Source organism: Haliaeetus leucocephalus, unplaced genomic scaffold (genome assembly GCF_000737465.1).
Source record: "Haliaeetus leucocephalus isolate CR32 unplaced genomic scaffold, Haliaeetus_leucocephalus-4.0 Scaffold1, whole genome shotgun sequence".
In the NCBI taxonomy this organism is placed as follows: Eukaryota; Metazoa; Chordata; class Aves; order Accipitriformes; family Accipitridae; genus Haliaeetus; species Haliaeetus leucocephalus.
Genome location: NW_010972437.1, coordinates 18,004,344 through 18,148,522, shown reverse-complemented (window position 1 = coordinate 18,148,522; position 144,179 = coordinate 18,004,344).

The window sequence follows — 144,179 nt, the reverse complement described above, 5'->3', positions numbered from 1 at the left end:
GCCACTGCCTCATAGGGATGGAAGGGTTAAACCAAGCAAATTCCCACGGGGAGGAGGGAAAGAAAAAGGAAGCTGCATGCAGCAAAAGTTTCTCTTGGTGTTTTATACATGAATAATAGGTCCCCCTGGGGTTAGCTCCTGGGTTCAGAGAAGGATGTTATCTTGTCTAGACATACGATCTGAACATCCCCAAAGAGCTGGCGCCTGAATCTCACAGGAGACGACGTTTCCCCCACTGACTCCCATGGGATGCATCCAAAAGATTTCTATTTCAGAAGCACCTGCAGGTAGATGAGAGGAGAAAGGGGAGGTGGGAACAAGAATTCAGACTATCTTCTATGGGTGTTGCTTTTTAACGTAAGTAATGTCTGAACTCCTGGATCTCTGCATGCAGGGACTGTGAAGATTTAGTAGCCTCCCAGATGCCTAATATGAGGAAACGTGACCAGGATGCCCTCTAGGGAGCCTGGTGCCAGCTTCATATGAGATCAGTTCATGTTTTGGGTGAGCTCGGGACAAACTTTAAGTGACTTTCAGCTAGTTTATGATGTCAGGAAGACAGAATCCAACCCTCCATGGATCAAGTATGTCCTAGTGTTTCTCAGGATCACCTTTACTCAGCAGATAGCAAAGCCAGGGACTAGGAACACCTGGGTGTGATTCCAGACCTCAACTGTCACCTAGGGAATATCACTCCATGCAGCACTCTGTGCTTCTAATTACTAATTTTTAAATATAAAAAGAACCTATAAATCAATTTATTTGAGCACTACTCACAACTGGAACTGTTTTACTCTCTTTCTGTTCAGTCCACTTCAAAAAAATGCACAGGAACAATTTTTCTTTCAACTTCACAGATGCATTTGAGAGGATGGCATTTAAGCAACATACCAGCATGAATGGAAAAGACAATGCAATAATCCTCTAGATTTCTTAGTAGTTTTCCTCCACCAGCTTGGCTCAATGGAAAGACTCCTTGGTGCTGTGAGGCTCACAGGGTTCAAGGACTTTCCTTGTTCAACCAGCCTTTAACACTGGCCTTGATCTTGTTTACCACTAGCATCCTGTATCTGTCCAGCTATACTCAGAAGAGAATTACTCTGATTTTGGTGGATATTGTGTCCTCCTTTGTCACGCCACCTTCACAGATACTTGGTTGCTCCATATGCAAAAGGCTGATTTGGTATTTGAAGTAGAATTCTGATGAAATCAGCTAGGAGCATGCAAGGCATCTACATATGTACATCTTTCTACACCATGTTTTGCCTCAAACATTGCACATCATAGGTGAAATTATTTCATGCTAGATGAAAAAAATCAGCAAAAGACAAAGGGATAAAACAAGGTATGAAGTCTTCAACTACCACATCAGATGTTGCCTTAGCATAAGTGAGTACCAGAAACATGTCATTCATGATTTGCTGAATAGAAGGAAATCTTGGTAGTTAGGTTTAGGGTATCCTGTGACTTCACAGATTGGAGCTTGATGTCCTGTTGTGTTTGGGTGACTCATGTAGACAGTTGCTCTCTCATTCTTTCCCTCTCTTTGCCTCAGTTTCCTAAAATGGGTATAATAACACTTCCTTGCCTGTTTCCTGCTTTGTTGACAGAGACAGAGACCCTCAAAAAAGGCCAACAGAAAGACTGATAGCTTTTAAAAGAAAAATAAGTCAGGCGGGTCCTCTGTATTCAGGTCATGTAACCACATCAGAAAGGTCAGGAAAAGGACTTTTTGATACTGGGCTGAGAAAAAAGTTCCAGTGGACGTGAAAGGATGTTGCCACAGGGATACAAAAATCAATAAACTCAAGTGAAAGACATGGTACAACAGTTAGAATACAATGAGTAAGTCTTAGGAGTAAGGATCCAGGAGGGATACTGTAGAGATGTTAGCTGAGTAAGAGCATGAAGAATGAGAATGTTCTCAGATATTATGGATAAATGGCAAAGTGTTTAGAGATTTCAGGGTGTCTCACTCCGTCTGAAATTAATACAACTTGGCTAGCTGAATACCTCAAAAAATCTGGATCATCATGTCTATGATTCCGCATCCCCCTGCTGACTGAACCAGGCAGTTTATCAACCATGTACTATTGCTGTGACAACTGCTTTTAGCAAAAAAAGAAAAAAGAAAAGAAAAGAAAAGAAAAGAAAAGAAAAGAAAAGAAAAGAAAAGAGAAGAAAAGAAAAAAGAAAAGAAAAGAAAGGAAAAGATAAGAAAAGAAAAGAAAAGAGAAGAAAAGAAAAGAAAAGAAAAGAAAAGAAAAGAAAAGAAAAGAAAAGAAAAGAAAGAAAAAAAGAAAGTCAGCTTTGTGTAAGATATTGTATCTGAACATTATCCCCAAAGTCTTTTCTCAGCAATGAACCCAGTGTCTGCATGCACATGGCCTGGGCTTTGTTAGACATAGCTACCCACCAGTGATGCTGTGAAATGAATTACTGTGCTCAGCACAGTTCCCACTGAGCAGGTGTCCACAACAGAAGACGGACCAATAGGACAGAATGACCTTAAGGGCAGCTAGAAAGTGACCTGGCAAAAGAATTTTCTCCATTTACTTTTTCCTTTTTTCTTTCTTTTTTTTTTTTGTCTTTTTGCTTCCTTTTTGATAGTGAAAACAGGCTTAAATTTTTCACCTAAGCTCACAGCAAGAACAAGTCTGACCTTCCTTGATTTTTCCCACATTTTAGGTAACTTTAAGTTGTTCAGCCTCCATCAGAAATGCAGAGACATTAGTTCTTTAGCAGTGTTTTCTCCATTCAGTTGAAAACAAGAGTATTTAAACATTCCTGCCAAGTCTACTCTCAGTCCTCTTCTTGGTGACCAAAGCAACTCTTTGGGGGGAAGGGTATTCACAGAGTTGATTGCTGGGAAGCATTCTGCATACCCTCCTGAAACAGTGTAAGGGTTAGGTTTTGCTTTACAGTAAAACTATTTTCTTCTGTCTATAATATGTATAATTCTCTATATAACCCTGCATACACATTTGTAGGTCTTTGCCATTCATTCCCAGTTCTGTTGACTTTTCTTTTTTTTTTCTTATAGTTGTAGGCTTTCCTTACAGACTTCGTTTTCAATAACGGGTACAACAATTTTCCCCAGTCATACATCTTTTACCTTCATAAGCCATATTCATGAAGAGCAGATCTTTATGTGTTTGAAAGATATGGACAAAAAAACAAGGAGCATGTCTGCAACTTGTGCATGAATTATCATTCCGGCTCTATATGCCATTCACCCGACTATCATGATCAATCCCAGGGGAGATAAGTAGCCACAAGTTCTGTCTTCTTCTTTCCTCTACCTCCTCTAGGTTTCTAACCAATCACTGAAGTATCTTTGTCTATATCCAGTATATTTGTATTTTCTAACAACGTGGCTGGGGAGCGAACTCTGATAGCAAAGAAGAATATGCAAACAATCCATGACTCCCAGAGGCATAGAAATACTTAGGAGGGCTCTTGGGGAAAAAGAAAAATAAAAAAAAAACAAACCCAACCCAATCATTGCTATTTATTTGTTTTGCAGGACATCTCTTTCTGTTCTGCTCTTTTCTTTTTCTCCTCCCTTCTTTGCTTGATCAAGCAAAACATTGTATTGCAAGAAGATTCCTTCCTACCATGACTCTTGGAGATTTTACAGCACAAATGCAGATAGGATTTAAGTAAGGGAAAAATTCACTGTGATGAGGTTATTTTGCAAGAGTGGGTTTTCTTAATCTGTTTATGGTTTACAAATGCAATCCCTGTAGGATCCGTTCACTAAATCCATGGCCCCGGTCTAACTTTGGACTCTGCAAAGATATTGAATTTCCTGTCTTTGTTCCAAGAAGGATTATTACTGAATGGCTATTTTACTTCTGCATTGCAGGATTAGTTTCTAAATTTGCCAATTAGTGCTTGCCAATTAGTGCTGTCATATAGTCCACAAAAACCTGAAAGCTTAGTTGCTCAGTCGGAAAATGAATGTCGTCTTTGTATTTTGCAAAGACGTCTTCCTGCGTCTTTCATCCCTTCTAGGTTCTCTGGGTGGTGGTTTACATTTTAACTCTGTAAAAGGTCAAAATCTGGGCTGGATTGATTTATTTACTGAAAAAAATAAAAACGGCAACAGCAAATTGTTCTCCCTGGTGAGAATAGAAACTAATGCCCTGGAGGTCAAGTTCAAAACAGATTCACTAGAAGACAATGTAAGTAGCCATCTTGTTGGGCCAGCCCAGCCTATGCATTGTCGCACACGCATCAACCCCTGTGTGGATCTGTCTTCGATCCAAGCCCATGTGACTCTGTGAACTCATCTCATCACAGCTTAGAAGCACCGTGGGGAATATTTTCCACTGGAGTTCATGAAAGGAGGTCATCTCCCCAGTTGACCCCATTCCCAGGGAGGATTGCAGCTGTGTGCAGCTCATTCTGGGAAGGAGAGGCTGGGCAGGTATCAAATTAAACTAATAGAATACAGGTTCAAAACAAAAAAAGGTGGCTCCTCTCCTAACAGGTAACTCAGTTCTGGAACTCCTTGCCTCAGGACACCAAATTCAACAAGTGATTGGATCAGTTCATGAGAGAGAAATCCATGGAAAGCCATTGCATACAAAGTCATCCATGTGACTGGAAACTGCAAGAACAGTCAGAGGAAAGACTGCTATAGGATTGCCTTCTACCCATGCTCTTCTCCAGGCACCCACTGGTGTCTAGTGTCAGGGGAGAGCTTCTGTGGATGGGGATGGTCACTTGGCCTGAGCAGCAATAGCTGTTCTTATGTTCACAGCTTATTCCCTTGAGCTGTAGATCAAAACATCAGCAGCAGCAATCCCAATCCTCCAAGGCACAAATCCTCCAATCAGTTTATACCTAGTAGGTAAAGACCAAGGTTGTAGCAATAACATCCTTGTAGCAGTCCAGCTGCATTTTAATGGCCCAGGAGGAAAGCTCCTTGTCTGGCATAGACCTTTGTCCTCTGGAGGGTGGACTCCTGATCTGGACAGGCTGGATCAATGGGCCAAGACCACTTGTATGAAGTTCAACAAGGCTAAGTGCCGGGTCCTGCACTTCAGTCACAACAACCCCATGCAGCGCTACAGGCTTGGGGAAGAGTGGCTGGAAAGCTGCCTGGCAGAGAAAGACCTGAGGGTGTTGGTTGACAGCCGGCTGGATATGAGCCAGCAGTGTGCCCAGGTGGCCAAGAAGGCCAACAGCATCCTGGCCTGCACCAGAAATAGTGTGGCCAGCAGGAGCAGGGAGGTGATTGTTCCCCTGTACTTGGCACTGGTGAGGTCGCACCCCGAGTGCTGTGTTCAGTTTTGGGCCCCTCCCTACAGGAAAGACACTGAGGTGCTGGAGCGTGTCCAGAGAAGGGCAACCAGGTTGGTGAGCGGCCTGGAGCATAAGTCTTACAAGTAGCTGCTGAGGGAACTGGGGTTGTTTAGTCTGGAGAAAAGGAGGCTGAGGGGAGACCTTATCGCTCTCTACAGCTACCTGAAAGGAGGTTGTAGTGAGGTGGGTGCTGGTCTCTTCTGTCAAGTAACTAGTGATAGGACGAGAGGAAATGGCTTCAAGTTGTGCCAGGGGAGATTTAGGTTGGATATTAGGAAAAATTTCTTTACGGAAAGGCTTGTCAGACATTGGAACAAGCTGCCCAGGGGGGTGGTTGAGTCACCATCCCTGGAGGTATTAAAAAGCATGTAGACAAGGCACTTCAGAACATGGTTTAGTGGGCATGGTTGATGGTTGGACTCGATGACCTTAAAGGTCTCTTCCAACCTAAGTGATTCTATGATTCTATGACTCCTGTTCAGAAGGATAATTAAATGCTTCAAAGCATTATAAGTGTGCGTGTCTCACAGATGGTTTTCAGTGCACCCTATCTACCATCAACTTCTTTTCTTCACATGGCTTTTCATGAAACAATCACTGCAAAGGCATAAAACAAGGGGCATCCTAGGTTGGAAGCATAAAAAAAATAAAATTAATCTTCAACAAATAAGGCAAGGCAGAGCAGTTCTTTTTTATCATGGTTTGCCAGAGCTGTACTAGTGTTCAAGCCTTCCCCCCTGCCTACCCAGTCTTCTAAATCCTCTTCCCTAAACAATGCAAAGGACACTGTCACAAAGCACAGAACCAGCTACAACATTAACCAGCCACCACTTTCACTACTGGTTTATTCAAACAGGATATGGAGTTATTCCTAGAAAAGTATTCAAACCCATGGAGCTTGAAATCAGACTTTTCTCCAAAGCTGAAATATCCCCAGTGGGCCAGGAAGTTTCAGTTTAGCAATCTGGTTCATCCCCCTTATTAAAACAAGCCTGAACCTGGGAAATTCTAATCTTGATTGAAATCTAAAGGTGACCTTTATTTTTACTTTTTTTTTCCAATGGAAGCTGAATTTGGGTGCCCTGGCTTTGAATCACCCTGCAGCTTCCCTTGCCTTGACAGGCAGTTTGTCCTTTCCAGGGCAGACTGGACATTTGCTCTCCAAGGGAGGGATCTGGAGAGCTGGGTCACTGTGTTTATTGCATGGCAGAGCCATGTTGATCATTGTGCTGGGGATGGATGGAATGTCTCAGCGAGAAGGAAATCAAGGCACCAGATCCCATATAAAAGTGGGGAGGGGCTTTCCCTATGGGAAAAAAAACCAAAAAAAAACAAACAAAAAAAAACCAAAGGAAAAAAATTAAGTAAAAAGGAGAGATCATTAATATTTAAAAAATGTACTTGGCAAGTATTTCTCTGCATCCCCTCCACTGTTATTGCTGATCTGCGTGTGTGAATAAATTGCTTTTTTCTCCCTTGGGCCTGGTGTGCCTTTTTGCTGAATTCTGTACTGAAGTTTGAATTCAAGATGGGCCCAAGCCCAGCCCCACCACCACCAAGCTCTGGATACAGATTCTGCTCTCGTGGCTCAGGCCCCATCTCTCACTATAATCCTGAGCTAATGATTTCACCATCTACTGTCATCACGCCCGTGCCTGGAGCTCCCTCCCTTGCTCAGTGTGCCAGACACACATACTCCTTTTCCTTTTCACAGCCCTCTGGCCATAAAGCCCACACAGGCAAAGGAGTGACAGCAAAATCATTGTCACCTACACCCTGACCATGTGCTCAGGCTGGAAGAGGTGGGGGGCTGTGTTGTGCTGGACCAACAAATTGAACCAGCATCTCTGGAGGTAGGAAGATGACACCGCTTCTCCGTGGTACAGGGTTGCCCCTTGCCGACCTCCCCGCCTGCCTGCAGCTACAATAAGGAGCAGGATTAGGACACGGAGGGTGTGATCAGGGCTTCGATGTGCCCCAGGATCTCAGATTACTTTAGCGTCGCCTGGTGGATAATGCTAGACAGTATTATTTGAAGTTAAATTCAGGCAGAAAAAAAAAAAAAACAGAACAGGGATAGGACTAAAGGTTATGGTGCTGTCTCTTGGAACATATAACATGTTTTCCAAGTATGGCTGAAGATGGGATTTAAATACAAAATCTGTGCTGTCCTTCTGTTCCAGAATCATGCTTTTTATGATATGTCCCTGTATGTGATCATCTAAGCAAGGTAAGAAAACATATGCCACATCACAGCTGCTCTTTGGAGCTTAGAAAATAGACCCCAGGTGAAAGTGAGAATTTTTATAACAATAGAGGCAGTCACATCACAGAAAATTATCATGACAGTACTGTTTTATTACATTAGGTCTCTAGCCCACTACTGGTGGGAGAACTAAAAGGTCTTGACTGGTGTTTTATAGATGAGGAAATCGAGGCAGAGCAAAGGACTGACTCTCCAGCTCCTCACAGCTTGTACAGGCATGTGTGGAAGCTGAACAGCAGGTGATGACAGCCATTCAGGGTATTTCTCCTCACTCCAAAGCAGCCAGAGGATGATGGGCTCATTTTGATATTGGCAAGGCATCACAGGGCTGTGGAACTCCATGGAGACCACAGCTGGCTGACCGCCCTATGAAGAACATCTCAGCCTGCCATCGGGGCCAGGGGTGGCCTTACACAGGTGAGTCCCACGTACGTCTCTTCCCAGAGGATGGACTTGAGCTGTGAGGGACAAGGGGCTTTCATCCTTCTAACTGTTGCCATTTTATTCCTTGCTGATCTAACTCTGCCCATTACTGTCTTCCCCTAGGAAAAGTCTGTTCCCTGCTCAGTCTTGAATCTGGTGTCCTGTGTGTCTTTTTGACAAGGAGCTCCACACAAGATGTCCGAAGAGAATGAAAGGGGCTCTGCCATTTTATGTCACTGCCTGATCTGACTTTTCTCTGCATTTTGTGCAACCTGTCTCCACAGGAGTCCCTGGTCCCGTCAGGACCACACCTCCAACACTCAGTGCACCAAATCCTGGCAGAGGGGTGTTTCCTGCCAGCAAAGGATGAGCTAGGTAAATTCCCGGGGAACTGGGCCTCACCAAGTTGTATTTACAGAAGTGGGCATGGAGTCTGAGTGCAACGTCACGGTGCCTTATTGTGTTACAGTAAACTACTGATGTGGTGATAACAGTCAAGAAAGACATGCCCCCAGAAATGTCCCCTCTTTGCTTGGGGTAAACACCATCCAACAGGGCTGCTTATGAAACATCACTTCCCCTTCGGTATAAGAAGTCAGCAGGGTCTCCAGAGGGGCCCCTCTACAGTGTTGCATTTACAGTCCTTCATGCAGAGACAGCTCTGCTGCTTGGATCCTCTGAAAAGCATTGTTCGCTGCGAGGCCACCAGTTCAACTCCTCTCTGGACCAGAGTGAGTCAAATTTCTCATAACTGAAACGCAAATGAACTGGAATCGCAGCCTGGTTTTGAGAGTAGAAATATTCATCATCTCAGCTGGCCCCCGGGCTGTCAGGCCAAGGAAGATGATTTTCCTAGCTTTCAGCCTGACACATGGAGAAAGTTCCCATTGTTTTGCTCTGCAGATAAAACCGGCCAAATCTGCAGGATTTGGGGGTAAGATCCACCAGAGACCAGATGTTCTGTGCCTGACAACAAAATTCTTAAAGCTCTGCACTGCCATTTTGTGCATGTGTGAGGTGGTAGACGTTCTGCCTCCACGGGCAATCCCTCCACAGACCTCCCTCAGGTAAAAGTGAGCTGCTTCCAGATGCTAGAACAACTGTGGGGTTAGGCAGGGCTGTTGTGAATTTCTTGCTAACATTTGGAATCCTGAGAATATGAAAACCCTCCAGGTATCTCACCCATCTCATGAGTCCTGTACCAGGCTTAACTGAAGTCCTACAATATCCTCATCTAAGTCTGGACTGACATCCTATGAAAATGCAGGGAGAGGACGTGCTGAGAACTATAGAACTGTTCCAAAAAAACTCTGTAAATAGCATTAAGAATATTAATCAGGAAATAAATTTTTAAAAGGGAGATACAGAGACTGCTTATCCTAATTCCAGCTTTGCAATTCTGCTCTAAAGAAAATATATATGCACTTTTATACAAAGATATTTACTTGTGCATGATACTTATTTGCTTATTTATATAGCTAGATGGACAATTGTCCTGCTGTGCCTGTTGGTAGCAATTCAACAAGCTACCAGCATCAAATGTCTTTCTAAATCTGCTCTTCCAATTGAAGAGGTTTCAGAGAATGCCTTGCCTGATGCATGCATGTTTGCATCTGTTTCTCATGCCTTTCCAAAATGGAATTCCATTCATTTCTGTCTTTGTTAAGGAGGGGGTACAAAGAGAGAGAAAGGACTAAAATAAAAATAAGTGTAGAAGCCCGTTCAAAAATAGCACTTCAGCCTTTGACTTGTTCTTAAAGCTGCGTGTGTATTTTAGAAAGGGAAAGAAACAATTGCTGAGGCTTTGGAAAAGGTCAATAATAAAAAATAAATCCTGCAGATCCCATCAGCTGCCAATTTCTGCCTCCTTCATGAAAAGGAAAAGGGGAAGGAGGAGGCATTGCAAATCAGCTTTCAAACTTTGGGAGGAATAACAATAATCATAATATTGACCAGCTCTTATACAACACGTTGTGTCAGCAGATCTCACAACAGACCTGCAAAGGAGATTCCAAAATAATTGCATTTATTTTCCAGAGGAGGAAACATCTTGGCACAATATCACCAGCCTGGTGGCAGAGATAGGAATAAAATGACAATTTTTGAAGGCCGAAAGCACGTCCGAGCCAGGAGGGCACAGTGTCATATTTGCCATTTCTAACCCTGATTGATTATAGGAAAATTACTGAAAAGGAGGCGAGATTAGTGGGGAAAAGGATCCTTTGTCGTTATAAGCATTTTAACAGTTTGTGGGGAAAGGCTGAGAATTTGATAAGAAACATAATGGCAAGGGTCATTACTATGGCAGAAAAGCAATGTGACTGCCCCTTCTTTCTTTTATCACTTCTCCAAAAATACATGATGCCAGGTCTTTCTGTGACAGCTGTAGTGTTACCCTGCAAAACACCTTTTCCTCATATTTTAAAATCAAGTGCCTGTTGGGCTAGGCTCTGTGCAAACCAACACCAAATGGGGCAGTCCCTGATCCAGAATTTCAATGTCTGCAGAAAGTATGTCACTGTGAGGAGGCAACACAATGAAGGGTAACCAGAACAATTTGTACTTAATTGGACACCCAGTCCTACAGAGGAATATTTTGCAGCCATACAGTGATGTAGATTTTAAGAAGAAACTTTAAAGGAGCTGGTGATTTTCTGAATGTGGCTGCATGTTTAAAACAGGCATCAGAAAAGGGAAGAGGCTAAAGAGAAAAGGAGGCAGAAAAGAACTGAAGCCACCATGAAATGGCAGAATGAAGGCTCCCATCCATGTATTGGTAAGTGCAAAGACCTGCTAAACTTTCTAAATCTTGAGGTGTCTGGGGAATGCACTGCTGCTAGGAAGAAGACTGGAAGTTAAATTCTCCTGGCAATTTCAATTCTTTGCCTTTTTTCTTTTTTTTTTTTCTTTTTCAATTCTTTTCCCAGGTTGCCAGGGCAGTGCTGCTTCCAGCTGGATGCGAAGTTGGCCTTTGTTCGGTTATAAACCTTCTACGTTATGCTACAGCATGCCTGGCAAATAAGTGCCTGGTTCAAATTAAAGCGGAGGTGAAAAATTACCTTAGCCACTCATGTAAAATGCAGTTGTAGATTGCTATATCAACGAATTATTAACGACTAATCTGTTTGGGTGACAACAATCCTGGCTGTGGTTAAAATGGCTCTCCATTACCAGATGAGCTGTTCCTCTGCTGTTAAGTTACTAATGAAACTGAATGATCAGGGATTTCAATTCCATTAAATGATGAATGCAAAGTAACACATACGGGTGTGGGGGGAGAATCACTATCCAGATGAGCTATAATTTAGCTATTTCTATTCACAAAGAGATTTTGGAGTCATGACAGTTGCTTGTCTAAAACTGTCAGCTCAGTGCCCACTGGCAGCCACAGGGGCCCACAGAACATCAGGAATGCAACTGAGACCAAACCAGAGAATATAGTTTCACCATGGTTTAAACTGAGGGTGTGCGAGTGGAGTTCTGGTCCCACCCCAATAAAAAAAAGATACTATAAAGCTGGAAAAGGCATGGTACTACAGCTTTGCCAGGAGGCATTGAACAGGCTAGAGAGCTTCTACTTAGAAAAGAGCTGACAGAGGGGAGTATGACAGAACCCTATAGAATTATGAATTATGCAAAGCAAGTGAATAGGGAACAATTAGTAATTACTCCTCTATTACAATAAAGTTAGCAGAACACCAGTGAAGTTAACAGGCAGTGCATTACCATTGAACCCATAGAAGTGCCTTTTTACACAATGTGTATTTAAATCAAAGACTGCATTCCCACAGGCTATTATGGAACTTAACTTACACGAGGGCTCAAAATGTGATTAGTCCATCAGTGATATGTTTTGGTGGGCACTAATCCCAGCAACCTGAGAAATAACCTTTAGTCCAGGGTGACTTTAAATCACGCAGAGGCCATGGGAGGACTGCTAAGAGGAGGATCATGCTGTATCTGCCTTGTGTCCTATACTTCTTCCCCAGATATCCCCTATGCCCCTTTGCCAGAGGTAAGGTACTGGGCTGCATAGGGTCTTGTGATTTAATTTTATATGACTGTTGCTCTGTGTTGTGTTAAATGTATGCTGTCGGTTCCAGGTGGCACCTTGGCAAGAACCCAAGGCCTGTGCCAAAGTTATGTCAGTGCAAAAATATTAATGCACATGACCCACGTTATTTGCTGTCTCTCCAGGAAGAGGAGCCAGTGGGGTTTTTTTGAGTTCATCAGCAAAGGGTCCTTACAATTAGTTAACTTTATCTTTTTGTCAGAAAGCACAATTGTTGATGGCATTTCAGAGACCTTTTGGCAGCGGTTATACTTGGTAACCAAGTGGAAGATTGCTTTAGAAGAAGGGATCATATAATTAACATGGCAGCCACTCAGCAGTGCCCATGGTATGGAAACGCTTTCAATTACAACTCCCTTTTGCTTACAGCTTACTGTAACATCAACTTCTGGCTTGATGTGTCCTACCCATCATCTACTCTGGAAAGTAGCAACTAGTGGAAAATGTTCCATTTTGTCAGGTTCAAATCTGGCAATGAAATGAAAGTGAATTTATCCTAATTTTAAATGCTTAACTTATTGTTTCTCTTTATAACTTGTACAATTGGAAGTGTTCTCTAATCATAGAGCTAGATTGAATTTAGGGTAGCTGCGTCTTTGTTATTTGTGCTTAAAGTTAGGTGTGAAATGACCACTCAAAATCAGGTTCGAATGCTTTCTCTGACCAGTTTTAAAAACTGTCTTTGAACTGATGTGGCTGTGACTACTTAAAGAATGAATAACAAACTGGTGCAGTAGAATGTGTTTTTGCAGTCACATTATAAAAAAGCTTTGGGTACATGTGTGTCTATTTAAGATTGCACTTTCTGGAGAGGCAAAAGCTCTGAGGATCTTTTGGGTCCCTGCTTTTGCAGACAAAGGTGATCAGCACTGTACTATTGGAACTGTAAAGCAGCACTTGTTTATGATCTAACTCATAGCATCTGGAAATCCATGCAAAGATTCTCCTTGCCTGCATAAGGTTTTGAATTAAGTCCTTTTTCTCACTTGTATTAGTTCAACGAACTCAATCTCTAGAGATACCACCTAGACAGAGGTGAAGAAAGGAACTTGTTAGCCTCAGGTAAACAGAGCAAGATGAATAGTTGTTCCAAGGCAAAGATCCAGCAAAGAATCTTTGTTTCTTCTTATCTGCTTAAATACCTACAAAATTAAAACCAAATGATTAGAATTCCAGCAATCAAGAATGTGATCTCCTTTATTGCTGGAGGTGCTTCCCTGTCGTTGATGTAATTATCAAGGTCGATGTGAGCTTTTGGCTTTGGAAGTCTCACATATTTGTAATAGTGACAACTAAGAGGACAGCTGTGCCATGAGTTTTCCCTGACTGAACATGCTTTGTTTTTCTCATGTGTTTTTCCTGAACTCACTGCTTTTTGTTGCAAATGCAAACAGCAAAGCAAGTGGAAGATGCAATGCACAATGGTTCACATTACCAGAGGAACCCTTGATTTGGGAGTTGGACTTTGGAGCCAATGACCTCGTAAAGCTGACACTGCATTAAATATGGTTCAAACTCATATTGAGAGCTAAAAACAGAAATGCACGTCTCAGACTTTCCAGTGTCAAGTTTTGGAACCTCTCCCCTTCTTCTCCATTCCTGGACGTTCCCCTAATGGAGCAGCTGAACTAGTAATCTGAGAATGACAAGACCAATTCTACTCAATCTGAATGTGAACCAGGAAGCTTCTGTCCAGCAAGAAAAGATCAGCCAAGAATAATCAATCTTTTGCTCTCTCTGGCCAAGGGAAGCCTCTGTGATAGATGATGAGGAAACAGCACATGCTGTTTATGACCGTACTGGTTATAGGGCAGAAGCCATCTGGGCAAGTTCTCTTAAACCCACATGGTCTTTACACCTAATGGCTCCATGCCATTACCTTAATGCCAGGCAGTCATGTCTGGGTTCCAGGCTGTCCTCTGAGCAATGTGTCTCATGGCTCTGTATGAGATATGTTATTCTTTGGTGTGCTTGCTGGTAGTTTAGCAGCTGTTACTCTTATCAGTTATGTTTGGATGCTACACATCAGCTAGTATATTGTTTCCAAACTCAATCCTCCCCTCTCCATGCTGTTTCTCCTGCACCTTTTGGAATAGTTCACCTCATGAAAGCAAGGGTTGCATGTCTTGGTGTGAGGATTATGCAGTGGGATGCATTCCCTCCTAGATGAATCATTCAGATTCAGCCTAGCTTATTAATAAATGCAATCAGATAAGGCTTTTGCAGTGGCTTCCCAAGTGGTGCCTCCTTTGCTGGCACTATCAGTGAGATCAAAGAATGAACAATGCCATTCAGAATGAACTCCCTGGTAGACCCTCCAGGCTGGGGTAGAATTACGTTTGTAAGTGACTGTGCATGTGTTTCACTAGGTGCTGTTGCTCTTCTAGCTATGAGGACAAACAGAGGCTTCTAGGCCCCATATCAGCGTGAATGCAGATATTAAGACAGATAAAAAGCTACCAATCTTTCCATCTCCGTAGAGGGAGAACTTCTTGATGAAGGTTCTGACAGAAATTACTGACTATAACCTGTCTAATTCAGCACTAGGAAAGGATTGTTAAAGGAAAGTGGCTTACTAGACCAAGTTCATTTGAAGTGTAACTATTGACAGCACATCAGGGAAGGAGTTTGGCCCATTTTTCCTTTTGTAGCTTCAGCAGGTAAGAAGGGAGGACTCATGCTGGGGCCACTGTGAATATGATCACCGATGTCCTCCTGGAGGACAAGCCAGTGACAAATAAGCTGACTAATTAAGGAAAACCAGAAAAGGCAGCAATGGAAAAGAAACATTTAGGCAGAGTTTGAATCACATCTTCAGAACATCCCCTGTCCTTGCAGGAAATCCCTCCAGCACCAGTTTCTGTTATCATTTGTCTCTCATGGGATCAAAGTTTGCATGGGACTGGGATTCTGTCTGCCCCAGCAGAGGTTGCCCTTTCTAAGAAGGAGTTTGGGTTGGTCAGTTCTTGCTGAAAAGGCTTCACCCTAGAAGAATGTTTCTGTCTCACAAGGCAAATGCTATTCTGTTTGTGGATCACTAGTGAACAGCACTTCAAGCTACACAGAAAACAGGCAATAGTACAATCCCTGAAGCCAGACCCTTAAAGAACCTCCCCTAACTTTCTTCATGATATTTCACCAGCAACAAGTCTCATCGCTAACAGATTAACTTTGGCACCCTTAAATGGGTGCCCTATATGGCACAACACCTGCTTGATTTTGCACTCCTCCTGATGCAGTGATGGAGACCCCCAATCGACTTCCTCTGGGCCAAACCACCTCCTGGCTCCCTTCCATTAAAGGCAGGATTGTCCCCAGTAACAGCTGTTGCAGTAATGTCTGGGTAAGACAAACCCTAGTTTGGTGCAAGAAGTGTCTCAAGGCCCTTTACAACAGCCACATACTCACCTGTATCTCCAGCACGGCAGTCTGTGATCTAGTATACACATACACATATATACAAAATATTATCTAATCCAACCATTATTCCAAACTGTCTCTGACCCCATGAAGGCTTTTGGTCCCCAAGAAGACTTCCTTATGCCCTGGGAGTGGCTGCTGCAAAGGAAATTAGTTCTGTTTGACAAAGCCAGTCTGATGCAGCACATCTTACTTGCTGATCTAGATGCAGCTTCTCAGGGTTCACAGACTGTACTCCAGCCCTTCTCCCTCAGCCAGTCCCATGCTTTTGGGTACTGGCTTATTTGAGCCTATTCTCATGGCACCTCTCCCAGCTGTGCCCTCCAGGTCAGATAACCACCCTGACGCCAACCAAATGGCCTGAAATCCCTCCAGTCTGGATTCCTGTCTGGAGCTACACTCTTCTACTACATCAATCTTTAAGGACATTCACCATGCCCGGCCCAGCTGCCTCCGCATTTCCCAGCTGCTCTTTTGGCAACCAATGTTGGACAAATAAGCCCACCCCAGAATCCACTTTAGAAGAGGCTTGAGATCATGTGCCCCAGAGGCAGATGGGATTTGCGGGCTGTGTGAGCTCAGACTACACTTCTACAGTCATAGGCTATTTATCAGTGAGAGGATGGATATCTAGACATGGATCAGAGGAGAGCACCAGAACTCAACCCACTCCTTGGCTTAGCCTCCCCGAAGAAAGTGTTGATGCAACTTCACTTCTTCCAGTGGCATCTTGTGATCCTCCTCCATTTTGCATCTGCTCTTTGCCAGCTGGGAAGGCACCATGCTGACACTCAAACAATCCAGTATGACTCTGCCAGTGTGGCGCAAGAGGGACTGAGTAAAACCGACCTTCCTGTTCCGTTCTGGACAGTTGTATGACAGGAGGTATATATGCCAAAACTGAAGAAAAAAAATGGGTATATTTCTCTGTAACGTTTACATTTGCACAGCTGAAGTTTCAATGGAATATGAACTTCAAATCCCCTCTTTTCCCTCTCTCCCTCTGCAAACTTTATTTCTTCTACTTTTCCTCCTATATTTTTTCTGTTTTTCCTCTATGTCTTTTTTAACATCCTAAAGCAAGTGGGTTTGAATTTAACGTGAGGGTGTGGATGTAGCTGGTACCTTTGATCCCCTACCCACCCTTTCCTTTCCCCTCTCCAGAAATCAAAGCTGGAGAGTATCAAATGAAAAATTGCACAGTACAGGCCCTGATCTGTCAGCGTTTGGGTTTGGATCAAACTTGTCCAAAGCCATAGATGCAGCTGGAGATTGCTAGTGGTTTCAGCCACTTTTTCTCTTCCCTTCTGAGATCACTAGGTCAAAGCTGTTTAGAGGATAGTTCAGCTCTGAAACATCCCTGCCTAGCAATCATTTTTAAAAATATTAATTCAAGTAATTTTTTTAAAATTAAGAAAAAACAACAAAGGGGAGTGTAAAACCTCTTGCTGAACTGTACTTTACCCTCTGTCTATTTTACTTTTGCTAAGACAGGTATTTTGTGCTCAGTTCACCAAAACAGTAGACCGTAAGAGTCTGCTGTTTCAACTGAGTTAACATTTGTTAGTACAATGAAAGGCAACATGAAACCAGAAATCTTTGGAGAACAGTTTTCATGCCAGTGGAAGATAAAACTTAAAGGGCATCCATGTCAATGCTTAAACAGACATGAGAAACAAGAGACAGGAGGAAGGCTGTTCATGCCAGAGTCTATCCCACAAGAAAATTAGGTCAGTCCCTTGGTCATCACAAATTTTCTATAATCGCCTGTGTTATTAAAGGTCTTCGGGTTAGAGGACCATTCCTGAAGTCTTCTGGCATCACCCTGTCCAAGACTTCACAGACAGAGTTCCCAAAGGGTGCACATTTCTTGCATGCCCATGTAAATGTACAGCTGCACACACAGGCTCCTCATCTACAGAGCACTAAATTGAGGTCTTTTTTCTTGGCAGAGGGTGAAGGAAAGCAATTCCTCAAGGGGATCTCAGACCCTTGAGGCCTGAGAAGATTTGTAACCTGGGCTCCCAGGTGGAGTTGAATTTGGAAAAGGTCCCTGCACTGGAGCAAGAGAGCCAGCCTCCACACTAGAGCTCCCCTCTGAGGATGTGTTCAAAGCCCTGCACTAGCCCAGCAGCCTCACTCCTCTCACTCCTGCTCTATTTTCATTCATTATTTCAGGTGTGCAAATTAAACCACAAGAGGAGGGAGAGAGGTCCCTGCCAGTAGGGAAATTAATTAGGATTTGGGAGATAATACTTCAAATCACAGTTTTCTTCGGTGATCTTCCTTGCAACCTCAGGCAAAACCCTTTGGACTCCATCCAGGCTCTACACCACAGTGATTACGGCAGGCTTAGGTAGCTGCAAATGGTGCATGCATTGAACAGAGCAGTGGACAGGGGAGCTCAAGACTGCCAGACAAGGTCACTGGACACAGACAGGTGTGAAGCTTCAGGTAAATAGCTATTTGATGTCACCTGGGCCCAGTGCCCTCCTCTCCATTATTGCTTATTGAACAGTCAGCAACCGAGACACACCACACTTGGAAGATCACTCTTGCATCCCAGATGCAGGTGTGAATCTGAAATGTGGCAAGTCTCAGTTGCTTTGCCTGCCCCAGGCCATGCAGTCTGCACTTAATAAACAAACAAAAACATGTGGGAGTGTGATTAAAGGAACTGCTGGCATGAATTTGGGAAGTGTGACTGCATGGCAACAAACACAGGGGAGGCTTGAAGATCATATGAAGGGAGTCCTGGATAAAGTTCACTCTCCCCCTATAGCTCTCAGGTGCCCCATAGTAGCCCCACTTGCTGCAAGAGTAAAGATAAATGTACACACAATATACATGCCCATAGATAGCTATAAGCAAGTCTTTCTGGGAAAGCTTGTTTCAGAAATAGGTACACTGAATTTCTACCACTGTGGCAGTTACGATGACATTCTCATTTGCTGGAATGAAATGTTGAACTGTTGGAAAGGAAATTATGAGAAATTATTTTGAAAGGAAATTATGAGAAACTATTTGATTTTGTTCTGTCCTGGATCTTATGCATTTTCACTGCCATTGTTTCTGAGCCCCTGCCAGTAGGGCAGAAAATAACATAGCTGCCATCTGTCTGGTGGTGTTTGTGCTTTATCCTTTTCCCTAGGGGAGATGCACATAGAGTGGAAAGCTTTGTCTGGGTGGGTCTGTTTTGCTCTGTTTTTTTTTTTTGCTGGGGGACAAGGAGTGCATTGGTTGTTTGGACAGCAAATGTCACAAGTGGCCATCATGATGGAAGGGTGGACAGGCAGACCTCAGATAATTTAAACAAAGAGAGTTGCTAACGCAGTCTATCCTTTGGTGGGGCTGTATTGTCTCATGTGATGTCCTGGCTGTAAGTGGTACCCTAAGCTATGCACTTACCAAGTAACGCCTACTTGTGTTGCAGAAAACTGAAGCAGGGGAAGGAAAACCAGCCCTAGTTTGGTGTGGCCTTTGACACTCCACATTAACAGCACTTGCTAGTACTGCAATATCACTGAGAAATGACTGAGTGGATGATACATTTTTGGCTTTTCAGTAATTATTTCCTGAGATTCTACTCCAAAAATCATTGCGGCTGGTTTAGCTATAAACATTGTTTCATGGAGACAGATGTGCCTACTTGGATTCTGCAAGAGTCTCATTTAACATCTTCGCTAATCTCTGGAAATGGAAATAATCAGGCGCTTGATGAAATTTACAAACAGCAATAATTTGGGAGGAGTCACAAAAACAACCAGGCAGAAAAGTAGAAGAAAAGCAATACGGGGAGTATAATTTGGGAGAAAATGGCATAAAGGAAGGATGTAGTCTAATTCTATTCATTGGTGCCCATAAGAAAAGAAAACACCACAAAGAACTAATGGGAAAGTAAGATTTAGAAGAAAAGAAAAAAGAGCCAAAGGTTTATGGCAAATGTTGGTTTATGGCATGAAATAGCAACAAGACAGGTCAGTGGGATTGTGCAAAGGGATCAAGTCACTGAGCCACAAAATGTAGAAAGATCAAAACCCAGAACAGTGAATTTGATTCTTGAAAAGAAGACAATGACAAGATCATGAAATTCAAAGAAAACATCTTTAAATGATGAAAGAACTGGAACGTATGTTATATGGGGAAAGGATAAAGATCTGAAGATGCAAAAAAAATGTGGAAAAAAAACCAGAAAAACAGGCATTGAGTAAGCAGGGAGGGGAGATAAAACATCCAGACTGCAGAAAATAGGAAGAGATAAACAAAGGAGGAATTTGGAGCCAGTTTTTTCCTGACAGTGAGATCAGTGGCACTATCATAAAGTCTTCTAGGAGGGCAGTGGAAAACTCAGCATTTAGGGCTGTCAGATCCCATCCTGAGACAAAGCATGGATAATGTCTATGTGCCAAACAGTCCTCTGAAGGCAGGGAAGCTGCCAGACACCCAATGCTGGTTTTCTAACTTGTGTGACTTCATATTTGCATGGAGCAGCTCCCACCTGTGTCTTTGAACAACTTGCAGGAGGTATTTCCTCTTCAATGTATTCTAGAGTAAAGAAGGGTCATATCTTGGTAGGGACAACCTCATATTCATAAACAGTCACCTAACTAACCAGTGATGGATCTAGTCCTATTGGCTTTACCTAAAAATGGCTTGTCCACACTTCTAATCTTTTTGCCCATACCGTTGTCATAGCTTACTACACCTTCTAGTATGGCTAACCATACATTAGACTAAAAGCTTTCATTAAAGTTTCAATTCACACATTTGTATGATTTATGACTAGAGGAGACCATGATAATTATCTGTCTGTTGTGCTGCACAACAGTGCCCAATTCATTTCTTCCATTAACTGAAGCCTGTATTCCCAGTTTCTGCCAACTCATATTTGTATGTATTAAATAACGACACCGTAGATGCAACTTTGCTAAGTGCTTGAAAAAGATATTAGGTAGAGAGTGTTCAGAATTGCCAAAATCAAAGCATTTATATTTTGCTGAACTCTTCTGTATAAACACTGGGCTTTGTGCTGTCTTTCTGTCAAGGACATACTATAAACTCAAATTTGGCTTGAGAGCTGTTAGATAAATAGCAAGTAATTTCCTCCTGAATGTCTCTATTTCTTGATTATGTGTGTGTCATTGTGAGTATGTGAGCATGCATTTTATTTTGTTGGGGCTTTTTATGCTTTAAACTTCCAGAGCTCTTCCCCCCTCCCCTTTTTCCTTTTGGATGAAGGCTCAACATTTCAGTTGCTTGTTTTATAAGGCAATGCATCATCTCTTCTCATTGCCATTAATTAGCCAGTGTAATATTTTCCACGTGAAGTCACAGGACTTGAAATGAACATATTTCGGCATCAATTAGTTCTCTGCTCATGTGAGGGCCCAGCTGCACTTTAAATACTATTTATATAATGGTAATGAGCCAGTCATCACCACTGCTGGCTTCCAGGAGGTTTTGTACAGTGCCTACTTGAATATGATTAGAAGTGTGTGGATCCTCCCCCCGCTTTTTTTTTCCTTCCCAGAAACTATGCTCAATAAAACTGACTGGGTTTTAAAGTCATAAAATGGGCTGGCAGCAGAAAATTGGATGATATTCTTGGTGTCTGTTATATTTTCTTGTATTATCCTTGGAAAATGCACCCATCAAAGGCAGGAGTTTCTCCTTTTAATATTCCTCAGTCTTCCCCCCTTCTCCCCTCACCTTTTCTGGGGGGTTGGGATGGTTTGTATTTGGCATCTTTACTCTCATACACACATTATTTTCTGGGAAAAAAACCTTAAGACATCTAAACAACCACGACTGGTAGATGATGTTATCAGAGGGATCCAAAGGAAAAAAATGAGGTTAGAGAAGCTCTGGCAGTACTCAATGAGGATTAGGTAAAATCCACAGGGATAAAACAAGACCTGACCCAGATCCCAAGATCTATACTCAGCCACAGTCAGACTGGGAGTTCAGAAGAGTTTCTTTTGAAAGAAAACTCTGTGTTGTGGTGTACAGAGAAACCCTGCCTGGTGCAGTTGGAGGTAAGTGTGATCATTGCTAGGTAATGCAATCAGACTGAACCATGTGGTCTGTGTGTGTGTCCTGCAGATTAAAAAAAAATAAAAATCCTCTGCAGATATACTACGACAGTCCTATCTCTTCTCTCCTTTGCTCTCCAACAACTAGATTCCCCCTCAGCATGTTATTCTCTTCCCTCCCAAGCATTCCTGAGGAGGAGCAGTGTTAGCAGCCACTCCATCTGTCATTTTATGACACAGGAGAAATATCTGGTCTGCTCATCTGTGTCGTTGTGTGTATGAGCAACTGATTAGGGGAAAGGCAAGTCACAAACTGTACTTTTCTTTCTTGGCATAGCAAGGTTCCCAGTCCTCTAACAAGGAGCTCCAGAAACTCAGTTCAGTTTCCAGGAAAGCTTTGCCTCCAGGGGCCCTTTCCTGTAAAGTGACAATGTCATGATCCTGGTGAACTGCAGCATGGAGCTGGGATGAACAGTCAGGCTGCAACAGCTCAAGTGCCCTGGGCAACTGTAAACACTGGGCAAGATAGAAATGGGCTCATGGTCTCAGTCATTCCCTCTGCTGACTGGGTCCTGGGAGTCCTACCATCCTGGCAATCTCTTGTATGTCAATTGTTCTCAGATAAACCACAAGAACTACTTGCTCTTATGGCAGACAGTATCAAATTCTTTCTTTTATGTAAAGGACAACAGGGCCTTCATAAGAAGGAGCCTCATCAACTTTTCTGAGTAGTGTCATCAGAAGTAGATGATCTAGCCAGATGCTGCACAAAACCCAAGTCCTCTCATCCCCTGGTGGGGGTGATGGAAAAGCAGTTGGTGTGCTAGGAGGTTTCCCTGGGAATATTAGCAGGATCCTAGAAAGTCTCCCCTCAAAGGCAAATTCTTGCAGGCTAGCAAATAGAGGCTGGACACTGTGTCACCACTAAAGATATTCAGGGCATGGTTTTTGGAAGCAGAGCAAATCCATAGCCCAGGTCAGGTCTGGAAGTCACTACCAGACTGGTTGGGCTCTGAAGGAGTTGTCAGGACAGGAACAATGTGGGTTTATTCTCCTCTGACTGGAGTCTTTCCCCAGGAAATCTGCTATCTAGTCTTCCGGTCAGCATCTCCACTTGTGGAGACACAGGCAGGCACTGAGGCCAAGAGGAAATAATGTCTAAACGTTGCCTCCCAACGTCTTGTTGTTTGTTCCCTCCAAGTGTTTCATCTGCCTGTAGTGAAAACAAATAAACAAACAAAAAGTTCTTCCTAAATCCCAGCCGTCGGCCATCAAAATCCAACTGGAAGGGTAGGGTTTAGAGAAGCTAAGGGCATTCGTTTCATCTTTTTTTCCTTTTTTTTCCCCCCTTAATCTCACACATTTTTATTTTCATTTCCATGCAGCTTCCCTAATTTCAGTAAAGACTGCTTTTTAGCAAGGGAGAGGTTTAAGGCCTGAGATGTGCAAGGAACATGAACATTGCAGCACAACAAAGGCAGCTGAAAACATGGGGGCTGGGGGGGAAACCTCGGCTCATTGTGTATCAGAAATAACTGCTGGCTGTGATTCCCACAGGGCGGAGTGGAGTCTGTGCTATTTTATCAGGTTACATTTCCCAAACTGCAATTTTAGCTTAATCTGTTCTCAAGGCTTTAATCACTAAATTCACAACAGTAAGAGTATCAAACTCCTCTTCCTTGTCCTCCTTGTCTCTCAGCCCAATTCCCAGGATAAAAAAACACAAAGGCCAATGTGAGATATGGAAAAAGAACATCTCTGAGATGGAACAGACCCAGTGCAAATTCTTAGAAAGCATAAGAGAGCTTTAAAAAAAAGCAAGAGTTGTTTTATCCAGCTCTAACTGAACAGTTTTCTGGGCAGATGTTTGAGCTGGTGAACCCAATGCACATCACTGACTAAGAACAACACTGGTGACCATCTCCATACCCCCCAGAAGAAGAAAAACAGAGGGCAGCAACAGGAAAGAGGCCAATCTGGTAACCATTTTGTGCCTTTGCTCAGAGGTAAGAACTTGAAAGAAAAGCCAACACTTTGGGATGGGTTTGACCCATGTCCAAAATATCATTATATGGACCAAGCTCTATCAACAGCTCATCTGAACAAAACCACTTTTTTCTGTCAGAACTCTCCAGTCCTCTCAGCATCTCTCTCAGAGAAACACCACAATTGGGAATGGCAGGCAGTTTGATTGTCTATTACCAACTACTGGAAGGAAGATATTTACATTAGTTTGGCTGTGATTCTATTGCCCTTTCCTTTTCCCCGTTTCCACAGTCTTTCTATCTGTAAACAATATTTTAAACCTCTGTAAATTACAAAGATTTGTGTGCAATACTCTAGAAGATCTTCAGTGCATCAAAAAAGGTCCTAAGCAGAAAGCAAAAAAAAATGTTTTTAAAGATCCCTGTGAAAGCTAGGGGAACTCTATCCTATGGTGATGCAGGTCAATAGGATATTAGACCTAGTAGGAGAAACAAAACACAGTGCCTCAGCTTCTCAGCTGGAGTAAAAAAAAAAAAACAACAAACCCCCAAACAAATCAGCTAGATTGAAACCAGCTGTTTCATACATCCCACCTCCTTTGGACATCTTTCACACTGTGGTATAATCGATGTTGGTCTTACAAGGAAGATGGTCATATTTCTGAGAGCACAGTCTAATGTGGAATTTGAGGTGGGGAACAGGGAAAGATGACACAGTTCCATTTTGCGCCCAAAAGATCATGAAATGAGCAATAATCAATATTAATGAAGAGTACTGAAGTCCCCAAAGCTGGTCACTTCATAGGTAAGACAGCTAAAAGAAGACATTATGTGAGCATAAGAAAAGCATGGAAGGAAACTGAGTGCCTTTTTCATTCTGCCAATTGTGTTCTTTCACTAGAAAGAACAAAGGAGTCTGTCCGAGTAGCTGTATTGCTTAAAAGCTTAGGAAGGAAACACCCTTCTAAAATACCCCCCAACATGGCCTTTAAGCAACAAAACCAAAAGAAAATGTTCCACATAAAACCCATATATTGTATGAAAATATAATTTACAGTTCTCAGTTTTCCTACTATAGCGCTGCTCTATCTATAGTTTACCATAGAGGATAATCAGACAGTTTTATGATTTCACTTTATTCTATGCACAATTGTCGTGGTTTAACCCCAGCCAGCAACTAAGCACCACGCAGCCGCTCACTCACTCCCCCCCCATCCAGTGGGATGGGGGAGAAAATCAGGAAAAGAAGTAAAACTCCTGGGTTGAGATAAGAACGGTTTAATAGAACAGAAAAGAAGAAACTAATAATGATAATGATAACACTAATAAAATGACAACAGTAATAAAAGGATTGAAATGTACAAATGATGCGCAGGGCAATTGCTCACCACCCACCAACTGACACCCAACCAGTCCCTGAGCCGCGATTCCCTGCCCCCACTTCCCAGTTCCTAAACTAGATGGGACGTCCCATGGTATGGAATACACTGTTGGCCAGTTTGGGTCAGGTGCCCTGGCTGGGCATGAGAAGCTGAAAAATCCTTGACTATAGTCTAAACACTACTGAGCAACAACTGAAAACATCAGTGTTATCAACATTCTTCGCATACTGAACTCAAAACATAGCACCGTACCAGCTACTGGGAAGACAGTTAACTACATCCCAGCTGAAACCAGGACAACAATCAAAGCTGTATTTAACTAGGGCAGAACATTTAAGGATGACTTGGTCAGACATTTTGGTTACTATGGTAATTACAAAGTTCATAGTTTTTAAACTAGGGTGGAACCATAGGATTCTTAACTTGTGACTCCAGGAAGATTTCTGGTTTATCTTGCTTTTCCATAAAGCTAAGTGGGAAAGAGATCCTGGGTAGAGTGAGAATTCCCAATAACAGGCTGAGCGTGACTGGGTTATGCTGACCTGTAGAGGTCTACAATAAGATTGTGCATGTGTGTGCACATGTGCGTGTATGCATGCACACATGCATGTGTGCTTATGTGTTCATATATAGAGAGGCAGTGTATGTGTGAGTATATAAACAGATATTTTATATATTCAATGCTTCAAATGGGCCAGTTGAACCAAGCCAGAACTAACTATTAGTCAACTCAGTAGAGATGGAGAATTTAAAGCGGTGGCAAAATATGGATGGTAATCAAGAACTTTTTAAAGACTTATTAGATTCCCCCAAACTGAAGTGATGTAACTCTAGAAAGAGGACATGCTGTTTATAAAACCATGCTGGCTTAGCAGGTACTCTGACAGTCTCATACAGTCACTTACAGACATGTATACACACATGTACACACCAGCATGTCTGTATTAAATAAAGCAAATAAAAGAATGTAGAAGCTAACAGCAATTGACATGAATCAGAAGCTATGAGGAAGGGGAATAGAAAGTTGCAAGGAGAAACACGCAGCAATGAGCACTATGAGCAACACAGGCAACATGTTTTAAAATAAGCAGCACCAAAGGAAAACTAACAAAGGATCTGGTACGAGATAGGATGTGACAATACAGGGTATGAAAAAGTGTTCAGGAAATAGCTCTCTCCTGTACTTGACAAAAAACTGTATTTTATGAGGTCTGTACACTACATTCTAGCAAGAATGTGAAGGATACTGAATAGCAAGGGTAAAGGGTAGGTATTATGATTAGACAACATACACCCATAAGATTTGAAGGAGCTAGCCACGGCATGCACTCTTTTGGTGGGCTTATTCTCACCTCATTTCAGATATCCAAAAGTTAGGATTCTTGTTTAAACCAGCCTTTGAGACTCTCTGTGGCAATGAATGGTACAGCTAAGGTGATTTACCCCATCTGCAGGTAGGTGTAATAAGCCTCCCTCAAAGGAGTTTGTCAATCTTCATTTACAGTAGGGAGTAGAGGACATGTAGCCTGGGATGCATTCCCAGTTGTTAAAGTACTGAGGTATGTGATAAAAATCAACAACAACTTTACTGTTGCAGTTTTCAGTGAGCTTTCAGGGGCTGGAGCACATAATGTACAGTGGGAAGCAGAGCAAGATGGATTTGTTCATCCTGGAGAGCAGAAGGCAAAGCGGGGAACATATTTCTGTCTTCAGCTGCCTAATGGAGTCTTACAGAGAAAATAGATCTAGAAAAATCTCAGAGATGCACAGCAAAAGAATAAGAAGCAATGGGCCCAGTTCGCCTCTTGGGAAATTTGGATTGCAAATCAAGAACAAAATCTGTACAATGTCTGTGTTAAAGCCCTGGGAGTGGTTCCCGGAGAGACTGTGGAATCTCTGTCCTCATAGAGACTCAAACTTGGACTGGACAAGGCCCTGAGCAGACTTTGAAGCTGGCGCTCCTTTGAGTTGTGGGTATTGGAGAAGGTGACGTCCAGAGATCCCTTCCAAACAAAATTTCATGATTCTGTGATTTCCCATTATAGCTATAAGTCTGACAGCTTGACATACATCCCGAGAGAAATCATGACATGACATGGGCTCAGCTAATAAACAATTACGTTAGGAAATATAAATTAGGCCAATCAACAGGGTTTTATGGGAAACAGATCCTGTCAAACTGACTTGATATCTTCATTTGATAAAATTACCAGTCTGGTGGCTAAAGATAATCTTGTTGATGTAACAGACTTCTGTAAGGCATCTGACTTTGCCCTGCAGGATGTTTTAATTAAGAAACTAGAAAGAGACAAAATCCATTTGGCCTTCATTCAACAGCTCAGAAATGGCTGACTTGTGGGACTCAAATGCAACTGTAAAAGAGAGAACTCTTATGAAGCAAAAGCATTTGCAGAAAGGGCCAGCTGACATCCATTCCTGGTCCCGCTGCTCTTCAAGGATCTCAGCAACCTGGGAGGAACTGTAATACCAATACCTACAAAGTTTTCACAGTGTACAAAGTTTTAATAAGAAGAGAAATGATTTGGGGAAACAGAAGGCGGTAAATAGTGAAGGTTTGTCATTGGTACAGATTGCCTTGGGTCAGCCAGCAAACTCAATGCAAGAAAACACAATGCGATGCAGGTTAGATGCATCCAGCTGTAAAGCCATCCATCTAGGCACAAAAAGTGTAATGGAGTTTACGTATAGGATAAAGGACTCCACACACAGCAGCTGCAGTTTTGGTAATTATTTGAAGGCCTCGGTGGACACAGTGTCAAGAAGGGGAAATGTGATTTCAGGAAGTATAAAAAAGATACACTGGAAAGAAATAAAAGAGGTAACAGACAACTGTATTTGTCATTGGTGCGACCACTGCTGAAGTGCAGTGTTCATATCTAGCATTAACAGTTCAGGCAGTATATAGATAATTTGCAGAGGGTTAATAGTAGAGCTGCTTGATTAGTTACATTATTGGAAAACATTCCTCAGAAGGAAATAATTAAGATTATCAAGAGACTTCCAGAATCCCACCGCAGAGGTGGCATGATTCTTCAGAGACATCCTCATCTGTTCCCTGCCCACTGTGGGATCAACAACAGCCATGTCACTTCTGATAGCTGCTGTATAATCTGCTCTTAAAAACCTGGCATCTATCATGTTGCAATATTAACACATAAAAGGCAACAGCAGTGAAGAAGGAAATCATCTGTGCTATTTATTTGCTGATGCAAAACAAGAAATCATGGTTTAAAGACAGTTATGCAGCCCCTCCTCAGACTTCTCTTCTCCAGACTGAAACCTCTGATTGTCTCTCTTTTGCCCATAACTCTTGTTTTTGAAGGCTCTAACTAGCCCTCAGCACTCATCTCTGGACTCTCTAAATGTTATTCACTTCTTAGAAGCATGATGCCTCAGAGGGGACAAAGACGTCTCTGTGGCTTTACCACTTAAGCAGAACAGAATTTTTATTCCACACATTTTGAAGGTAATATTCCTCTCTATACAGCCTAGTATAGTGCCTGCATTTTTCTTAGTGACCTGCCATTGATTTGTGATGACTAAAGACTGTGGTGTCATCTCCATCAGTGGAAAAAGCTCATCAAGAATGAAGTCCTTTTGTTTTTTTCTTTCTTTTTTTTTCCTCAGTGATGTTATTTAGTACAAATGAGAACTAACTTAGAGAACTCAATAAGATATATTAAGTAACATGTGGATAATAACATGAGAGGATAACAGTGACCAGTCATGGCCACAAAAATAAGAAGTCTCTTTACACCCATGAACTGATTGCACATTACTCCAAGAGCTTGGGCACACAAGGTAACACCCATTTGCTTAACCAGTGACAACACTTAAAACCTCAGGTCTAGTGTATCTCTAATCCATGAACAGGAGGAGCAGTTCATAAGGATCATGACCTAGTTCACATCACTCCTGAGCGGCCAGATAAAGAAGCAAAGGCCACACAGTCAGCCCTTCACTGAGCTGTTCTTCTTTAATGCACTTTTCACTAGGAAATCCTTTTCTCTGTGCTTCCTGTGGTCTTTTGGCCCTAGGTGTGTTACAAAGCAGAATGGAAAATTCAGATGATGAGAAGATATACAGGCTTTTCTGCTTCCAGCAGTCCACCCAAAATTACAACTCAGGGACAGGAAAGGGATGATATCATGAAAATGAAAGACTGATACTTCTAAAGGCATGGAAAAAAAGGAAAGAGTTATTATTTTATCTGATCCAAATGCATGGTGGAGGCTCAAAAGCCAGAAAGCAAATAAAAAGAGAAAAAAAGGATTGCATTTCTAGCTCATAACTATATACATTTCTTTTTCCTTTTTTTCCCCTTTCTCTTAATCCTGTCAAGAAATTGGGACAAGCTGGAGCCATTCTCTCTTCTCCTGATTCTACAACACTTTTATCTGCCTGATATAATCTATGTCAGAGCTGCCTAGCCTATGAGGTTTCTTCCTAAGAGGCACAGTCACCCCTGTTTCTTCAAGTGCAGCAGAGGGGGCTTTCTCCTCATTTGATGTGCAAATGTGTCCCCCCACACAGAGGCACAGAGATACCTGCTTCCTTCAGCAGATTCTGCCTCCTCCTTGCACGTCTCTAATGTGGGAGAGCGAACATGATGTCTCTGACACACGCCTCGGTTCTTCCCCCGCTGCAGCCCCAGCAGCACTGGCGTGGAAATCATGCAGGCAGGAGGGAGCAAGGATTATTTTGGGTGTGAATTTGGTGTGGAGGAAATGTGGTCAAGGTGATCCAGGGAGGCGTAAGTCATGACAGAGCGTCTGCCTCTCTGTCTGTCTCTGTGTGACTGATCCTGAAGAGACCTGCGGATATCAGGAAGGTTGTTCAGCACTTCCCACTGTGGAAATCTGCTTGCGACTTTGCCAAGTTTTCATCATTGGTGTTGTAATTGCCAATGGATGTCTTTCCTCAGGCTTGTTACCTCTATATATGTGTATACGTGTATGTATGTAAACGCTTATTTATGCATATATATGTGCACGTGTTGGCCAAAATACCTTTCTTATTTGTGAGACAGAGACTTGGTGGACTAAATGCTTAGACTCACAGCATTGATTCGCAACGTGTCATTTCTTCTAAGTTACATGACTTAGACTAAGCTATTCTAAGAATCTCCCTTAAAATGATTAAAGGCTGTACTGGCAATAACTAATGACACAAAGGCACTGATATGTAACACGCTATCATTGACAACTTTAGTGTCAAAGACAAAATGGTAATTGTTCTTTCGAAAGGCCTCACTTTCTGTGCTACCCATCAGGCATTTGATGTGTAGAAGCAGAGATGACTTTGTGTCAACCAACAGCTTTGTAATTTTTTATACCTGTGAACATCCACTCAAATTTGCCACATTATTTTAACAGAAAACCTGGACTTTATTAATGTTCTGTCAAGATTTCTTAGATTTTATCACCTAAAATCTCCACAAAGTCATTCCTCCCCGAGCTCAGGTCTGTCACAGCTCCTAGGATGACTGTGCTTTTCATATGCCATCCCCACCGATCGGTGGTATGTTTCACCTCCCTCCCACACACTCTTCATCCATAGCTGAACTGCACATGTGCTGTCTTCATGGGGAGCACAGACTCATTAAGACATTCCTGGAAGACCACCACTCAAATGCAGCTGTTACAGGGGAAAAAGCATGAAGCAAGTAAGAGAGGGTTTGGATGGCATGCAGTCAATAATAACCAAGAAAGTAAAAAAAGATAAGGATAAACCTGATATTGAGCTGTTCTCTGTATACAAGCATGGTGCACCAGAAGGCAAGGATCATACTAGAAAACACCGTGCTGTAAGGCAAGTCCATAGAAGGAGGCCTGAAGCTGGCTGTCCTCTCCTCAAATGTCGTGGTGAACCTTAAAGACGCCTCACTATAGCTGGTATACTCATATAGAACAAGGAGTGTTGTTTGTCTAAATGCAAAGCCTAAAAGTCAGTTCCTCCTGGCTCTAGTTCCTGCTTGCCTCAAGTAGTAAAATCTTAGATCTTCTAGGCTTACTGGAAATAAAAAATGTAGTCCTAGTGGAGGAATTAAGCAGTTATTAAACAGCTTGGGTAACTCTTTCAGAGCACTGATTTATATTTATAAAATCCAGACTCACTACTGGAATCCTGCATTGGATTATTTCCCTTGGCCTAAAACCTCTCTCAGTGGTGCATGTTTTGAGCCCTCTGCATTTCTAGTGGTGGGATAGGAACCTTGCAACCCACCATCTGCAGGCATTTAGAAAAGGTGTGATAGTCCAGAAGGGTACAGAGAAGGTGCACTCTTGACTTACTTACCTTCCCTCCAGAAGTCACAAGTGAAAGTATCATCTACATTAGCATTTAAGGCTTGGTTCTCATCTTGCTTGGGTTTGGAGACTTTGTTCAGATCTGAGTAGCTGCAGAGTGGAGAGAGTGGAATGCTGGCCACCAAAACCAGCATGAAGGAGAGGCAACTTATTCAACAGCAACATAGGATTACACAGGACAGAAAGCAGACCAGAACAGCTACTTTGACCAAATCACCTTCAGCCTAGTCCAGATTTTAACATATTTCTTGAAAATGTGACCAATAGGCATCTGAAATCCATTAGGACAGAAAACTGTGTTTGTGATTCACTTTATTTTTGTAAGATTTCTGCACGCTACAATTCCCAGTGCACTAACCTGACAGGGTAAAACTCTGATTACTGTCTCTAAACAGACATTGGCTTCTCTAAGGCTCAGCTAGCTTAACTAAATGACTCCTGAGTTTCCCATCACCTTCAGGGAGAAGGCAAGGACACAGCACAAACCATCTCAGAAGCTGGATTATGTTTGTGGAGTAGATAACCCTGCCATCACTGGCTGCAATCACCTAGGTCACACTAGCTGCTTCGAGTGATACATCTCTTTTCCAGGACCTGGTGCAGAAGACGACCATGTGCTCATGACTTTCTTGTGATCTACAAAGAATGGATTGCCCTGTGACAAGCTATCCCTGATGTTTGTTCCAGGCTACAGATTTTTGTGACTGACTCCATGCTACCATCTTAACTTCACCAGAAAATATCTCAGTTGCTGGAAATCACAAATAGTTGTTTTACAAACCTCACTGCCTGCAGACCAGACCAGAGATACCGACCATTGCTTAAACAATGCACAAAGGATTTAAGTTCCTTACTAAGCAATCCACAACCTCCCCCCCTCAAAAAAGTCATACCTTTTCCATATGTGTGTTATGTGTTTCATATAATTTATTGCACACATGGTAAAAATATATCTGACAATATATAAAATGCAATTTTTAAAAGAAGAAAAAAAAAGAATTGGCCCATTGTTCTGCTGCTTAAAATATGGGACACCACACGATATACGTTAAAATTATAAGAATATGTTGAAAATATTTTATGTCATTCCATGTAATATATTTGAAATATCATGACAGCTGCTACAGGCTGTAATATGTTCCATATTGTCTGATATATTCTAAATGTCTGTGTAATACATTTCATGAAATACATGGCAAATGAAAAAAATGAACAAAAATTTTCCCTTTGCTTAAGCTGAGTGTATATAATAAATAAATATACTTGTACATTCATGAAAGAAATAAAGAAAAAAGCTTGTTTATTCCTAACACCTTTTATGTTCTTATTCGTTGACATATGGGTAAACAAGCTTTTATTTATAGCAAACAAGAATTTCACAGAAACCATGAATTTACCCGGTACATAAATTCTTCAATTATGGGTTTGAAATGATCAAACGCAGAGTATACATAATACCCGGTGATTTACATAACCTAATGAAAACAGAAAATAGAATTGAACTAGACAATCAGCCACACTTGCAGAAGCCACTTTACGAATATTTCATTGAAGCCATAAAACTGTTTGATGAAAATCATCCTTCACACAGATGCCACAAAAGAACATCTCCCATCCAAAAGCCCAATGTATTGTTACCAATTGCCTGACATATAGTTGTGCTGAAGGACTCAGAATATTATGTTCCATTCCAATGCAAAAATAGAAAACCATAGGATTGAGAGACGGAAAAGATTCATTAGCGTCCCTTTCTTCTCTTTCCTAGCAGCCCAGTCAGGATGATTTCCCATTGTATAAGACACTGAAAAAATTCCCTGTGTTCTTATGCTTGCAGTTCTATGCAATGTGAGGGGAGAGAGGAGGACCAACTCCAGGCATGGAGAAGGCAGTGTCAGAGAAAGGCAGCAATGTGCTCTCTATGGTGACAGGAGAAGAGTCAGGAGCTTACATTGCCACAGAAGAGGTGTAAGCCAGACATTAGGAAAACTTAAAAGGGGCAGGATATCAAACCTCACAGGCAGACTACCTGGGGGCTTGGGGCACCCTTTTTGTTGGAGGTTTCACATGCCGGGTAGAAAAACACCTATCAGAGAAAGTGATACGGGGAATGGGCTGGGATATCACTCAAGCCTCTTCTCCCTCTGGGCCATTCAGTGATTATCAAAATGCAATAATTGCTATGTCAGGAGAATACCTTAGGCAGCTTAATATGCAGAAAGCCATTTTCACAGCCATAGTTTTAGGGTAGGCATGTTATCACCTCTGCTGCAGCCAGACATGATGCAGAAAAGCTGCTGGATGTGAAAGGAAATAACTACTCCAACCGAGAGGAAAGATAATTTTAAGGCTTATACATTTGGCCAAAATTCAGGTGATCTTGGCCCACTCCACCCATTTGTTCACTGCTTGCTTGCTTACTTGATCTTTAAAATGCAGATCCAATGTTGCACTGCCCCCAGCCTCTACCTAGCTTAACAATCAGCACAGGGCTTTTTCTTTACAATGATAACATGCAGCAGTGGGCAATGGAGCTCTGGATCTGACTGGCTGTTCTCACACTCCATTGCGACACAGTTGTCCATTTGAGCATTCCTCTAACCCAGCTTTCTCGCAGCCCCCAGACTTCCTGGGTGTTTTTTAGGAACATCTGTTAGATTAAAAATCTGCTATTCACGTGTCTACAGATCAGCGGTTAAACCCGCATGTACACTCCTGAGCAAATATGCCTTTGTTGATGCTTGAAATGGACTGCTGTGGGACTATTGGCACCTACATCTCTGCAACCAGAGTTTAAAAGAGTCTCCGATAATGTCTTTCTGCCTCAGTTTCCCTACACATGCCAGAAAATAACAATGCCTATGATTCAAGTGGTGAGGTGAAATTATAGGATCATTTGTTATTTCATGGTCCAAGACAGAACCACCACCAGTTAGCCACTTACATGCAAAATACTCTAAATGTCTGAAAAAGACCAATATCCCAATTCTTTTTGCAATGCAGTCAAAATCCAATGCTGAATTTTGTCCAGACTTATCACACTTTTATGTGCTTATAGCTTATGAAAAGTAACAGGGCTTATGCACATGTTTAAGTGCTTTGCAAGACAGAGATGGGTTTACGTACTTGTGGTGATCTTTTGGTGGTAGACCTTCCCTGTATGTGTTATGATAGAATAGCTGGGGTTAAGCAACTTTGAACCAATTCGCATTTTAGGGGCTGGGATATACTTATCTGCCCAGTGAGTCATGATTTCCTTGCTGTTAGCTATTAATAACCCTTGGAGGAACTTTTCAAGCTGATAACCATTTCCTATCATTTTTGGCATTTTGAACATGTTTTTATTTTATTTTCCCATTTCTCCCAGTCCCCCAAAGGCAGCCAGATTCCCAGAACCCTTGTGGAGTAAAGAGATTGCTTCCTGCCCTTCCCGTCCTCCTGCTTCCTCCACCCTTTTCAGGCCAATAAAAGAACTTTAAATTATTGAGATCATCTTTTTCTTTTTTGGTTCTGTTCTGTTTTGTAATTTTTAATGTGGTCAGTTACTTAGTACTTTCTCATTTTCTGGCCCAGATCTTCATCTTCTCAATAGAGTGGATGTAACATGAACCAGTGAACTTTAAAGATTTGGGGCCAGCAATAGCCCTTAGAGCAATGTATCTTTAATGAAGCAATATATATTTAATTATATTTAACACCCTTCAAGGGTTAGAGTTCAAACACTGTCTGATAAGAAAGTTGCCCCTCTAGCTTACTCAAGTGCTGATTTTGTTAGGTCTTGTGGTGCCCTTGCCTCTTTATATCAGAAAGGCAGTATACACAGCAACTGGAAGGACCAGTCCATGAATAGGGTAGAATGGAGAGTGATTTCATTTTGCAATTTCACTTCTAAACTAAGCATGAAAGATGGGGCTAGGGTAATCCTCAATACACTTTGTTCCTGCTAAGGAATAGCTTGCTTTCTGGAGCTAACAGTCTTTTTTACAAAGGGGAATTTCATCTAGTGGACACGTTCGGAGTAAGGAAAAATCTCCACTATTTCACGCAGCCTTTGAGGAAACCAGTGATGTCTCATTTGACTAGAGCAAAAGTGGGAAACATGTTAGCACAGATGCCCCCTGAAAGATGCAAATAGGGGAGAAGAAGATCTAGAGGGATTATCAGGATTGTGCTTTAAACACATTCTGCCTCACAGATGTACGAGAGAGAGAATGGGGAAAAAGACAGGGAAAGCCCAACATGAAATAACTTCCAGATGCAGCCCTTGCCCTGATGCAGCCAGATCCCTGCTGCCTCTCCAACAGAACATCTCAGACTCTCAGAGCTCATTAGGATCTAAAAGAGGGTCATAGACAATAACTGTGTGCCTTAAATCTTGTCCATCTTATAGGCATCTTGTCTCAAGCAATCAAAGGCAGCCTATGCTGGCACAGTCCAGTAATTAGCCGGCTGTGCTTCCAGCTGGTTTGCAGGCACATGGCAGGTTAAACTATAAATAAATCAGATTAGGCTGAAATCTGTTAAGCAAGAGCGGTCCTGGCATTCAAAGCCATTTCTTCAAAGCATTGCAGATCAGTGCTCAGGTTTTATTTTCCAAAGCCTGTTATCGTGGGTATGGCTACGTGGTACTTTGCAGACAGACACAAGATCATTTTGGCTGAGCTTTGAGTAGGAGCCATGGATTGGCTTTAGACCAGAAGCAATATAACCTCCTGAGAAGGCAGGTATATGAGCTCTGGTTGGCTTGTGGCTGATCCAAGGCCTGAATAGAGCAATCTGCTATCTTGGGTGGAAGTAATTTTGCTTGTATGACCTGGGGAAATACTTGTGCTCACTTGCAAACTGCACAGCCTCCATCCAAATGAACGTTATCAGTTCTAACTGCTCCATGGACTTTCCTGTCTGCTGCAGAAATGTTTCATCAGGAGCTGAAGGTCTGTACATGAAAAAATATGGGTTATTTCTCTGTTAAAGTCAAAGAGTCATTGCAATGTAATGAGGAGAGGCAAGGTAAGATAAACCCGGACCTTTTTTTAATAAATAAGTGTTGCCTATTTCTCTGGGATCTAGGGATTTAGAAGCAAGTGGACAAAGCATTTAGAAGCTTTGTCTGTGCTCCAGTGGAGCTGACTCTACTCTCAGCTCTCTGGCATGGCCCTGCCCTTCATGGAACAAATGCTTCACCCTGGAGAAGAGCCCCAAACCACCTTCACCCTCTCTCTCCAACAGTTCCTCCAGAATTCTCTGCCCATGCTCACTTATATCTGCATCTTCCACCAAGGTGAGGAAGGAGTCTGAGATGTCCCAAGGTGGGCACATCAGTAGCAGCAAAAGACAGGGGAAAATCTATCAAGTCACTGGAGCTCCTGGAGAAAAACACTGTGTACAAAGAAGCTCTTGGGGAAATCCAAGCATTACATTAAGTGGAAAGGGAGCACTTTAATTCTGGAAACACTTAGGAAATTCTAAGTCATAGCAAATGCCATTTTACTCTGCTTCTACATAGTTTTCACTGTGGTAACATCTACCGGTCCCACATCTCAACTTGTGCTCAGTGCTCTATCGACATAGCTGCGGAAGCTGGTGCCTGGCCACAGAGCATACAGTGCCATAACACCACAGAAAAAGGGACAAGCAACACTGAAGTGAAAGGGATCATAGGCAACCCACCTGGCATCTCAGTCCTGCTTCCCTTCTAAGCCTGATTGGAGAAGCAAGCAAAAAATTTAGAAAGGGAACCTGATGATGAGGGTTGCCTGCCTCTTTCCTGACACAGTCCATGAGGGATTGTTTCTGTAGCGATCAAGATGCTATTGGTCTTAGCCCATACCTCTCATTTTTCTCATGTTTTCTCATGTTTTTTCCATGCAGGCTTCTCAGCAAGGTTAAATTACAGTGTTATAAAGCAAAGATTTTTCAATGCCCAGGCTGTAGGCAGCTTCCAAGCCATTCAGTTTCTTTCCCCATACGTCCTGGCTGCCTCCTTGCTTTGGGGAAAGAAATCAAGAATCTGCCCAAATCAAAACATGCAGTGCACTTTCCCCAGAGAAAATACATACATCACAGTTAGTGGGTTGCTTATAGAAGCACTTTTCAACCTTTTCAGGCTGTGTTTTCCTTCCCAGAGTGGAGGGATCTGCTTTCCCTGTTCATAGTACCTCACTGGCCAGGCACATTAGTTAAGAGTTGTTCTACCCAGTGGGATAAATATTCCCCTTAAAATTATTTTCAGATGGAAATAACGGGTTCTCTCTCACTCTCCCTTCTCACTCCCTCCCCCATCACCCCTGAGGAATATTCACCATAGGCTGCATCTAGAGATGGTGAAAATTTGTCATGTTTTTATCTCGTTGGAAATCTGTCAGAAATCCCAACTTCAAGACTTATTTTTTTCCCATAAAAAAAGCTCCACATTTCTTTTTTTTTTTTCCCCCTTCAAAAAACAAACAAAATAGTTTTCTTGGAGGAGGGAAGGTCAGAGCTCAGCTGCTTCAAGAGCTCATCCTCCATCTGTGCCAGGGTGGCTGTAGTCTTCCCCCTTTCTTCCCCAACAAGTACAGGAAAGGTTTGCTGTCAGCAGGGACGTGATCCAAGGCACAAGGCCATCCTGACGTTGTTGGTACTTGGCAGCTGGAAACCTGGTGCCTTACTTGGTCTTGCCACTCTGATAACTAGTGACAGTTTGGGATCCTGCCCTTTCTTCTTATCATTGGCCGATTCTGTACTTATCTGGCTGCGCTCAGGATGGCTCCTTAAACTATCTTTATCGATGACAGATCTAGCAGGGGTTGATGGAGATATTTTATGGGTTTGGCAGTGAGAGCTGGGGTGGTGCTAAATCTTCTCTCACTCAGCTGACCCTAAAAAATAAAACTGGTGAAGCACGCTCTCACAAATCCCTTAATTAGCCAATGCTGACATATCACATTGCGAGTGTTAAGAGGAAGATGTTAAATAAGGTTGGTTTTCATCCACTGAAGCAAAAGAGACGATGCTCAAATTTTCAATTTACCTTGGCTCTTAGACATTAAGTTAAATTCCCAGGGATACATGAAAACATGCATCTAGCCATATAACCTTCTCTGCTTGTCTTTATAGATTGTTTAAAATCTGTGACATAATCCTATATTGCTCTGATTTCCCTTTGTTTCCCAAAGTCTTTGAAGCGAATGGACTAACTTTGGATTGCATTTGCCTAGAGGCTCTACTTGCAAGAAGCCAGATTTGCTGTCCAAACAATTGGGCCAAAGATTAAGGACAGATAACTTAGTAAAGTCATATCAGATCTGTTCTTTCTCATTTCCCACTTCACGCTCTTACCTGATCTCCCAATGCAAGATGAAAACAGCCTCTAATCCTGACTTCTTGTAGGCAAGAATGGGATGGATTTCTTTCTTGACACCAGACCGCTTTTGTGCATCAGCCAGCAGGAGTGCTACATGAAATATCTCCCTTGCCTTTTCTGGCTCTCTTCTCTGCCATTTTCTCCAACTGTTTGTCTCCGCCAGCTTCTGGGAGGACTCAAGAAGGGAGGTGGGAAACTCTTCAGTAGAAGGAGTACTTCACTGTCGCATCATTAGTGTGTCATACTAAGAAACAGCATGTTACCACTTGGATATCCTCAGAACTATTGCTAGGAGTTAGAGCCCACTAGGACCTCTTTCCCCGCTAAGCTGTGTGTCAGCTTTTGCTTTGACTATGGTCTTACACTCACAACAGAGAGAGTTCCCATTAAGCCTGACTGAAATGGGAATGAGGAGACTGTTTTCAATTTAATTCTTTGCTCAGAGAGCTTCAGGACAAAACTCCAAGCTCTGTTGGGAAGGTGGCTCCAATGGCTTGTGCTTTGGGTTTTCTCCCTCCCAGCATAAAGAAAACCCGGCATCTCAGCACAGCATGTGTAGCAAGAAATTTTAAGGAGTTTCATGTCAGAATCCATCAACCAGAGACAATTAAAATCCCCAGTCATTGTTGACAGCCATGGCCAGAGTGCATTTCTAGGATGCAGAAGCAGTGGCTGGCTCTGCATGAGCTTTGTGTTTCTTCAGAAACTTGGAACATTGCAATAGGTGCTAGAAATAAATGAACACCTCCTTTTCTTTTCCATTTTTTCTTGTTCTTCTTTTAAAGAGAAAATAATATTTGGAGATTTTGCAAATGACAAAACACTTTTTTCAAGGGCTCTTTGCGGTTCCCCAGCCTGCAATTGAATAGCACACCACTGTTTAGAGCTGGTTAGTGACAAAAATAAATAAATAATCATTGCCACAACAAGCATATATCTCCCCATCTATGCTGCTCCAGTGACCCATCGCTGAGAACAAAACTTTAGTTGTTCTGTGTCATCTGACTGATCCTCTCCTTTTGCCTTCATGTCTCTTGAATGCATGCGTAACATGGCTCTATTTGAAACCCTGTCAGCCTAAGCAAGATTAATGTTTGCATGGGGGTGCAAAGCTGGCTTGGAACAATATCAGCTTTGACAGCCTTGCCTTGTCTCTGCTCTAGAGATGGGTGCAGGAACCACTTGGTACATTATTCCTTTATTTATTTATTTATTTTTATTTGAATGTCTTGGTTCTTCTGAAGCAAGCGTTGGCTGCAGGCCCACAGCCAGATGGAACTGAACTGCTTTCTAAGAAAAACATGAACAAGGGAATTGCATTTTGATGTTGTAATTTCTTCATAGGGTTATTTATTTCCAGTGCTCTTTTTTTCCCTTCTTGCTCCTCCCCCACCTCTGGAATTTGGTGTACAAATGTCAAAGAAGCTATCAAACTTCTGTTGTTGTTGCTGGTTTTGTTTGCATCTGGTTTTAATACCAAAAGATTTGGGGCAGACAGCTCCAGAAAGGGAAATCCACAGATTGAGCAGTGAAAGCAGTGGCAGATTGCATCATGGTGTTCTGGTCCAGTGAGGAAGGAGAGAAATATGTCTTTTGAGTGGCTCTGTTCTCACAGCATCACAGCTCTTTCGCTTCCGGTGAGTCTGCAGCTCTGCATCCGCTCTGAGAGACTGGGGGGGATCCATTAACTCCTTTCATCCATCTAAACTAATGAAGAGCCATCAAGTGGTAACTTTATGTCATTACGATGTGGGCTAAATCAGAAGTGGATGTTGAAGGCTCTGTAAGGATTTTTACATCCTAAAGAACCAATTCCAATTTAGTACAGGGACCAGTTCCATTCAAGCCAACGGTCCTAGCCTGAGTTACATGCTCTAAAGATTTCACCCAATGTATGTGTTCTTCTTGGTCAGTAAACACATTTCAAAAGCCCAAGCAAACCAGCTGTGTTTTCTGACAGTCAACTGTTCTTCTTTCTGGTTGAAAAATCTCAGAACATTCCCAAATGCCTGCTACTCAGTTCCCTCAGCATAAAAGCTGGCTGAGGAGGGATGCAGTTGTTTTAGTATTTTGCCCTTCCAGAGCATGAACGCAGAAGTATTTTGTTCATAATCAGCTTGAAGACCTCTTCATTCCAACAACCACAGAAAAAAAACCCATGAAGATCAAATGCCTCTGGTTTTTCCACTTTTTTGCAACAAATAATTATGAAATACACTTTTTCATTCTTTGGTACTGCTTGAAAAGGGATTATTGGTAAAATAAAACACTGTGCCTTTAAGGTGTACTTTATCAAAACTTACTGCATGAGCAGGTGTTTCTTTGGAATTTCAATGTGTGTCCTGGCTTTGTAGGACCAATAAATCTCAAGCATTAAAAAGTCATTCTCTCACTCATCTTTGCATCTATCTGGACAGTGGGGAGGAAAGATTAAGCAAGAGTTAGGGGTTGATTTATCTGATTTCCATCATGCTCAACAGACAATGAGGAGGAGCAACTTTGCCCCTAAAAGCAATACACTGTATTTATGACCACTACAAAGTGCTTTCTGACTGTCTCAGGGAGAAGGAGCAGAGACATCACAGAGAAGTGAATTTCTTTGCAAAAAGATTAAACAAAATCAGCTTGATATTTTTCTGCAGTTCTTTCTGGAACTGAGGTGGTCAAAGCCATCAGCTGAGCTGAAGAGGTAATGGATCACCACAGCTTACAAAATATTACAAGTAGAATCAAGATATTTTCTTTACAAAAAAGAGCTGAGCAATGCATGAACCTCATGCTCACACAGATTAGCTGGCTGATCTCTAATTACCCAGAGATTGTACAAGAAAGAGTTGATAGTGTTCCCTTCACAGCTTCAGCGGCACTGACCTTAAAAACTCATCCCCTACTGATTTTGAGAGAGTTCAGAGGCTGCAGCACACCCACTGTTATAGGATGCTGTGGTCCCAGGCAGGCTGCTCTCTCCCAGGCTACTGCTTCTCCTTCCTAGTCATCAGGTTGCAGGAATAGAAGTACAAGAGATGGGTTTAGGATTTATTATTTTGGGTTTGGTTCAGGCATGAGGTATTTGCTGTTGCAAAGTGCATGACCCCAAGGAATGCTCCCCACCACTGCTGTCAACTTCTACGCTAGAGTGACAATATAGTCTATAAACACATTGGAGGGTAGATGCCTTGTCAGAAGAGAAACGGATTCTTCCAAAGGTCACCTTTTGCATACCATTTGTTTCTAATCTCTTGGTTGCTGGTTTAGAAACAAACAAGCGCCAGGAAAGAACAAGGAGACAGAGTGGTTTGAAGGTAAAAGGGCAGAAAGATCTCATGCACCTGGAGTTGATAATGGTCTCTGGTGCTGAGCAGTTAATTTGGGGGTTGGGGTTCATCCAAGTAGTTTCTGTAGAATGGAGAGACATACGGTATATTTGTGTACCACACGAGCACCCTATATATTTAGCGCAAATGTAGCTGAGAGGGCAGTTTCTCATAGATCTGCTTTGAATGTAGCATTTGTGACTTTTTCCATGTTTGGCCAAATAACATTATTACATGTTGCTAAACTCCTCAAAGCCTTTACTCTTCTGATGTAACAGAAATCTGGAAAGCCTCCATAATGCTGCCTTGTAATACACCTCTAATTTAACCTGGAGGAGCCATTTTTCAAAGACAATGTCTTCTTACAATCGGTCTCTCTGCTGAGACTATCAGAAAGTGAATACAATACTAATTATAACGGTCATTTTTGTAACATAGATGTATCCCCTACAGTCTTTTAGCTCCCATCCATTTAAGAGGAGAGTCAAATAGAGGGTGAAGAAATGGGATTACTATGAAATGAGAGGGAGCTAGAGAGAGATGTGTGTGGAAGAGCAGCACACAGAGTTAGCTACCTGTGCAGGTACTGTCCCCAGCAAGAAATAAAAAAATGACACATCAGCAAAAAGATCCAAAATACTTTCTCAGTATTATTTCCTCTGACTCTTCAAAAGGAGAAGAGTTCCTTTTCTTTCCCCCTTGTTTTATTATCTATCGATCTGATCTGTGTGAAATTTGGGACAGAAAAGTAACCTTTATTTGACACATTCTTCAGGTACATAAGCTAGTCATAGGATCAACGACGCTTCTTATCCAACAAAGATCTTGCTTGTCCCTGGGTCTCCAGTTTACAGAAAATTATTCACAAAAATGAAACCCAGGAGCATAAAGCACACAACATGGTTAATGAAACCATTTGCTTGAGGGAGCTTGAGAAAAATCAAGCGTCCTTATCACTGGGCTTAAATTTGCCTCCCTAAGAAGGAATGAAAAGCAGATTTCAGCAGAGGCTTTTGGGGCATAAAGAGAAAAGTTTGAAAAGTGGGTCGGTCAGGGGCTGATGCCAGTACCAAGCTTTTAGGACAGTGATGACCTTGTCTAGGTACATCTTGCTGTCTTAGTTTATGCCTGTGTACCAGCAAGGGAATAATAGTACTATAAAGAATATAATCTGTATGTAATATTAATGAATTACACATAACATTTTGTCCCAAGGAGATTACATGTAATTACATAAAGAAGGATCTGCATATAATCTACAGTCATGTGAAAACAATAATGGACATTGGATTAACTAAAATTTCTAACAAAACAGAGGAAAACTCCTCCTAGGACAATTTGAAGTTTACAGATGTCCACTCTAAAACAGATTCTTAGTGCCTAGGACTAGCAAAGTGAGACTTTACATCTGGAGTCCCACAGACCTTTCCTTCTGTTTTACCTTTGGGATTGGCATGGTACTTTATTATCTCCTCTCAAATGAGCTGTGTGAGACTTCTGCACTGCCTGCTAGCAACTGCAGCAGTGCCATGCCCTATGTGGAGTGGATGTTCCTGCTACAGCCCCCTTCTTGTAGGTGTAACCCATCACTGCTTTTTCTAAGCCATCTGCCAGGTTTAACCCTGCCATTTCCTTCTGCTCTTTCAACCCCTGCAGTTGGAACCGTCACTCATCTAACAGTCCTGCCCAAGAACTAGTACTTTTCTGTCCACACCAGATCGCAGAGAAACCACCTTCACTATTTCTGCCTTCCCATGGTGGAGCCCCACTTTTGTGTGAGAGGATAAACGATGGAGCCACCAGGTTAGAGATTGTTTCTCATGGAGATGCAAAGTCTCATTTTCTTGCAAAAGTCTCAGGTGGGAGGGGTCTTTCTCCATCTTCTGAAAACTTCAGGACACAAGTGGGTCTGTCTGCAAACTCCCCACTCACCTCTACACTGAACAAAAATAAAACAGTGAATGTGAATACCTTCTCTTGCACTTAGAGGAAATTTACTTTTTGAATGTCCTCACAGCCATATGTCTAACATTAATTTCCTGAGGCATCACGATTTACCAAGGGCACTGTGGTGGATTAGGTAGCTAGTCCCTCCAAGCCTTATTTTTCATGATCTTTTTACATCTTTGTAGGAGTCTCCAGTACTGAGGTTTAAGGCAGTTCCTGTTCCTTCTCTTCTGGAGTCTGTAACCACAAGATGCCACATGTATTCCTTTCCTGTGATCTGTCTGTACATCACATCCAGGAAACAGCTTCCAGCATCTTGGTGTGATAGAGATCAGCAAGGTGTGAGTGTACAGACCACACTTTCTTAGGTTTCCCATGTCTTTCTGGCAAAGAGAAAGCTTCCTAGATTCAAGTCTCTGTTTTGATTTATTGCCCTTAAGATGAGAAGCGGCAAAAGAGCTATGGCTGAAAATTACTCTATTATGAATTGACTGTAGTAGCTTTATTCTTGCAAGTTACCTCAGCCTGTGGATAAACGTTTTTCACACTCATGTTGCATTTGTTTGAGCCAGTTCAGATGGAGAGGAATCCAACCTTGCAGTTGAATACGTCATTTCCCACCTATGGCAGACGAAGCCATGGGCAGGGTAGGCTGGAAGGAGGAGATGCAGGAAAGTCTAAGTCCAGCAGGAAAAGGCAGAGAATGTGAAGGAGAAGCTCAGAGACCAAGGGAAGAATAATATCTGCCATTTGGAGAAGAATCCCAGAAATAGCCACCCTTGTAGCCATGTCACCATGCTGTAATTTCTTTTTTCCTGCAAGGTAGCACAAGTTACTTCTGTAGCTTTTTATAGATGACAATGTCCTTTCAATGATGGTGTATATTGAAGTTGACCCTCCTCAAGCTTACTACATAGAGGGACTTTCAGATAAATTCTGCCAGCTGTATTAGGCCCTAGATGTAATTTGCAATAAAGAAAAGAATTTGCACATTTCCTTAAGAAAAAAACAAACAACCACTTTGATTGTTAAGATCGGGGAGTATATGGTGTTACCCTGTTCAGAAAGAGGTTTCACATGCTGGCTTTCTGAAGACACAAAGGGAAAATGCCAAACTAGAACTTTCAAAAATATCACTCACTCTGATAAGAGTGACGGATGCATATATTGAATGCAAAGTCAGTGTTATAAATTGCTGTCATTCCTGCATGACTATTTGCAATATTGAGTCCTTGTTTAAAAAAAAAAAAAAAAAAAAAAAAAGAGTTATTTCCTGGAAACAATCAATTGAGAGAGAAACACAAGTAAAAGAGCCCCCTATATTTTAGTTCTCATAGTCACAGAGAAACTCTTGCAAGTGTGTGGCCTCAGGGCAACTTAATGATTCAAAACTCAGATTATATACTGAAAAAAAAATCTTCATTATCATTATCTTTAATATTAAGATGTTATGAATTTCAGTCAAAGTCATGATTTGGGGGTGATGCTGCACGTTTTTTGAATGCTTGAGGCTGTCAGAACTTTATTCTCTATGGAATGCATTGTTTTGAGACAGAGAAGAAAAACTTCTATGTTTATAAACTAAAATAGACAGAGCAATAGCCAGAAAAGGAACCTGACCTTTAAATCAGGAATTAAATGTACCACATCAAGTATCATAGTTTAAACCTCTAGAACAGGTAAGATATGCAAAAGAAAACCCACTTTGTGAAAAGCCAATACAAATGCAATAGGTGCTTTCAATTGCTTCCTTATTGCTCTTTCAGAGTTAATAAAACAGGACAAGATTTGTCAGTGCAGGATATTCATCCAGAGTGTTGTTTTTAATCTCATTCACAAAGAAATATTCACAGATTTCAGCTCCAACTGAGCTCACCCATATGGGTATTCCAATTTTAGTGCTCTTTATGGAAATACATTTTGCTCCCAGCACCACAGCCACCAATAAAAAAAAAAGAGTAATCCAACTTCACTTTCAGTAGGGGGGAAAAAAATCAGTTGGGAATAATTTTATTTGGTACAAACGTCCTCTGGATTCCAGTGCCAGGTCTAAGCTCTAGAACCACTTGTAGAAGAATAATATGAGAGAGAAATTAAAATGAGGGATCTTTGTTGCTATTGACTGGTACCAGTCACCATGTTCCAGATGTGAGTTGTCCATGAGTACAGCCATCAAGAGAAAAGAAATGAAAGTCACCATAAAGTTGTTAAATCCACTCAAATGGGTTTTCTTCAATTTTCGGGTATGATACTGCCATTTCACACCAGTTATCTTTTCAGAGTAAACTTCTGGAACTGATGTGAGCTCATTTAAGAAAGGTTTAGATCCAGACTCATGGTCCTGGCAGAACCTGTTGCACTTCTAAGTGTTTTCTTTAAGAAGACAAAAGAAGACTAATCTATTGTTTAGCACAATGGATCCTTTCAGTGCCTACAAAGCAGAACAGAAGTTTCAGAACAGTGGTTTGCAGTTTCTGCCTCGTCTGTCAGTCTCATACAACTCTCACATCAATGCATTTGCTTACTTTCCCTGCGGGTGAAGTGCTGGGCATTTAGTACTGCGATTACTACGACTTCCTAACCACATATTGCATGAAAATGCAACATTGGGAGCTATTGCCCAGAGGCAGTCAGACCGTTTTGACAAGCATAAATTCAAAACATCAGACAGAAACTAAATTGAAGGCAGATATTTGCTAGCTTTTCCCTCTTCTCCACCCTTTTTGAGCAGCTGCGCTATTGATCCAGCCTCCCTGGAGCTGTCCACAGCTGCATTTTCCACATAGCCTTTACCTGAGTGATATTTATGATATGCCTTGGGACCACTGCTTACCAGAGGGAGTGATTTGGCTGACTGTGTATGGCAGGTCTGTAGACCATGACAGGTGCATTCAACACAAGGTGGCTTTCTTACCAGGACTGATTTACTACTAAGTTTTTGTTCATGACTGTTTAACGAATTAATTTGAAGGCCTCTTTTTTTTGTTGTTGTACAAGTGCAGCCTTGTGGACAAGAAACTGGTGACTGAAACCTTTCTGAGGGTAGTGTTTTTTGTTACATGTGGGGCAAAGCTGGTATCATGGGCCTTGACCTGTGCTCTCAGGAGAATTGTGGTTTGCAAATGTTCAATAATACCCTTCTGTCTGGGCTGCATTTCTGGTGTTTCCAACACCCATTCATAGGTCATTTAGTTGTCTCTGGATACTTCTCAGACACCAAGCCCACCTTCAAAATGGCAGCCTACAAATAACCTTATAGATAGAAAAAAACAAGGACCAGCACACCTGCCTGCAGAAACATAGCAGCTATCCAAATCACTCCCGGAAATGTGTAATATGCAGCCAAACCTGCAGACACTATCAGATTGGCAGTGAAGAGAATATTCTTGATAACCCCAGTACCAGCCCCAAAACATTCAGCAAACAAGGCTACTCCTCCAGACAGAGATCACAGATGTAAATGATCCTCCTGAAGAACATATGTAAAAAGCATTAAAATATTAAAAGAAAACCCCTATTAACAGCACACTTAGCTATCACATTTCACGCTAGATTGGAACCTGTCCAGAACATCCTGAAACTACAGCCTTTGTTAGCAGATGATCATTTGAGAGAAATTGTCCTCATAGTTTCCCTTTGAACTTTCCAAATTGCCCTTGCCTCACCAAATACTTTATTAGAAGCAAAATTTCTCATGGCAAACATATCCCAAGCAGAGTGGGGCCATGCCAAAGCAATAGATTTAAAACTTGCTGACACATGTACATACCCCATAGAATAAGAGTCCCATTCCCATCCAAAAGAAACCATCAAAGCTTTGCATCCTGCATGTACTCATTCCAGAACGTGATCTGTTCTATCCAAAGCACCAAATGCCCTTATGGAAAGTATGTGGGTGAAACCCATCAGCCACTGTGCACCACAACATTTTCACGCAGACACTCTGCAAAAGACAGAAACAGCCGGTGGGAGAACATTTCTCACAATATAACCACTCTCTGACTTCTTAGTCTTGATCTTCAAAGGCGTTCCACAAAACATGTTCAAAAGATGAGCTTTGGATGTCAAATTCCTAACCCTACTTCATCCTAAAAATCATAGCACAATAGAGATGCTGGGTTTATGTCACAATTTTCCCTACACTGTAACTGAAGCACTTGCCATCTGTCTCTGTGACACAGAAATTATTGAACTTACAACTTTTGTTAACATGCCTTTCATTTCCATAGGTACCAAATACCTTTTTCTCAACAAATATCAAGCTGATTAACACAATTCAATTCAAGCTGCAAAGCAAGTTTCCCCCATCTTTATTAGCTGGAATGTTGCTTCTTCAGTTTCAGGCCCAAGAAATGCCTTGTCTTTGCTTCTTATCAGTTGTTCTAACCAAGGATGTCACCTCTCCCTACAAAACTCTCCTTGCTTATTTCATTAATGATAGTTTTATCGTAGCTGTGGGGCTAGTCCCACTACCTACACAAAGGAAAAGTAGCCAGCTAATAGGCTCAAGTCAGTCTGTTTCTCCACAAAACACTTGTATCACAGACAGCTCATATTTTCACAGAGAGTCTGGTTCAATCCTTCATATCCTTTGTAGGTCTGCTAGCAAGAATGCCACTTTCCCCAGAAATCCTCCCCTCCAGTGGGCTAAGATGTCCCACGAGAATGGTCAAGGAGGTATCCTTGCTGCTAGACACCAAACTCCAGATTTGAATGAGGGAAGAAGCAAGAAGTGCAGTGTAAATTCGAACCTTCAGCAATGCTACACCACAAGGTAACACTGCTTGCTTAACACAAGTGTAGGTCAGTGATGAGGTAGCTTTCATTTTATTGCTGTTTCCAGTCCCTGTTAGTAGACATCAGCTCAAACTTACCACAGTTTTAATAGGACAAGAGAGGGGAATATAACTAACCACAGTGACACTGATCCATTTATCAACACATAGAAAGAGCAAACAAGGCCGAAAGCAATTCTTCTGAGCTGCAGTTTGGCTGGACTAATGGGTGATCACTCTTCATAGACTGAAAGAACCGATATGACTAGATGTATTGGAAAAAGATGGTTTTAATTTATGTTATTTAGTCATGTAATCAGAGAGCAATCTGCATGTGTGGGGGAATTATTATGCTTGCTGATCATGTCATTGCTTTTCAGAATTCAGCTTATGCTCTAAACCCTCCTGGAATTTATTAAGATGGACACTTTGATGCTTCAGGTTCCTCCACTCCAAGACAGACATAGAAATTGCTACATCAGGGAATTCTGACAGCCCATCTCTCTCAATAGCTTTGCTTTAGGAATGATTGGATGATTCAAGGGAAGGGATAAACCTGCCTGTATAACACTATCTGTAGAAAAGAATTTTTCTTCCAGCTCATCATACATGTTATGTACACTGCAGCATGGGGCTGCAGCTCCCTTTTACTTTTTCTAGAGCATGCAAAATATAAAGTCTAGAGTTTTAGACTGTAAAAGCTGTCTGCTTTTCTTCTGTGTGGGCCAGCTGGGACCCTAGGAGGTTTCTCAATGTGAAAGACTAGGCAGTTTCAACTCCCTGTGAATGTCACAGATGCAGTGTCCTCACTAGGACAGCTGAATCATTGGCTATTTCAGACACTTCATAAGCCTACAGCTTGGGTGGCTGCTAAAGAGGATGTCCCCTTTCCAAAAACAGAATCTTGACAAGTTTGACTAGTCCATGATCTGTCCAGTCATATATTCTCAAAAAGCTTCCTTAGATGACCCGGAAATAGTTTTGAATCTACATATTTATACAGTTGGCAGGCACAAACTCTTCCTCTCTGCTGTGGAATCATACCTCTCCATTCTACACGGAAAAGGTGTGTTATTCACATTTTAAAGCAGGGTGAAATGAGAAAGAAGAGATAATTTGCCCCAGGGAATAAAAAATTTCCAGCTAGACATAATCTGTCCCCTTGAGTTGCAGAACTCAGGTTTTTTTCTCCAGGTTTGGCAAGATGACAGAAAGACTCCTACATTCAGCAGAGCAGAGAGAACACTTTATTCTTCATCCATTGCCTGCAAAAAAGATAACCATTCACACAGAGCTGTCTGTATATGGAGAGGGATTTTAGGGACTCAAGGTCTCTGCTTCTAGCAGGTGCAGCCCAAGCTGCTAGGAAGGGTAGGAAGGGTTAAAGCAGCACTTGGTTCTGGAAGATGTACAGGAATTGGAGAAGACAGAGGAATTTGCTGGATCCTGGAGTGCATGAATTTAATAACTTAAATTATCCCATTCTACCTAGAGAGGACAGGGCCTGAACTATGCACACGAGAGAAGAGGGAAGAGCCAAGTTACCCCAGGCTCAAGTGGACAAAGGTGCACTAGAGAATTGCAGCTGATCTGGGGAAGTGAACTAAGCTTTTCCTAAGCCCCAATTCACTCCCGAGAAAGAAACATCTGAAAAATCTTCCACATGGAATCAAAACTTTTTCTCCCTCTGCTGCAAGAGGGAAGAGAAGAGAGCAGAGTGGTGTTTTCCACACTCTAACTTTCTTTTGCTCTGCAGGTTCATGTGACTTCAGTTTCACCTAGCCCAAAGGCAGAGATTACACAGAAATAAAGGTATCTTTTTTGGTTTTCTGTTTCCTGCACACTGCAATGAGTGACATAATGTTGTAGAGAGAAGTCCAGTAAGGCTATTACAAGAGCCCAAGAGGCAACAAGATCTTCACAGTATTACTAGTTATCATTTAGAAATTTTCCCCTGGGAGCAGAAAAAAACAACAGCAACAGGTCCTCACTTGAAAGAGTAGAGAAAACACAAAGGGATAGATCAGCTGAATTAGTTTTGCTTTTTGTTAATTACCTCCAAAGCTTTTAGGGTTAAAAGAAGTCTAGAGGCCTTTGCATCCAGCCTCTCTCTAAACTCATGCTCAGCTAATCCGTGTCAGCTGCATCTTCCCTTGCTAATACAGAGGTGAGTGTGAGGAATTTCTGCATGTTACTTATTTAGCTATTACCTTTTATGGGTCTCTCTGTCTCCCACTGACTTTCTGGCTGCAGATGGGTTGGCAAGAGGAAAACCTCAAACAATCCTCTTCTGAAAGCTTTAAAACTTAGGCAGAGGGAAAGAACAGAGTCTGACAAAAGAAGCAGACACCTGTGAAGTCTGTGCTTGGACCTGGGCTGCTACTTTCAGGGCTGCAGCTAACGCAAGGTATTGTCTCTGTTTAAATCAGCATCTGCTTATCTCCTTGGAATTTGGGAATCCACTGATCCTTTTTTTTTCATTAATGAGATTTTTTTATGTGATTTTTCAGTCCTAACTTGCATGTTTATTATAAGGCTTATGTGCAGACAATGAAAAAAATCTCATTTTTTCAGGTAGTGTTCAAAACCAAAGGTGAAAACAGGCCCTGCTCTTGTGGAGAATCTAAGCAGTTAAAGAATAGCCATGAATGGGGGAGAAAGAGGTTCCCACTTCACAGTGAGCAGTGATCCTCCAGAGAGAGGCAGGGAGTGAGGTGGGCAATGATCAACCAGCAGACAAGGGAAGGGTTGCGGAGGTAAGCCAGGAGCTGGGAGGACAGGGCTGAAGTGAGCATGCTGTGACGGAACTGACTGGAGTAGGAGATCCAGTCACCCAGCACAGGGCAGGGAGAATCCAAAATCAAATTCTCCAAATGCCTGAAGCACCTAGCTATGGCTGGAGCATGGGTTGGCTCAGTGTACAGCCTCCTGCACATGCACATGGGATAGTCCTCATGCTGGGCTACACTCCTCCAGGAAACCAGTCCATGCTCATGGATTCTGGTTATCTTTGTGAAGTTACTACCAAATTGTTACTGCTGTGCTGTGAATGCTTCTTTGCCAGTGTTTATTAACCTCAGCCAAGAAGTATCCATCAGCCTGAGAACAATGAAGAGCATTTAAATTTAATGATGACCATGAACATGGTAAGGAGGTGATTACAACAAGAAGGGCCTGATTTTTTACTTACTTGCAGAAGAAGGGTTTGGAGCAGTGGAAAGAGTGAAAGGGGCATCAGGTTATAGGAAACATACACACGGCAGGAAGGGAAGGAGAAACTTCACGGAGAGCCGTGTCAGAAGGAAAAAAGTGGTAGACAGGGTTATTTGTCATGGAGAACCTGGATTAGCTGTGAGACAAGCCAAGTCCAGAAAAGAAACCACAGGAGACTTAGAACAGCTAAATAAGCAGAGGAAGACCTTGAATGGGGTCAGGAACTGCCAGGAAAGATACTGCTCAGGAAGTTCATTCTCATAGAAATGTTAAGGACTTGATGGTGCTTGAAAGTGAAGAGCAATGCTCAGCTCTGAAACTTTGTACTCAACAGATTTCCGTGAGTCCATTTCTTTGCAATTATCAACAGAAAGGCAAACCCCAAACTTATAACTTCTGTAGCAAGGTGTGATTCTGCAAAAATGCACATTTCAAGTACAGAGGAAATCTGAAGTTTTCTAATGGGACTGAAGGCCCTGATGAACGGACCTCAAAATTAAAAAAAAAAAAACAAAACAAGGTAAGTTAAGATGCAGATCATCAGTACCTCTTAATGGCCCTAAAATAGAGGAATTGCTGGACATTGCTCAGGCTTTAAAGGCGTAAAGATACTTCTGTGCCCCACCAACAGGACAGTATGGACCCTGCAGGAAGCCTCTGCAAAACTAAGATACCTTGATCCTTCCATTCTCTCCTGCCTGGCTGCAACAGAGACCTCTGAAAAGTCTTCTCACAGCCCTCCTTGGCAATGTTGACTCCAGGAGAAACACTCCTCACATCAGATCTGGGGCTTTTCAGAGCCATTTTTACAATTCCAGCTATTTCAGTATTTTAGCACGAGTAGTCTGAGGGGTGAAGGATGTATCACAATGACTCATGTGGGTTACAACCAGCACATCCTTCATGTGGGCCAGAAAAAGCCATGTGTTTTCTACATTGACAACAGCTTGTCAGCACAACTGATGCCTTGGTTACCAATCCCAGCACGGAGGCACAGAGCAAATAGGCCAGAAACTGAAATTGCAGAAGCCTGTCTGCATGGATCTGGGATCTGATGTGTGTCCTTGGTGAACAGGTCCAAAGCATCCTTCTCCAAGGAAGTCACAACACAGTTGTTGCTTTTCCCTGTGAGCACCATCCTGCCCAACACTTATACACCTCCCAAAAGGAAAAAGTGTCTTAGAAAGTCCAGGATGAAGGATGGTGAAAGAATAAAGATGACTTTTACTGCTGTCAGTTTCTGTGCTAAGAAGTAAGAGCAAGTGCTTTGCTTAGTGCAGCATTCATTGATCTGATACCATGGCTGCACACAACTAGAAAAGACTGTACTGCTCCTGACTTCGTATTTTGACTCTGAGTGCTCACAGAAGGACCTGCTGGCTATTTCTGTTTTTCCTGGAGGCTCCAAGCAGTGAGGAAATTCAAATGTGTGGAAGCACACCCAAGAAATGACGATCTCTTGAAGCAGAGATTGGCTACAAAACTGGAGGCTCAGTTTGGCCAAACCTCATCAATCAGACTTTGTTTTTGCCAAACCAAACCCCACGCCAGAAATGGGTTTGGAGTCAGCTTCCATTTTCTTGAAGCCACCAAAGTGCTGAGGTTATTCAAAGGTCTCTCTATCACCCATCTGCAATCTAAACCTTTTTTCTGGAACATATTTTCTGCAGATTGCCTTGATATGCCAATAAAGGGTGAGAGGCCAAGGTTGTCTGCAAGTTTTTCAGTGTTCCCCAGCTCTGGACATGCCCCAGATACTTCAGGAATAGCCTTTCAAGTGGTGGTTTGGCCCTCATAGGCACAGGCGGTTCTGGGAGGAAGAGTGTCTCATGTTCATAGAAAATAAGATTAAGAAACAAAAATATTGAGCAAATGGCTTTGAATCTGGAAAAAAGTGCTCAAGTTGGGGTGAAAATTCCAGTTGTTTTTAAATGAGCTAATTTGTTCTTTCCTGTACATCAAATGTGGGAAGAAAAGGGGAAAAAGAGAATAAAAACAAAACAAAACAAATTTGCTTTTTATTCTGACAGCTGCTCCTTCTGGAAAAATAATGTTTTTGTGCTTAAAGTGTTAGACTGGAACATAAGAGGGCTGGGTTCATTTTGCTTATGTGCCAAAAAATTCCTGCATGACCTTGGGCAAGTCTCTTAGCCTTTCCCAGTTCCCTTTGCAAATACAGGGGCTAACACGACTTCCCTTCTCCTGTGTGTCTACACTCACTGCAAGGTCTTTGGAACAGGCCTGACTCTTCCTATAGGTTTGCACAACACTTAGCAGAAAATGTGGCTCCTCTTCTAGCTGGAGCTCAGGAGTGAGTTTGTGATCCAAGTCATGGTAACATCCATTATAAATTCTGTAAAGTCCAAATCTGGACTAGAGTTTTCAACTCAGGCCAGTCTTAAGGCAGTAGCGGATTATATCATATAAACAAGGCTGTAGATGTCACTCTCCCCTAAGAGGCTTTCCCTCTCTCTGCCTTAAGCTCTGTTGTTGGTTTAGGCTATTGTCAGAATGCACTTTCTCACACTTGTGGGATGTTTAGCTTAAGAAAACCCACAGATGGCCCCAGTTTATTTTGCATTCAGAATACATAAAATCCCAGGGATGTGAAAGGGACTGTCTACCAAGCACCATTGTGATTTTACACAAGGTGCAGGTCAAGCCTTTACCTGGCATTCAAGATTTATAAAAAGTTTTTTGTGTTGGTTTGTTGGGGTTTTTTTTGGAAAAACACTTGAGTGTGAATCGAGGAGACCACACACATGCGGCAGTTTCTTACCACCCATGATCTGACATGCCACTTAACCCTTGTGGTTTACAACCAGTGCTCACCACACTGCTCATTGAGAGCACTGAGTCTCTGCTCACGCTGGGGAAAAAAAAATCCCCAGGGAATTCCCCAGCTGATAAGATCTTGTCCATCGAAATTCAAGTGAAGGACTGGAATATTGGGTTTTAGGAATAGGCAGACTTCAGGTGGGAAAGAGAAGGTCCATCCCCTTCACTGAACCAGGAGCCCTGTGTTTTCCAGGGCTCTCTTCCAAACCAAGCACAGCCTGAAGCAAGAAGCAGAAAGGACCGCAGGAGAAAGCCAGCCAAGCTTCCCAAGCATTGGTGGTTTTGACAATTCAGGAACAAGGAACTCAAGACGAGACAGGGTTGTTTCACTCACCATAGCCATTCCTTACCAAACGCAGACAACCCAGAGAGGAATTTTGTTCTAGGAGCATCCTCTGACCATGCGCTGTGGACAGACATTTCCCAGTACCCTCTAACAAACTGCAAGACCTCTAATTAAAGGCCAAAAGACACAGAGTGCACCATGCCACCAGCAGAGAGAGGGAATGATGGTGAAGATCACCAGCCATTCCTACAACTGCAGAGAACTTCACATGTAACTGTTGTAAAAAGCAGATGAGTCTGCAACGGGTTCTCTTGGCTGCGTTGAGATTTGCCCGCTGTTGATGCTGACATTATGGTATCCTCTTTTTCAAAGTCCATATTGGTGTCTCTTCAGATGGAAGCTGGAATAACCATGGGGAGACTTCCCAGAATCTTCTCCATGAAAGGTTTCTTAGGACAGCTGGTCCAGAAGCTGCTGTTGTTTCCCGAGCTGATACACACTCCAAAGAGAGACGTGTAACAGATTGGACCTGGTGGCCAGGAGTGTTCACAGCTAGGATTTACACAGTCCTTGAAGGCAAGAGCCTCATGATTGTGAATATAGAGGGACCTTTCACTGATGCTGTTGGTGACAGCCACGCTGGATCTAGCCGTGTGTGTAGGTTAACATTAACACAATTTAAATAGCTGTAGGACTCAGCCTGCTTTGTGTCAGATCAAGGGGGAGAACAAACATCTGCCCCAGTCTCTTGAGAGAAGTTAGTTGGTCAACATCTGCAATACAGGATGGGCTCTCATGCTCTGGAGATGCTTGAAGGTCCCATACATAGCTAACAATAAAATACAGTTTCTCCTTCTTCTCCTTCAGCCTTTGCTCCTCTGGGTGTCTACCCAGTGAAGCAAGATTTGCAAGGAGAGGCAATGACTTTATTGAAACCAGCTACACAGCTGGGAAAAAATTCACCATACTTTCAGGCCTGCCAGCTCTTTCTCAGAGTCTCCAGCGAGGTGGACCAGCCTAAGCCTCTTGAAGATGCAAAACAGTGATAACACGGTGAGTGCACTGAACTCTGTGGAGACACGAGGATCACACACTGACGTCAGCCAGGGGTGTTTGGGACTGGAATAAGATCCCTTTTTCCTCCCTGCCTGGTTTTACGCTGGGTGGCTAAATTAGCAATGGCTTAGGGCTGTTACCATGAGATCACTTAGCAGTTAATCTTTTATTTGGAAAGCTGTTCCTTCCCACAGAAGTAAACACCCACCTTATCAGGCATGCCATAGCAAAGGATGTTGTCCAGCTCCCCACCTGCTGTCCTTCCTCTCATTAGCGGCTTCCCTCCCTTTCTCAGCCATTCCCACCCACCATCTGCCAGAACATGCTGCACGCCCACAGCCCCGCCAGTGACGCTCATGGACATGGCGTGGTCTCACCAGCCCAGTCTTTATCAGGAAACAGCCTGTTCCCTCCAGGGATGGTAACGTGCCCGGCAGACATGCAGCATGTCTGAGCCCCCTCCTCCACAGAAGTGCAGTGCCTGGGCCGCCCTCCAGAGCCCCTTGAAGTTCTGAAGGGCCATTAATGAGGGAATGATGGTGAATCACACAAATGATTCCTACCTGTCACAGAAAAAAAAAAAAGGCAAGGAAAGACAGCCTCTAGGCCAGGGATAGCCTTTCCTTGTCACAGGCAGAGACCATTATACATGTCCCTTTACACTCCATCTCCATTGTCAAGCCCTTTTTCACCTTCCTCCATTAAATCTCTGAGGGCATCCTCAAAGGAGCCTGCTGAGAGAAATGCACCTGACTTGATTATAATTCCTCTTCCCTGCTGATGAAAATCTAGGGCCTGTTGCTGGTTTTAATAGGGTGGTTTCATTAGAGAGGGGCCAGATCCACTGCTTGTGTAAAGCCACCTAAGTCCCATTGAAATGCTTCCTGTTTAGCTCCAGTGAATGCACAGAACATGCCGTGATGTCAAGTTTCCTTCCCCACTGACTGCTGCAGACTATACAGCAGGAAGATTATCTGCTAGAAAAAACTCCTTTCTGACACTGAGGTCCAGAGATGTACATTTTCTGAGGATCTGCCCAAAAACCTGCAGAATGAAGAGCCTCAGCAATGCCTGCACTGAAAAATACCACAGGTACTCTTCCTGCTCAGCAAAGGCAGTGTATGTTACTGGACTTAATAACAGTTATATAATCCTGCGTATAACCTCAAGGCACCTTGCACAATAGATCCTGTGCTTGTCTCACAGGGGGTCTACCACAACATTAAGTGTAGTGCTCAATTCCTTATTTGTTTGTAGTCAGTGCTCCAGCCATAAAGGACTCTTTCTCTCTCACTACTTCACTGCATCCCATCCCTCTGACCAGGTGATATGGACAGAATTAAAGGTCTTCCTCCAAAGTCTGCCAGAAGCACTCCAACATTTTACTGTTAGAATTTCATGTTACTTTCCCAACATTTGTACCCAATTGTTTGCATTTTTTTCTAAGGCAGAGGCTGAGGAAGTAAATCCCTGCGAGGCGTTACAGACTCCCTGTCATCATGCATGGCTCTCAAGATCTTCAGGAGCAGTAAAGCTGTTTTTTTCCAGCTTCATTTCTCCACATAGGCCTCAAATTCCTATGCATCATTGTGAATTTATTCTCCCCCTCCTCATTTTCACTCTCTTTTCTAAAGCCCTACTCAGATCATTGAGCTTCACCCTTGCTCTCCTGTTCTCTGCTGGGTAACATACAAATCTCTCCTTCATCCCAGATTCACCCCAACACAGAGGGACAAAGCATTCATCTAAGCAGTGGAAAACGGACCCCGACTCATGCAAAACCTTCATGGGACTTTCTGGTGCAGCTGATGCCACTGCTGCTCCTGTCCCATCCGACAAATAGAACAACGTAGGGTGTGACCTACAGCGTGTTACTTGCTCAGTGTTGCTGAGCTGTTGTTGTGGGCCAGCAAAGACTGAGAACCACTAATCTCAGTAGGACAGTAGTCAGCTTGTGGTAGCAACACACCGACCACAAGGAGGAGTGGCATAAAGTTTCAGCTCCTTCTTCCCCCAGCATATTCCCACCTGTGACTGCTTGGCTAAACTATCATCCACCCTATTGTATCCCATGCTCTGTTCATAACATGTTCCTGCTTCCTAGAAATATTAGTTACTTTTTTTTTTGGTACCATCACCATTCTCTGTAATAGAAAAGGCTGCAAACCTTATAGGCTGCTTTTTCCACACTTGATAAAATCAGTCCTGCAAATCCTGCACATTTTCTGCAGGTCACTGTTTTTATTTAAATGATACATATCAGCTCTAGAGCATAGGTAGCTGCAGTTGTTCTTTAGGGAAAATGATCTTTTGGAAAAGCCTTCATCCCCTCCACCTAGCTTCCAAGCAAGCTTCCTAGCAAGCAATTGTCCAAAATTAATCAGCGTTTAAAAGATCATTGGAACATCTAATCTGTAAATCCTGCAAATAAAAAAAAAAAAACAAACCCATGGCATTTCATTTGGTTATTCTCATAGCAAAACCAACCGTGTCTTTTACAAGAAGTTAGTGTTCCAGAAGAAATATCAAGAATTGATTTGAATACATTAGGCTAGATGATAGGTTGCAGCATGACATAAGTGCTCCTGCTATTTGCAAGAGCTCTCTTAAATACAACATACATCAGAAAGCAAACAGCAGTACTGTGTCTGTCTGATTTTTCCACCTTTTGAGAGATTATGTCTCACTGTGCAATTTAGCAGCTTTCACTGTAAACACTCATTGTCTTTCTACAACACAGAGAAAGTCTCTCTCAGATAGCCAGTGCCACACTACCACAGCTAGCAATGCCAAAGCAAACTGCAGTAAACTTTTCCTAAGAACACCTTCATGTCTTATGAACACAAACAATGAGTCTTGGAAAAAGGACAGTCAGAAAAAAACAAATGAACCACTCAGAAAAGCTCAGACCACTTATGGGTGAAATCCCTTTGTCAGCATTTTAAGAATTGGCTGTGACCTGTTATGATATTAGGACTTTTGTGCCATTGTGATCACGCAGAAATAAGGAGTTGAACAGTATACAGTCAAAGGATTTACAGCCCTACACCTTTAGTTTTATACTAGTTCTTTGGCTATTTTTTCTTTTGCACGGTGATTATGGGTATTTATCACTTGTGAAGTTGAAGGCCTGGTTCTCAGAAGCCAAGATCAGTAATGGGGATGCTAAAACAGCATGTTGTCTTCATAACCTCTCTGGTGTCTTCCAGAATCCTCCCTAAGCTGCACCAGTGTACCCCCACTTCTGTGGGAGAACCTCAAGGATGACCAGAGCACCCACCACTACTTCTGTTACACTTCAGTCACCGCTGGCACCACCAACTCAGAGCAACTCTGCAGTGCTGACCCGCACAGCCAGCGATCCCCACATCCCATTCCTGTGTCCTGCTGACACTGATGTTGTTGTCTTTTATTCTGATCTTCAATTTCTATGGGTCCCAAACCCTCACGACTCCATCGCACCAATATTGAGATTCGATCTGGCAATCTGGATAACCCAGGCGCTGAATTGAACAGTGTTGGTTAGGGACATCTGCAGACAGAACGCTTTGCACTACAAATTTCACACACACACACAAGCACCTGCTCTTTGAAAAAGAGCCTAGATGCAATTTTCTAACCTCTAATGAAGCAGACAAATACAATCACCAACCCCTTTCTTCTGATTCCTTCTTCAGAATTTAAAAGCAACCAAGGTTTTTTTTAATGCAAGTAAACATAACCCTAAAGAATAGTCACAGCATGGACTATATCTAAACCAATAATTAATCTACTGAAAAAATCCCTTCTCAAAAATTCCAGCCTGCCCCATTTCAATTGGTGGGCAGAGCTGTGACAATGGATTTATGATGTGACGTCAGTCCCAAGGCTCAAGTGGCAACTTTTGTATTTTCATGCGTTGTTTAATAAGCTGCTCACTTCCCTTCTCTAAACCAAACTTTATTAAAATCGGGAGGATGCACTCGAGTGTTTTTCCAGAGAAGACAGGCTATTTAGACTTGATACTGAAAAGTGATTCCCCATGGTAAGGAAATGAAGAACTGCAAAGTGCTTAGAGAGACATATTTAATGCCTTAAACTCTTATATTGAGTTAACAACTAGCATGGTCTTGGCTTTAAGGAAATAAATCGATTCACAAGCTCCCTTATTTCAATAATCCCCCAACAGAAACTCAGCTGCAGCTTTTTTCTCTCCAGCAGATGATTCAGGGAGGATTGTTTGTTTTAATTATTTATTTTAATGAGATAGTGTAATGGCTACAAGATACCAAGGTGTTTTACAGGGCCATGTGTAGAAGAGTATCCTTGTCCTCATGAGAGCACATAGGTGTGCATTGTACCATGAGGAGAAAGCAAAAGGCTGTCAGGAGGTTATTGCTCCTGCAAAGGGAACAGTTATGATGCTCAGAGAAGGAGAGGTGGCAGAGCAACAGGCAGCCCCAGTGACACAAGGCAATAGGAGTAGGAGAGGGCAGAGGCGAATATGACTCTTGGTAGCAGGACAGATCAGACAGGTAGTGGGAAATATCTTTTTCCATTCCCAATGTAAATCCTTCCATTCCTGGTCCTTTCTTGAATGATCCTGGGTGTGGGGAGTGGCAACTAGACACCAGCCCTGCGGAGACATGTCCATCACAGGTGATGTCCAAGAGCATCCCGCTCACCCATGTTCCTTACAGCACAACCTGGAACCAACCGTGTGAAAAGCCTCTACCAAACTGATCCCCTCATTGCTGGGGTCAGCTGCTTGGAAGCAAGATGGGGAGGCCAGGGTGGCTGCTTTGTTCCTAGGCTCAGCAAAGCACAGGAAATGTGTGAGCACGCCCTCCGCCAGCTACGGACGCTCTGTCCCAGCAGATCTAGCCACATGTTTGGCTTCCAGATGCAGAGGGAGGCCGTCCTTCAGAGCACACACTTTCACAGCCTCCAAGCAGATGCACACACGTGCTGATGCCTCCAAAGCCTATTCAACTCTCCCTGCCAGGGCTCCCCACGGAGAGCCAAGCCCCTGTCTGAACTTTAGAGAGTCAGAAAAAAAAGTGCAGCTCTTTCTAGGAGTGCAGAGATTGTGGATGGCACACTGGGTTTTACAGGCATGCCCTGCCCAGGTTCCTGGCCAGTATCTTGCACTATGTAGTGGGTCTTTGAAGGCTAGACTGCCACCAGAGCTACTCTTCTAGCATCACTAGCAAAGGAGAGGTCCCTACCTATAGGCTTGTCCCCTGACCATCAGTGTATGCTTATTCATGTAACAGCAACAGGTGGAGTCAAACAGAGAGCAAGATTTGGACTGTCCGCCAAAGATGACTGAAGGTCTAGAAAACAAGACCTTTGAAAGCACTGAGTTCACTTAGTTTAGAGAGGAGAAAGGGCTGTGGGTTGTCATTAAAAGTTGCTGCAAAGAGGAAGTAAAAAGACTTTTCTGCAGGTCCCTGGAAGCGTTGTCAACTCGGGTTAGACATTAAGAAAAAAAATATCTTATTGCCAGGAGCTCTGGGAAGACGTTATTGAGGAGGAAGGTGAAAATTAGAGTGGTATCTGTCAGGAGCAGGTTAGGGAGAAGAAATCTGGCCATAAGCCAGTGAGATACACTGTATAGCTTCTTTAGGTCTCTGTCAGCCCTGTTTCCCATTTTATTCTCAGAGTGTGAAGTTGCTTAGCTGTGCTTGGAACAGGAGGAAGGCATCACAGAGCCTTTTTTTTATTTTTTTTTAATCAAACTCCTTCCTGCTTTGGACCATCAATTCAGGAGCACCTAAGGAAACTATGCAAAGCACAATCCTAAAGACTAAGCTTATTACAGATGAGGATACTTTGAGAAAAAATTTGTATAGTATGGAGGCAAAAACAGGCACCTTTGCTTGAATTAGATTTGGGGAAAGACTCTGACCCTTCATTTCTGACTGCAACATCTCAGCTTTTTCCTACTGCAAGTATGATCCACCCTTCTAGAAAAGCCAGAGAGATACAAGACGTGGGAGACTTGCTCCAACTTGTTCTCTTCGCCTTGCTCAATTTGAGAAAACATTCAGATATCCAAACCGAATGTTTCAAGGACAACACTGGCAATAGCTTTAGAGTTATACTCACCCACAAATATTAATCTAGAAGGTACGTGGGGAGTTCATAAATAAATAACAATAGGCTTCATACTCCACATAGAGATGGATTTCATACCAGGAGTGAAACATAAGCAAGTAGGCATAAGCTGAAGTCAACGACGACTTAGATCAACTGAATAACTGTGAATTTTAAAATCAGAAGGGCATCTATGAGCTCTCATCTGAACTCCTGTGTATAGGGGTCAAAGAATTCAAATGAAACTTTTAGCATCCAGCTAGTAAGTTCTATTGAAACTAAGGCAGAGGTTTTAAGAAGACATTCATAAAAGATTCCAAGTTTGAGAAATCCCAACACAAGCCCAGGAAATTTGTTATAATGATTAATCACCTTCCACTGTTTAAAAAAGTAGTAATCTGAAATTTATTTCTAGTCTAAATTTGTGTAAAATTTACTTCCAGCTGCTAAATCGCATCATGCCTGTTCTGCTAGACCAGGATTATCTTCAGTCAATTGTGGTCAAGAAAGCATTCAACAGCTTAATGGGGCTATACTGTAAAGAAAAAAATACTGGTAACTCTAAAGAGAAAAATAACACATCTTCTCCAACACACTTGCTGTGCTGCCTGTGACTGGAAGCCACCCCTGGGGACTTGACCAGCTGGGTGAAATGCCACGTATGGCTATGGGGGAGTTGCCCAGAATGGTTTATAAACAAGAATTTTTTCATCAGTGCTGCACGTAATGATCTCCAAGTGGTCTGCACTTACACTGGTCTGGTCTATAGTTCCCCAAAGTCCAGCAGGGGCTTTTGGAAGGAAACACCACCGTGGTATTTTATGGCTTTAGAAATGGTATTTCCTAGTGACGACTTCCCCAACCACAGCTTAACTATTCCTCACAGTCTCATTTCTGGTTCCATCTGATAAGATGCTGGTTATCTCCTGATCTACAGGGCAGCAAGCAGTGGAAGGTGGCATGGGGACAGAGGGCTTCAGAGATTTCCCCAGAGGGAGGACCTGCAGCAACCCCCGAGGAAGTGTGGGGACATCCCAAGGTGCCAGAATTCTGACAAATTGGACTATTTATTAATTTAACCTCTTTTTCTCTTCAGTGTTTGCTTTGACTAAAACATGACTGGGAAGGCTGCCTGGGACTGGCTACCCACCATCAGTACGAAGGAGGGGCAGACGTAACTTGAATTGGCTCACATTACCACAGAAAACTTCACTTATGCTACAGCCCTTCAGCAAGCGAGAAGAGGGGTGGAGATGTATGCAGGTCTATACTGAGGATGGCAAGGGCTTGAAGCTTGTAGCTGGATTGAGCAGAGCAGAAGGGGAAAACGACTGTTCAGGTGCAGCAACATCATTATCAGGTGCCCCTTTTCTGGGTTGATACTGTCATCTCTTAGACAAAACTCCCTTGAAAGCACTTGTTGATGAAAAAGAGGCAAGAAATGACAGTTGGATGTAGAATACAATGATGGCAGTGCAACTATAATTAACACAGTAAGAGTATACCCGCTGGGAGCTCTTGTAACATTGACAATTTAAACAAAGGCAAATCTATAAGTTGTCTAATCAAAGACAGTGGAGTTCAGAAAGGGCAGGTGATAGGCTGTAATCCTACAGCATGCTCTACTTGGGACATCTCAGTGTTGTTTTCAGTTGCGCAGCCTTTGCTTTTAGAATTGGGGCAGCATTTCCCCAGCACTGAAGAGGCGCCGTCCCCGCCTGTGTTCAGAGGTGGGCCTGCACTGTGCTCCCACACAACGCTGTTCCTGCCTGCCTGCAGCAGCTTCCCTGCAGGGACACGTCCAGCCAGCCATCCTCTCAAAGAATCAGCTGATTCACTGAGATGGATCATTTCTCTCATCAGGAGGCAAAGGAAGTAGGAATGAAGCAAGAAGGCTAGGAGAGAAGAGTAAGAGTATTGGCTAATCAGTATTTAGGGAGGGTCATACAAGCAACTAAGACAGGAGATTATGTTAATATTTTCATTTAGAAAGACAAGTGCTGGGAAAGGGATGAGGTTTTGTTTTAGATCACATGGAAATTTCATCTTCCCGGGTGCCTCAAGGGATATAAGACTAGCAGAAGAGATCTATCCTGCTCCAGAGTTTGGCATATATCTGAATACAGCTTTGGACTGTGCCGATCCCTGCCAGTGACACTTGAGTCAGACCAGACTTAGCTCGATCTCTGCCTCCCAGAGCATAGCTCTCTGCAAAGGCTATGAGCACTCATACTCTGACTTGTAAATGGAACAAATTTCCTCTAACATCATGAAGAAAGAACTGGGGGGTTATGCCTGCCTGCATCCCCTTCATGTCATTTTAACAGAGTTGCTTTTAAGAGCATAAACACCCGCTCAAAATTAGTGCAAATGTTTCCTTCATCGGCTTGCTCTGACACTAATGGGTAAAACATATTTTCATGGTGCACATCCAGCATTCTCACCACACGGCTCTCCTGTCACTAACAGCAGCCGATGTGTTCAAATGAACAATTGGCAATAAATAAAAATGACAAGAGCAAATTACAAAAGCGGGAGCTGTGGCCTGGGGAATACTCACAAGCCAGAAAAGCATTACAGTCCTTTCCCCTTTAGGTCACCAGTATCCACTAACACCCAGTTTGTCAAGCTAGGCTGACTCTTTCTTGTCCTCCGGCCTGGAGGACTCCTATAGAAATGCAGGGCTTGTAGCCAGCAGGAGATCCCCCTCCCCTTTCCGTGGGCTGGTGTTTATTTCTTTCCTACAAGTCTACTCCCCACTCACATACTTTTTTCCTCACAGTTTTCTCATCTGACCTAATTTGTAAAAAATGGAATGATATGCAGTGCAACCAGCTCTTAAGCTATCTGTACAAGTAACTTTGCAGTGTAGTGCAGACTATGCATATTTATATGGTAATATTTCTAATTAGTGGTGTTGGCTTTACACATTAATAAAACTGTACTATCTTCCAATACTCTGGTCAGCATATTCACTAGGAGAACTTTCCACTTAGTCCTTCTGAGCTTCATGCAAAAGCTATCCAAAACAGAGGTGAATTGAATGTTGTCATAACAGAAGCTTTTAGTCTCTGTGGTTGTTTGGAGTAGAGGCATGTGGAAGATCAGAGCAGATGTTCTTGTGAACGAGTTTGGACTCAGCTTCTAAAAAAGAGTTTGCCACTTTGGGCCTGAGCTCGAGAATGAAGGTGTTCCAATCCATCCCTCCATTGTGGCCAACAGTTCCCAGATAAGCAAATAGTTTGTGTCGTCCCAAAATAATTGGCTTTCACCTACATGTCCCAGGATCTGCTTTCTCTCTAGCTGTCTTTGGGGAAGGAACCTCTCTGTTGAGACAGGCTGTCTGCACTTCTATATTTTGTATATAGCATAGGTGACAACATCAATAGTCATCATGCCAGGGATAAACTGAGCACTCCATGAGCAAGGCCATCTCTTAACTTCTTTCAGGTTCATTATGGTAAGTATCCCTTTTCATAATGCATACACAAACAGGGGCTGAAGCACTAAGATTATTATCCTTAGTAAAGGACCAATATCATCCTTGTATCCTTTCTTTTTTTGGAAAGTCCAATTGTCTCTTGTAGTAGTTTATAAGGTTGAGAGCATATAGACTGATTTGCTTTGCTTTCCTGGAAAAAAAACCAAGACTCTATGTAGTTCTCAGTGGTTGCAGTGTGTGATCTGCCATTGACAACAAGAAGAGTAGTGGTAGGTAATAAGAATAAGCTACTAAGATCCAGACTCACACAGGCACATAAGCACCCTTATTTAGATGCTCATGTCAAGTAATATTAAGTGCCTAATCCTAGCCAGGATAGTTTTAAGAAGAAACACTTTAATGAAACTTGATATCTGAAAGCTGGGTGTTAAATCAGTGCTTGTCATTGTAGAGAAAAAAAAAAAATCAAGAACCAACCGAACCAGCCTTAATGTTCTCAATAAGAAACTCATTACAATATTCTGCATATATATTGTAAATGCAGTTACTTATCAAGATCCCTGTGGAGATTAGTTTTTCATTCCTATTTCTGTGTAAATCACTTGACTGTTGCACTCTATTGAAGCAGTACTGAAGTCATTTTAACTTGTCAGATTTTGGCATAGCATTTCAGTGACATTAAGCAAAATTCTTCTAAGACTATTGTGTCTGAGTATGTCTTCAGCACACAAGATTTGTGATTTTTAATTATACCAGATGCATCCAAGTCTTCCAAAAGAAGTATGAAAAAGTACTAATTAATAAGGAGGTGATAAATAACTAGTCAGAAGACAATACCTCTATGCATCAGTACATTCCAGGGTAAATAAGCTCCTGTTAAGGTTGGTAAGTCTTTTTAGGGGGTTATTTCACCTCTGGAAGACGTCACTGAGGCCTCAATGGAAACTGTCAAGGGATGAAGTCAAGAGCATCATAAAAGGCTAGACTATGCTTCATGTCCTAGAGTGCTGCCTGGCTTAAACAACTCTTCCTTGACTCCTTTCTGGGAAAGGGTTACAAGGAAAGATCAAGTTTGGACACATTTTATCATACCTTGAAAGTGAACTCACCAAGCAAGAAGCAGGAAGAAGGGAAGACTAATTTTCTCTCAAAGATTCTTGATTAGAACAGATATTTTCAATTACGTGTGATTGTTTTATCTGAATATTATATGGATCAAAGTCATTTAATCTGTCAGTCAGATCAGGTCTTCATCTCACATCTGGAAGAGGAAAAACAAACAAGAGAATGGAAGGTGCTGTTCTCAATTACAGTCCTCTAGGCAAATAATAATTATTGGTTTTGCTATTATTAAGGGAGAAACCTCAGAATGATCCACAGAAATGGCCTATTAGAAACACTGGTGTGTGAATTTAAGTTTAGACATCAGTAAGTTACATTTCCTAAGGGAAACACCATGGCAGAACTGCTTGTGTTCTTTTTTTTTTTTTCCAATTTGTTTTGACAAAAGAAAAAAAAAAGAAAAAAACAATTTCTCATATTATTCTTTTATTCTCTGCATTTTTATTTTTATTTTTTAGAGAGAAAACAAATGTTTCTACCAGAAATTAACTTTGGGATTGTCAAGTTTTTGATTATGCCTTATAAGTATAACTGTTAAGAACTCTTGAGCCATGGATCTTCAGTGCACCAGAGGAACCTTTACGGATAATCTTTAGATTTCTGGGTTGTAACTTAATTTCAGCTTTGACCCTGATCAGGCCTTAAGATGATAGGATGTGACTGCTGGCATTTAGAGAAGGTGCCAGCATACAGAAACTAGCTTCTGCTGTGTCACATAGGAAGAGTGAAAGCTGGCAAGTGTTGTAGGCTAGTACGCACAGAGCAGAGATGAGTTCCAGCACAGAAGTCTAGAGGAGGAGGGGTTTTTAGGTCACTTTCATAGCACTTAAAACTAGCATTTAATGAAACGGAGCTCTAACTCTAGCTCCAGGAAATGAAATGAAATGAAATGAAATGAAATGAAATGAAATGAAATGCAGGGCTTCAGCAGTTTTCAACCAACCAATAGGTTCAATGATCAACTTTTAAGAAATTGACAAAACATAACTAAGACAAACTATCCATTATCATTAGATTTTAGTAGCTATCCAGAAACTGTACTAGCAAGGGAAAATCTGCATGGGTCCACAAACTCATAAGGCTGAGGATCTGAGCAAAAATCTCTTGTGTCAGTGGAAGAAACGGTGCGGCCACCTGGAGCTACATCATTTGCAGCTTTGCACAACCAAAGCCGCCTGCTCCCTCCTCTTCTGTGTTCCCACAGCCCAGACTTCTCTGGACTGCTGTCAGAAAGTCAGAGATCTTGCCATGAAATACTTCCCTTCTACCATGGCAGAGATCTGCTGAGCAACTTCTCCAAACCATGGGTGTGGCAAAGCAGCTCAGTCAGAGAACCCCATTCAGCTGACCCGGTATCTTATGTCAAGCTTTTGCTCTGCCCTTATCTCACTGGAATGAATAAACTAGCCTTTGCTTCTGCATAAATTACCAGGGGATTATGCACATGCTCTTGGGTACACCCATTCTTCACATCACACAGTCCTGCTAAAGATGGCAGCCTGGTGGAAAAGAAAACAAAATCAAACACTCCACCATTTAATGAAACTCAAAGGTTTCAATGTGCCCACACACAATGGGGCCAATCCAAACTTGTCTGAGTTCAGGATTGATGTTGGCCTTACACACAATGAGTAGGTAAACTTGGCACCTTGCTGCTTTTCAAAGACTTAGGGCAAGTCAGCTGGATGCTTTTGTTGGGAGACAATGCAGTCTCTTTGAACTCATCTATTGGAGCAGAGGTCACCTTGATGTGTAAATAGCCTTTCACTGTCTTTCAGAGGTGCTCTGTCCCGACTTATTTAAATAGGAGTGAAAGGTCCTTTTTTGATCATTTACTCTGTCCTACAGCAGAACATGGGCTGTTCAGCTTCTCCATGGCTTCTTCTGTCAAGCCCACGAACTTCAAAACTGGGTTGGTGGTTACTAGACTTCCTGTACAGATGCCAAGTGATGGAGGATTTACCACATCCTTTGGCATATAACTGCTTTATCAAACTTTCTATGGAAAGAAAAATTTAAAAAAAAAAAAAAAAACAACAACAACAAAAAAACAAACAAAAAACCCCCTGCAATTTAATATTCACAGATTTCTGGTCTCTGTGTCTGGGACTGGACCCTGCAATTTCTTCAACTACTCAGTTATGCATCCAGTTTTTCTGCCTGCACATCTGTTTATTGGCAGTGCTCATGTCACCCGTTAATCTTTTTCGTCATAAAATAAGTTTATCTAACTCCTGTATTATCTGGCTGCAAGGCATATTTTCCATATGTGAAACTGATACCAACTTTAAACTATAGGTATAATGGCCAGTGCCACCAGAAATTAGGCCATTCATACCTAAGATGTTTCTAATGGTTTAAAATTATGCCAGATTTAAGTAATGACAGAGAAAAGGAAAAAAAAAAAAAAAGAAAAACCAAAACTGCTTAGCCATGCAGATTCCTGAGGCAAAGTTTGTAGGAAGAGGTAAGGTTTTTAATTAGACCAACTGATATAACTGGAAAATAGCAGGCATGAGCTTCCAGGTACATGAGCCATTTGTCAGGTCTGAAATACAAGAAAAATACTTCAGGCTAAATACAGGTTGAGAACAAGCTGCTTTGAGTTTAACCTTATTATGTTAATCAGTCAGTTTGAGAGAAAAGTGTGCTTTGTGTTGTAATTCCTCACCTCATTACATGTGGAAGGGTTCTTAAATTCCAGTGTGCTGATATGCTAAGGACATATTTTATTGTACAATTTGCTCATCGTTCGGCCTAATAAGGAAAACACCCAGGAAGTGAAACTGAGTAGGAGCAAAGTTCAGTCCCATTGCAATGCCGCAGTGTCTGGTCACTGACCTTGTATTTGGGAATGAGGACCTCTTCAGTGACTCCAAATACCTCCCTTCCCCTCCCATAACAAAACTGTATTCATTGGAAATAAAAGAGAGATCAAGGAAACTGTTCCACCAAATACCAGTTTCATGATAATCTAAGCGGACAAGCTTAAATTCACTTTACTGGCTTCACTGACACTAATTTTAAAGCAACATAGTCTGTATATTTCAAGGGCAGGAAGACCCATTAGATCATCTGCTCTGACCTCCTGCAGAGTTGCACGTTGTATTGTTTAATAAAAGCCAACTGTACAGAGCAGGTGCTCCAAGACAGACCCCTTCATTTCTCAGTCAGTTTTGAAGCTTCCTGTTCTTTTCCAGTTACTTAAATCTTTGCATGTTGTAATGCTATACAACATGCAGACAATGTCCTGACCTGAACTCCTTCAGGGTGCCAGTATCAGAAAAGCAAATATTTATACAAATGGTTGTGATAGTTAGTGTAAATAATGAGGCAATAACAGTGGAGCAGAGACATATTTCCTGGAGGTTTAATGCCTAGCCAGGAGGAGCTGATGCTCTGAAGTGATCTTGGTCAGTTATTAAATGTCTTGCCATTGTCTATAAATAGATCATTGTTGCTATTGTTATATAATGAAAACAGAAAATTAAGTATACATTTAGAGCCCTGTGGCATACGGCTTTGTTTCTGGGTCAAAATTACCACATACATCATGCAGAATAAATGTTTGCAAGACTCCAGCCCTGAGTGGTTGAATCATTTCTCCAAAATCCTCCATTTCGTGTCAAAAATCCTCATTGGCTCATGAGCCTCTTGCTCTGCATGACCTGCTGCTTTCCTGAAAACAGGAAAAAAGACGATTGAAGGAAGGGCTTTGTCTTGAGGTCCCATTTCTGTCTCTCTGAGTAATGTTACTGCGGGACCTACGGGTCACCTGGCAACATTATGGGAGTATTTAATTATCCCTGGGAAATGCCGCGTCCCATTGCTGAGGCACTGATGAGCAAACCACATAAAACTCAAAGATGAATTTGAAAAGCAAACTCTTAAAGGCTTGGACATTTCTCTGAGCATAGTCTGGAGAAATCTTCTGTGCCTCTGCCAGCAAAACTGTTTCACAAATTTTCAGTGTTCTGCCTATTACTTTGATCTTTTTTTTCCTCATCCCTGCCTAATCTTGCTGGTTACAGGAAGCAATGAAACCAAAAAAACGTTATCTATAAAATGGCCACAAACCGCAACAGTTATAAATCTCTGTCACATTTCTGGAACAGATGCATTCTCACACTCCACTCGAGAAGCAGTCTTTGAAAGTCTGATAACTTCAGGTTCATTTGGATCAAGATTGGGCAGAGCTCTTCTACACCTTGACCTGAACCAATATCCCACATCACAATTTGGAAGGACCAGTGTCCTTTTTCTATGCACAACTTCCCTTTCTTTAGTATCAGACCACTGGAGGATCTGTGTCATAACCAGACAACTGTGACACCATTTCTTGTTTCCTGTTTTTCCCCAGAATTGGCCAGTCCAGCTCCAGAGCTCAAAGGCAGAAACAGAAGAGATGGAAAAGAGATGCAGACAACACTCGTCTCTCAACATTAATTCAGCGGTCCTCCATTTAATTTCAGGATGGCACAACTGAACTCTTGGAAACATGTATGTACATACCCTGTGGGCACAGAGAGATTTGCCCTTTTTATAGAAGGCTGAAATATATTTGGAAGCTGTAAGACCACAGCCATCCTATATGAAAGGCTGTTTCATAACAAAACACTGTAGCGGTCCATTTACAGAAACATCATACTGCACTCTAGCAGCTGTGGGTAAAACCAAATACCCTCCCTGCCTTCCTAAACCAGCACAAACAATGTGACCTTCCCCCAGAAGGGCCATTTCCATAGGAGAAATAAAATTAAAGAGGAAAACATTGTCCTGGAGGAAGAAGTCAGGGACACAGAAGCAATGTTTCCAACCCAAAGTTGTCACATGAGGGGGTGGTGGACAGGAGAAGGCAGCAACCAGCGGGAATACTTTGTGGCTATGTAATTTTCTAAACTGAGGCCAACACAGGGAAGAAGGTTGATGGAGGACAGGCATTTATTTTAGAAATGAAATTTGAATCCTATTGGAATGACCACAGTGGAATGAATCCAGCCAAGAGAAGTGGAATAGGGGTCATAAACGACAAGAATCTCAGGTCAAGCAGCAAGGGACTGCTGCAAATACCATCTGAATAGTAGAAGGAGGCTTCCAAAAGGACATAACTACAAGCCCACAAGGTCCCCAGGCTCCCAGGACCACCAAGGATATCTGTAACTATCTATCTAACTTACTCTCAAGACAGCACTTGACATCTCTTCCCGCTCTTTCTTCTGGTCTTCTCATTTGAACTGTGACTGGCAGGGGTGTCCAGATCTGCCTTTCTAGTGTTTTACAGCTGATACCACACCTTGCCAATCTCCACAGGACACAAACTCTTCATTGTACCCCTCCTTTCCACTATGGTAATTCTAATGTCTCCCTTCCACTCACACTAACACTCTCACCAGATGGCAATTTTGAGTACATTTACATATGACAAATTTATTCTCCATATGATACCCAGAGAGAAACCTTCTTTGTCGCCTGGTTCAATCTCCCCCAATATAGGAGAGCATTTCTTTTTTCGTGAGGAGGGACAAGCATTAACATATCACAGCATCATAAGGATAGTTTTATAATACAGACAGGAGAAAGTATGTTGAGTATTTGCACAAATATGTGAAGTTTTAACTGAAGTTAACTTTCCCAAGTGCAATCACACATGAGTATATTACTTCCATACCAATCCATTTGAAACTTCATGGATATACAGTTGACCAGACCAACTAATTTCAAAAAGATTGATTCAACAAGATGCCTGGTAGCATCTAGCTGCTATACTGCCTTCACATTTACATGAGTGGGTCTACTGGGTCCCTTGCAGGATGGGTCCACTGCAGACTATCACTGATAGGAACAACAATCATATGTACACAAATATGAACACACATACCATGCACTCCAAGGTGTAGCTTTTCTTCCAGATTTCTGTCTTTCAGATTCAAAAATAACACAAGAAAGCTAGTGCTTTCATAATGCTTCCACTACTTCTCCTGTACCAACAGAAAAAAATAAACATAATAAATATATAAACGGGTTTGATTGTAAAGAACATGATGATTTTGCAGGCACATCTAGGTGTGTCTGTCTACCCTCAGCTGGTTTTTTGAATGGTCCATTCTTTATCCATTCCAAAGTCATAAGAAATCTCACTCAAATCATCTATGTCAATGACAAGATTTGTCAAGAATAAAATTAAACACAACATATAGGTTTCCTATGACAACTTTTACTGTGAGATGCTCCTTTTTGAAGGAAACCTAAACTGCTAAGGGCCTGAAAGGCATTATTATTCTTACAAGAACTTTCAATCTGAAAAGCCATCCTTCATCTTGGGAATTTGTTTCAGATGGGGACCAAGCTATAATTGCCATCCTCCTCCACAGACTTGTCTCATAATAAGAAACATGTGCACAGCTGGAGGGGTGTGAGGTTGGGATAGGACTGGCAGTGGAGATGTGCACGTTCAAGAGCAGATGGAACACTGCTTTTTATTAAGAGAGAAGAAGAAGTAGATTCAAAACACCTGGCAGAAAGGTGCTTGCTTTTCCCTTAAGTCTCAAGAAAGCCATTGTGACAATGGAAGCACTTACATGCAAAACAACTCAAAAGTAAGGGGAAAAAGTGTAAATAAGAGGAAAAGATTAGCAACTGAAAAACTTTCTATAATAACTGTGAGGGACTAGATAATTAAGAAGCAGAACTGATGCACTGCAAATATGTGAATTTTGAAACAGATAACGTTAAGATTATCTTTATTTGGAAGAAAGTGCATCGTATTATTATCTTGGAAGTAATCTAACATAATTTTAGAAAAATCCATTAGCCGCTTTGGACACTACAGCTTACCAATGTCCACACCTACAGAGTGACCCTATGTTTAATCACTCCATACACCTAGAAATAGCCCAAATAAAATAGAGCAAATATAAAACAGCCAGTTGGCCAGTCCTTTGCATACCAGAGGTTTTGAGAAGTTGTGCATCAGTTTCCTGAGGCAGAATATAGTTTATCAACAGAAAACAGAACAGACTTTTATCAACTCTTGGAATAACTGGGAAACAGTTGTAATGGAGATAACGAGCCACAATTCCATACAAGAGGCTGAATCAGAAATTCTCACTTTTACAGCAACTTCTGTGATCTAAAGATTTCCATAAAGTGGCAAACACCACCCTAAAAGGAAGCTCTGAGCAGAATCCCTTTGATGAAAAAAAATTGATAGAAAGAAAAAAATACAAATTCTGAAAATAAGCTTTTTTTGAAGTTTTTCATCAGCTTGCCTTGATTTTTTAAAGATCTATCCAAAATCACTGTACTTTGCAAGATGATCCCCAAATACTGATGAATACAACAGCATTACAAATAGAAAGCATTCAGCATGTTCTGATCTTACCCTCTTCCTACCCTGGGTGAAAACACATGCACCATGAAGAAGTAATCACAGTAATGACATAAGATTGCTTCAGGGACAGGTGTGAAGAATAGATGGATGTTGCTCCCACACCAATACTCCTGTAACCTCAGAGTCAGTTGCCTGAGCTAACTCTGGTTCATGCACTCATAACTTGCTGTGATTGATATTGCACATTTCTTTGTTCTTATTACTGACCAAGGCCATAAATCCCAATTACAGAAGACAGTCGAGTTCAAGCTGCTGCCATATTTCACGGCAATGCTAACGCAGAGGTTACCAAAGGTCACCTTGGCCAGAAAGCAGGACTACAGCATAGTAAGCCTATATTTTCACTATTCAGCTGCAACGTCTTTCAGGCTGAATGAGCTTTGATTACCCCCTATCAGACCCCTAAGCCACATTCTTCTCTCAGAGCCAGGGACAGAACTGTGATATGTGATCTGTCTTGTGAGTTGTGAAATGCACTGGCAAAGTGTGTGCCAGCCCCTTCTCCTGAGGTTAAATAAAGTGGCAGCCATTCCTACAGCTCAGGCAGCTGAGGGGTGAGCTGTGGCATGAGGAGAAGGAGGCCTCTGAATATATAATTCAGCCCAGCAGTTGTACAAAAGAAGACTACAGATTATATTTTTTTATTTAAAAAATATAAATAACTCCCTTATTTACACAAACTCTGAAGACCTACCCCTTAAAATGCACCAAGTCTATATCGAAAGCTTGCTGATGTAAAACCTCCAAAGCTCTGGTTAATGATAGATAAAATTTCTTCAAGACACACCTAACAACACACAACTTTTAACTTGTTATTTCCAAAACACAGAAAGAACACAGCTTTAAAAAAAAAAAGAAAAAAAAATCTGAATTCTTCTACATCTTTGCCTTTCAGGGCAATATCTACACCATGACACTCTCAGATTTTAGTGTCCATCGGAAGCATATACCAAAAAGTTTAGCATGTCACAGCTGCTTCACAGCAGCCTCAGAAGCCAATTTCCCTGATGGCTGTGGGGACAAGATGCAATCCCTCCATTTGTACTGCATTATGTGGCATGTGCTCTCATAAAGGGGATGTTACCAATTCTTTTACATTTTCTGAACATCCCACCAAAGGTCAGTCAGTATGCACAGGAGAGTGGGCACATGCAGTCTGGAAGGGCTTCTTCCATTATAACTAGAAACTACAGGGACATCCATGCATGCATACAGGCACATTTCATATACATTGGCTGCAGGATGAGCCAAGTTTCTGCCTGGGAATTCTGATCAGAAATATGGGATATGCAAGTTTGGGTTTCATTTATATGACACATTCAATGAATTTCAAGTATGAAGAAGTACCTTCTTACTAGACAAAGTCCAGTCTACAGTTGAATGTCTCAGATGAGAAATCCCTATAACAGATTCATAGCAATACAGTGGAGTAAGGAATCATCTTGTTCGTGTCCCCAGGCACAGAGGGCATATACGATCTAAAAAGGCTTTTACCCTTGTAATGAGGAGTCAAAATGAATCATCAAACAAGCATACAGGCATATTACACATCTTGGATGCAGGATGAATAAAGTTATTTACCAGGTCATCTAAAGCTCTATAAGTGTAAGTCTATAGAGGACCATGGCCCTGCCTTATAGATTTGACTGATTTTCAAACCATGTATCCCACCTCATTTCATCCCATTTAGTCTATTTATACCCCTTGAAGCAGAAAGCTCAGCATGCCCTATCGTCTCTAGAGATCTGGAGATAGGACGGAATATTCCCTTAATTACCACATATCCCAGTGGTATATGTCACAAGCCAAAGTGCATAAAGCTCCTGGCCTGATTATCATTCACATGCTGTGTGGAATTTATTAAATTCCTTATCCCACAGCCATTTAATCAGTGGTATTATTGGAATGAGATATTTACCCCACTGGGTGGTATGGACTGGGGCAGGAAAGCATGCCGGGAACAGCTTTGCTGATGCCTATTTATAAAGACAGTGTAATTTTCTTTTCCCCTCCCTTTCCTCAGTAGAACCAGTTAGTTAGAGCTCCAGCAACAGAGCAGGGTTTATTCCGTGTCTTGTTTTCTGCAATAAATCTCTACTCCTGATGCATTTTGATCCACAGCCAGTTTAATCTGCCTATTGACTGTTAAACTCTGTTTATTGTTTGCACGGGATCTTTAAGAATTAAGCCTTTCTTTCTCCCTCTCCCAGATCCAGATTGAATTTTTTTTAAAGGGATTTGGAGCTGGGCTGAGGACCTGAGAAAGCCACTTCCTCCTCAAAATAAAGCTCTCATGGCATTACCCCGTGAGCACAGCCCCCAGCCTGGCTGGCTAGATCTGCTTTGGACAGAGTATATCATCCAGTTTGCTTGCTTGGACAGTCTTCAGATTCCCATTCAGCCTCTTTGCTCGGACAGTCTTCAGATTCCTTGCTGAGATTGCAAATTACAACCAGCTATTGTTCTTACTTACATTTCAGACATGCCCTTAACTGTGATTTGTAATCCGGAGCACTACAAATTGTTTCTGTGCATAGCGAGCAACAGTTTCCATTCCTAACACTAAAGGACTGTGTTCATCCCAACCTACTAAGCACCCAAAATAGAGGGATAAGTCATGTGAATGAGTCTTTCTCCCCACTGATGTGCAGGGATCCTTAAACAGCTACCTTGCAGTTGACTTTCTAAAAAGATGTCCCAGCCTCCATTCCCGTTTGCTGTAGTCTAAAGTGAAGCTGTAGAAGTATGAAGCATCTTTGCTCTTTTTCCCTGAAGGACTTGCATGACTTTTCAGCTTTCTGCAGTATGCTGTGTTAGATATGTCTCCATCCAGGACAGATCTCTCAAGCACGGCTAAGTTTCTGTCCTGAAAGTTCATTTACCTTCATAAAACCATAAGGGAACAGTATGGAGTAATAGAGGGATGGAGAAACATCTGGTTAGCCAACATGTGGGCCACAGGAGTAATGAACCCTGTGTTTTAATAGGTAAGTCTGCACCTGCACAAGATTTCCAGCTTCTGCACCAGCAACAGCTCGAGAGAGGGATAAATAATTAAGACAATAAAGCTGAGGTGGAAAATGGCTGCGATATTTGCTTTCCTTAAAAGCACATTAGGGACATGCATAAAATCAGACACGGTTGAGTTTGCTCTAACTGAACTTTGATTGACCCCAGAAGCCCTCTTAACTGAACAGGCTGGTGAATCTACCCTCTGTAATCTGAAAAAGCACCGATTGTTCTTTGGCTGGTCCTAAGGCCTTGTGACTCTGTGTTATTTGAAACACAAGAACCCTAAAACCCTGTGATTCCATGACTTCAAACTACATGGGCCATGACCCCTGTGTTGCACAGCCATCCCACAAGAGCCTGCTGTGCTCCTATGGCTACTGCCACACTGAGGCATTTGCCACTCTAATATATAAGCATGGTGCAATGATGACTTGGATCTGGGCTCTGGAAGACCCTGATCACCATTGCACCAAACCATACATGATTCCTGTTACTGTGCTTTTATGGAAAAACTTCATCAGCTTTCAGTTGAAATATCTTCCCCCATGTGAAAAATACTATGGTTGACACTGATCAGCAGTTAGGTAGGTGGGTGACATCTTTAATTTCAAAGGCAGGCATGTTTGAGGAGAGTCAGGTCTGGTGGAGAATGGTTTGAAGGGTGGACAGAAACTGCTTGCTGAAATACACACTAAAATTATTTGAGTTTCTCCAAAAACAATACGGTATGATGTATTCAAGGGGTCTTGTTCAATGTGGAAACCAACTGATGCTAAAGTCCTTCTTTGCCTTCCGTGGAGCCAAACTGAAGTTAAACTTCTGACCCTCCTGCTGTCAAAGAGTCCAGCTGAGAAAAAGCACATCAAAAGCCTATGGGCTTTTCACCAGTACTGTACATCGCTTTGTACAGAGACACCAACACTGATCAGGTTTCACACCCATAAGAAACAGGCTGGAAGACATTCAAGAGCTCAGAAAAGACTTCAGAAGACAGCTTATTATAAAGGTGCAGTGTGGCTGGAAAAGCAATGATGATGACCTCTTGAAAACTATTCACAGTATTGTAGCTTCTAGCATGCCTTAGTCTTGGGTCAAAATCTCCTTGCTCTGGGCAAACACAGATGAGAGGAGTTACGTACAAAGGAGTCCAGGATGAAGAGCAACAGACACAAATAAACAGGGAAGCAGCAGTAAACATTTCATCAGCCTTTAACTGCAGCTCCACAACTACCAAGAGTGCCAAAAATAAAGTAAACCTCAGTATGTTACCTAGTTGTTTCCCAAGCAGGGAATTATAAGACCTAGGTTTTATGTGATCCTCTTCCATAAGTATATGACATATTTTCATTTCAGAAGCTCTGGTTCTATTTCACATCCTCAGCAATAATTATACATGTGATGGTGGACAAGTGAATTGCTTTCTGCCTCAGTTTCCCCATCTTTTAAATAGCTTTAGGAGTAAAACTCAGAATCACATTTGCACAAGATCCTTTGCACATGTGCCCTCATCACTGACAGTAGTGAAGAACATCCAAAATAAACTAACCAAGCTCTACCCCAAACAGAAGCAAAACAGATAAAGTGTACCACAAAGTATGAACTTAATTTATGAATTCTCCATTCATGTTTTAAGAAACTCAGTGTATGATTGGATCTCGAAAAGAAATTGGTACTCAATATAAACTGTGTGATAAAGCAAATAATAATAAATAATATTAATAATAATAGTAATAATACCCTAAATAACATCTCAAATTACAAGCAAAACAGGGGAGAGTATTTAAAAGAAGTGTTTATGATATTCTTTCTACCAATATTCGAGGTACCAAACAACTAACTTAATACCCTCCTGAAATTTCAAACTGAAATGTGTGGTTACCTTAGTCTACCAGGAAGATGTTTACAGGTGAAAAGAAGAGACATGTTAGTCATTTTCAGCTTTAAGATTTACAGTGTGGTCACATCGGCCACTCACACTCAACTAGGGGCAGATATTTTTCAAGGTTTTCACAATACTTCTACCATGTTCTGATAAAATGTATTACAGTGCATTCCTGCATTAAATACAGGCTTTAACAGACTACTTCAATGTATGCTAATGAAAATCCAGAGGTGTGACAGTGGCCGCAAAGCTACTGCATAAGTGAAGTGACAAATATTTTCTTGCTTGCTTACAAATGACCAAGAAAATCATTTCCTTCAAATCTTGCATGCTTTTATGGATATTCAAATGGCCAAGTTAGCTTTAACCAATAGTTTCCAAGACTAATGCTGCTGATTCTGTTACTCCAAATGATAAACTGGGCACAGAAATTATTCATATTCTTTACTGCAGCTCTTGGGCTATATTTGCTGAGAAAATAATTGTAAACATCTGTCCTGACAGGTCACTGACTGACGCATCCACAGTAACCTTCAGACGTATTTACAGCTAAGGAGGTTTCCAAATGTAAAATGGTGTTCTGGGAGTGAATAGGCTTGCCGATTGCTCGTGAGTCACAGCTGAGAAATGCAGTACAGGTATGAGCTCATAAAACCTTCGGTGACCTGCAGAATGTAGACGTGGAAACCATATCACAGAAAAACCCCAGTGCCACATAAATGCTGTCTGAATAGCACCAGCTAATTGCAAATCAGAGCTAGCCACTAAAAGAGGAAGTGTCTTTGTACAGTACCGTTGTGTGGAAATGAAATGGAAAACTGCAAGCTGCGAGGCTGAATAACCTGCATGCAGAATCACCATGGGACTACTGCTCCTACCGATAAAGAACAGGAAAGAAAAGGTGGCCTTGCTTTTAGGATGGACTTTGGAATTTGGAAACCCAGGTTTGGGTCCTGGTTTTGCTAATAGATTTCCTCTCTAAGTCTGAGCAAGTTCCTCTGAGAGGGCATGTGGGCACTGTCAAAAATGGAGCTGTTGGCTCTTTTCTACCCCTCGGATACAACACTATTAAGGTTAGACAGAGGATTGAGCATCAGGGCAGCGAGGTCAGAGAAACCCCATCACATTCAGGCAATCTATGTGTTCCAAAACTGAGTTAAAACTCTTGGCTCTTAAGTGAGCAAATGTTCTTGCTGGGCCGTTTCAGCAAAATGGAAGCCTTCGGAGTGAGGCAGAGCTGGAACCAGTCAGAGGTGTGAAGGGAGTTTGTAAACATGTTCTCCCAACTATATTGCCATTTATAGAGAGCCTAACAGAGTGACTTGGGTAGCTGGCCAGCATAAACACATATCATTCATGTTATAAAAGCACAACACTATACTATGAAATGCCAGTTAGGATTAGGAAACCCAAATTAGTTTCATGTATTGCTTTAGGAAGACTTTGACTGAGATCTGGAGTTCAGTTCTGATACCCATATTTTAATAATGACCATGAAAGTATAATGTCCAAGAATGATCCGAAATCTGGAAAACCTGCTTTAAAGTAAAAGGAATGCTGGTTTCTTTTCCTACATTGTGACTTGATCCCATAGGATGCAGAAGAGAACATGGGGCATAAGGACAATATCTGAAGACTCCTTACTTCAGTTAATAGAGGCACAGGCACAGCCTGGATTTTTACCCCCTTCCTTCTCCTTCTCCCCCCCCCCCCCCCCCCTTCTGCTTTGGCCAATCTAGACTAGAGATGAAGCACCCTGGTTTTGTTTTGTGTTTTTCCAGCAGGAAGGGTCAAGCATTTCACGGCTACAAAGCAGTCGATTCTCTGCCCCTTGAAACCATTGCACTGAGGTTAGCTGCCTTCGTAACAAATGTTTCTCAACTTGTGCATTGCAAAACCAGGGTAGATAGGGGAGGAGAAGGGAGTGAGGGGTCAGAAAGGCAATCAAGGGCGTTTGTGAGGCATTGAAGTGTTATTACAATCCAAGGCCAAGAAAATCTTGCTATTCTCCTCCCTGTACCACCTTCATCTCCAAGGTCAAATATTCCCTGCCAAGATCTCAGAAAACCTGAGCACAAACACATTAGAGAGACTTCACCATGTTATCACCAGCGGATTTTTCACTCTTACTTTTATGAGGAGTCACAAAAATTATTGACTTCTAGAAAGGGGTTGTGACCTAAGGAGGCTGAGAAACCTTATACTTGCTGAACCAGGAACTAGGGGCTAGCCTGAGCCCTAACTCAGTGAAACGTCATTAACTAAGCCATGTAGATATTACAGCTGAGGTATTAATCCCATGTTTAAGCACTCATGTAACTTCTTATACAGGACTAATCATTAGGATGAAATTACACAGGTGATTAATTTTCTGAATTGGAGTCTACTTGTTTATTGTTGGATGTTTGGGTTTTTTTTAATTACATGCTCCATTCTTAGTCAGACCAATGTGAACACATGGACAAAGCTCTCCTAAATATAAATGGAGCTAAAAGAAAGTATATTCCTCCATTTTCCAAGCAACTGAATTCAGGGACAGAGTGGTATAAAATCTCGTATATTCTAATTTAGTAAAAGTCTGCACATTCATGAACCTTTGTTGCTTGGTGGCGGCATCCCATTCTGATTTCTAAGAAGTCCTGGAAATAGGAGTCTAAAATACACTTGTCACAACCCTAGATTTGTCATATCAAATGCAAATGGGACTGAGAGGTCTGCATTAGCTTGAGCATCACTCTCAAGAGCAACAAGTGAAGAAATGGAATGAATCTTTGTGGATTTTCTTCAGAATTTGGGTTTGTTTCTCATTGCCTTTTCTGATTTTTTGTTTAAATGTTAAGATGATCCTTTTTCTCTACAGTAAGTTTCTTACAGACAAGACTGTGTGAAGTAGTCTGAAGGAAAGCACATTCTCACATGGATGACAATGCAGCTTACTATGTTTTCAGTGTATACTTTGCATACCACACACAGCAATGCATGCAATATCTTTCTACCTATCTGGCATTGACAGGAATCCTTCAGGTCTGGTTTCTCAGTCATCTCTGTACTCATAGAGGTGCCCTAGAGGTCCATTTCTTGACTTTCTGGAGCAACCACAAAGCTGGAGTCCTCTAAGAAAGACAAACCAAAGCAGAGGAAGGTTCCTTCAAGACTCTAACAAACTAAAGGGATGTAGAGACTTAATTGCAGACCAGGAGCTGATTAGGGTTTATCCCCTGTTAATTCTTGATTGAAGTGTGCAAATGCAAAGCAAGGTATTAGTGATCACCTCCTCCCCTTCTGAGAGGGGCAATCTTTGTGCAGAGCACCCATCTTCCTAGACAGATGCCTGACTGGAAGTCTCCATCAAGCACCTCAGGGGTCTTTCCACAGCTATGCAAGGAGCACAGTGGGTCATGCAATCCAACCCCAGAGGTGGCTCAAAGTGGAGGAGGTAGGAATTTTCAAAGGCTTTTTCTTTCTTACTTGCAGCTTCCCCTCCCCCGAGTGTCAGCTGAGAAAGTTTTACATGCTGCTCTGTTATTCCTTTGGCGGAAGCTTAAAATAGCCTAAAGTGCTTGCATTCAAAGATGGTAAGAGCACTGTAGGAGTTCATTGAATCTCTATCTCAAAGAGCCTAGAACAGCAGTTTAAATCAGTTTAGAGTATGAGCCCCTCCTAAAGCCCCTTCTCCCTCTTCACCCACCAGCCACCTTTCTACCCTGGAGCCAATCCATTTCCCTACTCTTCCTGCTAGATCATTTCAACTTTGGAAGAAAGGGATGGGATACCAGGCAAGGGAAGCATCACTGCTTCCGTGGATGGACAGCCGGCGCTTTCAAAGAGGGAGGTGGATGCACGGAAGACCACAGTGACATTTGTTGGGGCCTCTGCTTCAGCAGCCTTTAGCTTGCCCCAGGTTTGGCAAAATGTCACACCCTGGGGCAGGAGGCAACAATAGATTTGCTTCTCCCTCTGCTGAAACAGGTAAAATAAGGATCCCTGTGTACTTCCCAATCTGCTGGCCCTTTTGCACAATTCCTTTAGAAACCCATGGCACCTGCTGCACATCTGTGAGGGGATGCACTGAAGTCATTGCCAGCAGATTGGAAAATGTGCAAAGGCCAATTTTGTCTTCTGGGCTGCTGCTCCATTTCGAGCGATTTGCGCTTTAAGGAGACAGGAGGCTTCTTGACTGTGCTCATCTTCCTAAAATTATAAAAACTGACAGTGCAAAGACAGGCAGAATGATTTCATTAGGGCAACATACACAGCAATTTCTAGGTGCATCCAGCAAGTTACCAGGGGGGCTGGTAAGAGTATCAGAAGAGTCCCTCCATTCACTGTTCCAGTATCTGGAGATCCTAGTGATACATAAGCGTGAAAGCTCAGCCCAGCTCTTTTCTCCCCAGTCTCCCTGAATTGATGCAGCAAAGCAGTCCTCCCTTTCCCTGCCTGTAAGTCGTACCCATCCCTTTGCCCTCCCAGCCAGGCACATAAAATGGATGCTAACTCGTCCCTTTCTCTTCACATGTTGTGACCCTCTGGGAGAGCAGCTTTGGGCAGATGCCGGAAACCACAAACTAGCTGCTGGGTGAATTTGCTTGTAAAACTTACCAGCACATTATCTCCGTGGTATTTACTATTAAATGTGTGACTCTCCAGGTAAACATGGACCGAATCCAGGCCCTTTATCTTCTGTGTTGGAGGTAATTTTCAAAGAAGGGCTGTCAGAGTGTCAACCACACTGTCAGTCTAAAGCCTGGGATGGAGACAAGGGCAGGAAGAAGTTTGGTGTAACAGCAATGCTTGGCAAGTAGACAAAAGGTTCCCATACACCAAATCAAGTATCCTGAACACAAGCATTTGTCTCTTTGGCAGAAATGGGATGCAGAAAGAAGGAGAGCAGGTGAATTTAATTCTTCTGATTCAATCTATAGGTTGTATCTGCAGCCTGAGGAGAACAAGCTGGTGCCACTGTCTTTGCCCCACCTCATGGATTACTATATGCTAGGAAAGATGATGTGAAAGGTCTGCCTTAGGGTCATTCTCACCTCAGATACTAATGTTCCTATATGGCAAAACTTCAGCCATGAAGAAGCGTCCAGCTTTGTCCCTCAAGGGCAAGAGAAGAAACATCAATAGAGAATGGTGATTAAGACAGGGTGTCTGACATCCAGCAGCACTGGGAAATGCCCAGTAAAACTCATTTCCGAGAAATTAAATAACACTCTGCCAATGAAAAGGAACATGACCACTGAAATGGGGTTTAGCACTGAGGAGGGAATCAGTCAGCTACAAGCACCTTGTAAACATCCAATTGGAGTGAGCAAAACCAATGGGGGAATTTCTTTTTGCCTAGAGAAATTTGACCACAACCTTTAATAATGTCTTCACATTTCACAAGTCCTAATAACAACAACTTGTGTTCACATAATGCCTTTCATCCTGGAGGAATCCAAAGTGCTTTACAAGTGACTTAGCAAACTATACAACAATATTCACCCCCTCATCCCCCTCGAGGTTGAAAACAGACTGCAATTGGCAAGGTTTCCCTTTTGGTTTCCAGTGTTCCATGACTATTTCTCTAGGCCATTGCTATTCTTTCTTTGTTTTGTTTTAATAGCAAATTTGATAGCATGGAAAAAAAGGCAGCTCTTTTCTCAAGGACAGCTGCATGAATATAACCAATTTTGGGGGGGTCAAGAAAGAAAAAGAGAAGTTTCATGTCACCCCAACACAAAAATCTCAGTTTTGCTTTCCAAAAGGGGGAAAAAAAATCCAAAAAACCCAACTTGAAGAAAACACAGAATGTTTCATTTGCTGTGAAATAAAACCTTTTTTTAATGTTTTCCGAAGACTGAAGTTGACTCAGTTGTAAAACAAATCACATTTAAGTTGGCAAGTGGAAATGAAACATTTTGACTTTCAAAATGTAATTTTTCTTTTGGACACAGCTTTAAGAAAATAAGGAAATTCATCTCACCTGGTGTTTTTCTTTGCCAGGAACTCACAGCAGTGCCTAGGAACAGCTTAAGGAGAGGACAAGTACCCCAATTCCTGCTATCTTTTCTTCACTGTCCACCTGAACTAGCATCAGTACCTTGAACAGCCCAAGATGGATTTTTCCTCCATGAATTCATTCAGTTCAACTCTCCCTGAAGCTGTGTAAATTTTATCGTCCACAGCATTCTGTGGCCACAGGTTACATAGCTTCTGCATTGTGCGCAAAAGTACCTTGTTTCAATTGTTTCAATTTGCCTCTTGGTAATTTACTGGAAGCAGAAGACATTCAATGAAAGAGTACACAATCACTCCTTATTCACCATCACCACACCAATAACGGCTTTTCTCTTTCCACATGGAAGAACCTTGGTGTGCATTGTCTCTGCTCCTACAGAGGTGCTGAGCAATTCCTTTGGCTCCCTCCTTGCTCCTGGGAAACTCTATAACCAAATGTGTACAGGGGATTCTGTGGCTGAGCGTATTCTGTTTATGCACCCTAGGCTGACCTTCCCACACCACTGAAATGGCTCAGGTGCCTAAAACATAGACATAGCACCTTATTTGACCTCCTACAGTAGCAAACACATTCTCTTGGGAATCATGGATATGATGAAGGACTTCAGAAGACATGCATTAAGGAGAATATACTATAGCATCCAAAACATACCGCATGCCTATGTACAGGCATGTGATTTGATCTCTGGTAGTTTCCTCTTAGTATAATATCTGAATGTATCAAAGATGCCCGCATTTTGTCCTCTTGCTACAAACAGGACTAACGAAAATTACATCCTTCAGGTGAATTCCTCTGGTGAACTTACAAAAGACTGCAATATACCTTAAAAGGCTTGTTCGATCACCAGATACTGAGCTTGAGAGAAGCTTCCTCACACTTCTGGAGCAGAGCTGATTAAAGGTAACTGACCTATAAAATGAAAAGGAAAATCCTGTCCCAATTCCTCCTTCAAAAAAAAACAACAAAAAAAAACCAACCTAAACCTAAATTCAGAGGTGTTGAGAAACACACAGAGCAGAGTGCGAAGAAAAAACAGCTCATTCATCCAGCCTTTACAAGCAGCTGGGCTTGAGCTGAATGGGCTTTTGCTGTGTTCTTTGTGTAATGGTATATTATAAAAATGTTATTAGAAGGCCAAATTTAGGCATAGCAGGAGGAGAAGAGGAAAAAAAATCCTGAAACCACGAAAGATAAATCGGCTTCTTTGGGAATGAGATTTTAAGCCTCCCCTTACACATTGCTGTGAAGTTTTGGATCTTTTCCTCTACTGATTGGGCAGTTTAGAGCAACAGGAAAAAGAAAAACAAAACAAAAAAGCCCCACCTTAATTCCTTTGAGTGCAACATTCCCTTGCATCCTTTTCTGAACTCAGCCTGCTCAGACAGACTTCAGTTACAGGGCAGTTGGAGCATAGTGGGAGAGGGGTAGGTGCTGGCAGTGGTTCTCAACAAAAAGATCTTCCTCTGACTTTGTGTTTTATATTGACACAGAGTTAATGAGAAGAAAAACAGTTTGATAGGGGACCACCAACATGAAATGTAAGCTGAGAACACAGAAAGAAAACATGCATCAATACTGAAAAAACATCTGCAAAACAATTAGAGGATCTTTTTTACCTCAGTCACAACTCCTTTGCTTCAAGTCTAATGTAGAGATATAGGAAGGTCTACTGGTTAAAGTTTTAGATGGCCAGCTTAAGACACCTGCCCTTGTTTTCACAGATGACAAATATTCAAAAGGCAAATCAGCAGCTATGGTGGTTACAGGTTTAAACACAAATCTTAAGACATTGGATAACCACTGAAAATCCAAAATCACAGGTAATTCCAAAAAATCTGAGTTTCATTTCACTATTCCCTGTATTTATTTGTCTCAAAAATAATAATTATGCTAATTAATTACCTTCAGCTGCAAAATGTGTTAGGCTAACTTTTCCCAAAGTGCTGTATTTTAGAAATCAATATGGCTACCATGCACAAGCATAAACCTGATCTGGTTACAAAGCATGGAGTTACTCAAAACCTCTGTTTCCCTTAACTGTTTGTCTTGGTAGCAAAAAGGCTTTGGTGGGTGTTTCAAGTTGACTTGTTAATTGAATTAAGTCTCTTTTTTGAAATTCTGTGACTTGAGGAAAAACAGATCATGATTTTTCCCCGCCTGAATTTAGGAACAGAGGCCTCGGATGGATTGCCTGGGTTACCAAGTCCTCTCTCCACGATTGCAGCAGCTTTTCAATAGCTTTTTTACTTAGGGGGACTACAAATCTTCTACTCCTTCTGTTCCCACACAGCAGAGACTGCAGGATTCTCCCAATGCACAGCGAAGTGGAGACTGTAGGAAAAGCTGGGAAGCTGCCAGAACAGCTAACAGAAGCCATGAAGGACATTGTGAATATCCTGTTCTAAAGAAGAAATTTGTCTTATGATACTAGGAAAACAGACCTTGCCCCTTTCTACAGGAGGCTACAAAGGTAAATGTGAGCTGGGGAAAACTTAACCTCTGTCCCCAATCCTAGCAACTTGATTAAGCATCTGAGCCAGACACACCCAAAACACAACTAGACTGATACAAATAGAGGGCATACACGTGCCCAGGAATGTTCTCTGGCACTAAAATCAACTGGCACCAACTGACTGGCTTGCAGTCTCTCTCAGACCCCCAAAATAGGCTGGCTACCTGAAAACTGCCTCCTGCAAAAGGTTTCTAGATCAGTCTCTGAACCACACCTGGATATAAATTTTGGAGAGTCTTAGCTGGCATGGCCAAAATGCTGAAAGGGACCATGTAATGTATTACATAATCTAGCAGTGTAAGAATATGGACAATCACATTCCAGTGCCTGAAAATATTTCCAACAATTCTTCACTTTTCTGATATAGATGTGGTCTAAGTGGACTCTTGGAAAGCTTTTAATGGACTTAATTGTGCACCTCATTTAATTTTGTGCGCCTTATTAGTAAACTTTTTTTTTTTTCCCATGAAACCTGCTCACTACCAGTACTTGAGGTCAGAGCTCCAAGCTGTTATAATTCAGTACATAGGTTTTGTGGCAGTGCTTGTGTGTGGCCCGTAGGATTAGCCACCAAACATAAACATGAATAATCATAACAAATTTTCACGCAGTGGCTATTCTGCAATATTTGTGTAAAATTTCATTGACCTATAAAATGTTTCTCAGTAAGTAAAATTAATACCTTTGAATATGCAGGAAGTAGAGCCCAAACAGAGTTGAAGAAAAATTCAACAGCTAAGTCATTCAGGCACCTCTCTCTAGTAAAAACCAACCAGTTCCATGTGATTTGACCAATATAAAATACTTGACATGGCTCAAATGAGACAAATATGAATTTGGCATTCCTTGTACAGTTATTAGTCCCACACTCCATAAGACTTCAGCAAAGTCATTTTCAGACTCTGTGCTCTGGTCTGTATGTCTTATCTTCACTTTGACTCAAAGACTCCTTGCCTTCAGACTTTTAGTATACACAGCAATTAGCAAAAGAGAGTTCTTGCCTAGAAACTTCAGACATTGTCAGAATACCAATGGCAGAATAGCTGCCAAAATGCCTGGAGGTTTCAGGATGGGAGTTCCCTGAGAAATGAAACAAAGAGACTGGTGGGTGCCAGATTGAAATAAATGACATCTGATTTCTTCCAGGTGCATGTCCTCCACCACTAAATCCTCCTGCTAACAGCTCCATTTGTCCCCTTTCTTCTCCCTCTTCCCAAGACCCCAGAGTACCTTCACATTGTCACATCCTTGAAGTCCACCACACCTTCAAGTTCATTCCTGTGTCTGTTAACTCTCTTCCATATACCTTCATCTTCCTCCCATGCTCTTTTATTACCAGTGGAAAAAAAGTCAATACATTGTGGATGGTTCTGAGTATGTGCTAACCAACCAGTCAGGAAAAAAAATGGAGAAAATTGAACACGCGTGCACACACACACACGCACGCACGCATCCCCAGTAGATAACTACGGAACTGTATTACAACCTTTTTTCATAACAGGAACACTAATTAGGATCTTGACTATAGAAGGCAGCAAATTTTAATGAACTTGATGGAACTTTTCTCTGAGACCTCCACCTCTGACAAATTTCATTCAAATGTGCTAATGGGTTCTATCTATTGTGAGAATATAAAGGCGAAAAGGCAGACAAACAGAGCAAAAGCATGAAAGGCTTGTTTCTTTATGGTTATTCCAAACCTTCTTGAAATTTTAAATAAAATTTTATTTGTCAGAAATTCAGCAAGTAAATAAAGAAGTGGTAAGACAAAAAGCACCTAATACACATCATTCATCAAGTCTCAAAGTAATAAGTGTGTACGTGCTTGTGTGCATTCACACCCAATGGGGGACACCTCTCTCAAGAGTGGTATTAGCCTCTATGCCAGATGGAAATTGCAGATGAACTGGGAAAAAATCAAGCCTCCAACAGATATCTCTCTCCGCTGCTACTATCTCTACCTTCAGTTAACTCTGGATGCAGCCTTCTGCTACATATTCCTAGTTATCAATTACAAACAGAAGTCCATTAATTTTCTGGAAAGAAAAATATTTTGCATGCAACAAGAAGGCTCCCCGAAGAGGTAATGCACAAGGGCAAGTCACCATGTAGAAGACAGACCTCTAGCATTTGCTGTGACAGCTTTCAATTGCCCAGGTAAGATGGATGGGTTGTTTAGCCAAGCTATACTTTCCTGTGCTGAAATAGGTCTTTGCTAGTCATGGTACATAACTTCATTAAGTGTATTTTTCTTGGCTGGGGCCACAGAGAAGAATGCTCTCTCTTTCTCTCATTTTTTTCCAATCCCTGCCACCCTTGTCAACGATTAATAAAGTGCTGCAATTAGAAAGTTTGGGTCCTTCAGTGCCTGTGCATCAAAGCATAGGATTTGTGCCTCTGAAAATAGAGGGACATCAGAAACAGGCAACTTTGTGCCTAAAGTATTAAACATACTCTTCAGTTAAATTCCTGACTATGAAATAGATTATTTCTGTGATCTGGGGAAAATTACAGGACTCTCTGTGAATTTATCTGTTTCTCAGTTGCAAAGTAGAAGTAATAAATGCTGATATGACAGATGAGAAGATCCTTGGATCACATGACCTTTAGCATTGGGCTCGTCTCTTGTGAAGCTGTGTGCACAAGCTTCCAGAACAATCAGTTCTGCAATTCTAATGTTAACATCTAGGGTTATAATAAATTTTGTTTTAAATCTGGGAAGGAGCTTTGCTTTGTAACTCAAACTGGGGAAGGCATTCATGGAGCCATCATTGCCTGAGCTCCAGTCTGAGGTTTTGCTGATGCCCTGTAATACGCGCACTAGACCAATGTTCTTCATGACCATCCAGGAGGCACCAAGTTATCCCCCAACAGTAGTTTCCAATTTAATTCACGTGTATTTAGATCTAGATGTCTTGGCCTCTATCCTCAGGACACTTTACAAATGTTGCACTCCACACCTTTTCCTTGAGGAAACTGCTCTGCAAAATGGTAGAAAACCAGGAGTCCTTGCTACTGAGATCTGCACACTCTTCCTAGTTCCATTTTATGGAAAAAAAAAAAAGGTGAAAATATGAATGCAAAACGAAAGGTAGTAAGAGTGAGAGAAAGGCAAAACAAATGGAAACAAAAATTTCCTTTACATTGATCTAGAAACCAAGCAACCTTGGGAAACCTCAGTAATAAATACACTTTGTTTTGAAAGACCTCCTAACACAGTATGGTGTGGGACAGAATTTGTTTTGCTTAGTCCAGAGGAGAAAGAAAATGCTAAAGTCAAGATACATCAATGGAACAAGCCTGCCATGGTCGTAACAACAACATGCATCCCAGAGAGCACAGATGATCACACCTTTTCTGCTTAAAATAAATATCTCAGTGTACATTAGGCTTTGACCAAAGAGGTTCAGTCATAATGCATTCCACCCATTTAAAGATTCATTTTCAAAGGCCCTCAACTAATTTTCCCAGCTCTGTCCAAGGACAACTTAACTGGGAAAGCTTGTCCTGGACTCATAGTCCAGTTATGACACAGAAGTACACAAACAGTAGTCATCAATTAAATATAACAGAAGAGACAAAAATAACATCTGCATACAACCTACCATACAGTTTATCACTTTGCCAAGATTATCATCTAGTTTGGCACACGAGGTACCACTAATGTCCTCCTCTGGTGCTGGAAGAGCTCTGTAATAAAGAAGGTTGGAGTCTGCTGATTTGGGAGTCATGTACTGCTTATGACACACAGAAACAGTACAATAATGGTCTTGCAACCTCAGAATGAGGACCTCAGTTTTCCTTTACCTTTTTTCAGCTTAAGTCAAGATCACAAAAACAACTTCCAGCCCCTTTTAGGACTGAATACCCCCCTCTCTTCTTTAAGACAAACTGGGGTGGTATCATGTCTGTCCTTATGGCCGACCTGTAAGACCTTGTCACCGTAGATGGCTAGCTCCTCCTGTGTGCAAATAGGACAAGTGACACATAAAACAGTGGTCTTTGAAAAACACATTGCATTTTCCTAGTGAACAGCACTGTAGAGGACTACAGTAATATCATGAAACCCCCTCTCCTCAGCTTTCTGCAGCAGTCTTTTACTAGCAGGCATTGCTGAAATGGAAGCTCGGCTGGAACCTCTTTGCTGCAGAGCAACCTCACATAGACTGATCAGTTGTTTGTGCCTTGTACAAGAGAGCTGTCTATTATATCTGGTTATAATGTTCTATCAAAACTGTTAGTTGTTCCCTCTGTGAGAAAATGGAGGATTTACCTCAATGGAAAACTGGATTGTGAAGGAATCATTTGCTTTCTGTAGAGAATACCAACTTTTGTTGATCACTGCAAGCCTACCATAAGCACATTTTCACTGGACAGCCACAGCTTCCAACCAAAACAAAATATTTCCACATTCCTTAAATGAAGCATTTCATTTCATTGGCTTTATTAAATATTCAGCCACTGCTGCTTCAGCTGCCATGGTGTCTTGTGAAAATTGTGGTTTGAGAGCTTCACACCCCCCTCTCCCCTTTCCAACAGACTGTCCAGTGAGGCCATCACCTGGTGCACCCATGGCCAGGGCCAAGAAAAAGGTGTGCGTGCACCCAGAGAGAGACAAGGTGTTGATAAAGGGCCTCACCCTGAGGAAGACCAAGACCAGTTTCTAAAATATTGCAGATTTTGTAGGTACGTCCCAACCAGCTACTGGTGTGAGCTCATCAGAACCAAAGTTGGGGCGAAGGCTCTAGCTTGTTATCTGCAAACCCCTAAGCTGCTCAGCAAAGTCTTGACTTTAGAGCAGAGAAGGAAATCTCTTAGGGGAAGCTTCAAACAGGCAATACCCTCACGCCCCAAAGATGTTGCAGTTTGTTGCTCTGTCTGAAAAAACTGGGAGACTGAAAGGCAAACTGATGCTGAAAACCAGAGAAAAAAACAATGCTTCTGGCAAGATGTTCACAGCTTTACAATCCAAGTATCTCTTCCTTCTTTTGACAAACACCAAGCTTGTGGCACTTACCATTGGTGGGTGCTGCTTTCTTTCCACGCACTACTGATTAGATGCTAATAAAATGAGTGATGACATGTGCATCTTTATTGAATGGTTCGATTAGGGTCTCCCTTACCACAGCTCTCCCACAAGGACAGAGTGGGATATGCCAAGGATTTGACTCTATTTTTCATGTTCACAGGGGGTGGGAGTGTTCTTTCTCTAAAGCAAAAATCTGGTCCCTCCCCTGAAAAAAAAATCCCCCCTTTTCTGAGCCAATTCTGCTGATCTTTGGCTCAGTGCCTTGTTCCATTTGGAAGCCATATTGCAGTGTGAGCAAGGAAACAGCCAATAAACAGGGGCTCTGGTATTTGCTTTTCTGGAAGTCCCAGGCAAGACCCATAGCTAAAGCACTGTGTTCAGGATCCCAGAAACATCTGCTTTCTTTTCAAAGCTGGAATATTTTTTTATTTGATTTTTTGCTCCCCTCCCCCTCCCGCCCCCAGAAGCACCTTTGTGCTGGGAGGGAGCTGCGGAGGGAATGGGGGGAGGAAGGGGAGGAAGGGGAGCTCTCAACTATATAAGCAGAGCATAGTGAAAACTGAACTCTGCAATCTCTAGATAATTATGCCTGGCACCTGAAGGCTGGGGCAGTAATCCTTACATTTCTTTCACACTCCATTGATGGATGGCGTGCTGGGGGTGTGAAGTCTATTTCCCTTTTCCCATCGCTGTCCAAGTGCTGGAACTGCAGGATGGGCTTTTGTAAGCTCAATCCCTCTTACCAGATGTTGATTTTTTTTTCATTTTTTTTCTTTTTTTTTTTGGTTAATATTAGCATATGGCTTTAAACTGAAGGACCACAATGTGGGTATGGAGTGGAGTGCAATTTTCAGGCTGCCTCCAAAGCCTCTTACATACATTGACCTGGCAAAGAGCAGCTACAGTTTTGAGATTAGGAATGTTTTAGGAGCCTGAAGAGGTTTGTTGTATTCAATAAGTTCTCCTGGTTTACTGACGTGTTGTCAGAGTTTTTAAGGCACTTATGTAGGTGTGTCTCTTTATATATATTTATATCTACACACACATGAGTACCTAGACATGGCCTGTAAAAAACAGGGCTTGGTGAAGGCTTCCTCACCACCAGTTTTGAAGTCAGGACTGAACTGACTTTTAAAATGCATTTTATATGCCTGTTCTAGTTCAAACAAAAATCAATTTTAGAGAGCTCTTGACTAGTGCTAGGGACACATGGATTATATAATCAATCGCAAAGGTCTCTTCTGGCTCTGTACTTTATGATTCTAAGGAAATATATATTTGTACATCTATATATGTGTGTGTATGTATATATGCTTATGTAAAAACCTTATATATGAAAACAGGCAATTTGAAAAGTGGTTTGGGCTTCACTACATTCTCTTGCTAACTCTAAATTTTTAATTAATCTAGTTTTAGGAAACAGTGACATTAAGGCAACTGAGATGGGTATTTTGTATGTAGATAAATAAGATTTGCTATAAGAAACATTGCAGGGATGAGTCTTTGAAAGTGACAAATACACACAGCAGTCAGTTGTGCTGTACACCAAGTAACAAAAGGTTTCCTCCCAACACTTGCCCATGCCATGTCAAACCACGGCTATGACATTGGAAAGTCATGTTAATCCAAGCATTAAGAGCAGCATCCCTACCCCACTCCAAAATTTCATTTGATGCTGTCGATATACTGGACATTTGTCCTGCTGACTGATAAGCTTCCCTGCTGTATTGTTCCTGAGCCTGTCTTGTGCAAGAGGCCACAGTATTACGTGATGGATTTCTGATGTGCAGAAATGATCCAATATGCTGGAAGTAGATTAATGAAACTAATTTTTCACTTCAGCCTAAGTTAGCTTTTGAACTCAGGTTTCAAGCACTCCTTTATTATTATTATTTCTCAAAATACATTCTGGGGGTTTTAAAAGGAAAGAAGAAAGACTTTCCACACAGCATTTTTTTTTCTGTTTTGGTCTACAGTTTCCAGCTTTTCCAGTGAAAAAGTCAAGTTTCAATATTTTAAAAATATATTTATAAATACTTACACACATGTATATAAAATCCCATACACCTACACACATATATATTTCTCAATTTAGCAACTGTTTTTTCCTCATAACCTGACCAACTAAAACTGTGAGACAATTTACCAATCTTGAAAGGATAGTCTATTTTATTTTTTAGCAAGTAAAGAGGATTCACACAATTTTTTGAAAGAACCACACAGGCAAAGAATACATGGAGTGAAGTTTTACAGACAGCTAAAACAGTGATTTCAACCCAAAACCTGGAAGCTCCTTCTCAGATAGGAAGCAGAAACATTTACTGAAAAAGTTAATTGGCTACATTCAAGGTTCAAACACCTAAACACTGTGTTGGTAATAAATAAACACATGAAATCAAAGTCACAATGCATAGCTTTAGGAAAACTTAGACTATACTAAAAAAAAGAAATTAAAAAAAAATCCTGACGCATGAGGTACAAGAAGCAAAATGACAAGGGAGAATCCCAGCATGCTTTCTCCTGAAAAGTGCCCTGACATTGCTGTTCCTCTTTGGACACCACCACTAAGGTGAAGCTCCATGCCACTGCAGGGCTCTGAAGCCCAAGGAATATAGGTTTTTATCTGATTAGAGATGAGCCCCCTGAAGAGCACCTCTCACTTCAGATGTGAGCCCCAAATTGGAAAGATGATGTAGGTGAAGTTGTGTCTTTGAACATGCAGCCTTAGGTAGCCATTCTCAAGACTTTCAAATAGAAGGAAAGATGGAGATCAACCCTTTGTGAGATGTTTTGCCATGGTCTTCATCTCAAGGTTATATCTGGAGAATGAAGTCAGATTGGCTTTACTAGTTGGTTTTCAACCATTTCTCAGTCACTTTTATTAACTACCACTCCTCCCTGCTAGAAACCCAATGTTTATAGTATTATTTTCCTGATGAAATATTTGCTGCTTTTGGATTATAATTATAGCTGGTCAGAAACCAGAATTTCCTTTCCTTAGGATACTCTGGCATTTGAAAGAGGAGAGTTTGTGTTCCAAATTGGAATAGAAAGCCAACATTGTGAAATGTCTTGTGAAAAGAACATACTAAAAATTTTAACAGGGGACCATTGAAAGTTTTCAATTGTCGTAATATCAAAGTATGCTGTCCAGTAAATGAAAACACGTTTCAATGAGGTAAAAATAAAAGTTGTGTTTCAGATGAATCATTTGATTCATTTAGACATTCAAATAAATAAGTTTGATTATGCTTAAATAAATAAAAGCTCACATTAATTCTTTATACAAACAAAGCAAAAGGGAACAACACAAGGAAGAGCAGTTATCAAATTGTCATTTATATCCACCCCAATAGAAAGAACCATCTTTTCCCCATGGCAATTTGCTTTATGAGCAATCATTTCCCCTAGATTGATCGGAATGCAAAGATCATATCTTTCTGACTTTCTCAAGGCACACTGGATTAGCCTCAGTGCACATCATCTCTTGCCAGGTGGAAAGGACATAAGAAACATGAGGTTATTACGGAGGAAGTAGAAGAAAGGAACATCTGGAAAAGAGGACACGATTCCACAGGAAATCTGGCTTCAATAGTTCGGCTGCTCATGCATCAACTTATTATTTCTGGAGATATTGGCTTAGCATGAGAAGCACTGGCTGCAGTGTTCTGCTCCTCTAAGAGGTGATGAATAGGGTAAGAACAGTTATCTTTAAGGCTAACACCTGAAGTTGGCATGCCAGTAAAGTAGGAAGACGGAAGGAGACCTGGAAACTGAATTAATGCAGCCTTGGGCAGGAAATTTAGCCTTCATGATGAGACTGTTCTGTGCTCTGATAAGTTCTAGCCAGTTTAAGCGTCCTCCGGAGGCAACCAAGAAACTCAAGGCTTTTATGAGTTCCCAGGCACTAACGTCAAATTTAGACCCCAGCTGTTTTGGGGATGGGGGTTTTTTGTCAGCCAGAATATAATTGGATGAAAAAGTCCAGTTCTGAGCTTCTGTGCACATTTGATTCTCACTGCAGTGAGGGTAAGCCTGATGTTATCTATCAAAGAAGCAAGGACAGCTAGTGCAGTTCCTCTGTTTACTAATACCGCTCCCAGCACTTCCTTTAGAAGACTATGCCAACCAGCAAATTGTGCTGTTGGAAAGTTGTCCTCCTGTCTGTAATTCCCAGTTCCCAGAAAGTGCATGACCCACTTCTGTATGCATACTCTGTTGCTTTGTGCCAGCAGGCCTGTGCTGCCGCTCAATGAAGCACGAGCCTGTGCAGTTTTGAAGATCAATAGCTCTGTCCCTTCCACTGCCCACTGGCACAGCTGATGCCTGGAGAATTGCTGTAGATCACATAGATCTGGACGAAGCTGGAATGGCTCCAGCACATCACAGGGTAAAAACTTTCTGCTCATAAGCCATCAAAAATCAAAGTTGAACAGAAAAAAGAATGACTTAAAGATTATGCTTCAGGTCAGCATATGGGCGGAGACCAGCCTCAAGTCTCCAGATACCACGTCCTCATCATCCTCCTGACTGGCCAATGCTGTGTGCATGTGGAGCAGATGTAACCCATCCTCAGAGCCCCAGAAGGATGGCTAGACCTTGATGTTCAATGTGCTCCTGCATTTTGAAGTGGGATGCATTCAAGTGAGCCAACAGCTACACAGACAACTCCCTCACTGGACCGGTAGGTTTGATGGAAAGTTTAGCTCATGGAAGGGGCTGGTTTTCTTCATGTGGAGGTGTTACAGACAGATGTCAGATAACTACCGCAGGGGTGTGAGGGAAGAGGCTGGGAAATAAATCTCAGTGTCTTCTGGTCCAGTATAAGCCTCAAGCAACTCCAGTGACTTTGCCTGACTGCTGAGGAGATCGTGCAGAGTAGCAAGAGCACAACTGAGATCACATCCTGAACCTTAATGGGAGAAGTAAAATGGCTGCTAGCCTAACCAGGAAGGGAGGCAGAAACTACATTGGCACATTATTTCCTCATGACTGTATTTACCAATTTTTTTTTATTTTCTTTTTTTTGCATTCCTGACATTTTCACCTCAAAACATCACCTTTTATTAATGCTTTGTTTCTCCCTCCTTTTGTCAGCTATCACAGCAAACAGATCTTGTAAGGGCCTGGTCTGAACAAAGTAAATACTGTTCCACTCACGCTGAAGGTGTGTCTGTATATGCTGATCTTCCTCTTATCAAGCAGGCTGCAGGAGGAAACTCTGCTAATCATAATGACTTGCAGCATCAAGTGCTAAGTGGGCAGGCTGCCCAGCGGGCTGAGGTGTGCCTCTGTGCACGTGTGTGTATGCGTCTGCGTGCCTGCATGCACACATTTCTTTGCCTGCTTACGATCACATCGCAAGTCGCCACGCAGAAAATCCTGTGCATTCCAGAAAAGTACAGCCTGTTTCCAAACATCCACCAGGGAATAAAAAATAAAATAACACCCCCTCTTCCCTGCCTCCCAAACCAGGGAAAGATTGTCCTATTAAACTGGACCCAGTCCTCGGATGGTGTAAAGCGGTGTCACTGCCTGGGCTGCTGTGCTGAGCTCAGTAACTGTCTCAGTGTATCCACTTAGCTGCTGATGTTGTATCTGTACCAAAGTGCCGTCTTTCTACATAAATTCTGACTGAAAGCAAAAATAGCAAAAACATGCACAGGGCTGAGCAAAGAACTGTTGAGGAAAGTTCACACCGGAGAACTGGGGCCAGATGGAGATGAAGTGCCCTTACACTGGCAAGCAAATTTTCACAAGATTTTCACTCGTGCTCATTTGACCTATCTGAGCTACCAAATTAGGAGTGTAATTGTCCCGGATTCCTTCTCCAGGCTAAAAGAGAAGAGAGGCACTTGCAGTAGATGACCAAATCTACTTTGGAAGTGAAGTCTTCATTTGGATCTACCAGTCTCCCCCTCACAGATGCTTATGAAAGTTGCCCTTGGTGGGTCACCGAGTTAAAGGAAGGCTCCACTTTGCCTCATTGCTTTTGAATGTCGCATAATTAGAGGAAAGGCCCAAGGCCAGATTCAAATTATTCTTGTAGACCAGCATATTCCATTTGGCTGTACTTTTCCTCTGTTATCTCTTTGCAAGTGGAAGCAGATTTCAGGACTATGTAAGCCAGCTTCTCACGTGATGCAGCACACCAGTGATGTGGAATCACAAATTGTTGCAATTTGTTCATTTCCTAGGTACACACCAGCCCTGTTTCCTGGAACAGCAGTTGTAACAAGCTGTGTGTGAGCACGTAATTTGCTGTAGCAGGATCTACAAGTAATGAGACATGTTCCCTCTTTCCACCACAGTAGTGTTCAGTCATCTTTTAAAATAGCCCAACCAATACCTCATCCACCACTTATCTCCAGAGACTGTTCCGCAGCCTGGCACCTCTTGCAGTTAAGAAATGATGCAACACAAATGTCCTTTTCCAAATTACACTTTCTCCACATCATGCCCCTTCCCAGGTTCAATTTTTCTTTAATTCCCTGCAACTATTTGACTACTGCACATCACCAGACACTGGCCTGGAACTTCAAAACCAGGCTCTGAACACTGCCTCAGAATATCAGAGATGGGTCCTTTCCACTTGCTATAGAAGAAAGATCCAGATCTGATCAAGAATGCAGGGTAGATGCAGTTTTTCAGGGCTAGTTCAAAAATTTGGCACAAACTCCACAATCTAGCCTTTGCTCTTCAAATGCATTTCCAAGGTCTGCAGTGTAAAAGCACAAATATATTTGCCCATAGGAATCTATTTGAAGCTTATCTTTTAAATGGTTTTCAGTATGGTGGCAAAGTTGGAAAAGTTAATGCAGCTTTCAATTAAAGCAGTTTCTTTCCTGGATTTTTTTTTCTTTTGGCAGAGACCAGGGAATATCTACAAAATAATAGTAATGGCCTGAGTCAACAGTGGGTCCCTTAGTGAATTGTAAGTCATGATCAATGAAAGCTTTTGCCTGGGTCAGTACGTGGTGGAAAATGATAGACCCTAACACAGATATGCTGGTAGTCCCACAATAACAGTTCTATATGTACACAGATGCTGATCTGTTCAAAAGGACAGTGTGTTTTTCATTTTCCAACATTTGGCAAAGGAAATCATGTAGTGGTTATGGATTGGGTGACTATCACCCTGGTCAGTGAGGCAGGTATGATTTATTTATCAGCTTTCCAGCTTTCCACAGAGGATAAGGGGGAGGGGGAGGTCTGGAGGGGGCTGCAGGGGCAGAAGAAGAGGAGAGTGGGGGAAGGGGACAGGGAAAAGCAAGATTTATATCCAGATGGGAATGTTGAGACAAGGGTGGGAGCCGTGGCAGGGAAGGAGTGTCCACAATGAAGGCTATTCATCAACTCTTGCAGCAGCACAGCTCTGAAATGTAAAGGGCTAGAAAGTATTCCTTCAGCTCCATCCCTGGGGGGGCCTGGGGTTCCAGCAAGGAAGGAGCTACACACTGGTAGCTGCACAGTGTGGGGCTTAAATATCTCATACTGTGATTGCATCTGGCTTTGAGGATCACAGGGAGGCTTTTTTTCCTTTCTGCAACTCCTTGTACATCAGTAAGAAAGTACATTCAGCATCTCTTTCAACATCTGTCTCTGAGCAAGGTGAGCTGCTGCAAGCGCAACAGAGTAATGAAATAAAAGCACAGGAGGTACAAAGGGTGCATGGTACTTAAATTTTTAGGATCACAGAAACGCAGAACAATTTAAGCTCAAAGACACCTTAGGAGGGCTCTGTTCCAAAACCCTGCTCAAAGCAGGGTCTGCCGTGAGATCTCCCTGCTTTGATATCACAGACTGTGTTCCCAGCGTGACAAATTGCCTCATTTTCTGATATCTTGGGTCAATTTGGCTGTTTGTTATCACTGCAGGAAAATTTGGCCTAGCACCTTTGAGGATTCAGATCTTTCATAATTACAAAATCATAAAAAGAACTGCAAAGCAAGCAAACCAAACTGAAATAATGTAGACATTAATATTTATACTTTATCTTGAGCAAATATTAGAGTTTTCAGAGGAAGAAACAATTCATCTGGAAAGTCTCCTAATTTATTGTCACTGTCACCATGTGTATTTGCGATGCAGGAACCTGTGGGTGCTGAGATCCAGGATGGTGTAAATTGCCACTCATTTCAGTGGGATGAGGCCAGTTTGATAATCAGCTGAACATCAGGTCCAAATTTTCTTTTTCTCCTCTTGTACATGTAATTAATTTATAATCTGGCCAGGCTAGCAAGAAAGCAATGGCTTCAAAAGAAAACAACAAGTGACACAGAACAATGAATGACCTGTCTCTTGGAGAGCTCAGAGGCTTATCGTTTCTTATCGCACCCAAGTACCAGTATCTATTTTTAATCAAAATCATGCCCTGCTTGCATAGGCTGGGGTTTCCCTAGTCATGCATTGACACAGCAAACGGATGAGTTGGGTGGAGTGCTGGAGATTTCTTTGATCCCATACCATACTGCTTGGTAACCTTTATACCTCCTTTGCAAGCAACCAATTTTAACCTTCAACAAGAAAATCCTGCCTGTGCTCCTATTAAAATCTCTCTTTAAATCATTCCTCAGTTTATTTCATCCTACTTCTACATCCGTAAAAGCCAAAATCTTCAGCTAGGCCAAAATCTTACATGAACATTTACAACGTTTCCCCCAGGCAACCTGGTAAAACTGGTGGAAGCAATGCATATGTCTGCATCATCTGATGTGGTCAGGGTACTGTAGCCATGCAGTTCCTACCATTTAGCTTGGGGCAGCAGCCAACCCTACTACCTTTTTAATGCAAGCTGAAGAGATCTTGCTCACAAGTGTCCTTCTGCAGCCCCACAGGAATGCCAATAGCCTGTTGCCTAGGCTATGAAATCTTTTTCGTATTTTTTATTTCCTTTAATGAAAAGTCTAGTCTGAACCCCCCAAACTGGATACAGTGTTCCAGTATCACTTTTACTATAACAATACCACTTCCTCCTTTTCCTTGGCCCTTCTATTTATCCCTTCAGAACCTAAGCTATTTGACCACAAAGACCCTAACACAGATACACTGGTAGCATATCTATGATAATCCCTCTCAGACACACCACTTTCTAGAATGCAATCCCCTTGGCCAAATATCTTTTCTCCCCATGACCAAGGCTTTGGTTTCCTTGTCGAAGCTAATGATAAACTCCTGTTTCCTGTAAGTATTGTGTGATTCAACCCCAAAACCTCAGTTCAGTTAGAACAGCCAAGGCGTGCATTTCTCTCTAAGCACAGTAAGTTTTGTGGGTCTAATACTATGTTTAAAGGGTTTTGTGACTTTCAGTATGATATGATATTGTCAGACTAGGTCTACATGTTTCTAAAGAGCTCTCTGAGGAAAGGTGAAACAGAAAAGAACAGAAAGAGTGGCTGAAAAGAGCTCTTTGATGGCAGGATGGCTGAAAGGGGTTTATGTTTCCTAGCTTTATCTCATAATGCACTAATGGATCCAAGGTTAGGCGTGTAGGCTAAGCCACTCAGCTAGGCTCCCTGAGAAGTCAAAGGAAGAGATTATTCTCCCAATATAATGACTCATCCCAACCTGAAACAGGCAGGTTTATTTGTCCTGCTGAGATACTCCATAGACTAAAGAGAGATGAATTGCCCAGAGTAAAAGTTTGGGGAGAGGACTTTCCCCTTTACGAAGAAGGTTTCCTTGCTTTTCTGCCTGTCCATGCTAGCCTAGAAAGACCAACTGCCCTGCCCCAACTCCCTAGGCTCAGTGCATTAATTCAGAGTGCTACAGACCTTGCTGGCACTGGGACAACTTCATACAAAATCCTGAGGGCCTCTGTCAGGGGAACAGGATGGTGTGCTGGGAGCAGGAATAAAATCCTCACTAGATGTGTAGTCAAGACTCCCTGAAATGCTCCCATAAAGCCTGTCAAATCAAATCTCAATAACTTGGAATAAAAGGCTTGAGTTGAAGGCGTCTGGAGAGCACTATTGCTGTGACTCAGACCTTGGAGGTAATGCACTTGGCCAGGGCAGTGACCCCAACAGAAGAAGAGGTGAAAGAGAAAAAGTCACAGAAAGTGCACACAGCCACCTTATAACCTTACCTGTTGGTTACAGATTGCTTATGTGAATGCTGTCACAGATAATGACAGCAAATGGCTATCTGTCATTGAAAATGGCCATTGTTTATTCAGGTACAGATGAAGTAGATAGATCTGAACAAAAGCAAGTTAAATATTAGCAACTTAGCTACTTTTAGTATTGTCTACTTTTCAGACAAGCTGTTTTAGCATCACAATAAGGCATTTATAGGATGAATGTTATACAAAAATCCAATATGTATATCTCCAGTGGTGGGCTCTGATTTTTAAGCAATGTTTGGTCATTGAGCATTTTGCAAGATGTGTTTTAGAAGTATTTCATGTCTATGCTGTCTATAAGCAGAGGACATATGGAATTTTCTCTCCCCAAAACTCTCAAGATTTTTATTTTTTTCCCTCCCACTCTAAACGAGGACAAAGCCAAAAATCTCATGTTCAAAAAACAACTATTTAAGAATTATTCACGTTGCATCAGTTGAAACATTTCAAAGTTGGTTCTACTCCAATTTTAAACCTTGTTTTTCTTTTAATATATAAAAACAGCTCAGCCAGAGAGTAGTTGTGAACCAAAAAACCTCCCACCTTCTTTTCATTTTGAAAATGCTGGAATGGGATGTTTCAACAAATCTCAAAAGTATTCTTCACTTTCAAATGCAGAGCATGGTCAAAAACAGCTCTTTCCCCCAAAATTCATTAATTTGGATGAATCTACAAATTCTAATAGTAATCAATGCTTTTTAGGAAATTCCCTGAGCAGCTTTTCCTGAGCTCACAAAAAGCTTAAAAGATATTACAACAGCTCCTCTCTCTCTGCACTTGTAGCAGAGCCCAGAACAGGCCTACATATGCAGTTTGGGTCTCAAGCTTGACTGTTTTGTTAATTCATAGCAATTTTTGTTTAAAAACACATTCTAGCTGCTGAACAGAATGTAATGACACTGCCTCCTGCAGTGGCACCTCAGCTTGAGTCTTCATGTGGCATCGCTTCTCTTGGGTTTGCTCGTGAAGGCCATGCATTCAGCAGTGGTGCAGGAAGGGATGCACTCTGGTTCCTCTGTCTCTGGAGAGCTGTATATGGTGCTACTAGATCACAAATGCACTGCGTGGCCTCTAATTAATCCCCATGTGCATTTTCCCCTTACAAAATTATCTTTCAGTTAGTTTCTCTGAGGATTGAACCTCCTGATTCCTAAAGAACCCACAAAGGACCCCAAATAAGGCTGGAAACAGACTGATTTGGGCAAACCCAAATTAAATACCTCACTCTTGGTATTTGTAAGGCTGTGTATCTCCCTGTAACTGCTTTTGAAAGCTCAGTGAATTATGCACAGGGAGAAATGGATATGAAATCTAATCACTTGACAGTATTTCCAGCATCTAGGTACTAGAATGCAAGGAAAAAGCTGACTTCCCCAGCTCAGTGACTAACCAAACCCTCAGAGAAGTTGATTTAGGCATGAACTCTAAATATATTAAACACAGAAAACAGAACAACACAAGTTTAAAAGGAGTTGTGTGCTAGCACCCTTTCTTTGAAACAAGAACTCAATGCCACAGGAGCATTTTGACAGCTCCAACTAGGAGATGGTTTAAGCTTGGCTGTGGAACAAAAGTCACGCTGATAATGACACAAAGAAGCATCCATTCCTTCTGATCTTTTATAGGGTAACTATTAAGCATGAGGGCTCGTGATGATCTCATGGAAATGAGGCCATAACTCTGTGAGGAACCCTGCTGATTTAATGCTTTCCTGTCCTCTGAGCGCTCATATACTGCCGTTCATGCTATCAGCAGACTTTGCTCAAGGTAGTAGTGAAAACTGGGAGGGACACGGTGCAGGCTCCAACCGCAAGCACGTGAGAGGCTCCTCCACTGACAGTCACCTGGTTTGTCTCCAGCCACCCATCCCCTTTTTTCCCCTGGACAAATGGGGGTAAGTAGCAGTCCTTGGTATCCCTTTAGGACTCTTTCAGATATCTCTTGAGAAGGAAGGGAGGTTCATTTCCAGAGTTGTAGCCATGCTGTAGATGCTTGGCTGGACATCGATTATACATATCTTGTGCCTTACCTCTGTAAGAGGCCGGGACCCAACCCAAAGTCTTTCATGTGGTCACAATGCCTGTAGCCCCAGCTTTTAGCAGTATGCTGGCATCAAGAAAAAGAAAAAAATGTCAGGCTTAATGCCATGCACTTTCCCCTTTTAAGTACTACCTATGTAAGAGCAAGAAACTTCAGGGTGCATCCAGCTGCAGCTGGCAACTGCATCAAGAGGTAAATCATGGAAAGCAGATGGAAAATTAGACAGGAGTGCAGTGTCAAATGGGTCACTGCAGGTTTAAGCAGGACCTTGTGATGGAGCTGAGCAGATAATAACTCTGTAGATGGAAGCTGATTCCCAGACTGTCGCTGAAAGACTGTTAGTAACTTTCCAGGTCATGCTGAGTGTTCTGCAGATTCAGAGGATCCTGTTGCCTTTACTATGCAGTGAGAAGTTTGAAAAGATGGTTCATGACAGGCCAAATGAAACTTTGAGTGTTAATAAGTGTCCATGGCCAGCAGCTGGGAAGCTGGAATCATGTGACTTTCCACTGACTCACTTAGTGATTATTTCTGAATTCTGCATTACCTTCATATAAAATGTTCAATTAAGAAGTTTATTGGAGGGGAAAAAAAAAAAACAACACACCATTCTTGGGAAGCTGAAGATATTAATTCTAGCCATTGGTGGTAATAATTTGCATGGTTTTTCTGCAGCACCAAGACAAATGAAAATCCAGTCTCTGCCTTGAAGAGTTTATAAATAGGACTACACTAATCTTGTGAAGGGCATGAAAGGGTCAAGGAAAGAAAGGAATTACTTAGGGTAGCCCGGGGGAGCAGAGCTCCTAGTGAAAAGGTGAATCTAAGAGGTGGAATTTGTGGCTTAAACATTATCATAGTGCTTCTTGATATGTATTTGACCTTTAAGTGGTCTCCCAGGAGATAAGAGGAGATCTTAAATGCTTGGAACATTTCAGTTAGATTGGACTAAATTCCTAAAAAATGTTTGGCAAGGAGTTAGCCTTCAAAGGAGATAGATGAGCTAATTAGGATCTTTTCCATCTCCAACTACCATGGCTTTGTGTGTTGCCAGTGCTGTGTGACCTTAGAAAGGAAAGTGTGGGACATATCTGGTGATGTACTATACATAGTGTTGTATTTCCATGCACAACATCAGGACCTCTGGCACTGAGCTGGATACAAAAAAAAGGATACTTAAAATAAAGTACTTAAGAATAGCAAGACTAACCTTTTCAAAGGGAGCTGATGCAACTATCATTCCTCAGTCACTAGCATGTCCAATTTCTGAAATACCATTAAAAAATAGCAACACATTTTCACCCTGCTGCCTACTACTGGTTAACAGAATGATCCCAGCACATAACCACTTGGTAGCCTAAGAAAATATGGAAACAATTCACATGCAATATCTCACTGTTGATCCCTTGCTGTTTGTGTCACAATACACTTCACACGATAAATCGTCTTGCCTGAAGTGAGTCACTTACCAAAAAGATTCCTCTGCCCTCCTCCCCCATTGATAAGTTTGTTCTTAAATTTCCAAATGGATCCAGGACTGAAGCAGAGTTTGAAGTGTGGTTATGGCTGCGATCGGAAAAAATTACTACCTCCAAAAAGTGACAATGAGTGACTTTTGATTTATTTCTTCTCAACTGTTTCCAGTCCCAATCTTCTTAGCTTGTATATGAAAAAGGAGGATGTTCTCAGCTCCTAATGTCACATGAAACTGAGTTACAGTCTTTATCTGTCCTGCCTTATTACTAGTGAAGAAGAGTCATGAGAATATTGCCATTCTACTTTTTCATTAATATTTTGTCAATATTTTTAAACAAGGTTTTTAAACAAAATTTGCAAGATCTTAATCTAAATTTGCTCAGTCCAAATCCAGACCTGAACCCACCATTTGAATATCTCTGAATTCACATGTGGATGAATCCATCCCAAAGAACAGGCTGTTGAAGCCGAAACTAATTCAAGACCAAGCTGCGAGCAGGAAACAAGAAATAACTGCTGTTTGCAGCCTCCATGCTGATTTTCTGCACCTGAAACTTCATACTGATCGATAAACAACTTATTAGGAACAATTTGTACAGATGGGTTGCAAGCTTCCTATAGCAGTGGTTTCAACTATTGATAATTGTTCAGGAGATGCAAGCTCCTGGCAGAAAACAACCTGGTGTTAGTTATTCATTCCTGCACCATATATCAGAGGATTGCTGCAAAGCAATATACCTGGATACGAAGGCCTCATCATTTTAGAAATTTCAAACAAAAGAAGTTCATTTTCTGAATGTACAAGCCGTTATCTTTTGGGAAAAACTGGTATAAAGTAGCCATTGGCCTGAACAGCTGGGAATGAAAATTATTACTATCTCTTCAGAAATACTGATAATTTCTCAGGCACCAATGGGACATGCAATTTCTTTGAGCCATTACTACATGCTAGTCAGGACCGATTAGATGCTCTGAGAGGAAGGAGCCTTCGGGTCTTGAAGAAAAGATGATGCTCACAGAATGAAAGTTGATTAGGTTGGCACTGGCCTTTATCTGTCCCCTAGCATGCAGTTATTGCCTATAAGATACCAAAGTCTTATCATTGGCAGTATGCAGGTTAAATTATGATTTTATATATGTATATTATGTGAGACACCAAGAAACTCTTCTGGAGTCACCATTTTTGGTATACAGTAGAATTATGGATTTTAGCTTTCCAGCACAGATTTCTAGGGTATTTTGTAAGTCTCCCTGGAGGACTGGGGCTGAGAAACCAAACATGTAGCATCAAGAAGTAGTTATAGTTGGAAAATCTCTCCTTCTCTAGACAAATCTTGTATCAATGATCTCCTTTTGCCATCACAGCCATAGCAATGCTACTAGCAAAAGATGAAAGATATCTGACAACTTTCTTCCCCTGGAACCAGAGAGCTTTCTACCATAAGGATAACTTTTATGTGGAACAGACACAGAACTTTCCATGAGCAGGTCCAACACTTTGAAACAAATCCTCACACGACATGAGAACCCTCGCAAACCTGACCACCTTCAGGTCCATTTGCACGTTCAAGTGACTTCCTTCTTGCCTCCTCCAGTGTAAACATGCAGAAATGCATGCATATTTATTTAAGCCTTTCCCAACTAAGATGTTCCACTACTTCATCTCTCCTCCTTCTCTTTTCAATGCTTAATCATAACTGGAAAGTGTGCTGGGACCTATGAACATTATCATGAGTATAAGAATAAAGAGTAGACAACAGGAATATGTTCGCTTAGCTTAGTTAGTGGTGGGAGTATGGGGAGGGAGAGCAAGCAGAAAGGAAGGAGGGAAGGAGGCAAACTCTAGGGCATGTCAATCCACAAACGAAAAAAACATGAAAAGTAGCCACAGAAGATCTAGTTTGGTACAGCAGATTTACACACAGATCGGGCACTCGGAACTGACACCACCATGAAAGCTGAGAAAGGGCAAGTTCAACAATTTTCAGTAAACCACAGCCCAAAAGCAGAAAAGACCCCCTTCCTCCTTCAACAAAGAAAAGAAGAAGTAAAATTATCAGAAAGGTAAAGCAGATCTTTGGAAATCAAGGATGAAAAATCAGGTTTTTTACTTTTTTTTTAACTGGGACATATTCTACAGGAGCAAAAAGTTCTTGGGTGTTAAGAAGATAGGGCATTGGGTCTGAAACCAGGGAAAATGTAGTAGTTTGGGATTAAATCAGCATCTACTCTTCTCCTGACTGAAGAAATGCAGCTGTCTTCCAAAATTACTTGTTCTGGTGAAATTTTCAGCTACATAGAGCATGTCTGACTTTCTTCCTTGTCTTTTGTTTTTGCTTTTCCATCTGTGGAGTGTTTGACAGCTTGTTTTACCATTCTAAAAAACAATCCAGACACTTTGTGCATCTATAGTCCAGTCCCTGGATACCTATGACCTGCTCACCCTGAGTACAGCCTAATCACAATTTCACAGCTAAGCAGTGTCTCCTATTCTTCTCCTCTCACAGATTTTCCAAGGGGATCCTCAGAACATCAGCAGCAGTAACCTTTCAGAAAATACTTGCCCACAGACATGTGAAACTCCTGCTAGCTACAACAATCCTGCCTTGCAGCAGGACTGCTAGCAGGAACCGTGAGGAAACTCATCTGAGATGACCACCATTCAGGGTGATTTTAGTCCTGTCAGACTCACTCAGCATCAGAGTCAGGCTGGAGGAACCACATCAGGCTCCCTGGTTTCTGTTCTCCACCCAGCTCTGCACATATCTGACTGGTCCAGCATATAACTGGACTTTTTTTTCTTTTTTTTCTGGAGGGGTGCATCTCCACCTCAGGCCGTTAAAACTTGCTTCCCACTGGCAATCGTACCCTCCATCAGCACCAGTGCCAGCAAAAGGGTCGTGTACATCAGCCCTGCAATCTGAGCAGGCTGCAGTTGATGGCAGGGGAGGGGGGAGCGACTGGTACAGGCAGGAGCTGACTGTGCTGCACTTATCCTAAGGAGTTGAGAGCTGGGGCGCTGCAGATAGGAGCTGGGGAAGTGCTGAGTGACTGTGCAGCTGAGAGAGAACAGACCCTGCCTTATCCTGAAGTGGGAAGTTCAACCAAAAGGGATTTTGCTGTTTCGAATTACAGGCTGGTGGCTCCAGGCAAACGTGGACGGGCTGCCACCTCCTGAAATAGCAGCAGCAGCAAGGGCAGCATGTTCAGATCTGGACCAAAAGGGTGACACATTTAGGAGTGAGGGTTGCTGCAAGATGGCCTTTGGGTGCCAAGGTCACAGCCTATCAAGATGCTGCTCATCATTGCCTGACCCTTTCCTCCATCCTCTCCCGGCCTCTACCAGGAGCTAGGGGAAAGCATGCAGGGGCTGAGCCCCGCTGCATCAAGAACCAAGTCAAATCTGGCGGTCAGGAGCCCTTCCCTCCTAACCGCTCCCCCTTTTCTCACTGAACACAAAGCCTTTGGCTACGTGGGAGCTTAAATATTTTGTTGCCACCCTGCTCACTTACAAGAGCGCAGCGACTGGCCCTCATGCTTTAATCTTCCCATTGTCTTTAAAAGCTTTTTATATCGTCACCAATAAAGATTGTCTGTCTCAAGGGTTTTCCTGCTTCTCTGGCTGGGTTACGGCAGTGGGGTGGAGGTAGAGGAAGGGGGGTATGGGGAAGGGAAGAAGGCTGGATCATTGCCAGGCTTTAAAAGGCTGCTTAAGCATTTTTCTGTGGCTTGCAGGGTTTTACTCAGCAAAGTCTCCCAAGCCACAGAATGTGCCCCTACTTGTATAACATTACAAAGTCAAGATGATTAGAGTGTAAGCCTCAGCCCTCTGGAAGCTGCCCTTTTGTCTCTGGGGTGTAATGACACATTATTCGTCCTTGTCTAGTTCTTATCTCATTAATGCACTGCGTTATTTCTGCTCTCCCTCCCTTCCCCACTCCTGTACACACACCTCCCTCTTCTGTACTTCAGTTAATGGAACAAGCGTGTGTCTTTAATCCTTTCCAAAGCTCAGGACTGTAACAGGGGGGGTGTGTGCATTGCACATGCATGTTGGAGCGAAGCCTTCCCCCTCCTCTTCCTGCCTTCCCTGCTCAGCTTGGCACACTGTTGTACCCATGACTTGCAAAATCCCCCAGCACTCCAGGTCTGCGCCCCACTGGATAGTGTCACATTAGCTCGGGGCTCAAACCCTGCCTGTCCACAGTGCACTGTACACCGATCCTCAACAGTACATTTAATTTGCTCTTTCTCATCTTCACGCCTCCTTCTCACAACAGGCTGTGGTCCTGCTGTCCCAAGAATTGCCTCCATCTTGCAGTATGTTCTTCTGACACAGAGGAGAGGGATCCCCTCTTACGCCTCTAGTTACCAGAGAGCACCATGGAGAGCCAGGCTAATGGAGGTGCCCTGTGCCCTCTGTGTGTCTTCATGCATGTGAGAATTGCATGCAAAGGTTTGGGAAGAGGATGTTTTGTCCAGATAGGAGTCACTGGAATGGGCCACGAATATTTCACAAAATGCTGACCTAGGGAAATGGCTCCAGTTGGACTGAAAAAGAAAATCTTCACAGCTTCAGAGAAGCTAAACACTACAGTTAAAAGAAATCCCAGGATGTAAGAAAGAGAGGAAGTTCACTTTGGAGTTAAAGCAAAAGGAGGAGTGAAGGTATCCAGACTCCACTTTTAGCTCTCCCAATGGCTTTTATTATATCTTCGTGACCATCACATCCTGCCGAATATCATCTTGAGCAATATCCAACATGTAGTTCCTTCACTTGTGCTTACTCCCCACCTATCTATAGAATGTCTTAACCCTTGCCTTCTGCTTCAGTTGTAAACTCCCTGGGGCATGGTCTGTCTTTTTTGCTTTAGCGTTTCTACAGCATCTGGCACACAATGGTCCATGGCTGAGCACCCTCTGGGCGCTGTACGAATTCGAACCAGCCACTGCAATAAATAGCACTGCAGCAAAACAACAGAGGTCAGGATCTAAATTTTCCTCACTGTGCTCCAGGTCCCGGCCACTAAACTGGAAAAGAAATGGTGGAGCTCATCTGCTGGTGGGCAGAGACATACAGATGTCAGTGGAGTTCGCTGACTGGGTAAAATGCTCCAGCATCACTTACTAGAAGTGCTGGGAGTCACAGCATTCACAGACTACAAAGAGATAGTAGATCATGCTGCTGTCCTCACTGCAGTCCCTCCCAGATGCTCCCTCTGATCTTTAGCGGTGGCATCCCTATTATTTGACTCCCAGAATTTCCAGGGCTCAGTGTGGGGCCTGCAAACAAGGCTTTGATTGCTATCATTAACATTTCTGAGGAAGCACTGCTGATTCCTGGCAATATACCCCCCAGAGCAGCTCATCAGGGAGAGAAAAAGGGACAGGATGGCGTTTAGTTCTGCAGGCATGCAAGAGGGGACACACTGAGGCTGTTTGTGACGGACCAGCTTTAAAATGCATGGTAAGAACACACTCCAGAGCAAGAAAGTGAAAAAATTTGTCGCCCAATGAAAAAGCGAAATCCGATCAGAGTTAGCCAAAGGAATCTGTCCCACAAAGTGCTTTCCTGGGGCTGCTCAGTGCTCTCTCTGTAGTAACTGAACACCATTGGCAGGGATCTCCTCACAGTCTCTCTCTTCCTCTTCCAGGAACTATTACCCCCTTCCTGATTTCATTAGAAATTACAGTATTTATTTTGTTCTGACTGGGGAGGAGGGAGAAGAGGAAGAAGAAACACTCTGATTTTACCCACTAAGCAAAAGAAGATTTTTTTTTTTTCTCTTTTTGCCTCCCCTCCCCTAAAAGTTAACCCTCAGTTTTTGCATTTCCCTTCTGCTCCTCCAGTTAGCAATGGTCATGGTTGCAGTCTGGGCTGGGGACAGGCTGTAACCCCAAACAGACACAGAAATTCACTCAGTCAAAATCTCAGAGCCTGCTCTGTTTTACTGCTTGTTCTCCTGTAAGACGTTTGGGACAGGTTTTAATAGCACACCAGGGTCACCAAGACTCAATAAAAAAAGGAGGACAAACTTTACCCAAGTTCTTTCTCTTGGCTTCAATGGATGGCCAATGTCTAATATTCCCAGTTTGCACAGAGACCAATTGCTGTGCAAAGCATGCAAAAACTGTTATGTTCAATATTTTGAATGTTAGCAACGTATAGTCATGTTGCTGAAGGGGAAATGGTGCAGAGAAGGAGGCAAGAGAAAAACAAAAGCCTGAAACAGATCCTCAGTACCAGCTATAAAATTCCTGTAAACTGTGATGCTGATTTTAATACCATTTTCATATTTGTAAAGGTAAAAGTCTACAAAACCCAGAATAACTCTAGATGATCATGTCTGGTTTTAAAGGTAATTAATGCTTTCAGACAGGCAATTAACGCTGTAGTTACTCTAATGTTTGCACATAGTCAAATGTTCAGCAAAGTAGACAGAGTATGTTCAATTTTGGTTTTTCTTTTAGCATTCATGGAAAAATATGTCTCGTGATTTTCAAATATTTGACTTTTGAACATTGTAAATATTTGAGTTGAATATATCACTTGGGAGGAAAAACAGTCCTGGTACTAACTTATGCTATAGCACTTGCCATGGGTAGACCTCAGAGTGCTTTACAAAGGAGGTGAGGAACAGGATCCTGATTTCCCAGATGGGGAAACTGAGGCCAGGAGAAGGTACACAACCATCCCAAATACATGTAGGCATTAGCAGAGTTAGGAATAGAGTCATGATTTTTGAAAGCTAGGTCTGTGTTTTACTCACGGCCTCGATATGCTGTGGCTGTCCCCAGCAACTTCACAATGAAAAGCAATTCCTCACCTGCAAGTCTCATTGCAATTCCCAGCATTTCCTTACTTCTCTGTTGAGAGAAACCCTGAAATCTCAGCTACAGATCCTGACCCACAAAGCCCCCTCCTGCCAGCCTTCACTGGTTATACGACTGAAAGCGACTTGCATAATCAATGTCTTAATACAATTAGTAGTTTCTCTGCTGAATTTTTATATGCATTTGTTATTGTTTAATCCAAAATCTGACCAATGGGAAGAAGGATTGAAGCTGCATGACAGCAAAGATAGCCCAATGGCTGGGCACAAAACAGGGGGGCGGGGGGGCGGTACTGGGGCCTGTGCATTTACCTTACTGGTCTAAGTATTTGTCCAGACAATGTGTACTGTGATATTCAAACTGAAGGCAGATGACTCAGGCCTAGAAACAGTTTGTTTGCAAAAAGGAACAGACCCACACAAAAGTATAATGCAAATGTGAGCTGATACCATCATCTGTGTTTGCCAAGGTAGAAAGCTCTTGAGCTTTTTCATAAAAGCAAACAAACAAACATACAAATAAGTATCTCAGGAAAGAGCGCAAAAGTCCACTGGGCACAAAAGCTTTTGCACCAAGCATTCAAACCTGTCATCAACACCAGTCGTCCCAGAGACCTATTGTGTGTGTGTGTGTGTATTTGGTTGCTTAGACAATAAAGGACAGATTTCCTGGCGCTTACAAAGAGGGGTAATGCTGAGCTATGCTAATCGGCATCATCTGGTGAGCCTACCCTCCCCAGCCATTTGAATGGAATCCCAGTGGATTCACTGGAGTGCTGTCCTCCATGTGGGACAGTCTGGTTTCAAACTGGTCGCCTTGCTGCATCCCAGATTCTGGTTGGCAGCCAGTTGCAGATCTTGCCAAGAATTCTCTCTTTCTTCAGTGCATTTTTCCCTAGCTCTAAAATGAAAATCTCAGAAGGGGAGGGAGGGGGGTTATTTGCATCAGGGCTGAGCAAAATGTTTCAGGTCCTTTGCTAACTGCACTTCAGCAGTGGCGTAGGATAGTAGCTTGCAATTCGCAGTGCATGAAGCATCCCATACAGTTACCCAGTCTTTGAGGCAGGTATAGAAAGTGATTCTTGCTTGTTGCAGAGGCAGCAGGGGAAGCTGCAACTTCCTGCGAGCTGTAAAGCATATCTTTCCTGCTGGATGTGTTAAAGATTGTCCCAGTTTCTCAGTGCGTATGAGTGGCACTTACTCAGCTGCGTAACACTCTTATGTTCACAGGACAGACCAGTAATGAGGCACAAGGCCTTAATTAACCACTTGTCGGATGTTAGAGTTAATTCCCTTGCAAGGCAGTTACGTGAAACCCAGACCTTCTGGGATCAGTAAGCAACAATTAGTCCTTCTTCGCCAGAGGGAGGATCATATTTTGCCAGCCTGGCCTGCTGACATCTGTTCAAGACCAACCTCCAGCTTCTGGGAAGGCCAAAATGGAGGGTATGCGTAAGAAAGCTTGTCTCCCCTCTCATGCTCCCCTGTGAGAAGAGGGAGTGCAGCATGTGCCGTGGGGGCTCATCACAGCACGTCCGAAAGGAGCCGTCAAATGCACATGGATGGCATCTGCTGCCTACCCTTCCCTCCTTTGTGCTCCTTCCTCGTCACTCCAGGCAGACTTTCTATCTCCGTTCCCTTCCATTTTGCTGCTGGAAGCTGCTGGTTTATGCGTGGGGAGAAGCTCTCTGGGGTGAGGATGCCTGCCTGGCTTCCAGGATAGTGGGAGCTTGCTCCACAAATGAGACTGCTGAGCTCCGTGCTGATCTAAATCCCAGAAATAAATAATGCTTTCATGCATCCAGAAGACAAAGAATGAAGCAAACCAAGGCTGCACCAATACCACACCTCATGAGAAGCACTGTCCTAAAAGTTCCTGCTTTGTCAGCAGTAGATAACAAGGACTGGACTGCAGACATGCAAGAGTTACATCCCCCTTCCTTGCCATGCTCCTGCAGATATATGGATAAACTGTGCAGGAGTCATGGCAAGCCTGATGGCATTTGACTGATTTTTGAGTACATCTTTATCATTTCTCTAATCACAATAGTTATGTGGCCAGCAACACAGGAAAACCTTGTGTGATTACAGACAGTGCTGGGGTTTATCAAGCCTCCCTGCGACACACACACAAGTACAAGCTGAGTTTGCCACTGCCTTGCGCCTAAAAATGTGATGGCAAATTGCAAAGGCAGAATCCAGCTGGAAGGTAATGCCCATCTGTTCCAGGGTAGGAAAAGTGACAGGATGGGTTAGGTGAAAAGCTAGGATTTCTTGGGCTGGTCCCTTCTGGAGGAAATCCCTTCCTCTGGTCAGCTGAAGGGTTGGGAGGACATGCCTCTAGGACAGCAGGCTGACGGTTTTGTCAGTGATGAGAGGGAGAAGATCTCCCAGGCTAGGCTGGGACAGAGACAGATGGGGACACACCAGCACTAAAAGCCCTCTTTTCTTCCCCAGAGCGTGGGGCTCGGGTTTGCTAAAGCCACATCACTCAACCCTTTCCCACTCCAGGGCTAGGATTCAAGGTTGTGCCAGTGACTTTCTGTTGTGCCACCTGGTGAACCAAATTGGCACGAGGCAGCAAGGGAACCACCGCACCAGCAAAAGGGACAGGTAAGGACTTTGTGACCTGCAGTCCTGGGCCAACCTAAGAGTCTGGAAACAGCCTTCATGCTTAAAGAGCTGCCTTGAGGCAACAGGTCACCTTCACAAGTGCTAAAACCTCTCCCAGCTCCAGCACACAGCCAGGCCAAGCCAGCTTTGAAACAAATGAGCCACAGAGACAGAAGTTTCCCACTCGACCCCAGAGAGAAACTCTTCTTAGCCATCAAGTGGAAAAACACTGGCTTGCCTTTCACCTGAATCTCGGAAATCAATCTGAGAATTGCAGCAGAACTGGGTGTATCCCTTTGTTTTCCTTTTTTAACTTGTGTCACTGGATAATGCCAACTTCTCCCTCAGAGGAGGGAACCCTTCAAATCAAAATGAAGGATGCAAATCTCCTGGCAATGGGTGCCAAGCCCTCCTTTCCAGAATCCTTCCAAGGGGTGACACAAGGGGGAAAGTGAATGAGAAGCAGATGGCAGGAGACGTGTCCCAGAGGAACGATGGATATTTCTGCTGTGACCCACCAGGGAAAGGTTTGGAAGCGCTGACACTTTTATGACATTCTGTTTTATTGTGCAGAGCATTTTTTTCTTGTTAGTTATATTTTGGCTTCTCTGGGCAACATATTTCTAAAGGGCAAGAGACATGTACCCTATGTGCCCTTCTACAGCAACAAAGACACAGATAGCTGGCAAGGACTGAGCTGGACATCACCTGGCCTAAATCTCTCTCAACAGAGAAAATATCAGTCTTGTGTTACAAAAATCACCAAAATGAAGGTCCAAGACTCTCCATTTTCACAGCACAGGTATGTCTATGATAAAAGACTGTCATGCCCACATGCTGCCTGCAGTCTTGCTCTTCTAATAGAGGTGAGACAGAAGGGGTCGTCATGTTCTTGTTGAACACCAGCAGATCATCCTTTCATCATCGGATGTGGAATTTACCGCAGTTTTCTCTCTAACTGGTTACGTGGCTCTTCATGAACCAAAAGTCACTTCCTACACATCTGCAAAAGACTCCCAGGACTTCAACTTCTTCCTTATGCCTTTTCTCAGCCCACTCCAAGGACAGCCCTAAGCCATTTATCAGAAGACATCCAACAAGCAGTTGTCCTCTTCTTTTTCAGACTGTCACAGGGAAAAAAAAAAACCAAAACAACCAAAGAAAAAAACCCCATATATGTCTTTGGCCTCTCTTCCCTTAATCTCTTTTAGTGCAACCTACAACCCCTATATCTTCACTAGAAGTCCCTGGATGGTTTAGATCTGGGATGACTGTAAAGCAGGGTGGGGATACCCTTTACCTGAAGCCACAAATGCTATTAAAGCCCAATATAGGCTATAGATGTCAGAGGTGCAGACATGAGAAGAAAGATGTGCAAAAGCCCCTCAGATTTAGGGTGCAGAGCACCCTGGGAACACAGCACAGCAGTAAAGAGGTCAGGGCAGAGGAAGAGTCTTGGCATACCCCTCACAGCCAGCATCTGCCAGTGACTTTGCTAATTCATCAAAATAGCCAGATGAAAACCAGGGACTAACCTCACTGTACATGGAGATTTAACAGCTCTCTGAAGAGAATGAAGTAAACACAACTGCTGCCTTTCAAAGCTGTTCTGTTTTTTCTCCTTACAAAGATGATAAGGCCTCCAGGATACCGGAAGGGATTCTTGCCTCCCCATTTCTTTTAAATAGTTTCCCATAACACAGACAACTGCATAAAGTGTAGAAGGACAGGCTAACTTTCTAATCATCCTTTTTGCCCACAGGATATTTTGGCTTGGCAGCACACCCCGGTAGGATCCTGCATAGTTTCCATATAGGTGAATGTGGAGATACTAGCAAAGAACTCAATCTCCCTGTTGTCATCAGCAGCTACCAAGCTCTAGCAATGTGGACATGCTACCCACCTCCTCTGGTGCAGTGCGGGAGACAAATTCTCTGGGAAGGACCCTTCAGCATGCCTGTTGTTGCAGGCAACACCCCATTGAGAAACTGTGCATCTGCACGAGCATCATATTCTCAGGGGACAAACTCACAAAGAGCCAGGCACAGAGCAAGAGCATCAGGAATGTGTGTCTATCAAGAACATTGAACCATCTGCTTTTCTCCATATTCAAATGATGAGCCTGGACCTCATGGCATTCAAAGTCTTTCTTTTATCTTGAGAGCTGTCACCAGTGATTTAGAGCAGTATTTTAACCAAGTTGTGCAGGAGCAGAAGAAGAAGCAGCCAACAAAGTTTCCCCCATTGCCCAATTGCAAAATGTTTCCAGTCTTAGGTTCCAACTGCTGAATACAGACATCAGGTTTCTATGGTTTTAAAACTAAGTTGACTCTGGAATAAAGCAGAGCCAATTGCAGAGGCTTTATGTGGGTAGTTGATGGCACCTGATAGACTTACTGAGGCCTTCTCCAACCTGCAGTCCATTCTCCTTTCCTCCAAAGTCACTGCAAGCATCTCTGAGTCTGGGGCTCGCTCTTTCCTACCCTGGTGACCCAGAGGCTTTCTAACATGAAGTTCTTGTCACCAAGGATAGGCAGCACTCGTTAATATTTACCTTCACTGCTGCTCCTTCCTATTTCTGTGGTATCCTTATCCTGTTCAAAGCCTTCCAAGAGCTATCAGAAAGGCACCTTGGTATCTTTTAAGCACAACCATAAGATCTGTAAATAATCCTGAGGGCTGAACTGTGACTACCAGTCAGTTACTGTAGGGTCAACCAGTTATATTTTCTATTATTATCTTTGACAAAGAACACAACCATGAACACGTTGCTTTTGTGTTGGCTTCCGGGGAGGGGGGGGCTTTAGTGTTATTTGATGAAGAACAACATGAACTTTGAAAAAAGATGTAGCTATAGCAAAGCAAGCTTGTGGGATATAGTTTGGACCTTTCCGATCTCACCACCGTTCCTTTCCAGAGAAGCATTGTTACTGCCCAGATTGAACAGGAAATCCAGCCCCCAAGAGCCAAGTAGGATAGAGCAAACACTGAAATTGCACAACATGAAAAATACGGAATTACACAGCAACCAGGATGTGAACACGGGGGAAAAAGTGCCAGAGGATATGTATCTCTAGTCCATTAAATATAGTTTATTTGAAAGTATTTTACATTTTATTAAAGTAAAGCAGACAGGATATAAGCACTATAAACTTTCCCCTGAAAGTGAGCATTGCTGGCATTCCACTTGCTTAAATTATTACTTTTTCAAGGGATGATTAATCCTTACCCCTCTTAGTTAAGAGATTAAATGGTATGTTGGGTGTTTTACTTCCCAGGCCAAAGCAAAATGATGCTTCTGGAAGACTGGCTCAGTCGTTCACTGCTTTTTTTTTTTCTTTGTGAATCTATCTCTGTGTTCCTGGCACATGACTACATTTTCTTTCATGGGCAATATCTCTAGCTTGAAATCTCTTCTGACAAGTCACATTTTGTGTGAGATGCATGATTAAAGAGACTAGCTTTAGCATTTTACTAGGAAAAGTTAATTGCAACTTACTTGTCTCCAATGGACTGGAGGGAAGAAAAATTTCCTTAAAGAGGAATTTGCAATTTTAGATGAAAAATGAGCATGTTAACAAGCAGAAAGACAGAATAGCAAGGAATATGAGTATTTTTTCATTAGGAAATGCCATTTTGTCAAAACAGACATGCTTTGCTGGAATATGTTTTCAGTGAGAGTAAATCATTTTGAAATGAGACTTTCATCTGGACTTCCTTGGAGCATTTCATGGATCTCGTAATTTATTTGAATTACTTTTTTACAAGCTAAAGCATTTAAATAGTGCTAACACTACTTTTTAAGCCATTTGTATGTCTTTATATAGAATGTGTAGTATTGAGTTTGGACTATACCAAAATAGAAGATTCCCACATAGTTACTGTGATATTTCAGAAGTCAAGAAATTGCAGAAGTTGCATTCTACAAATCGAGCTTTTAATTATTTGCATCAATCCAGGATAATTTGTTTAAATCCTCTCTGGAATTCTGACAGGAAGGGAAATGCATTCTTGATAACTTTACCTGCAAAGTTCAGCTCAACATTGATTCCGAACCTGGACCCAACTAAAACATTACTCCTGCTCCAGACCCCAGTTTGGTCTTTCTGTCCCATCATTGCATCCAATGGCATTGTTGAAAGCTCTTCAGCTGAGTTCTTCACAGAAGCAAAACCCTGCCACCGATCACTGCTGTCCTCATAAGGTTTTCTCCTATAGGCTGACACTTTGCTCTCCTTTTCCCCTTGACCAGGAAACCTATCCAAGTGAAAGGTATTGGAAGGTGAAGACCACCTTCGCAACCACTCCCTGCTGGCACAGACGCTGAGGCTTGGGTTCAGACATCAGGTGGAGGGTGCAGGTATGGGGACAGGCAGAGGGGGAGAGGTGCAGAAGGAGGTAGGGAGTGGAAAGGAAAGAAGTCAGTTCCTCTCTCCTGCAGATCTGAGCCTGTTTTGTGAGGCTAGTGGCACTGGGGCACCGCAGCCAAATTACTCTTTCTCATTCCTGGTAAATCATGTTTCTGGCCTACAAGCCAGGCACTCTCAAGGTCAGTCAAAGGCAATGGCAGAAAAGTACACATTAGCTACTGTACCTCAGTGAAGTCACCACAGTTTTTAATTTGGGCATTTTAAGACTCAGGCGGGGCACCAGCATGAGTTCTACTGGATAACTCTGAGTTTTAAAAAAAAGAAATCCTTTTCCCCTTCTCCTTTGCTGCCTGAAGGGCAGGTGCAAGCTGACAGCTCCATGACTATAAATTGCTGCTGGAGCCATTGAAGCCTTCTCTTCAAACCAGATGCTCCTCTTTTCTGCATGAGTAGCAGAACACGTGCCCTAACCGTCTCCAGCTATTTTTAAAAGATGGATTTCTTCATTGCTTGTTTATAGCTTTATGTGTTGAAAAAAAACAGATTTAACTTAAAAGAGGAAAAAAAGTCTGTGAGTCAACATGCGTCCTTTGGAGGCACTAGAGAGATCTGGAGAGTCAAAAAATATGTGGTTTGTTGCATGAAACCATAAAGCCAAATTAAAGAGTTAAAAGTAAAGAAATCCTAGGGAGACTTTTGAGTTAAAAGTAGGAAGAATGCTAACAGAAGAGAAGCTACCCCAGTAAAAAGTTTCAGGCCATTATCCTGCAGCTGCAATTTTCCTAACAACAGTCATGTCCCGTGCTCGTCAGCTATGTAGGAGTTCAGTCCTTCCCAGGTCACCCAAGGATAACGTCCTGAGACTTTGAACTCCATTTTAAGAAACCATTTCCCAGGCACCATCCTTCCTACCGCAGACTCATTCCTCCAGCTTGCCTGTGAAGACGCCCCAAGTTTTGCATCTGTAAGGAAGAAAATGAAAACCAGAGGAAGCCCCCATTGATGGCCCGTCATGAATTCGGAAGCTCTGATGCAAACAGCAGCTCCCCCATGAAAGAATGACAAAAACATGGTTCTCGGAGCTGGAGACCTTCCTGTTGCTTTTTAGCTCACCCACTGAAGAGGGAGGAAATATGTGACATTGCAATATAATTATTCTTTTTCCACTGTCAGGGACCCAGGACAACCACATTGCTCATGCAGAGCCATGAGCAAGCTGCACAGGTCCTCCAAAAACAAGTGGCAATAAAACTTTGCTCCTCACTGTGCCATCTCCAGAGTTGATGACACATCTTTGTTTGCTTCCATTCAGATTTATGTGGGTTTCCTAGGCCTTTCTTCCCTTTCTTTGATGTTAATCATAGACCAAATTATGTCACTCTTGGCCAGAGGCTGGCACCAGGCATAAGTGCAACAGCAAGTGAATTTTATCAGTAATTAATGACATGCTGGCAGTGGATGGTTGGCCCTGGGAACCCCTTTGCCCAGGCCTGTGGCCAGGCTGGAGAGAGCAAGAACTTATGGCCAGTCCAACTGTACTTCATTAACTTGTCTCTTTCCTATCCAGTCCCATGTTGCCACCTGTCTTCCTGATCAATCCTGTTCAGTCCTATACCCCTCCGACAGGTAAGAGTACATAAGCCCTCTGCATACCCACTGTTTCACAGTGCCAGATACCTGAACCAGTGTTTGTCTATAGTCTAATGCCTACCTGTCCTGATAGGATAGGTAAAATAGATTATTTTAGAATCTGCCAAAATCTGGAGATATTCGGGGTGTTCAGATCAATCAAGTGCAACCGTCAGTATGTAACTGCTCCCCACCATCAGGTTCTGTACTAACATTCACTATTTCAGAATTTACTAAGAAAGCTGTTATAGTATCTAATATAAACCTTTTGAAAAACTGTGAGCTTCCTTCTGCTAGTGGTATAGAGGAGATCTCAGCATTGCTCTAACACAAAGGAACTTTAATCTGTCATTACTTCTGCACCCAGCTTTGATTGCCTGGGCATTTGCCCAGAAGTTTGCACTTAAAAAGGAACAGTACTGGGTGCTTCTTTGTCCTACTGGGCACTCAGTGGCATGGTGGAGAGGCCCCAAGACCATGTGTGTGTGCAGCAATGCACATGCTCTGCACACAGAGGCATCCCCTCTGCCTCCTGCAGTCACTGCGGCAGATCTCAGTCCAGACCAAACTGTTGCTGTTCAGCAGTGTCAGGCCTGAGTTTCAGTTGCTTCAGCTCACTGGATGGGGTCCAAGAGCTTGTCACACTGCCACAGCTCTGCTGAGGAAGTTGCATTTCTTCCCCTGTGCCAGCTTTATCTCAAAGATTTTTTTCTGTATATATTTGCAGTGATTTAAGAAGTAGATGATGGGAAGGCGCAAGAGTTAGAGTACTTGCATGCTGTGTGCAGCATCAGTGGATAAGAAGCGTGTGAAGGAAGTGAGTTATCCACCCACACACAATCAAGGCAGGGATTTGATTTTATTGCTGGTTGGTTGTTTTTTTTTCTTTCTCCTCTAGCCCAGGACTTGCTATCATAATGAAACATTTTTGCACTGGCTTGATCTCCAAGTCCCCCTATCTCCTCCTCTTTGTGTGTCCGTGTGGCTGCGTCCCTTGAATGTTTATTCTGCTGCAGAGAAGTGCAATGATTTCTGGGCAGGATGTCCAAAGATAAATCTGGCTTGTGGCAAGAGTTAAAAAGATTACAGTAAGGCCTTGTTTACAAAAGAGAAGGATCAGCTGCTGCTCTTGGAGTTTGTTTAAAAATTCCTTTTTTAACCATCCTTCTTTGTGTTTAGGTTTGTTTCCCTTGTTAAATAAACAACCAGTAAGGTCTCCATTGATCACCTCTGTCCTGTGTGTTTGTGCATGAGCAGAGGCGACAGGGAGAGGATTTCATACCTGGTGATCAACTTTCTGCAGAGGCCATAAAATTTCTAGGAAAACGTTGTTAAGCATCAGGGAGCGGCAGAGTTAAATGCAGTCCAGAGCCAACTAACAAGGCTTAGCTGTGAACAGGTGGGAGAGGGGTCATTTATCGTAAGTAATATACTCATGAGGATATTCACACCTAAATTTCTTATCTTCCTGTCTTGGTTTTTTCCAGAAGGTGGCCTGAGCAGCAGCAGCTAATGACCTGACCTGCCTGTGGAGCTGTCTGCCTCCTTCCCACAATAGCAGCCCAAGGACCAGACAACCAGAACAGCAGTGACATCTCTGGTACATAAAACCTGAAGGGCTGATGAAGCCTCTAGGAGAAAATAGGGATGAAGAGGAAGCTAATGCTGACCTCTGTTGACAAATTAATAGAAGAAAAATTCAAAGACAGCTTCTGGCTTAATCAGTCCTTGGTCTGTAGAGCACTTCCCAGTGTAACTTCCATTCTCCTGCATGCTTGTCCTTCCCTAGGTTCACGCTTTGCAGGGACCAACAGCAATGCCTGGTGTTTCTCCAGCTCACACAGAGTGCTCATCAGTTTTGCCTCCATGGGCACATGAGCACAGCTCTCCCATTCATTGCCCTGGCTGTATGGTGAAGACAGACTCACATTCTGGGGTTCAGTCCAGATCTTGAGGACCACCTTGAAATGCAGCACATAGGACTATATGTCCCTTCCCAGTGGTGGAAGCCATTTTCTTACAACACACAAAGAAGCTGTCCGTGAATTCAGGCAGCTAGATCTGTGATTTTACATAGGAGAGAACAAATTGAATCTCAGTGCAACCCTGTTCGGGGAAAAAAAAACAGTGCTTTGCTTGGCTTGGATTTCCTACAATAAAATAAAAGCAAGAGGCAAGGGGGAAGGTGAGTAGAATTCATTTTAAGAGCACGGCATGAATGCATTTGAAGGTGAAGTAGGTGGTGTTTTTCAAGAAAGCAGTGATGCATTTCAGGACCTTGAAAGCTGGTTCGTTGTTAGAGCCATAATAAACTTCAGACACCTGAATGCATTCATCAGTGTATATGACCTCTTTACCAATGCTTACCAGGAAATAATAAGCAACAGGGTGCAGGTCCTAAATGAAACAGAAGCTGCCAACATTGACATTCCTCTCTGGAAGAAGAGCTCCACCTTCAAAGGAGGACTTCATTCTGCAGTGTCTCTCTCCTAAAAAACAGCATTGCAAAATAGAGACAACCCTACATAGAGCTGACTTGCACTACATTTTTTGCAAGCTAAGAAAAAGATCTAGAAAGACTGGGCAGATCTTTTACAAAATCATCTGGTCATAAAACAAGACAAGATCTTTAAGGCTGACAGTTTAAACCATGAACGTTAATGTGCTTTGGTCAAGACCTTCTTTCATTTTGAGTTAATAATTTGTTGGATTAAGCAATTATTCAATCATTCAGTCCCTGCAACAGTTACATACATTTTAAATTTATACAGATAATTGTAGCAGCTTCAAGTTCAGGAGCTAGAAGAATGGTCAAATATCTTGTTATCCATTCCTTGTGTAGCCTACAGACAATTTTTTATCCTGTTATATAATGTCCTTGTAATGGCAAAGTGGTCAAATCAAGACATGCCTAACGGGCTACTTTAGGGTCATGGCACTTCAGACCAAGTTTAGCAATGACAAAAATGACATTTTTGCAGGAAGCCTAATTCCATTCCTGTTTTCCATGCTGCCAGATCTGAATCTTTGCAAAGACTTTAGAAGGACTGAAGCAATGTGTCTTCCTCATGCCAGCCTTTCACCCGGGGTTAACGTCAACCCCTAGATTTCCTCAGTGCCAGCAATGACCTATCAGTCGCCTACTTGTGATCTCCTTTCAAAGTATTGCCAAACAGGTTTTGCACAACTGCTCGTGAGGTCCATTAGGAATATGGTAGCCCAGGTCTTCCAGCTCCCCTCCATCCTTTTTCTCTGTGGGTTAGGACAAGCACAGGAGGGAGGCAGACACTTGGAGCACTTTCTAGTTTTCTATCTCTAACAGCACCATAATGAAGCTGACAGAACCTTTAGGATTAGTTTAGTGGCGGAATTAAGCATCTGGACAAAAATTGGATATGACGGATTTTCCCCATTAAGGTTTTTGGTCTAAGCCCAAGATAAATGATTATCACTGTAATTACAGGGTGATTATGCTAAGTTAATTACTGCTATGTAGCTTTATTTACAACATATTCTCTTTCCCCAAAGATTCAGAGAGGGTCTTCCCCTCCCGGTCCTCCCCTCCTTTAGCAGTATAATTCTGCACAGACATTGGCATGCTCCAGAACATTTAATCAGTTGCTTGCTTATAGAAGCTATAAGCAGATGTATGGGCTTGAGGACTCACTTGTCTGGCCTCTGACCTGGAAACCAGTGGGGCTGTCTCTGCTCAGAGCACCTGAGGATGTAGCCCTGAGGTATTTCTTATGGTTCAGAGCTGATCAGCATATGGAGCTCAATGCAGCTGCAGTGCTGATGGGGACAGAGATATGTCATGACCCAGGCCCTCTTTCCCTTTCACAGGAGAGAACATGGATAGTCCCAGGCTGACAGAGGACAGCTAAAGGCAGCATGTAGTGAAGATGTCCCGTTCTCCAGTAAATCTGTTCTTTGTATAAACATGAAGAGGGAATAAACCAGACACACATGAGCCAAAGTGCTCAAGAGGGAAGAAAAAGAAGCAAAACCAAATAACAAATCAACCAACAAAACCCGGCTGCAGTCACATTTGAAAACTGTCTGGGTATTCAGGCCAGCAATGTCATGTAAATTAAGTTTGAAAAGTAGTCACTTGCTTCTCTCAGCCTGCCTCTTCCCAGCAAAGGGTATCCTATCCACCAGGAAATCTTATACAAAAGGAGGGCTGAGAAGGCAGCAGACAGACGTGTATGTGCCTTCACCCTTGGAAAGGCACCTCCTATACGAACGCACCAGAGCTCAGAGGAGGCACTGAGACCCCTGTGTGCCCCCCATCACTGCAGGGTGAATTCAGGGTGCCTGTTCCTGCTGTGCACTCAGGGAGGAAGCCAGAGACTGGGCTGTGGAGGCAGCCTCTTAACCATGCAGCAGTCTTCAGACTGCTCATTTCAGGACAGGCGGTGCAGAGGGATGAGAAAGGGCTTCTCTTGTAAAGCACTCTTCTTCCACCTTTATTTCAATGGCTTATACCACTGGTATGAGTACCCAGCTTGTACTTTCAGGCTCCGCCACATAAGAAAGGTCATGAGTTTGACCCTTCTTAGGCACTGACTTTATCCCTCTGCAGTTCTGGGTGGATCTCTTGCCTCTTTTCAGATCTTAATGACAACAAGCAGTCAAATACGTATATAAATCTTTGCCTCATTTTGCTAAGGAGACAAGACTTACATAATTGAACTGTGTCCCCTTCTGTCAATTATTAGAGATATTGAACAACTAAAACGGGTAAGCAGGGGTATCAAAACACTTTAAGCTGAATGGAAGGAGGTGAACCATTAGAGAAGAGATACTTTGTCAATGCTAAGATATGTGAGCCTAACACTCTATTAGGCATCAGAAAAGCCACTTGCACAAACAGTGTTCAACTTTGCGAAAGAGATTATATCATGAATCATGACTTCTTCACCATGCATATTTCCTGGTATCTAGCAGGGGAAGTTGGCAGCCTGTCATTACTTAGCTGTTATGGAAAACCAAGCATCAGATAAAAAGTATTAAAAAATAAACCTTGCTGGAGGTTCATCAAAGGAGCTTCTATCTTAAAAAGGCCGGTGAGGTGATTTCAGGCCTTCGGTCATCCCAGTCCATCATGCTTCCCTAGCAAAGGTGTCAAGCTTCCTCCTTTATTTAGAAAGTCTCTTCATATCTTGTTGCCTTTGGGCTTCTTTACAAACCCTTTCTGTCAGCTGTCCCCAAAGCAAGCCAGCTCCCACTTTAAATGGGTGGGGACATTGCCATTTTGAGTTAGTCTCCCTCCTCCTTCATTAATTGCTTCTGAAAGTCTTGGCCTAAATGACTTGCCTGCATCTGTGGCAAAACTAGAAGAGACTCCCAGGGGTCCCATCCAAATGCCTGCCCTATAAAATCATCCTTCCCCTATGAAGGTCAACAAATCCCTTTCCTGTGCTCCAGAAATGATGGGGTATTCCTTTAGCCTTTGCATTGCCCAGCAACCCAGCTCCATTAGGAAAAAATGTTTATTAAAATGGTAATCCTGAATCTAGTTCAGACATGAAGCTGCAGTGCCTCCATCAGCTGCTCAGTCAGTGCTCTCATGAATATGTTATCTGACTTCTCTGTTAGGGCACTGTTTCCCCTCTAGCCTGCACATATTCACCCATGTTTGATTTCTCCTGTCCTTGGGAAACATCCAGGTTTCCCCTGCAGAGTGAAGAGAAAGCACAGCCCAGAGGTAAGGGAGAAATGACAGTACTCTACATCCTTTCCTGGATGCAAAGACCTCAAAGGCCTCTAGTTGCTGGGAACATGCAGGGGAAATTACACCTTTTGTCACCTTGGATTTGGGTCAGGAGGACAGCAAGCATGTGACTCTTCCAGAGATTACTGGAAATTGTGTCCAGTGGTGTTGAACACAAGGAAGGAGCACAAATCTCCAAGCCAGGAATTGTGGCATTAAAGCTGAAGGATTTGATGTGTGAAGAAAGGAGCGGACGTTCAGAAACATATCCCAGACAATGCAAATCCTGTATCTTAAGTGTCCCTAACCCAGAGCAGGAGAAAAGACACAGTTCTCTGCTTAGTATAAAGAAGCAGAGCTCTCCGTCACTCAGAGGAACTAACCCATTTCCAGTATATGAGGATCTGGCTTGATTTTGTGTATTCAATTCAGACTCCTGGAGTGAGGTCTGTTGTGCTGTATTGTTCCTGTCTCACAGGGAGCATCCAGAAACCATTACAGCTAGATGACCGCGGGGCACAACACAAGGGCAGAGGACAAGCAGAGCAGGTATGGACAGTTCACTGGAGCCCCCACGGCTTTGGACAGTGAACCATGATTCATGCAATATTGGTTCGGATACCAACTGCAGGGTGGATGATGGAGAGATTGGCAGAAAAAAAAATCAGCATCTATGGGAGGACTGCGTAAGCTGTACCACTTCTTTGGTTAGCCAGATATATATCCAATATTGAGCATAACTCTTGGATGATGACAACTGTTGAGCCAGCTCTGGAGCAAATGGCAAGGTCTCTGAGGTTCCTCTGGAGTCAGAGGGTGAAGGTGGACTCATTTCTCTAGAGGTGTGAAATACATAGCAATACCATGCTGCTGCTAGACTTTTCCGTTGCCTGACTTCAGCCTCCCCTTTGCTTCCTTTCCATCTGAGACACATAGCTGGGAAATATTTCAGAGCACAAGACAGGTTGATGTCTTTTGTGTGCCTCAGATTTCCTTTCCAAAAAACTCAGATGAAATAAAACCCTCTTCCAAGAATTAAGTCCCAAGAAGGCAAAGGCAGCCAAACATTTCTTAAACATGTTTGATGGGTCTCTCTATGGGGAAACTATAAAAGTTTTAATGGTACGTAATATTCAGATTTGTATTCACCTGGATGTTCATACTAATCAGATCTACATCACACCTTTAAAACCTTGAAGAACCTGGCTAGATGCATGCATAAGTAAGCACAAGTGATAAGTATACCAATTTTGTCCATGGCTTTTTCAATTTTCAGTGAATGCCTCTGCAATTCATTGCTGCTGGCATGTGATATTTCAGACATCTCCCTTGTCGCTGGGCAGAAATGGCACACGCGTCCAGAGGCTGGAAAGGCAGGCTGTCTGATTTCAGTTGAGGATATACCTTAAGGTTTGGACCTAAGGGACTTCCTAACAGCAGGTTTACCAAGGGGCTAGGGTTTGAAGATATTTGTACTGTTTCCAGACTGTCGATCTCACCAATGAACAGTCCTTTCTCTCCCAGGGCTCAGGAGCATAATTATTACCAAGGCTCAAATTATCATGCGTCAATAGAGCCATGGTGATGAGCCGCATGAGCGCTGCTACGATCAGAGAAATTAGGACTGGAATGGACCTCAGGAGGTCACTACAGCCAGCATTCTTCAGTCTGTGGTCTATGGTCTGGTAGGCATCAGGCAGTATCCAGGAAACTTTGCAACGACTTAATTTTCCAGCATATACACTCATTTCCACATGTGGGAGCAAGCAAGGAAGTTGGAGAGTGGGGGAGGGATGACGGTAGTAACACGGTTCAGTTTGCAGTAGGCTGGAAGTGCAATCTATTGTAGAAATATTGCACTAGGTGAACTGTAGTTCCTCCAGGATCAAAAAAGGTGAAGTCATCCTTGGATGAATTGGGAGAGGAGAAGCAAGGGCTGAGGAACACCAGTTGAGTCCAATCCCCTGTCCTAAGGCAGGATTCAGCTCTATTAAACCATTTCTGCCAAATACTTTTCTGACTTCTTCTTAAAGACTTCTAATAACACAGATTCCCCACCCCTTCCCTAGGCAATGTATTCCAGTATTTAACTATTCTGACTGTGAAAAAGTGTTTCCTGATGTCTAACCTGACTCTTTCTCAGTGCAGTTTAATCCCGTTACTTCTTGTCCAATCCATAAGAGACCAGAAAGCAATTTATTCTCTTTCTTAGCCCCAGGCAGCACAAGGTAAAACATGTTAGCATAAACCTCACTAAAAAGTGTACAGTATGCAATGTAGAGTAGCTCAGAGTGCTTAGCCCGGGGAAATCTGTGTTGATGTTGGGAACACAAAACAACATCATTCTCCTCCTCAGCAAAGAGAACGTACTTGGTTTATGATAAAGACGGGTAATCGGCAAGTCCCAAGACATCTTTGACCCATCCTCTGAAATCTTCCTTAGGGGAAAAAAAACCCACTTACTTGTCCCCAAAATGGCCTACGTTAGAAAAAAAGTACTGAAAGCAAGGTGTCCCTGGGAGGATCCCATCGTCTCTAGAGTTCTCTTATTCCTCCTTTGTTGTGCCAAGGAATCAGGAGGACCAATAAAAAGAAAAAAAAAAAAAGAGTTAAGAAAGGAACCTTTGTGGGCAGCTGTTAAAAGAAGGTCGAACAATTTTATTTATTTAATTTTCTATAGGGGAACATTGATGGGAAGAGAGAACAACAAAGAATTGCTTTTGGAGTAGTCCAAAAGCTCCCTGCTGACAGGTTGGCCCCACCCTCCCCTCTCCAGCACACAAGGACTCTTTTCAAAGAGAATCACCTGGCCCATAAATTCCAATTTATGGTAATTTAAGAAAACAAATGACCAATTCCAGCCTTTGACAGTGTTTAGGAAAGGCAGGATTAAGCACAGTGATTAAAAAAGAAAAGCCTTTCCTTGCCACTCGACTTTGCAGGTGGGATTTCCTCCAATCCTCCCAGTTTCGTGGCTTCACTATCCAGAGCCTTCAAGAGGTTAAACTGGCACAGCTTGGGGGTTTGCAAACACTATGCAGGCTGGGGGAAGGGCAAGAGGAAATTAAGTGGCTTCTTTCTTTTCACCTTCCTTTTTCCAGTTATCTGTAGCAAGCCCTCAGAGCACCTATATTTAGACTAGGATATATAAAGAGGCACAGATGCACACTTGACCCAGGAACATTTCCCATTTTCTATTAAATTGCCTCATTTTTAGCTTCTGTGCTGCTTTCTTCAGTGATCTGGGATTTGGCCAAGGACAAAAAAAGGGCTTTTTAGGGCCACTTACTGAATAAAGATCTTGCCTGAGACTTAATTACAGATGTGGTGCCCCCATTTAGATAGGCAACAATGCTGGATTCAGCCCGGAGATGGTTTAGAAGTCAGGGCCAAACACTTCGGCTTTGTGGGGAGAAGAACAGAAAGGATGGGGATATTACATCCCCTTCAGCTCTCCTGGGACCACACGTCTCCTGCTAACAAGCATGTTATACTCTTCTCATACAGGGGAAAGCTCCACCGGAGAGCAAGCTGGATTCTTTATCCCTACTCCTCCTTTGGGGAGGCCAGAAGTTTACTCCTCAAATGGTCAGAAACCCTCTCCTTCTTTCCAGCTTTAGTTTATTCCTGGCCACATTTATCTTTGTGTCCTCTGGTATGAAACATTTTTACTTCAACTTAAATAGCTCTTCCCCCTTTCTGGCAGCTTTCTCTCTCCAACCTCAGTGTAGTGACGGAAAGTTAAGCCATCCTTTCTTGACCCTCGTTTTCCTATAAAAAGGAAGTTAAGTCCCTGCCTTCTCTTATGAAACAAGGTCTCCAACGCCCTTTTTCCTTCCCAGGTCCTACCATTTTTTCCTGTGCCTGTGCTAACCTCAGTGTTCAATGTGTACAGAATAGGCTGCAAGTCTGGTCGTGAAACAAAAGCTCTGGCTACAGGGACCCACTCAAGGCCACAGCATTAAGGCTGAGGTATCATGGATGACCTGGCAGCAAGCGCTGGGGGAAAAACTCAGAAGGAGCTTCTGGCTGTGCCCATAGAGTTTTCCACGGTTCTATATCAAGGAGTGGTACCCTAAGCCTGTCAACACACGCCCTCCTGGGCTAATCTCCATGCTTCTTCCAAACCTCCATGGTGCAGGCAGGGAATCCACACCTCTCCTTGTTAGCAGTGAGATGCCTTCCCTGGCAAGGAAATCCCACGGGAGACCTTCTACAGACACACACAGGACAGGAGCCAGGCTGTCTTTGCCTCACATGGGGATGACAAAAGCTCCCCACAGCAGCCAGTGTGCCTGTGGCATCCGCATCCTCCCTACCCCTCCCAGCCCCTTCCCCACCTCGGACACCTGCTCCTGCACTGCCACCCAAAACCTGCCTCAAAGCCCAGCAGCTTGTTCCTCTGCCTGCATTGCATCTGTCTTGGTTAAACCACGACAGTCTTCTAACCACTCCTGGCCCGGGCTACATCCCAATTCCTACCACAGTCTAGCCTGCCTGGTTTTCAGATCGTGCAGCCTCCATCTCCCAGGAAGGGCTGGGCAGCTTCACTGGAAGCGTTTGGGGAGCAGCAGGCTGCCCATGGTTGGGGCGACAGGGGAGGACGCAGTCAATGCTTCTTGGTGCTGCTGTGATTACGGTGGCGAAGGAAAGGTGTGGGCTTCTCTGAGTTTATAAAGACTAGAAAATGGTGATAATGCATGCTGGAAAGTGCAGTCCAGCCAAGGCTGAGCTTGGCCATAGCAGCACCCTGATGTCAAGTTTCCATTATGTTTTTGTTGTCATTTCCAAGTACAATTGTCTTTTTCCTGGGAGAGAGGAAGTATTAAATACATAATATTTTCATTTCCCATCCGGAATCTCTGTGGGTTTTACTGAAAACTGGAGACATGAGGGGAGATCTGCTTGCTTGCTCACTTGCTTGCTTGCTTGCTTGCTTTTCTTTCTTTTATATCTCTCTTTCTTTCAAAAAACAATATTTTTTTCCCTGAGGGACACATCTCTCTCCCCTCCCCTTTCACTTCCTAACTGGATCTGTTTGACTTGTATTTTCTGAGGCATTGGTTAAGAATTTCAGATGCCCAACTTAGCCTGCCTGAATTGAGTCTATTTCCCAGAAGATAAATGTACAGCACTTTTTGAAAACCTGGTTCCCGGGTTCTCTCTCTCAAGATGTCCCACATAAATCCCTCCATAACAAAACAAGCCAAAATCTCCAGTAATTTCAGAAAATGTTGGTCATTATCTTTGTATGGTGAAGACAGCAATCTGAGCTTTGAAACAAACAAAAAAGTCATTCTTTAAAAAAAAAACAAAAAAAAAAACAACCCCCCCCAAAAAAAACAAAAACAAGAACAAAAAACAAAAAAACAAACAAACAAACAAAAAAAAAACTTGACAGATGCCAGCATATTTATTCTTAAACAAAACTTCTCTAGCACAACCCTGGGCTTCCCAACAAGCAGTTTTGCAAGTGAACTTTATAGTATGACATCAGTGAACAGATGGCAGGCAAAGCTGTTGGCAGGGTGATGAGAAAGCTGGCCATTTATAATGGAAAATGTCCTGATAAAATGGAATGCGCTTATTTTATTCCACGGTAATGTTTATAAAATTCCTTTCCTGAGGCTTCTTCGAGGATCTTTTCATCATTATTGTATTATTATTAATAATAAAACATATAAAGGGAAAAATGCGCATAGCAAATGACATTTTAAATGCCCCAGAGGAAAAGGGAAAGGTTTTCAGCACTGGTAGGGTTGATTGCATTGTGATGATTTGTTACAAGCTTTACAGTTACAATCCACGATGGCATGGACATTTCTCCCAACAGGGTTAATTGTATAATAACACTCAATAACTGGCAGGCCTTCACCCTTCAAGGGAGGACACTGGAGTGTGAAGCCATGCACAGATGCTGCCAAATTTCTGTACCTTGAGAATTTCTGAATGCCTATGTGCCTCAAGTCTTTCAAAGGCAGACTTTCAGCTGGATGCAATTCAGGATGGGTCCATTATGTAAGCGGTGGGGAACAAAGCTGGGCCTTTAAAAAAGATTGGTACTGTTGAGGAGTAGTTTATGTCTTGAAAAGCCAAATCCAGGTGTTGCAAGAACTATTAGCTAATTTAAGTAACATTCATTCTAATAATAATTTCTGGAAGTTTCCAGAGATGGGGCAGGACACAAAACTGGGCAGGAACAGATTCCTCTTACAGATAGCCACTGGAAATTCTGCAGTAGTGCAGGACAGGAGGAGACAGAGGATGGGTTGAGGGGGGGACTCCTCAACCCACTGCATTGACGAGTCATGGCAGAGAGAAAGGAGACATTTCCTCCCACTCCTCCCCGTTGCCCTTCATTTGCCTTAATTCCAGGAGCTTAAAACCAAATATGCCTTGCTGAACCTAAAACTTCTTACAAAATGATTTCACTTCGATAAGACAGGATGAAGACATGTGGTTTGGATTAACCCCAACACATTCCCTTCATACACAGCCCCACCAAGCCAAGAGAGAAAAAAGTGACAAGGCTTAAGATAGGTTAAAAGCGAATAAAGCAAGGGGAGCAATTCATAATAATAATTGAAGGATTATTATCAGATAGTTCTTATCAGTCCTTATCTCCCAGCTGTTTATAAAAGCAGCTGATATCATTATTGCCATTGTACAGACAGTGAAACTGAGGTTGAGGGAGATCAAACAATTGACCTATGGTTGCCTCAGCAGACAATGGTAGAACTATGAAGAAATCCTAGCTGTTCAGTCTTTACCTGTTACACACTGATGTACTGTGTCCATCACAATAAAAATCTGACAAAATGGAATTTGTCCCAGGACAAAAGATAGGAGCCAAAAAGTTTGCTATCTTATCAGAGAAAAACTACCTGGGTAGCCAGACTCCCTTTCCAATCTATTTAGCAATAAAGGATGCAGAGGGCAGTCGTGATCCCATTCTATCCACTCACAACCAACAGGCAGTGACCTTCTGGTGTGTTACAGCAACATAGCTAAACAAACAACTTGCTGTTCCAGCACCCCTCAGGGCAGATTCCTTGGTGGGGACAATCTATTTCCAGAATTTCCATATCCGGATCTGGAAGTCATTATATCCACCTATTCCTACAGTGAGCCACCATGAGTATATCTAAGTCTCTATCTCATCCTGAACAACATGCCAGAGACCAGCTGTGCTGGAGAGAACTTGTTTTCTAGTAGAGTTGCAGACTAAAATCTTCTTAGGCACAGAAGACCAGCTAGTCTGGGTGAACCTTGACTGGATGCTGAATTCACAACAAGCTCCAGGGCCATGCCTAAAATGCAGCATATCACCATTTTACATTGCTTCCTGCTTCCGCCTTTTCATGATTCTGAGATGTCCTCAATTTACCTGCAGATACATTAAGAAAGCTCTTATCTTTTGGGCAAAATCTCAACTTGGAAAAGCCACAGGAACTATAAACTATACTTCAGCAAATTGCCTTAAGCTCTCCAGCTCACTGTGGTTTGATACCCTGCCCAGTGGACCATTCCTAGCCCTTAAATTAATCTGCAAAGTATTCTTTTTTAATTTACTTCCATCTGCAGCATTTTCTGTTCCACCTCCTCTATACAGCTCTGCTGCCCTGGGACAACAATTGTAACAACAACAATAAAAACTCGCAGCAACAACAGTGTGTTTAATTTCAGGCTCCGCTGTGGTCACTTCCCTGCTGAACATGGTAGAGACATGGACACGGGCACTGGGTTCCATCTCTCTCCTGCCGAGGATCCAATATCCTGTCCTCAGCTCATACATTTTGGATCTGCCACTGTTTCTGCCAAAAAAGCTTCATTTTACAGGAGAGGAATGAGAAAAAATAAGAAAGGAAGAAGATGAGAAAGAAAGATTTTTAAAGGGCAGCCAAGATAATCCTTCCTGGATGTTTTGATCTTTTTAAATAACTTGTTCTTGAAGAAAGTATATTCTGGTGGCTCTCTGCAGGAGAGTGCCTACTGGAACAAAATCCTATCACCACGGGAAGGAAGAAGGTGCAAGATAATATTATTCTTTTCTGACACTGAGGACAAAAGAATTGTTGGATGAGAAAACCCTCCTAGGAACAAAAGGAGGTTAATCCTCTTTCAGGTTTATTGCAGTGCTGTTGCTTTCTCTCAGATACAGGCAGATGTATAGGTGATACAAAACAGGTTCAAAAACAGGTTCAGGTGAAACAAATCACAGCTGGATCCAGAACCAGCCACTGAAAATCACTTTCCCAGCAATTTCCTGATGCTTTTATCCCCACTGCCAGGCGTCATGTCACCAAGTCAGGGCACTGCAGTGGCTTTGCCTCTGTCCTCTGCTTGCTCAGATCCACCTCCAAACATCCCATGTTCATACCTAGCTCCTGTGTGCATCATCCAAATTCATTTAGTGGTCCTTTAACAGTCCTCTTCTCCTGTCTCCTTTTTGCTGGGATGGACATGCAGCTTTAGTACTCAGTAAACAAAGCTTACAACTTCAATAAGAAAAGCCAACCAAGGCCGCGACTTCCACTTAGTTTGCCAAGGTGTTCCTAGTCTGAGCCCTCCTAACTTGTGCCAGTGTGAGGGAGCTGCTCTGACATGCAATGAGGTAGCCCTGAGATGCATCATCCTGAGATCCAAGTGAAAGCCATAAAGGCTCTTTAACACCAGAGCTTTCATGGAATAATTCCAGGTTTACACCAGGGTTGATGAGAGCAAATTGGGCCACTTTTTTTTATTTTTGTTTCCTGAGTTTAGCACTGCTTCCAATTCATGTTGCACAGTTTGTACCCTACTGAAACTAGGCTTTTAAGTTTTGTCTTCTGTACAGCTGTGTTATTTTCTCCACTCTAGTGGGGAAATTTCTGTAGAGATCTGACTTGGTTTGTTACCATTCTCCTAGTTCCAGTTTGTTTTGGAAGTAGAAGGTCTCAAACCTTGAAACCAATTTGGGGTTATAAAAAGCTCAAAAAACTCCTCTTTCATATTTGGCGGTTTTCTAGAATAGACGGGCCTTATACCTATTTTTCCACCTGAAGTGATTACACTAAGGTTTTAGGTCCTACAGGTGCCCTGGATTTGACATCCATTGCAATGACAACCTACAAGAAGGATGGAATGAAATACGAATTGCAAAACACCCTGATTTTTTATCTTTGCTGAACAATTCAAGTGAAGTTCTATTTAACAAAGGGTGCAGTGAGAATTCTGCAGCAGTCTCCATATCCATAGGCACTCACCCCCGTCACCAGTTAGTTATGCTTAGAAGATCCCATTTGGTATTGTTATATAGTATTGGAGTACATTTAATAAGTATCCTGATCATTTTGAGACTGCGTTATTTATTGGCAACAAATTTAAGAATGTTCATTCAGAAAACTAAATTCATTTTAGAAGTCCATCTTTACTGAAACAGCAGCTGAAGAGCTTGCAATCTGAACAGCATCTCCTGAAACTGAAAAAGAAGCAGAGCTGTGATTTTGATCACGTTACTGTGACAGCTAAGCCAGTAACCAAAAATTCAGAAATTAGTGTAAAATGATGCCACTAGACTATGAAATTCAACTGTTCTGCTGTTGACATTTTCTTGCCATTTTGCTCTGAAAAGAATCAAAATGCCTTTAGTCATTTAGACTGTACTTCAAACACAGTCCTATTTTCATTTCAATGTTGTTGATGCATGTACTTGTAATATTCTCCATGCATGTTTCTTGTCAATAACATTAAGAAAAAACCTATTTATAGATTTCCCCTATTAAAAAACATTGCATAAAAACTGAGTTGTTTGGTTAGAATGATAATATAAATGGCTCCACTCTCCAGCTAAGCTCCAGTCCCTAAAATTTAGAAGCCTAATTCTACGAAGTTCAGTCACCTAACAATAATATTCTGCTCTATGCTTCTTAGCATACAGCCAGCACTAGCTGGCAATGCTTGACATACCCTTATTTAGGCAGAGCACAGGAACAGTCCAGAGATACTCATGCCCCCAAGTCTCGGACCAGATGAAAGGTTCTGATATGAGACTTTTCTGCCCTTGGGAGCCCAAGTAACACACACAGTCACTGTGTTTGGAAAGGATTTGCATGCCTTGCATGGTAGATTAACTTCTTGTCTCTTTAAACAGGAATCTCCACACTGTTGTGTTACTCCTTGGCCTGCTAAACAAGCTGTACACCAGGACTTTATAGCGCAGTCTTTGACCACTGGGCCAGAGCGTGTTTGCTATTTGTAAGCAGGCATTCAGAAGCTTATCGACAAGATTTAGCACAAGATCCAGTGCTCTGGCGCTCTGGCTCATTGGAGCATACAGTGGATCACCCACCAAATAAAATAAAAAAAAAAATTTCTTTTGCATCTTATGGAGTGTAGAAAAACCATGATCATTTTCCTAACAGTTATTGTCTCCTCCTCCACGTGAGACTGCAAAATGCCTTACCACAAATAAAAGCATGATCTATCATATCTCACTTCCTTCAATTTTCTTTCTACCAATTCTCCCTAGAGCTATTGGCGTTTTTTTTCCCCTGGCTCCAGTGATAAGATGACTTCATTAGACTTGCATTCAGGCCTTATGTGATTCAGACAGGTGTTATTCATATGTCTACATCAAAGCCACATGGAAGAGGAGAGAATTCCCTGCTTCTCCAGGGAGTGCTTTTATGCCCCCTTCCACCAAATTAGCACTAGCAGAAAGGTGAAGGGGAAGGCAGTGACATACTTGACCATACTGCTGACTGCTAAGTGAGTATGTGTCTAAACCCTCATTAGAGGCTTTTGCCTTATAATTACAGCATGGCTTTATCCAGCATTAGAAAGCTAACGTGGCTGAAATTAAGACAGGACCCTTTTCAATCCTAACTCAGCAATTCTGCTAGCAGAGACAGTCCTGCAGGATTTTATGCAGTCCATGAGTTTTCTTAGTAGGCTTCAGGAGGTCAAACCCAAAGACACAAATCCACCACTTCAGAGTAGGCCTCCACTGGAACTGAATGTTCATCCCAGCTGGATGCTGTAGAAACTGCTTCTCTACCCCACCATTCTCCTATTATCTTCTGTGTCTATAATCATAGATTCAGGCAACACAGCCTTCATTTCCAAGGGGGATTCTTCTTTCCATATTTGTCTCTGTAATTGCATTATTCCCAATTTTACAAGAGACTGTAGAAGCGTGGTAGATCCTTTATTTTGGAGCCCACTGAGTTTGAGAGCTCCCTGCAATCTCCAAGCAACGTTTTTTAGCCCCACATATCCCTTTCTAGGCTATTAGCATAATATATCAGAGACAGGTAATTTGGGACCCCTGCAACACTGTCTTGTACAAGCACAAAAAGTGTAAGAGACAGACTTCCAATAATTTCCTGTTATCAGTTCTCAAGGTGAAACTTGGCCAACATCCAGCCTTTTCCCCTTTAAATGAATTGGAATAGAATGGACAGTCTGTTCCATTGTTCTTCCTAATACTTCAAGTGTTCCTCCATCCCTCAAACAGCTTTGATGTCATCTAGCTCCACTTGAAGGGGAAAGAATGTGTTTGGGAATAATTAACAAGCTAAAAATGACTTTGTCAGAACATTTGTGTTATTGAATTACTTGCAGCTACCAGCTTTAGAGAGCTGAGGCAGTGGTTGGGCACAATTAGAGCCCTTTAAAGGGAAAAAAAGAATAGTCTTTTGGTGAAGCACACAAAGTTGGACTTAAGAAGGGCAGGTTAATCTCCTGATTCTGCCTCAAAATTCTCATGTAACCTCAGGCACATCATTTAGTTTACCTACACTTCAGCCCCTCACACAAAATGCCCCTGATGACTCTTGCCTCATTATAACATAAGCAAATATTAACATTACAACAGAGCTGTCTCCTACCCTACATTCCTACCTCATCCAGCATAAGAGTCCTGGATTTTGTCAGTGCCTCTGGGCACTACTTTAATACAAATAATACTCAAGTCAGAAGTCTTTTTTCTTCCTTCTTATGTAGAGCATTATTATTTTGAGGACATGCAATAATAAAACTGCCAGCCTTTATAACAAGGACTGTGAGCAATCAATACAAAAAAGTCAACTAACATATGGCTCTTTCTTCTGCCAGTACAAAGCAGAAATAAAGACACTTCTGTTGTCCCTCTACAACTGATTTAGAAACTCAGATTGCTTAGTCTCCTGTTTCATAGGGAAAACCAGCAAGTTATATAGAGGACTGCTTTAAAACTACCCTTCGGTATGGGATAACTTAACAGAAAAGAAAAAGTTCTGGCCTTAATAAATTGCATTTCATGCCTGGATTTCCAAGCATTTGAGCTATCTCACCCCTGCAACTAAGATAGCTGTTCCATCAGCTGTGCCAGCATCTAGCCTGAGGCTCTTGTAGATTTAACCTTTTCAAGCCACAGTGAAGAACATAAGATTAGATTTAGATACCCAGTTTACCCTCAGCTCTTCTTTAAATTTATGCTCTAGGGGATTAGACTAGCTGTTTTGTGCCTGAGCAACTTTACAGACAAGAGCCTATTTGTACAAGGTCAAACTTATTCAATAGGAAATAAGGCTTGATAGTAAAAGAGCAGATTCCAGGGAGGTGGAACTTTTAGCACAGCCCTCTCTTGTCTAGTAGCACAAGTCTCTAGAGCCTCCATTTTCTTTTCAAGCCCCAAAAGCTCCCTATCCCCTACCTACCTCATCCCTTTTAAATCTGGACCTGGCAACATTTGTGGCTTGTTAATGTTATCTCCAGTGTCTGTGGTTCATTGCTCTTATATAAATCCTCATCTTAGGCCAGCTTGTATCTTATGAGATGCTTTGCTAAGGAGGAGGGTTGGTAGTACTTTGGGGGAGGGGGCGAGCAGAAGTGTTTCACATGGGAAGAATAAGAATGTTTTTCCTTTTTACAGAGCTGCTATTAATGGTCTGCTGTAGCAAGAGAAAGGCTTTCTGTAAGAAAACAGAAGAAAATCAGATCTGTCCTAGATGTCTGAAAGCCTAGGTAGGCAAATTTTGTCTGTTACTTTTATATTGTGAACTTAGTCTCTGCTGTATGACTCCAAAGAGGGTCACGGAAGAATCTGCTTATCAATAAGAGGCTGCTGACTTACTACTGAGAATACTTTCTCAGACTAGCTCTTATTTCTTCTCTGATAGTTTTAACATAAAAAAGCTCTTTTGTACCTGTTCATCTTATGCCTGTTTAGTGTCCCTGTACTTTGGGTTGAAGGGAACTGCAGAGCACAAGACGTGAAGGAGCAGCAAAGGTTAAAAATCCATGAGGTGCCAACAAAGGAGCTTTTGGTAGGAGTGGGTGGGGAAGGTTGGGTTGTCCTTGACAGCTAACGTAGCCCAGCCTTCTATGTGTGAAAGCTACTTGCCTGTCCTTGAGCTCCCCAAAGGAAATATCTGGTGTTTGAACTGAGAGGCACCCAAAGCAACGCACCATGACTCAGCACCATCATTTTTCTGTCTCTGCAGAGAACTGTAGGGTCTGAACACAGATGATGCTGCTAAATGAGCTTGCTGTAAGTGTATTAAATCCTGTAGTGAATACACCTGTATTATGGTCACCTGATTTGTATTTATTCTGTTGAAAAACAAAGAACTGTTGTCTTCCTAAGAAGTTAATCCCCTGCCTGTGACCCTGTGGTCTGCTTCAGAAGCTATAGTTAAAAGTTCTGCCTTTAACCACATCCTCTGTGTGCTGTGTGTTCAGTTTGTGCTGCTTTGTGTTTCTATCCTGACTGTGGAGAGAATAAAAGGTGAGAGGGAAGCCATTGGGAAGTGCAGCTAAGGAAGGGAAAATACAACATATCAGCCAGACCACCCAGTTGCCACCAACTTGAAAGGTGTCAAAATGTAAGTATGAGGATACTGTCACTGTGCAGGCTAAAAAAAAAAAATAATCAGAAATTCTATTCAGTGTGTAGGGAGAAAACAATCCTGATGGTTAAAGTGTTTGATGGGATCTGAAAACTTTGAGGGCCAGACATTGTAATAGGATGTATAAATATGAATTTCTAAATAATGTCTGTAAATTGCTGATGTCCTGATTTGAACCCTTAATGCTAGCTGAGGAGGTAGCACAAGATGTTTGCTGCGTAATCCCCCCACCAGCATACATCCACACCCCCCATGCCCCCACTGCCTGTGTATGGTTGTTCTCTCTTTCTACTTCAGTTTAGATTTCTTCTTTGAACTTTAGTTCTCATTATTTTTGGACTTGTCACTTTGTTTGGAAAGATTTATTTCCACTGTTCCTTCTCTGTTCTTCCCTTGCCTCTTCTCCTCTGGATGCTTTTTTGGCAAAGCCCATTGCTATTTTTTATGACTTTGTGTACTGTTTCAAAACAGTAAAATGTTTTTGAAGCAAGATGATCCTGTGTTGCTATGTTCATGCAGTAGCTCCTCCACCTCTGCTGCTTTTTAAAGGGCTTGTGCTGTACTACTGGTTTTCAGTGTTCATTAAGAAAACAAGTCACTCTGAATTGTAGAACTCAAAAAAAAACAAAAATCCACTCTTTTGTGTGAGTACCTTGATGTTACTGAGTTTTTTACTTCTCTTCATGACAGCAAGCCAGGTGTCTTTCTGTGATCACATGCTGGTTTTCAGATATGAGTAAAAAGGAGCACTCCTGATATTCCTGTCAAGTGATGTTGAAATTGGCTGAAATTGGTGGTGGAAAGGGGACAGCTGGCTGGTGTGATCACTGAATTGCCACTTCCTTTGGACACCAGGACTGAAAATGTTTGTCCCTGTGTATTTCAGATCATGTTGTACCATCCTAGCGACAAGTGAACTGATTTCACTTGGAAGTTGGAGGCTAAGATCTAAATCTAATTTTAGTAGCTCAAAAATCATGCCAGTTTATAAATATACATGTAAATAGATTTGATTGGCTGAAATGGTTTTCCTTTAATGCTCTGGGGTGAGGCTCCTCTTGTGTCTACAGGCCCCTACAAGAAGCTTTTGAAAACTCTTCATTTTATTCAGTACACTAAATGGTAGCAATAGACTTTTGATATCGAGATTATTTGGAGAAGCTGTCTCTGCATACTTAAACAGTATAGCTTGAATGTTCATTTTATATTGGATGGGACACAAAGCTCATACAGTTCTATTCTGTGCTTATATTAGCAATAAAAACAACTATTAAAGTCATCTCAATTCATTTTTTTTCCTAAATTGAGGTTTCTTTAAAAAAGTCTTTCTCTTCTGCCAGGTGATTTTTTTTTTTTTTTTCTTTTTTTGTTTGCAGAACTGCTTTTTGAGGTGCTGAGATAGCAACTCAATGCTGGTCCGTAGTAAGAGTTTAAACAGACTCCCAGATAAGGAAGATGACACATGAACATTACTTAAAAATGAGAAAAATAGTCATGGGATGGGCTCTTCAATGCCAAACAAGCTGTAAGAGAAGTACCACTCTGTTTTATGCTAGGGGATATCTTACCTGCCAGGAGTGCAAATTCACCAGTAATACAAGAGATCTGTCCCTGATGGAACTTCTACTGACTTTGAGCCTCAGTTTTCCCATTACGAGAAAGATCTTAACCTGTATTACAATGGCCTCCATCAGCACTGTGTTTACATATTTTATTTGGTGTTCTAGACTGACTTTACTTTTATAAGGTTAAAAAGGAACTTCCTATTGGTGCTGTATGAATGGTATTAAAAAAAAATAATCTATGGCTAAATATCCTCCATGGAGTCTAAATCTAGACAAAAAGACTCCAAAGTGGTGGAGACTTCAATTTCCCTTGCTGAATTGCTTGGATGTCTATGAAGACCCTTATCAGTAGACTTAGGTGCAATCTGCTAGCTGGTAGACTGACAGCATGCTGGAAATACATATCCATAGCTTTCCAGAGATGTGGAACTGAGGGATCAATGTGATTCTTTGAGGAGGAGTGCAACAGCATTGTCCAGAAGGAGAGTAACTCCCTGATCTGGACCTGTAATGGATATCAGTAAAAGACAGGTGAATGTCAAATTTAGGACCAGGAAAGATGTTGGGTCATCAAGTGTAGATCTCTACAGAGAACATCACACAGTCCTGTCTGGGAAGGTCTAATGCTTGATCTAATAATAACAATTTCTTGCACCTCTTCTTCTGTTAGAAAATTTTACAAGGACCTTATTCCTCTCAGTTACTTTTTAAATTTCTCCATGCTTTCCACCTGACACTCTCTTGTGAGCCAGTTTATCCCTATACCTTTCTCTGAGCAAATGCTGGCTGAAATACCTCTTTTCCCCTCCTGATGAATGACTTCTGTCTACTACTAAATAAAAAGCTTAATTCCACTTTTAGTAGGCTATCTCCTGCACCTGCTTCATCTTTCTTGAAGAGGACTGGCCAGAACTGTACACTCAGGTGTGACAAGTATGCAGTTTAAGAAGAGGGGATTGTGGACAACCCAGAAGAAAATGGTGGATTCATCCCCTTTTGGTGGAAAGGGATATTCCAAAATCAGAGCAACTCTGTCAACTTTTGTAGAGCTGTTGCAATTTGAACCAGACACATATACATCTGTGAAAATAATTTGTGCAGCAGCCACTGGAGGGGTAATAAAGATATATATATATTTTTAATCCAGTCATTGGTAGAATGAATGGATATTGTCAAAAGAATCCCTTATATCCTGTATTAAAAATAAGCATGTCTCACTTCAGCTTCTGCAAGACACAAATACCCCAAACATTTCCCCTTCCTTTTTGGAGCTCAGAGCAGGCTTTCAAGGGCAAAACAAAGAAGTTCAAATTCTAGTAAGACCTGTGGAATGCAGCTCACAATGGGTTTTATACAGAGGGTCTTCAGGCAAGTGGGAGTTTCTTCTGAAAAGTTAAAAACAACTCTCCTCTGAATAAATAAATTAAAATAAGCTGAAGGTGAAAGTGTTGGAGTTTGGAATGGGCTGTGTTAATGGTC